General features: G+C 34.5%; 1 protein-coding gene across 2 annotated transcripts; it reads right to left on the reverse strand.

Moving 5' to 3' along the window:
- Nucleotides 1–40,554: 40,554 nt before the first annotated feature.
- Nucleotides 40,555–109,876, reverse strand: LOC124364979 (chitin synthase chs-2). 2 transcript variants are annotated; one of them, XM_046820841.1, is made up of 22 exons: nt 109,764–109,876; nt 69,343–69,587; nt 68,282–68,575; nt 67,243–67,470; nt 66,841–67,040; nt 65,903–66,050; nt 64,241–64,443; nt 63,379–63,567; nt 61,488–61,752; nt 58,338–58,600; nt 57,843–58,053; nt 55,375–55,575; nt 54,918–55,144; nt 54,331–54,498; nt 53,515–53,820; nt 53,093–53,346; nt 52,031–52,206; nt 51,704–51,864; nt 49,260–49,436; nt 47,122–47,289; nt 42,681–42,933; nt 40,555–41,565 (listed from the first exon to the last, which is right to left on the reverse strand). In XM_046820841.1, exons 1-22 carry the CDS (start codon nt 109,862–109,864, stop codon nt 41,273–41,275), a joined length of 4,731 nt encoding a protein of 1,576 aa, XP_046676797.1. In that variant the 5' UTR covers nt 109,865–109,876; the 3' UTR covers nt 40,555–41,272. The 2 variants fall into 2 exon arrangements, with proteins under 2 accessions (XP_046676797.1, XP_046676796.1); XM_046820840.1 differs by lacking the exon at nt 49,260–49,436 and adding an exon at nt 50,643–50,819.
- Between the last annotated feature and the right edge of the window lie 34,303 nt (nt 109,877–144,179).

The raw sequence follows: 144,179 nt of genomic DNA on the forward strand, positions 1-144,179 counted from the left end.
AAGGGAGCAAAAATGTAATACTAATATTGAGTAAAGGTCTATTTCACCTACTGCTCAGTCTGGTTATCCAGGGACCTTTGTTGCCTAAACGTCTCTGACATCGTAACGATTCAAGGAATTCGTTTGAACACCGTTATCGCCGACTTTTTATGAATCTCTTCTAATAGACCTCTTCCAGATTCCAGGAGTCAATTAGAACCGGTGTCAGATTTCAGATGATGCACTAAGTCGAGGCTTCAGTGGAGCTTGACTCAATATATGCAGGTTTAACACTTGAACTGAACTGAAAAACATAGATTTTGAGCTATACTTATACCTATTTGTATTTGACCTACTCAATTACTACCCTCAGACCCCTTGTTCGAAATATTATGTAAACTATGTTTACACGGTGTTCGGAAGTTAACTAAGACACTGCTTGGGATCAAACTTGTATTATGAACCCAGCTTGTATCACTAAATTGTAACCTTTAAAAAATAGTTCTTGGGATGCTAGATTTACAAAACAAGGTGTATATAACGCTACTGTTGTGGTACGCTAAATGTGTGCTGAGCCACTAGAAACAGCTGTGTAGGCAGTGTTTTGGAGCTCCGATCGCGTTAGCCGGGCGAATTATTTACTATTAGTTTCATCAAACAAACCGCGGAGAACTGAGGTCGCTTGTTGAACTCGGGTCAAAGTAACAAAGGCCGGACAAGTGTGAGCCGAATTGAATTGGGCGGTGAGATCAAAGGGAACCGTCGAGAGCTGTCGAGACCTGCAGAAGGTTGTGTAGTCATGAGGACCGGTGTCGTGTTGGAATATAGTTGTTCTATACGTTAAATAGGTTCTATAGCAAGGAGTGGTATCGCAATAATAACTTCAGATCTTCACTGTAGCACAGGAGTACGGTAGCGGCTCTGCAACCGAACACTCACGGGTTCGATTCCTGAGTAGGTCGATAAGTATTTGTAAAGTTTGGATTATTTCCTCTTTAAAACGTCTAATCAAATTAGATACCGTATAGAAATATTAGGTTTAGGTATTTTAATATTCTTATTTTATATATTAATTACTTTATTGCTGTTAGTGTTAAAAGTGTTATTTTATTATGCATAAAGTATTTTAATTATAAGTGACCTAAGTCGATCTGAAAAGCAGTTTGTAACTGAGAATCCACTTGGAAAAGAGAAATTTTTGTTGATTATGCATGGAGCTTCATTTCTATATGAGGAACTCTGAGTTTGACGATGGTTGCATGTCATCCTTGAGATTTGGCTGAGCGTTAGCGAATACTTTTACATCGGTCTTATGAGCAACCTTGGTGGCAACGGGAAAATACCAGAATACATTTATAAATAAACTCGGTATACGCCTAAAATATTTTAACATGAGGCCTAACTATCCCAACACATTCAGCATCATTTTGTAGTGACGTGGTGTGTAGACTTTATAATTCAAACACTGATACCAAACCCAATTTATTGAACAAAAATGTGAATGTACGAGCATGTAGCAAGATATGTCGAGAACCTGTATGTAGACTTTTTTGCATAACACTTTATTTCTACTAGAATGACTTTTGTGTTGCATCATGTTTGTAAAAACTTCTTTTATGTATGATTATATGTCTGTCTATCTGCCCGCACGGATCTTGAGAATGAAATGAACTATATATCTGAAATTGTGTACGCAATCTCTACGAAACCTGTTACGACACTTGGTGTGGCGTACGTTTACCTTGTGACTGGAAAGGTTTAAAAGTTACGTTTGTAGTTGTTACATATAATACGAAGCCAAGGCTTTAAAAACTTTGAAAGTGGTAACTTTTATTCTTTTTTTCCTCGCAGACAGACACTGATATTATTTACGCCTTGCAGTTGGTTTTAAGTGCAAAAATCTTAAAAAATTAAACCTTAAAAACATTATTGTTTTATGTTTTAACCCTTTTATACCATCCCATTTCGATCTCCAACAAAATTACACGGACGACTTTATGAAAAACTAGACTAAATGCTTATAAGATAGGTAGAATAATAAGACGGGATGTTCTGAAATAATAATTACTGGAATGCATACGATATGATTTAAGGTGCTTAACTGGAACAATAAACCAAACTTCTAACATTGTATTAACTTAATATTGGTTTACAGTTTTTTACTATATTTATAAAATACAGTTCTAGAATATTTTCTTGACATATCAGCTTTAAGAATGATCTACTGGGTGTAACTACGGTCAAACATGATTTCATGCTTCATTATATATAAACCAATTAAAATAGTGCCGTTTCCATTAAACCTAGTGCACGCTATGAAATTAATAACAATTTAATTTCAATGTTTTATTTGTCATAAAATGACATTTAGTTTCAAAAAAGCCTTCTCAATTTCCAAAGCGCGCGCTTGATCCAATAAAAGTTTAATACGGAACACCGCAGGGCGCGAGTTTGGAGCCGGTCGTCACAATAACAATGACGCTTCCCCACCTGACTACAATATTTATATTCATTTTATCCTCGAGCCAGGTGACTGATTGTGTTTCTGCCCGGGTTGACCTCAATCCTATAGAGCTTCGTGTTTGTTTCCGTTCTGACAGGTGGTTATTGAAAATCACTCATGAGTGAAAATCGCCGGCCGTTGCTCCCTCCCACATTCAACAGTATCCCAATGCCACAATGCTAGTTAAACATGATTATACTCTGGTAGAACATTTCTGAATTATAAATTACTGTTTGATTATTTCATACAGTTTTTTATTGTATTAGAAATGCATAGTGTCATATATAATATTCCTGTTTAAATTTTACTTTAACACAAAAAATGGTATGACCATAAAAAAAGAATAGCAAACCAGATATCTTGCTTCCATCATACAGTAAAAGTATCACACACGTCATTGGACATTAGCTAACTATGGTGAAATCTTACCAATAAAGCAGTCTCCAGAGTTAGCCAATGACATAAATATTAAGTATTGTAATGAAAATACCATGATATATTAACAGCAAGCTGGTAATTTTCCCTTTGCACAACTTTGATTGTTTTATATACATTTATTAAGTACCTTTTAATTTTGATGTTATTATTTGTTTGAATATTAGGGCTACAGTTTATTTCTAGTGTTAAGTCTTGAAAGAGAAGGAAATTTTTCCAAAAATTCTATTACTTCTAGTATGAAAATACTGGGTAATTTAATGCAAATATCACAGTGTCCCTATTATTAAACGCAATGACGTAGCCAGCGAGGGGGTCAAAGGGGTCCGGACCCCTCCCCCAAATCTTCAATTATTATTTAATTAATTCAGTATTACTGATATTTACTGCTGGAAGATATTCTCAACAAAGAAACGGTCAAGAACTTTTTAAGGAACAAAATGGGGCCTTACTCTCGTTCCACTACGGGAAAATATCAGTTGTCTGACCCCCTCCCCCAATGTTTTCCTGGCTACGTTCTTGATTAAACGTACTTTTACATGATTTTTTTTACTAATGTCAATTCGCTTCTGATATACTATTTCCGTAATAAGCAGATAAATATGACTTTTGATTTAAGATTCCTCCTAATTTTCATATGATATATCATGTGTGGCAACTAATAATTTATGAGCTGAGCATTAGCGAAGCCTATCTGGAAAATGTAATTTTTGTCTGTCTATCTGCCCCCATGATATCTCGAAATGATCTGGCCTTTGGGTTGCCTGACCATTATCACTCGAAGGGCTGGAAAAATGTAATTTATGTTTTGTGTTCTTACAATATCTCGAAAACGAACTAAACTATAGACTTGATATGTTGCGTAAACCTTCATTCCTATATGATTAACTGTAAGGTCGACGATGGTGCATATCAATCCATAGGATTTAGCTGAACGTTAGCGAATATTTTTAAATTGGTCTTATGACTATAGATGATAGCAACGAGAAAATATCAGAATAAATAAATTTGGATGTAAACTCTGTACACTTATGATATTTTAACTTTTGACATATTAACGCATGTAGCCTATTCAAACGTTAATATGAAATCTAACTAGATGAACAAAAATGTGAATGTATTGTGTGGCAAGATATCTCGATAAAGAAATATTTTTCATGAAATTGTATTTCTATATAGGTAACAATTGATTCTGTGTCTGTGCATGTCCAACCAAGGAGATTATGAGCTTTTCACTCAGTAGGCTTATCCAATGTTCCTCTTGTTTGCCGGAAGATGTAACATTTTTCTTTTCGTTGTGATTGTTTTTCGTTTCATCTGTCAATAATGAAATGGGCTATACACTTGAAATTTTGCAATGAACGCAAGTGAAGCCTGATACGCAACACGTGATTTACTTGTCGAGTTTGAAATTTTTATCAGTCTTAAACTTAGTAATATTCAGACCATTAATTTTAATCACTGCACAGCATTACAATCAATTTTAGTGTTTGAATTTTGAATTTCTGAATTTAGAATTTGGGTATACAGAAGCAATAGATTTTATTACCAGTATACTTTAAAATTTAGTTTGCACGGTATTAAAATAAAAATTAAAGTATTGTTTGAAACCTAATATTTTCATTTATTTTGAATATTGTGAAGATTTTGTAATTTTATTTGTATATGTACCAAAAAATAAGAACTATATAATATAAAACAATGCAAACACACTGGCAGATATAATAAACCATCTTGTACAGGATAAATAAAACATCCACTACAAGTATCGGTATTGCAAAATAGTGAGTAATTCAGTTTAAGCTACCGAAGAGAATCTAAAAGTTTCAAGAACACATTAAACACAGCATGAAACTATACTAAGTAATATAAATTTAAGATTGTTATTACAAATAGGCACAGTAGCTTTCTGTATAAGCACATGAATCTCTAGAAGCACCTGATAAGAATGTTTGTGGTCCACTGGAAGTTTTTATAAACTTCAGAACTTCTTCAGGGACGTTATCAAATAAACGAAGAGCCAGCGTTTTGGCGTCCGAAAAGTTAGTAGCCCAAAACACTCTGACCACACGATGAATATTGTCATGAGAATATTCTTACTCACAAACCACCACAGCTCAAATAGTCAGGGTATTGATAAAATACGTTTTTCATGCTAGGAACTACAGACACTGGTTATAAAGGTTACTAGATACTTAGATTACTATATTTATTGCTTACTGGATAGATAATCTGGGTCAACTGAATGATTACTTTTCAAAATCACATATCTGAGCTAAGAAATGGGCAGAGAAGGTAGCTTTAATAAATATTGTGCAGGTTACAAGACGGGTCTTATACCAAATTAAGAAACCGGGGTGGGGAGACAGTGGAGTGAAGAATACTCTAGGAGTAGGATATCCAGAGGTTGGTCATATTCTAATAATAGGAAAGATCGGTATATTAAAATCTGGTGCCTAAACCCAAAACATCAAATTACTTAGATTGTGATGATATGAATGGTTATTACAGAGTCCAAGGAAGACTAAAGGACGGAGGTATCCTATGGCTGGTAACCCATGGCTTATCTATTCATAGACTTTGGAGTAATCAGCACAAAGCCCTAGCTAAGGTCAAGCAAACTCTCAAAGCAGTCAGTTGTCACATCAGTCGCAGCATATATGCGAGGAAACCCAGGTTGAGGAAATCGGGGTGAACACTGAGAATGACGATATTGGGCCCAGGGTTGAGAATACAGGATTCAGAGGATTTGGGGATGTCAGATGCTGAGGAATTCATTGACTGGATGGCTGATAGGAGTAACAACATGCAGGAGAGACTGAGGACCCGGTTCAATTATCTGAAGTTATAAAATACAAAACGTAATTTGAAGTTGGAAAGGTCTCGCTATGAATATCTCAAAGTGTTCTAATTAAGGCGGTATTAGAAAAAGTGTACACCTCAGCGTTGGTACAGTTTTACATTTACTACCCAGCATACCTATCCCACTTCACAAAGTGTACATAGTACATAGACCATCTCAACTATGAAACACCACTGTATTACACAGTTAAACCGAATGTTTGTAAACTATTACGCAATATTTCACGAAAGCGTAAATAGCTCAGAGTGTTGCTTGCGGACAAACATTCTACAACTGTACGATTTATGTGCTCATTGTGGCTGTATGCAAGGCACTTGGATTCCTTTAATACTGTAACTGTTACACACAATGGTCTATGCAATCCAGCAGAGTAATAGATTATTCAGTGTACAGCAACTGTCATAACTGCACTTTGTGGGATGCGGTGTGGTTGACAAGTCATGGGAACATTTCAATGAAAACTAATATACTCCACTTTTTTGAATATTTTAATTCCTCATCCTTTCAGGTATATACTTACATTTTTATCTTTATTGCAATTGTGGTGATTAAATCTTTACACGAACAAAGTAATAATTTTCCAAATTCATTTAACATTTTTCTCTCAAAATATCAACGTATATAGCAGTTACCACTGCTCTGACAGGTGAGTGTTTAATCAATGGCGCCCTCTGGGATTGAAATGTCACATGCATCTGTTCGGGCTCTTTCAACCTTCAACAAATCTGGCTTAGTGCCAAAATTAGTTTTAATTCGCTTCTAAAACATTTACATTTATTTTTAATTTAATTTCCAATTTTGTCCTTTCTGGAGTGTTTTGCCAACATTAAAAAATAAATACTATGTATTCGCTGTCATGTAATTTCCAAGGTAAATATTCAATTGTAATTGTATTGTATTTTGTTTATTTTTCAGTTGCGTGATTACCTTATCCGATTTTAGGATGCGAAGTTTTTTAGAACGTGGATGTCTTATGGTGAAATAGCACTTTTGGTAAACCAAGGTTTACCCATGGTGTTAAAAAAGGACATCCATACACAAATTTTTATTCCAATTCGGTTTTACAATCAGAGTAATCTAAAATAAGTGTTTTATCATTCACTTACAATAGACCACAGCAACATAATATAGATACATGCCCTTTCAATATAAACAATAACAGTTAGATATCTTCATTGATGCTTGTACAGTGTATAAGTTACCAAGAATGTCGAAATCTGCTTGAGATATTCCAAGCATCACAATCTGTTCTAACTTTAGGAACACTATTCTCAGTTCTCTGTTCATGAATCTTTAGGCATTGGGCTCTCCAGTGGCACACTCTAATAAATATATATATATATATATATATATATATATATATATATATATATATATTCTTTATTGTCTTTACAACAATATTGTTGTTAGTAATTTTACAAACACTTGGAACTTTGAATGTTTTATAATAAGTTAATAATATACTATTATAATGTAAAAGTAACAAAATAAAGTTTAGTTTCTTGTACCAATATGGCCTACAGAAGTTTTAATTAATTTTTAATAGATTTGTTGCTTAAACAACAAAATCGATGAGTTAAATAAATTAAAATTCAATTCAATTTCAATTTCAATTATGGTGATAGTCTGTAAAGTAATTCACATCATAAAACACATTACTGGTTAAAAGTTTTTTTATTTTAGATTTAAACAATCGGCAATTTTGTTCATTCTTAATGCAAACATTAAAAATACATCCTCCAGAATAAGAGGGAAGATTTTCATAAAGGTTCGGTCTATGCTGATGTGGCCTAACTTGTCCATTAATTCCAGTATTATATAGTAAATTCACATCTCTGCCTGTTACACTTAGATGAGGTACATTTATAACGAGAAAACAGAATCGTTTTTTAAAATGTACAAAGAAGGCAAAGCGAGAATCCCAAAATTCCAAATCTCTACATGATTCAACATTTTTAAGATTGGATATTGTCCTCAAAGTTTTTTTTTGTAAAACAAACAGTCTTTTTAATTCTCTTGCTGCACATTTACCCCATATCCCTATACCATGTTATAAGTATGGGAAGATCACTCCATAAAACGAGTATGCAGTTGATAAAACTTTTGAAGGACAGATATTTTGTAGATAACAAATATGTTACGAGACAACTTGGGACATAAATGATTAATATGTTCATTCCAGGTTCAGTTCCTTGTCCAGGAATATTCCCAAGAATGTAATAACATAACTTAATTCATAATTCCATCATCTAACATTAATGTTGGTCCTATACCATCGGTAGGATGACAAAAGAAACTAATACAGTTATATTTCTACTAATTTTCATTCAAACCAAAGGGATATTTTTACCAAAATATTTTGTACATAATCATAGAATTCTCTGGAATCTTCGGCAACTCGTTCTAAGCCCATTTGTTCTCTCGGGCCTAATATCGATATCGGGGGGTACATGACAACCCGGCTAATCGATTTCCATAGTTTCATGACTCCTTTTTCAGGGCCTGTGACTTCCGAAAGTTTCAAAGATTCTTTGGCTACATCTAGTAGTAGTCCACCCTCATAAAATTTTATAACTCTAGCTACTCCAATCCGTAAAATGATCCGGCCTGTGGCTTCCTTGGTTTTTGGAATGCCAGTCTCTTCCTTATCAGACCACGTTAGCTTCAAAATACGTAGAGTCCCCCAGATCATTTGTGTTTAACCCAGCTCTGGGCCATTTACCGTACCGTCCAATAACCTTGGTAACACAGTTACTTAGGCACCCAGATGTTGGATTAGTCTGACTATGTAAAACATCTTAAACAAAACAATTTTCTCTAACCGTTAGTTCTTCAACCTTTGATTCTACTATCCTCCTAACCTCATGATTATTCACTTAGCCACGTATCTTCAAAGTTTAAGGAACTTCTTCATGTTCCTGGGTGCCCTGCGGCATTTCTGCCATACGGCTTATTGTTCTATGGATATTTTGGGACATGTTCTAAATTATTATCCCCCTGTGATGGCTTCAATTTTGTCACAGATATTTTTGATTTAACAAAACTGCTGGTAGTCTAAATAGAGCACTTTATAGTACATTCCTTACATAAATCTATTTTTATTTAGGAAATCAATTTATGTATTTCCGTTAAATTTTATTTTTCATAAGATAAGACGAATTTTTTTATTAATATTGTGTTTTATTGCAATTTTTGCCATTAATAAACTTACAAGAAATATTCTATGTATTGAAATAGTTTATGATCTTGGTTTGGTACTATATGATTAAAAATTGTTACGTGCTACGAGAGCTGTATTTTTTATTATTAGACACTAAACCACAATAACCAATAATCACAATAATATATTGATCAGAAGATATGCTCGCCATGTGACACAGCGATATAGGGGGCCTCGAGAACAAATGCGTGTGATAAACTAAAAAGTTGTCATGACGTGGCGATTCCATGATATTGTCAGAGATTGTTTCATTAAAACTTGTTTTTACTGGTTTCAAATAAAAGGCAATTATTTAACAAAGTTTTTCAGAGCTGATGTTTACGTGCTTAATCAGTGTATAGATCACTATACGTTTTAGTTACAATGCAAATCAAAAAATAAAGGCGTTTATTTTTTTATTTTTCATTCGTTGTATTGTTTGTTAAACTGCAACAAATCGATGATATGCCCTTGTGTCCACTATAATTTTTATCACATTTGAAATAGTTTTATTCTATCGATTAAATCTGTACAATTATCAAGCATCAATCTTGCAGTAGTATATGAAGCGAGAAGATGAACTATATCGCCTGTATCTAAGATTAAATCACAATAATTATCATTTAATTATAATAATTTTTATACGAAAGTTTTTAAATAGAAACTTCTATAGTGCTATGTGGGTACTTTTTGCTTGTGGGTGCTTGTGTTTCTAGATATTAGAGGTCGAGTGACATAACGCTAGCAAGGACTGTCTGGCAATATATTGCAGTACGTATAATTAGCTGCTTTCACTTCTATTATGTGGTCCTCTGTACATCATGTTTTTAAATTACGACAAGAATTTACAGCATACAACCTGATAATCAGCATTACTGCGATATAATTACAGTTCTGTGTTTAAAGTTGATCACTGACTGTGTATGACTTGAAAGTATAACAGGATTACAAACGTATTTCATAGTTAAGTGTTACAACAGAAACGTTTCTAAAACTGACATCTGCATCCTTCTTCAGTTGGAAAAGTTTTAAATGTGTGCGTATGTAAATAAGCGAGTGATAAATACACCAGAGTAAATACAATATTTGTAAACAACTGTTGTAAATTAAGGACACAAAAATATATAACTAACAATCAGACGTAAATAGACGTAACACATAGACGTAAACGCAGGAACGAACGATCACGGCAAAGCACGTATTGTTGTTGTTACTCAACAGATTTTTTTTTTTTTTTTTTTTTTTTGAAGCCTCTGTGTTTGCTATCGTCCAATAAAATATATTAAATGTGTTCAATATTATCACAGACAGGTGGAACACAGCTGTATACTTACTGGAACACCGTGTACAACGCCATCCGACGGAAAGTCTACGAACTACCACTGAACGGGTATTGCTCATCACTAGCGAATTCTGTTGACTGCTCTAGTTACTAACGTAAGATTCGCCCACAATCTTATATCTTATATATATATAAATCTTGAGTCACGATGTATGTTGCCAATAAACTCCAAAACGACTGAACCAATTTCAATCAAATTTCACATGTATCCGTAATTTAGTCTAACTTAGAAGATAGGATAGTTATTATCTGAATTATTCGCTTATGTCGTGAATATAAACGAATAAAATGAAGAAAAGTTTTCAAAGCGCCTGCACATTATAACCTGCAATTACGAGATAGATACGTATATTAAACAGTGAAACACTATTTGAAGGCGCTAAGTTATGATGTATAATTGTCTAAACTAAATTTTTGGTTGAACTTAAAGGTTGAGTGGTAGACCACTTTGTAATAAAATACATTATGCATGTACAATACATTTTTGACATATTTTCTTTATCGTGACATCAAGGTAAAATCTACATCGGGGTTGGAAATATAATTTACTTCAACCAGAAATGCTCATACGCGGGCAAAACTTACGAAAAGCGTGCGAAGCCGCGGGAAACAGCTAGTATATATATAAAAATCTTGAGTCACGATGTATGTTGCCAATAAACTCCAAAACGACTGAACCAATTTCAATCAAATTTCACATGTATCCGTAATTTAGTCTAACTTAGAAGATAGGATAGTTATTATCTGAATTATTCGCTTATGTCGTGAATATAAACGAATAAAATGAAGAAAAGTTTTCAAAGCGCCTGCACATTATAACCTGCAATTACGAGATAGATACGTATATTAAACAGTGAAACACTATTTGAAGGCGCTAAGTTATGATGTATAATTGTCTAAACTAAATTTTTGGTTGAATTTAAAGGTTGAGTGGTAGACCACTTTGTAATAAAATACATTATGCATGTACAATACATTTTTGACATATTTTCTTTATCGTGACATCAAGGTAAAATCTACATCGGGGTTGGAAATATAATTTACTTCAACCAGAAATGCTCATACGCGGGCAAAACTTACGAAAAGCGTGCGAAGCCGCGGGAAACAGCTAGTAGTAATATATTTTTCTAGAAACATTGAATCGGATGCAACTCTTTTATTAATTATAATTTATCACCTGTAGCAATATTGTTTTTGAAGGGGGTTATTTCTACGCCAATGGCATTTCTACTGAGAATATAAAATGTTTTTTAAGGGAAAACGACCCAAACCCACTTACAATATTCTTTGACCTCCCGTGTCCTCTCGGATAATATAAAAGTTTTTATATGGAAAGAAGGTGTGTTTTATAAGTTAAAAATTTTGGATCAAGAACGCAAAGAATCTTTTGAAATAATTTACACGCTCATAAGACATTCCATTTTAATGTAACAATCGTTAAAATTATATTGTTATAGGTTGGAGTTAGAGAGGCGCAATCTTATTCCTACGTTACGGTAAATACTGTACTCAGTGCGTTGTTCATAAAAGTTAAAGTAGTTTTAAATGTCTACTCATGTGTAACAATTGACAAATTGAACAGCTATTGAGGTATGAGGAGAATGTATTCCACAGACTATTGATTAATACTTGTATCCCACTTGACATACTCTACATCCAAGTGCCGGAATGTCTGAAGCACATCTCCCGACTAAGCTGGTATGTTAGCTGGAATGTACTTGAAACATTCATCCTTTGTTACCGTATTCAAACCTGTGCAGACTGTTGAAATGGTTCTAGTTTAATCAATAGGTGATGGATTTGACGTCAAGAACATTTGCGGTACTAGTAATCGCTGTAAGTTAGATAGCTTAGACTGCAGAGAGTGTTAAGTTGCAGAAGTACAAAACTTTACTCAACATTGTCTTACAGAATATTTTCAGATATTGTAGCAATGTTAATAAATGAGGAGGCGGCGAACGGAGTGTAACAAAATAATCTGTTTACAATACATTTCGTGAATATTTACATTATGAGAATAATTAGAACAATTATTTATTCCTTCAAATAAATACAAAAAAAAATACAAAATAAAATCTTAGGAATATCTAATCACGTGTCCAGTAGTGTGATTAGGTTTAACAAAATAAAATAAACTTAATACAGTACTTTTTGAGTTCAGTTACATTAGATTACATGCTGGCCACTTTCCGAGGTGCCTGAAACTACAAGAGATAATAAGAATACAAAAAATATTACCAATACAAAGATAATTCTAACTACTTTTTCCATATGATGTTAGGATAGAAGTTATTAATATCCTCCTCCTTATACGATTAGAATTAAAAAACAACAAATAAATTAAAAAACATAGTAAATACAGTACATTAAAAAAACTAATCAACATTATAAACATATAAATAACTTCTGTCATAGAAAGATCAATGCGCTATTTAAGCACATTCGCTATTACACAATGAATGATATTGTCTCATAGACTGCATATCAAGTCTTTGAGACGATATTGCATCTTACGTTATAATTTGTTTCCGCTTGAAACGTTGTGTTTTGCACTATTTAGCAGCAAACGAAACTGCTACTATAAGTATATTACAATAAAGTATAAAGCATGTTACATTGAGTAAAATCTGACAGTAAAAAATGCCTAGCATTTTAAATTTAATTGATCAAAATTAGATCATTACTAGAAGATTTAAATGGGTTACAACTCTAAGCAAAAGCTTTAGTATGGTAGCATTATCGACGGGCACCAAACAAAACTAGCTTTACAGCAAAACCTCTGCACCACAATCCCCACACAACAACAATCCCAACACAGGAGAGTCTATTCTTTTTGGAAGGCGAAGGCAATACTGTAATATTGTGATGTAAGCTACATGTTTTCATTTCCGTTGAAGCTGTATAGTTTATAGTTAAACCTATCTACCTGATATAGCAAATATTATTTGAATAGCTTATAAGATAGACTTGAAGTTGGACAAGACATTTTGCTCGTCTAAATTATATACACACACTTTAATAGGAAGTGGTAATAGTGCAAACTCTCACACCTGCTTATTTCGTGGCTAAACCAGAAGGTGAGATTTACACTATGGAAATTTTCGGTATGTACCATTTTACATTATATATTATTAAATAGCGATGACTGCTATTATACCATCGATGTGGTTAACTCAATCGTATTGTCAATATCGAGTTGATCTCCATTTTACCTTCCGCTTAGAGCAGAGTTTGACATCCGATACTGGTACAGATTGACTCCTGGAACCTGAAGCCCACGTCTGTTTGAAACACCTGATGAGAATACCTCTTCATTTGGACTACACTGGATAACTTCTGAGTAACCAGACTGAGCTCCTTTATAGGAGGTGTCTCTGATCCTTGATTGTGGATCTTTCATCCTCAGACGGATCCATAATCAAGGCTCTTATGTATAAACGATCCAAGGAGTTCGTTTTGAAAAATCTTGGTCGCCGACTTTTTATGGATGTTTGGTCGCTGCACTAGGGAAGGTGAAATGGAGCCTAAGTCAATATTGACATTGAATCAACCCTTCCCATCATAGCTACGTCAATTATATTGACAATCAAGAAAATTCTTATTATATTATTTGTTGGCATCGATTAGGACTTACTGGTTGTGTATGAATATTATAGATTTTTAGACCTATTCGTTATAAGAAAAAGAAATTACAAGAAAAAAAATTGCTTTGTGTTTGTTTTAATAATACATAAACTCGTAATAGTTAGATGATAGATGATTTAACAATTTGTTCATCCTTTGTATTGCCAAAGTAAATATTATGCTTGCTTACATGAATATTTAATATAGCCCCATCTTGATTTTGAAATAACAGAGAGATCTGTAATTTTCCTGTGACATTTTTACCTATACTTTGTGTAGGGATAAAGGTCAAGCTACAGAAAAGCCTATTTTTAACGCCCCTTCACAAGCTTAGAGGAATAGAGATTAAGAACAGTCAACCGATGAACTAAAGGATGAGTAGACGTCGTAAGTGTTATAATACATTGGATTGAGGCCATAATTGCATATTTGATTCGAGAACACTACAGTTTTGTTTACTTTATTTATTGAATCAATATATAGAAAATCAGTGACGTTAAAAAATAATTACTATAAGTATTGGATGTTGAGAACAATATTATCTATTTGTTATTGTTACATTGTTAACAAAAAAATCACATAGTGTTATGAATTGTTGAATACAAAATATGTAGCAAATATCTGAGGATGATTTGTTGGATCTTGATTAATTGATTTTAAAATGTATGTATTCAAATTTGAGTTGAAATAAATTTAACATTGAGTTACATTTAACCTAAATTTACAAAGAACCCTATTCTTAGATAATTGATTTTTATATGTATAGCACTGTAAGTATTGGATTTCAATATATATATATATATATATATATATATATATATATATATATATATATGTATATATAGACTAATAAACCATTTTGTTTACTAAGTTGTTCACTTAGTACGTTGGACAAGCAACTACGAAACCACGTATTACACTTAGATATAACAGGCAATATATCTATTTAAAGCATATTAGTGGTAACTATTTCATATCTACCCACTATCTACTATATATATGGAACTATAAATTATCAGTATTTGTAGTATACTCAGTATAAAACATATGAATGGTACAAACTTTTGCATTATTTAAAAATTCCTTAAAAAAATAATTGGTTAAAAATACTCCGTAGTAACAAAAAGTAGTAACCCTAAAACATCAGAGTGAAATCTTAGTGTTCCAGATCTGGCATAATCTCCTTTAAGAACGAATTCCAGCAACGATTCTCGAAGCTCGCCATTTTCCGGCACAGTGAACAGTATTTAGAGTCAACCAGGGATGAGTTCCCCCTCTCGAGTAATCATCCATCCCTTCTTCTCAAGCCATTGGTGTGAGTCTTGCGTAATTTCCCCGAAATCAAATTAATTTTGATTGTGTTCTTGTTTTATACGTACCTTTATTGTACGTAACATATTTAACTGTTTCTTTCAAAACACTACAGAGAAATATACATTACCGCTTTTCTGTAGATTTCATAGAACCTCCCTATTACATTGACCCTCTTGATTGAATTTCAAAAAGATTTTATTTATTTTAGCCCTTCACGTTTTTCACCCCAGATCACAAAACCACCCTTCCATACGACACGGGTTTGTGAACACATCTCTCAAAATTTCTATTGATTTAAAATAAGCATGATTCGGATGTCGTACTTCCAGCATCAACCGATAAAACGCTTCAAGGTTGCAACCTCTCAAAATCATTCCAATGTATCGTTCTTACATATTATTCGGTATCTCTTTAAAGTTTCAAGATGTCGTTTAGTTGCGAGACGGAATCTCTATTGTTAGATATTCAAACTATTGTTATATATCTCAATTGTTAGGAGGTATGCTACAGCAAGGGATTTAGAATTCTCCTGCTATTTATAAACACTGTTTGTTCTTAAAAGTTTTTTATGGAATAAATTTGGCCACGTTACACTATTTAGAAAACAAAATAAATCAATAATTAATGTATATATTGAGCGAGCGTTCTTCAAAGTAAAAGTCTGATTTGCAAGCAAACTATTGTCATTTAACAATATAACTTACAGGATTGTTCTAAAATAACATTAAGCAAAATACGGTGAACCTGTAATTGTTATTACAGCATTGCTATAATGTTCTGCTTAATTGTAGAGCAGCCGTTGGTCTTAGAAGTAAGAGGCGAGGCACCATCTTTACTATGAAAACCCCCCTTTCCCAACTTCCTTTCGCAAAAAAGGTAAAAATGTCTTATCAAAACAAGTCAAATATAAAACAAAAGGGATCCATAGGACTCCCCCTACTTGGGGTATATATAATGTGGGGGTGTCGGTTTTTTTTTGTGATCTTGGCAAGAGTAAAAAATAGGTCATCCTGTCGAGATTGTACTTGCTCACTGTATGCCTAACATTAACTTTTTTGCTGACACATTCAGGTCTTCTAGATAGGATAAAATGTTGTAATTTTTTTGTTGGTCGTAATTGAAAACGATCCGTAATGACCATTTATCTAGCAATTTCATTTGCCCGTTGATGTGATCAAATCTTCTAAGATTAAACAAAACTCACAGCCTAATACGAAAATTATAATTACAGTGGATTAGACTACAAGCAATTGTTGGGAAATCATAGCAGATGGCACAAAATATTACTGAGTGAACAATATCTAATTTCGCAATGGTGTTCAGTAATGGTAATGGTAATGTTTAATCACAATATATTAAATTATATCGTAGTGGCAACACAAGAGAACACGATAACTGTATTAATTTCGAAGCTAAATTAAACTTGCACTGTAATTAATCAGTACTTGCATCTAATAAACGTACAAATATCAACAACTTGTCAGGCCATTATAAATACAACAAAACAAATACTGGTTAGTTTACTGTATAAATTTTATTTGAAAACGATCTGCCATTTGAATGACAGTTACACGTCAAAAGTAACCTTTCATCCGACTACATTGTCTCTCAAAGCATGATAATTACTATTTATTCTTGTGCGAGTATTTAGTAACTATTAGGCATATTATTACGATTACCACATACATAATTATCTTATACGTTATAACTGGACACACTTTTGGTCTGCTAAGCTGATATCCCGACCCCGTCCTGAAAAGTGTTGGTCGATTATAGCAAATATTTATCCCTGGGCACCCAGACTCACAGCCTGATATAATAAACTCCATTAAAACATATTCTGTGTTGGAATTTATGATCTATTATGATAGTAGATCTTTTGTCGAGGAGGGAATATCCTAAAGCAAGTGTACGGTACTCGTTAAAGTTCGTAAAAATCTCCACTGATCACTATTAAAATAATGTGAATACTTTTGACTTTTGATACCTAATACTTTTTACCTCTCTAATCTTAATACAGTTTTCTTACTCATTTTTATCAGTTTTGCACTAATGTATGTCATTTATTTTACATTCTACTTCAACTGTAGAACGGGAAAATAAAAGGCCATCTCTCCCTAAGAAAAGTTTAAATTCATTTTGGTATATCTTTGTCTAACCACAGATTTTCGATTTTTTACGATAAGATTCCTTGTTTTATTAGCCTTTTTGAGTCATGTAATTTTAATCAGCTGTCTTGTCCCTTTTGTTATTAGCTGAGCGTTAGCGAAGCCTATCACCCGTGTGCTGGTAAACTTTCATTTCTGTCTGTTTGTCCACACGATAGGTCGAACTGATCTATAGACTTCAAATTTTGCATGAAGCTTCATTTATTTATTCACAGCACTGAGTTCCATGATGTAGCTTGTCACTTCATGGGATTTTGCTGATTTAGCTAATATCTTTCTTTACGTTAGTTTTATGGGTAACCATGATGGCAACAAGAAAATGACACAAATAATTAATTTCTAAACAAACTAAGTACGATTATATGATATTTTTACATATGAAACTCTTGTTCATAGAATAGAGAAAAACTTACTGGAGTGGAAATTCAATCTTAAAAGTAGGCGAAAAGATTTTATTTCAACTCTCTGTTGGGTTGAAGTACACTCTTTTTTCACCAAACTTTTTAAAAACTACTTAAAAAAAAAAACTATTTAAACATTTCTATGAAATCTATCAATGAATAAAAGTTTGAAAGTATCATTTGAAAATATATTTTGAGAATGATTTCATAAGTATACAACAAATTGTTCATAAATCCTAATTCAATTCTGTATCTAGATTAACAGAGATTAATTTTTATGATGGTGGAAATGTCCATAGAACATAGATGGACATAGATAGGACATAGGATGTCCATTGGACATAGAAATGTCCAACCATGGAATTTGGCTGAGCGTAATTGAAGCTTACTTAACTGACACATTTTTGTGTGTTAGAGGTATGTAGAATTTCTTTTTGTATGGTCTATGCCTGTATATCTGACCGCAGGATATTTCGGGAAAGAAATAAAAAATTGCATCCGACCTTAGCGAAGCATGTTACGCGACACGTGGTGTAGTGTAATCCCTTGTTAATTACCTTGTTGTTAATTAGCTTAATTGCCTTGCTTTATTCGTAAACTCTATTATTGTAAACAATAATTATGAAATTAATTATCTGAATTAATGCAAATTTTGAACAAAAATGAGTAGTGAGAGAGGTCCATTACTTTGGCGCTGGAGTATGCAATTGGAGAGTGCAAAGTACGGGCTTTGTGAAATCCAATAAAACAGGATTACGTGGCCCAGTAACAGATTTATTGGCGCTCATGGGATTTAATTGAGAGGTCTGGAGAAAAAAACTGTCTCGCAAACTCTAATTTCGTTTGCCGTTTCAAACAATTATCCGAGAGAATAATTTACATACGAGACGAAAGTAAAATAACTTCTCTCCCTCTTTACTTATTTAATATGAAAGTACAGTTTCACAAATTCGAGATCTTCGTTAAAGTAATTAAAATGTTATACTATAGAGTAACTTATATTTAGCTTTTTCCAAAATCATTTTAATATATTTGAAATAAAAATTAACACAAATGTCGTTTACAAAACTATTATATTGTTTTGTCTTGTTTTAGACTATTTGATACAACTTCTGAACTCTTTGTACACAACAACAAAATACTAAGAATTAGTTTATTTCATACTGCACACTACTTTATGTAAGTTGTAAGCCGACCTTCCTTTGCCTTCTTCTATATATTTTAAATATTCCATCCCTTTTTGTGGAAAAAATGGGCTAATAGTCTAGTTTTGAAAATCTTTGCTAAACACATATTACGTACATGAAGTGATAAGAAATCATATCAACAAATGAATTAACGTCATCTAACTCGTCATTTTAAACCTTAAGACAAAAAAATTAATAGTAACTGTGCATGTATTCCTAAAATTGCTTGAACAAGGGTTTACCCTCAGCGTGAACTAAAAAATCATAGTCGTAAAACATAATCCTGGCAAGAGCGGAATATTCTAAAAAGGTTTACAATATTCATGTTACCTTTTCCACCAACTCCACTCTTAACATTGGCGAAAGTGTTTTGGTTGTTATATCTAATAAATCTTAATACAATTTTTCATTAATCCATAGTAAAAAATAATGCTTGTCAATTATTTTAGATTCAACTTAGAAAAATTGTAAACTTTAGTTTTTCTTCTAGAGTTGTAAAATATTTATTTTGTTATTTAAGTATTATTATGTATTTTAAGTAGAAATGTCACGCGAATCTGTAATACTGTAAATTCTCTGTCTTTCTCGATTTCACAAATATCCCAAATTTCAAAACTAGTCTTTAATGCCCTTGCCTTATTTCATCAATATTTGCAACAATCTTGCAAAATTTCAGATGTTTCAAGCAAGAAAACAAGCATCGTTTGGCCAACATTTATCATAACTAAACCTAAAACTTAGTTTGATCAGTAAAGTCATGGAACCGCTTTAATCCAAATATATTTAATGAACATTGAACATTCTTTTTTACACATCTGAAGCCAAATAACTCGTACACTCTTACGGACTGCTTGCGTGTGGAACTGTGGCCCAATTATTCGTGGTTCATTAATCATTGTGGCACGAATTTCACAAGGTACGGCATGTGATAAACTTACTAAATACAGTTTTTTAAGTTCTCAGTTAGAAACAAATACGAGCTTAGTTTACAGTTCCAAGCGTACAGCTGTGACTTCCCTAACTTAAATTGAACTGTCAAACAATTTGTTTTATCTAAGGGATTTATTTTCAAAGTTAGTGTACTTGGTTGGTCTCAAACTCAAACACATTAACTCCAGCACAGCAAGTAAAGAAATTATAATAAAATACAGTACTAAAATATATACATTTTGCAGATTGAAAAAAAAGTTCATTGATAAATGTATACAGCTACACCCATTTCACATTGAATGGCTCTTGACTGTCGCAATATGAAGACATTACAAAAATCAGAGAAATACTCGTAACTAACGAAATGTCTTTAAAAAATATTGTTTACGGAAGACATCTGCATAAAACAATATTTAATTCAATTTTGTATCCTGTTATAAATATATTCGATTATTTTTTTAATCATATTCCCTCCCATCTTACAATGAAATAAAATATAGGGTAGTAATTTTCAACGCATTGCGTTTATTCAAAAGATGTTTATATGGTAACGCCTCCATACTGGTTACTTTGCTATATTTTTCAAAGTCTTAGCAGACAATGTTATAATTAAATTATCACAATTTCTACCTTTTGGTCATCTTGTCAACTCGTACGTCTGAGTTGTAATATTCGCGTGTAGAAACTCTGAAAAACCTTCATATTGAAAACTTAACATTAAGCGTGTTGGCTGACGAGGTCATAAAGACTGTGTTATAAAATAGACACCACACTAAGTTTACTGTCTACTATAGAATTTATCTGATACACCATTATGGTAGGCATTATCTACGCTTGTTGAAACACTAGACTTTACATTGGAAACATCAAATCAAGAGGGTTGGCTTACAAGATCATAAAGATAGTGTAATAGATTAGAGTCTGCACTAAGTTTACTGTCTACGATAGATAGTTATCTGATACACTAGTATGGTAGGCATTATCTACGCTTGTTGAAACACTAGACTTCATATTAGAAACATCAAATCAAGAGGGTTGGCTTACAAGATCATAAAGATAGTGTAATAGATTAGAGTCTGCACTAAGTTTACTGTCTACGATAGATAGTTATCTGATACACTAGTATGGTAGGCATTATCTACGCTTGTTGAAACACTAGACTTCATATTAGAAACATCAAATCAAGAGGGTTGGCTTACAAGATCATAAAGATAGTGTAATAGATTAGACTCTGCACTAAGTTTACTGTCTACTATAGATAGTTATCTGATACACTAGTATGGGTAGGCATTATCTACGCTTGTTGAAACACTAGACTTCATATTGGAAACATCAAATCAAGAGGGTTGGCTTACAAGAACATAAAGATAGTGTAATAGATTAGACTCTGCACTAAGTTTACTGTCAACGCTAGAGAGTTATCTCATACACTAGTATGGCAGGTATTATTTACGCTTGTAAACACACTAAACAGACTTCATATTGGAAAATTTAATCACTTGGGCTGTTTTACGAGGTCATAAAGACAGTCTAAAAGTATAGACACCGTTCTAAGATTACTGTCTATCTAGTTAATTTGTATTAATTGCTCTTACATAACCTACGCCAATAGAATCTAAATCCAGCCTTCATTATAAAATCTTGCATAATGTGAAAAATGTGAAGAAACAACGGATTTTTTAAATAATTAGAGTTATCATTGCACGATGTTTTCTGTGTATAAACACAGAACTAACTAAATATAGTTCAAACTTGTAGAAGATAGAATGTGTTGCAAAATATTCTTTTAAAAGAACAAAACTGCCAGCACGCTACTGCTCACCCAGCCGTCAAATAACTTAATTTGAATTCTCTGATACGATCTTCCTTGTACCTCTAAACTCAATTAGCTAAAACAGGTGGGAAAGTAACCTTCTCGCTCCAACGAAACTTTGCGTCTTTTCATTCCTTACTATATCTTGTTTTATAAAAGTGTAATTCAGTCGATATCTGTCCTTCCGTCAATGTATAGCTCAAATTATTAGGGCCATAATCATCACCAGAGTTAAAATGCATACATGATTCAATTGTTTATCAAATACTCATTTCCATAATTTATTAGTTTAATATTCAGTGCAAAGAGTAAATTCACAGGGAATTTGATTACATTTGAATATGCACATGAATATAATTAACGTACATGGAAATCTGCGTTACAGCTCGTTAGTGTTTGTCATTAACTCTGTTAAAACCTCTCTTTCTTTTTATCACATATTTTTGATTGTGTTACAGTATTTTAATGCATATAATTATACTGTAATTCTCAAAAAAGAAATACAGTACTAAATTAAAACGTCACTTTTCTACTAACTGTCGAAGTAATTACGTTATTAAATCATACAGGGAATGTTTATTTAAATTCCATTGGATTTTTTTATTGAATCATAATATGATCAAATATTATTGCATTGAGGTTTCCTTGGTATAAAAAATATAAATTGATAGCCTTTCTTTAACAGATATTATTGCTAGGATTTTAAATTTGAAAACTGTATTCATCTAGCAAATTTATTCCTTTGTCATAATATATTATACGTTTTTAATATAAAACTAACTTAATGATGATACGTTATCCAGTTTAATGTTTTACAAAAGGCATCAGATTTGGCAAGATTTTACAAACATTGATGGGGAGTTTTCGGAGGCTTTGATGAGAGCAGTTGGAGTTCCCCAAGGTAGACGCTTTTACCCGAAGTTCTTTACAAGCTTCACGGCTTATTTAAGTGACACAATGAAGTTTACTACCATGTATTCTTATGCAGGCGTGTATTCTTATAGGCACATCGGAAGAGGAAGAAACATTCTTAGATATTGTTATGCCAAATTGTATCTACTAAAAATCAAACTCAACCAAAGGTCTTTGGTCTACTACAATTATAAGAAAGTAATCTAACAGTTTTTCTTTACTAATATATGAAATAAGTGTGTTTTATTTAAAAACATTTTAACGTAATGAGACTTAGACCAAACTGCAATAAACAAAATCGGAAAATTTATTAGCGTGACGTTACCGTACATTTGAAAAGAGACGAGAGAGGCAGGACGTTAGTATAATAGTGCATTTACAAATAAACATTTGTGAGTTTCTTATGATTCGCCATGAATTATCTGTTCCTCTATAGTTAAAATATACTATTGTTACATCTTGAAGAACATAAAAAAATCGTTTGACTTTACTACGGATTTTTAAAAATAAAATAATATTAAATAACAATAATAATAATAAATACCTAGACTGACCTAGCCCACATTATTTTCAAGGTATACCGAGTCCTTAAGACTTTCTAGAAAAATAATCTGATATTTAAAATTATTAAAAATATAACAGGCTTTCGGACATTTGCCATCGTTAGCTCTTAAAATCTCAGATTTTAAAGTGTTGGTGTCAGTGGTGTTGTGGGAACTACTGGTTTTATGTGGCTACTCTGGGCCCACGAAAACTTTACCTTTTTTTATCACATTTAAGCCTCAGCGTCAGCTATGCCAGTTTCGAAGTGCACTGGTTTTTTATTATTACATTATTGGACCTCCCCGGGATATGAATCCGTGATCTCTCGGTTAGAGAGCTGAGACTATAACCATTAGTCTACGGAGGAGGACAACTTTACCTTAATTAACAGCTGAACTTGTTTCGGTCGTAGTGGCTCTTCTGAGCTCTATGATAAAGTAAATTATTTATTTAGAGTTATTTTTGAAGCTATTCGTATGGTTTAAAGTAATTATATATTAGGCATTTAGTTACAAAAATAAAACGCTAGGTTCTGAGGGTTGAGACTATCCTCTTCTTTACATGTTTAAAACCAAAAATACGGATAAACATATAAACATATTCCAAACAAATCGTTATGTTGAAATCATTGCATTGTTCAAAATATGTAATATTAAGAATGCCAAATGTTAAAAACATTTTATATTTTCAAATCGTCCGTCAAAAATTAACTATAAAAAGTGTTATTATAACCATACATCCTCCACTCCCATTATTATGAAGCTGAATGGAGGAATATACAATAATTGTACCATATTGCAGGTCCGATTATTCATTTCCAACAAATATTGTTCTTTACTGCTTTTATGAGTTTAAGATTAAACAAAAACATAATGGAAATAGTTAAATTAAAATCATACGCTTTATAATAACACACTCCAACATACGTAAGACTGAGCACGTTCGGGAGAATATCTGCCCCGTCGCCACCCCAGAGGAAGTCGAGTCGATCAAAAAGCAATTCCACAACCCCTAAAATCACTTTCACATATTTCCTGCTCATATAGAAATCCTTTGAGGGTGAGAAGGGAAGGAGCAGCTCTTACAGAACCTCCTATCGACTTCTGAGCGGTATTATTTTTATGAAATAACCGTAATTCAACAGAATCGTATGCTGGGAGCTGAAGCGTGTTCATGTTTGCTCAAACTCAACAAAATTACTTGACCTTGCATTGTTTGCATATTGCAGTGACCTTAAAATAGTATTTTTTCATTATAATACTTTTTCTTTGACAAAGTTTTTTTCATATTGAATGACAAAAACATTGAAAGTAAAAATATTAAAATTCCGTTTCGTTTACCAATGTACAGTTTATAACCAATACTTTTTTCATTCAGATAAAATTATAAAAATTCTTCAGAGAGTAATATGAAGTATAATTCGAATTGATTCAAAAATCACTCTAAATAGATAATTTACTTTAGCATAGTGCTCAGAAGGGTCGCTATGGCTGAAACAAATTTAACTGTTACGGTAACGTTTTCGTGGTCTTATAAAAACCCTTTTAGCCACAGTTATCATATATTTCTTAAATACATGAAATATGATATATTTTGTTATCATTCCAATCAGAACTATTGGCATTTGCAGTAGTATTATAATCAAGCCCAAAAATCGCTTATAATAAGGCTATAAATTTGTTAATAATATACCAGGAAATACGATTGGATGGAATTAAATGTATTATGTAATATTTTATCTAAACTCTGTCTTTTCCTGAAATTATACTTCAAATACACACTGCAGAAAATCATGATTTTATCTTCAGATCCTTTTACTTGGGCCTTGTTACAAAATTACCAAATTACTTATAATAATTCCTCATTTGGTCAAAACTACTATTTTTAAGGTAAATTATCTTATTTATTTTACATATTTAACCTAGGTTTAAATGATATAGAGAGTGAAGACTGCCTTAGCCTAGACTCTAGAGCGTATCGCAAAAGGACAGCCTACCCCGGAAAGAGCCATTTCATGTAACCTATTAATAATAGTTAGAAATAGATTTCTGTACATTAAGTTTACAGTATTTTTATCTAAATTTTATGCATCTTTGAACCGTATCGGAAAATGACATTTTAAAAAGAACTAAATTGTTTCCGTCATTTCATTTCTGTAGTAGACACGCGCACGCACAAGCGTTTAAATTACCTTGCTCTCTTTTATCTTGTTTTTAGTGTTATCTACTTAATTATTCTTCATATTCTCCTAAAAAAGCTCAAAAGTGTTTTTGGCTCCTAAAAGAGGTTAATCTACTCTTATTAGCCCTAAACGTTTGTGGAACTGTCTAGCAGGAGCGGCTGGTGAAAATCTTCATCATTCTATTTTTACAACAGTTTTTTTATTATTATTTCAGTTTATACCAATGCCCTCTAATATCATAGAGTAAACAGAAAATTGTTTTTTCGAATAACACAATCTAATTTTAATTTTTCAAGAATGTTAATCCTAAAAACAATTAAGTTCTTCCTTCCGCTAAGAAGAACTTATTTACTAAATTTCACGTCCAGAGTTATCACTCAGAGGGACAGAAAATTACACGATTTTCCTAGAGATTATTTTACCGGAATCTTATTTGTATAAATTTTTATCGTATATCATACCTCAGATTATTTTATGACATTATGCCTTACTTACAGTCAGAGCTGAAAACCTAAATTCGCTTATACTTCCCATTTATAAGTAAAGAAACCCATTCATTTTCTAGTTAATAACCCTACAATTAGGAAACAAATTTTAGGGAGATAAAACATCTTTACTGATTACTACACAAAAAAGGGGTATGTAAGGTGCTTGTGATGTAAACTTGCTCAGTTATCTGTCACAATGAACACCAAAGAGGCCACTGTCACGAGTCTAACCTTGAAGCTTGAGATCAATTACGAAGTGATGTGTGTGTTCAGTGGCCGGCTCAGCGAGTCAGGATGTACTTATTACTGGCGCAGCACGCAGTATGTAGCCTACTACGCTAACACGTGTGTATCTAGGGTACTTGTGGTTGTAACATTGCTCAGTTGTCTGTCACAATAAGAACCAGACAGACTACTGTCACGAGTCTAACCTTGAAGCTTGAGATCAATCACGAAGTGATGTGTGTGTTCAGTGGCCGGCTCAGCGAGTCAGGATGTACTCATTACTCGCGCAGCACGCAGTATGTAGCCTACTACGCTAACACGTGTGTATCTAGGGTACTTGTGGTTGTAACATTGCTCAGTTGTCTGTCACAATAAGAACCAGACAGACTACTGTCACGAGTCTAACCTTGAAGCTTGAGATCAATCACGAAGTGATGTGTGTGTTCAGTGGCCGGCTCAGCGAGTCAGGATGTACTTATTACTGGCGCAGCACGCAGTATGTAGCCTACTACGCTAACACGTGTGTATCTAGGGTACTTGTGGTTGTAACATTGCTCAGTTGTCTGTCACAATAAGAACCAGACAGACTACTGTCACGAGTCTAACCTTGAAGCTTGAGATCAATCACGAAGTGATGTGTGTGTTCAGTGGCCGGCTCAGCGAGTCAGGATGTACTTATTACTGGCGTAGCACGCAGTATGTAGCCTACTACGCTAACACGTGTGTATCTAGGGTACTTGTGGTTGAAACATTGCTCAGTTGTCTGTCACAATAAGAACCAGACAGACTACTGTCACGAGTCTAACCTTGAAGCTTGAGAATCAGAATCAGAAAATTTATTGTGGTAAACATTTTCACAAATGCGACACAACGTCATGCTTAGGCTTAATGATTATTTGACTAATTACTAAGTCTATCTACCTGACTTATTAAACTAACAAACTCTTCAATATTGTAACAGCAGAAATCCAACAACATTTAATTTTCATTTTAAAAGGTCTTAAGCTAAGTTGTTGGATATGGTTTGGTAACAAATTATACAGTTTTTTGCCTATTTCTAAAAACGTTTGATTTAGTGGAATGATAGTTGTACTGATCTAATCTAAGCATATTACAGTTTCTTGTGAAATAACCATGTACAGAACTATTAGTTGGCACAAAATTTAAATGAGTTTTTACATACAACAAACATTCCAATATAAAAATAGAATAAACAGTTAAAATCTTAAGCTGTTTAAAATATGATTTACAGAGAGTTCTATTCCCCACCTGACATATAACTCTCACAGCCCATTTTTTTAATACAAGTACCCTTTTTACATCAAAAGATGTGATCAATCACGAAGTGATGTGTGTGTTCAGTGGCCGGCTCAGCAAGTCAGGATGTACAGTTGGAGGAATTTAGCTGTGCTCGTAGGGCCCTAATACTACCCTTTCAACAAACAAACGCTATCTGTGTGGCGGGTTGCGTTTAAGTGCCAGCCGCTGAGATGAAGGCGCAACAATCGCTTTAACGACTTTAAACTAACGATTTCTATTTGTAGATTAGTATTAACAAATACGTTATTTTCAAAAACAAGTTAAACAACACTATAACAACGGAAACTCAAGGATAAGTCCTATTATTGCTATTATTTGGTATTATCTTATTATTTAATTCCACCACAATCAGCACTGTCACAAAACAGACTGATTTTAGCGAGTGTGGTGGGTTATTTGGGCCAATACGATTCCTGAAAGAAGGGTTTTATCCATGAGTCACAGGAAATGTTTTCGGGACGCAGCGCATAACGCTACCCCGCAACCCCTCCCGCCTATCACCACACACTCAAGGTCACGCGCGCAGCTAAAGTCCTCGAACTGTACTTACTGACGCAGCACGCAGTGTGTAGCCTACTACGTTAACACGTGTGTATCTAGGGTACATGTGATTTAACATTGCTGAGTTATCTTCCACTATGAGGACTAGACGACCACTGTCACGAGTCTAACCTTGAAGCCTGAGATCAATCACGAAGTGATGTGTGTTTAGTGGCCGGCTCAGCGAGTCAGGATGTACTTATTACTGGCGCAGCACGCAGTATGTGGCCTACTACGCTAACACGAGTGTATTTAGGGTACTTGTGATTAAACATTGCTCAGTTATCTTCCACTATGAGAACTAGACGACCACTGTCACGAGTCTAACCTTGAGGCTTGAGATCAATCACGAAGTGATGTGTGTGTTTAGTGGCCGGCTCAGCGAGTCAGGATGTACTTATTACTGGCGCAGTACGCAGTATGTAGCCTACAACGCTAACACGTGTGTATCTAGGGTACTTGTGGTTGTAACATTGCTCAGTTCTCTGTCACAATAAGAACCAGACAAACTACTGTCACGAGTCTAGCCTTGAGGCTTGAGATCAATCACGAAGTGATGTGTGTGTTCAGTGGCCGACTCAGCAAGTCAGGATGTACTTATTATTGGCGCAGCACGCAGTATGTAGCCTACTACGCTAACAGGTGTGTATCTAGGGTACTTGTGGTTGTAACTTTGCTCAGTTCTCTGTCACAATAAGAACCAGACAGTCTACTGTCACGAGTCTAACCTTGAAGCTTGAGATCAATCACGAAGTGATGTGTGTGTTCAGTGGCCGGCTCAGCGAGTCAGGATGTACTTATTACTGGCGTAGCACGCAATGTGTAGCCTACTATGCTAACACGAGTGTATCTAGGGTACTTGTGATTAAACATTGCTGAGTTATCTTTCTCTATGAAGACTAGGCGACCACTGTCACGAGTCTAACCTTGAAGTTTGAGATCAATCACGAAGTGGTGTGTGTGTTCAGTGGCCGGCTCAGCGAGTCAGGATGTACTTATTACTGGCGTAGCACGCAATGTGTAGCCTACTACGCTAACACGTGTGTATCTAGGTTACTTGTGATTAAACATTGCTGAGTTATCTTCCTCTATGAGGACTAGGCGACCACTGTCACGAGTCTAACCTTGAAGCTTGAGATCAATCACGAAGTGATGTGTGTTTAGTGGCCGGCTCAGCGAGTCAGGATGTCCTCATTACAGACGTAGTACGCAGTGTTTGCTGTCTGGCTCTCAATGACAGCTATCATCCTAACATTTGTTTGAAGGAACTACTTCGCATGTGTGATCGCAGGTGAAATGTTCAAGTGAGCATCTCATTCAAAATCTCATGGCAAGGTGTTGCGTCAGTCCTATTCTTTAGTATACAGTATGGTCTTCAACGTTTGCATCCAGAGGTACTACACATTGAATAAATGTATTCTTCTATTCCATACGCATTTTTTTATATTTAAATAAACAATTATATGCAGTGAAGAATTACGATACATTTGAGTTTGGGGGTTGGGGCAAATATTTATCTATCTAATTTAATTATATGAGGGATTTGTGTATCGCGTATATCGATCTCGTATTTTTAATACTATGTACGAAAGATATAGAAAGTTTGGAAAATATAAACCGCAATCCAAGAGATGATTGCCCAAAAACTGTCCTTAAAAACAGCTATTCTGCCATTTAATTAATCCTCGTCACCAACTTGATAAAGTCCATAAAGCTAATTTATTGCACTTGATATAGTTAACTAATGAACCTTTATCTTATATAAGTACCTATTTTACCTGGGAATACTTTAGATTAACTTATAGATAGAATGGAAATATCTAAATTTGTTTATAAAATATCGAGCGGACAAATAGACGGAAATGAATTTTTTCCAGCCTCTCGAGTGATAGGATTCGCTAAAGCTGAGCCAAAAAGAAACATTGTCGTAACTGGATAGTTAAATTTATCAGTCTAAATTATAACTACCCTGATATAGCTTCCAAGTGTCAGGAATAGACGCGCCAGCCTGCTGTGTCACCCCCGCGGAGCGGCGTCTCCACTTTACCGATCGAAGTTTTGTTCGGTCTTAAAACAGAAGTAACTACGAGCCTACGCACAGGCTTTTCTACCCATGTAGACTCATTACCTAGGCAACTTTAAATTTATGTGTATAATACTTTTATGTAAACATTCAACTAGTATAATACTAATAAGATAATGGAAATTTTATAATAATTAATGTCCAATTGGTTACATAATTTAATCCCATAAAATGTATAATTATTAAATTTATAATTACTTATTTTGGATTGGTTGCTACATTTTATTTAAATGTTTCTCAAGAAGTTTTATTTTTATTTGAAATACTGCACGCATGTAAATGTTTTGGAAACAAACTATGATTCAATTGAATTCGACAACTAAATGGAATTTTTTACTCCTAAATCAATAAGTATGTTGGTACAGTACTCTTAAAACTAAAAATTCCTAAAGTGTACATTTGTACGACGCTTTTAGCAAATTGTATGGACAAATAACACAAAAAATAATAATCTGTAGGGACAATGCCAGTTTTCTTGAGCAGTCACACAGATGTTTACTTAGTTTCATTGTGTTTCTATTGAAAAGACGATTAAAATTGCGTCACAAGATAGGGATTGCAATTTGAAAATTGAAGCTACTCCCCTTTGAAAAGGGGAGGGGTAAAATTCTTTTATCCTCAAAAATATCCAAAAATATATTTTAATAAGGATGGTGAAGATTGTATATCGATATCTCAGTTTGGAATATATATATATTCAGTTAATTATACATCATATCTCATTCCGTTTGGAATATATATATATACCAAACGGTATAGGCGTATCAGGACTTACTTTACACCCTGTCTAACAGTTATTTCTACACATGGCTGTAGGAGGGATATGAACTATACTAACTCATATTGCTGTGTTTTTTCTACAGTGTTTACTTCCATTAAATGTATTTTAAAATTATTTCTTGATAGTCTTAAATAAATGTTGTAGCTAATAAATGTATGTACAAATTTATCACCCTTGATTTCCACCTGTTTCTAAACATTGTTCATCATCATTCTGTTGTACTGATGACAAATATATTGTAAAAATAAAGTCTATTCAAATTTTAAAATATAAAAATTAAAGAATGGGAATTTAATTGGAAGAATTTTGCTAGCTATTGTGAATTAAGTATTTAAAATTAGCAAACCATTAATACTTCTGGCAATTAGAACTCTATATTAATATATGACAATATAACAAGACTGTGTACAACTGTTTTAATTAAATATGAGCAAACATCATTTACATTCTAAATTGATCTATAGATTAGTGATCATAATGTTAGTAGTCAATGTAAAAAGGTCATCATACTGGCTTCGAGATTCAAGAACCTTCTGAGATAAAGTGAAACAATGTATGAAACTATGTGGTATAAAAATTTACATTAAATCTATTTATATGGTTTTATTTCATTAAATTAGAATAGCTACAATTCGTAACTAATAATAAAAAGCTCTAATTAATGTGGTTTATATAATACAGTAGATACTACATATACTTTTAAAGCAACTAAATCTTTACCTTAACGGAGAAAAGTCAAGTCAGGTCACTTTATCAAAATAGGATTCCTTTTTTATTTTCTAGTGAGCTATTTAAGTAAAAAATGTGTAAATTTTATAAGTAAAATAAATTATTTGGTTACTTGGCCAAAAAGTGTGTTACTTTTGGCCAAAATTCTAACAACAAAACAGAAAAGTCAGCATGTGTAAGCTCCGGGAGTCAAACATTTTATACCAATTAAACAAAGAAATCAATTGTGTCAACTAGATATGAACTAAGATTTTAAAAGATTTATCAATGTAATTAGCAACATGATTTAAATTTGGAACGATGATTTGTGGCTTCATATAATTGAATAGAATACGCTCTCACATTGTAAATTAAAATTTGCATACAAGATATTAGTAAATACTACTGAGTGTGTTAATCTAGATTTTTGTACAAAATCTTTATTTTAAATTATTTATACCATTTTAAGTTAGTGCACTAACTAATTCACAAATATGAGCAAAAATAGCAACATCTGTGGAATGCTCACATTTCTCTACATTGGCACTTTTGGTCTCATCACTCATTTTCCCCTGACGTTCAGAGAACTATCATCCAGAAACTAATTTAAACCATAAAAAATGTAGAGAGTGACAACCCATCATGTACTGCTTCAATTGTATAATGTCCAATTTAAATATTTAACTGAGAATAGATGCAATCTAATCAAAGTGAATTATATTTCCACATCCATTTATCAGTGTCAAACTATATAGGGACTGATCCAGCCAGTAATCCGAGCTTGCAAATTGAACCGAGGCTTGCAGCTAAGCCAGGCTGTAAATATTACAAAGTATTGCAAACTGTTGTGCGCAATTAACTGCTTTATCAGCCCTGTTTGTTGTTTTCACATTTATAACGCTTTCATTAGATTAAATTGTATTGCGACAAAATATAAGCTTTATGTATTTTCATGCAAGTTAAAGAGATTTTAAAAATATTTAGAAGAACTGTTAACATCGGTATGTATTTTATCTACATTAATTGATTGTACCTAAGCCTTTATAGAGTATTAATAATTGAAATGCTGATTAATTTACTTATATTAATGTGTCATGACATGTAATCCAAAGTTTCCACATTGGTCATGGAGGATTCATCAGGCATTGTGAACCGGTTACTATAAATATCCAGGACTACTGTACCGCACACATAATCCAAACTTTCCACATTGGTCATGGAGGATTCATCAGGCATTGTGAACCGGTTACCATAAATATCCAGGACTACTGTACACACACATAATCCAAACTTTCCACACCTGGAGGATTCATCAGGCATTGTGAACCGGTTACTATAAATATCCAGGACTACTGTACTGCACACATAATCCAAACTTTCCACAAAGGTCCTGGAGGATTCATCAAGCATTGTGAACCGGTTACCATAAATATCCAGGACTACTGTACCACACACATAATCCAAAGTTTCCACAGAGGTCCTGGAGGATTCATCAAGCATTGTGAACCGGTTACCATAAATATCCAGGACTACTGTGCCGCACACATAATCCAAAGTTTCCATAGAGGTCCTGGAGGATTCATTAAGCATTGTAAACCGGTTACCATAAATATCCAGGACTACTGTACCACACACATAATCCAAAGTTACCACAGAGGTCCTGGAAGGATTCATTAAGCATTGTGAACCGGTTACACATAAATTTCCAGGACTACTGTACCACACACATAATCCAATGTTTCCACAGAGGTCCTGGAGGATTCATCAAGCATTGTGAACCGGTTAACATAAATATCCAGGAAAACTGAACCGCACACGTAATCCAAAGTTGCCACAGAGGTTCTGGAGGATTCATCAAGCATAATGATGCAGTACAACAGTAATAGTTTAACTAAGAGCTTAGCTTTAGGGTAGATGAATCTAATTGAAGACCACACCACACTGGATGCTACGGAATAGATCTAAATTGAAATACATAAATGTTAATTTATAGTAATTTTAAGTAAAACAATTAACACCTGTGTTACAAACCGGTTTGATTGCTGTTATAAGCATATTTTAGGCCTTTTGGGGGTGGGTTCTAACCCTCACTTCCCCATCTTAGTTACGACTCTGCAGTACAGTGACTACGGCTTTATCCAGTGCTGGATGTCTCAAAAACAATGACGCGATTTAGAACACCATAAGCCTGGTATGGTATAGAGAAAACAAAACGTATGATAGTAACACTAAAATGGGAAGTGAAGAACTATTTTCAATTGTTTGAATGCTATGAATGTGGCCTAAGTATAGAGATAACTCTCCTGGAGAACTGTGGTCTCTGAAGGATTATACCCCCTTTACCACTACACACACACACACACACACACACACACACACACACACACACACACACACGCACACACACACACGCACGCACACACACACACACATACACGCACGCACACGCACACACACAGCTGGTAACCATAATCTCTCTTAACTGCTCAATCAACTGGTACCATAGCAAACAATAACTGTCTTTTTATTTTAAATGTATTGGAATAATTTTATAAAATATGTTATCCCTATTAAAACTAAACTAATACAACGTAGTATCAAAGTACCTAATAGAACGTAACGATATGGCAGGTTAAGTTAAAAATGTCCATCTTTAAATGAAACCAACCAATTTAATAATATAAATTTGTCACTTGTTTTGTTAACTTACTGACCAATTTGATATGATTAACTTAACTGTATAATCTATAATCTTTTATTTTATTAATTAGTTTATTCTGTGCTTTTCTCATTATGATAATGATTACCCTTAAGACCAATATAAAAATGCTTAAATCTGAAACTTTGACCCTTTCAAGCCCAAAATTGAGTTCTTCCTTAGTCCACGAGGAACATATGTACCAAGATTTGGGGTTAAAAGGTCAAATAACAGTACGTCCATCTGTGTGTCTCTCTGTATGTGATAACTCTTGGTAGAAAAGTCCTAGAGAATTGAAACTTTGTTGAAACTTTGTAGATAGGTTTCTCTTGGTCCAAAGTAAGACTGTCAAAAGATCAAAGAGCAGTCCGTTCATCTGTGGGTCCATCCTTGATAAAAGCATCAAGGATGAAATGTATTAGTTTTGGAGTCAAAAGTCAAATGGCAGTCCTTGTGTACAGTTACTCTTGATATACAGATCCTACATACTTGAAACTTGGTACATAGTCTTTTCTTTGTCCAAGGAAGAAATTTATTGATTTTGGAATCAGAAGGTAAAAAGCAATCTATCTATCTGTAAAATACTAAATAGAGTAGTTTTATGTATTAAATGATAGTCTTCTAATTCTGATTTATTTAATTTATTTATTTAACCTCATCACTAAATTTTGCCATTTCAAAGAGCCATAGGTTTATGCACAATATTATCAGAACATTATGAAGTGTAATGGGGAGGTAAAATCGTTGCAAGAAATGAATTCACTGTAATTGAAATAGAGATAAATTTTTCCAGCAATCTAGCTAGCTACCAATCTCAGCCATTGGCCTTGCTCACAACTTGATCTTCAAGATCTCCCAACAAATTCAAGAAATTATTAATATTAACAATAAAGAATACAGGATTTTTATTTAGGGGTATCTCAGTATACATCAAATTTTCTAGACCTGTTGTAGGTCTGGAGAGCATGGCAAAGGCAAACCAGGCACTAAACCCCATGTAATCCAGCGATCGCTGCTTTTTGCTCCATCTTTGGCCACCAGTCAAGACAACCATTGATGATCATTGGTCTAGAGATGATTCTGTAACGCCAGACAAGCAATTCCAGCCATTCTTAAGCCGCATATTCCAGGTTCTACAATAGAACCGATTGTTGGTAGTATGGAGAGCGACACTGCACAATGAGTAGCAACTTCAAACATGGGTTGCAGGTCAGCTTTTTATTAATCACCATGTCCAGATATTTAACTTTACTTAAGAGGGCTGTGGTTATACGTAGAATCTCCTAGGGACAGAGGCTAATGATTCCCCTCCCCCTTCCTCTTAAGTTAAGCTTTCTCCCACAGGCTGAAAGGATCCATGGTGCTTTTGGATGAAATAACACTCAGTCCCTCCTCCATACACCATTCCCATATTAAATTCAAGGCTTTCAGGATCTTTGATTCGTACAAACTCATATCTACCCCTTATTATAATTAAAAGGCCATCTGCATAACTCTGTCTTCAAAACCTTCATTGCTGATTCTAGTCAGTAAACAACCAGGCACCACAAAAGAGGCGATAGGACCCCCCCCTTGAGGACAACCTTTAGCTGTGTTCTCATTAACAGACTCTAACACCGAGCCTAGGCATTACTCTATAACATCAATCTGATCCAACGAAGAGTGACGAGATCCATTTAGGGAAATGCTACCCTGATATTGAGCCTGTGGAGGTATTACCAAATGCATAGAGAGCTACTTCTTTGTCCACCAACAATCTCTAAAACCTGAAACCATAAGCTGAAATTTACAGCAGTTCTTCCAGCTTATGGATCGTAGCATTGGGTTTTCAAAAGGAGAAACCATCTCGGTACACACAGAAAGAATCGAAGCCCGGAAAGTCGGTTGCTAAGAGGAGGCTGATAGTGCCTATGTATCCTTCCGTAAAGTAACCATCAGCTTTCCTCAAGACAGCAATAGGATTAGTATTGTCTCTTTTAAGAGCTTTCTGCAGTCTTGAAGTTTCAGGATTCGATTCTATTCTGCTGCAGAAATCTCTCCATATTCTTTGTTTAGACTCGTGGAGTTCTTTATCGTAATCAGTCAGAGCAGCTTTATATTCAGCCCACTGACCTAGCCTCTTGGCTTTGTTAAAGAGCTTTCTGGCTCTTGTTCTCAAAGCCTTCAGCTTACCGTTCCACCCAAGGCACACTTCACTTGGCCATTGATGCTTCAGAAGGTAGCTTATAACAAAGGCTTTGAGGACAGCATGCTGTTTACTCATTATTAAAGGCTCTAATTCCAGATATTCCAATCTTGTCTGTAGTGCTTCACCGTACAGCATTCATTCAGCAAGTTGTGGAACTCTAGTCACTGGAACTGACATGGTCAACTTCCCACAATAATACAGTGTTTTTGACAGTTTTATTCAGAGACATTTAAAAACTCATAAGTACACAATGAACACAAAACATATGGTATTTTGCATAATGTTAATTTTCTATACACCACAGAATATTATAATGTAACAAAAAACATGATCCACATGCCTTCCTGTATATAAAAAGTGTTCTCCCTTAAAGAAAACAACAGTTTTTAATTTTGAAAAACATATTTGTAACATTTTACAGCAAGTGGCTCTAATGCCTTAAGGAAATAAAATGTCAAATACAGATATAATTTTCACTATTCAATTAGAAAAAAATAGTGGAAGTCCATATTTATGGTAAAAGTAAAGAAAACAAAAGTATGCACACAAAACTAAAACCACACACAACCAGTTGTCTGGAATATGTCCCTGATCAGAGTCACTTTAAGATGATCTCATTTTGGATGTGATAATCTATTCACTAGAGGAATGCTAAAATTAGATACAATTAAATCATTATAACAGCAGAAATATAGTGCCATCTCTAATGCTGAGAAGCGATAGCAGCTTAGCAATCCAGCTGGCTAAACGGAGCGGCGAAATACTATGTATTCGATTAATGTAGTCAATATAGAGAATGATTTAAAGAGTCGATTCAGGCATTTTTCATAGAAATACATTGAACAGTTACCGAGTAACACTATCTGAGTCGTAAATTAGTTATCAAATTTTAAAAACAATATATCTTAAAATTAAGGGGCATATGATTTAGGCTGGACTCACGTAGAGGGGACCATCCTTTCGAATGTAAATCACCTCTAATCATGTAAATGAGTCATAATATATACAAATAACTTTAACTTTATATATAGCTTTAACTTCAAAGCTTGCTATCCTCTTACTATTAAAAGATTTTACGTTGATTTTCAAATTCCTTTGAAATATTAATGGATTTTAAAAAAATAGATATGTTTGATCAACAGACAGTCAAGTTTTTACAAATCTTTTTGCAAAAAAAGTTTAAATTCCAAGTCGTTTTTATTATATTCATAATTATATAACAAACAAAAACTTCAATTTCTGCTTTTATTAAAGTTTATGGATACAGACTACTAAATATAAAATTATACGAGGCGTGTTCAAAAAGTCACAGAAATTTTTAAATTTCATGGATTTGGAGAGTCTATTTGTCAAGAATTTGTTTTATTATGTTGCTCCTCCTAAAGTAACAGTATAATCAAATTTCCAGCTGTATTCATTGTTTACTTTTTCAATAGCTACTAAAGTTAGACATATTTTATGAAACTCAGCAACTTTTGTTTGTTATTTGAAATAGAGAATTTGTGTAACAAAATTGTAGGAAATGTAATAAAAGGCCTGTGGTGAGTCTGCTATGAGTAAAAACCAGGGTTTATGAGTAGTATAAATGTTTAAAAGACGGCTGTAAAGATGAGGAACACTCTGACGCCCCAGCACATCAACAGCCGATGAATTGATAACTGTATTAAGATCAAAAAGGGCACTGATGATGTATGCATTTTAGTTGACTCATGCCATGACATTTTTTTCGAATGTTTTGGGTATGAAACGCGTGGCCGTAAAATTTGTTCCAAAAATTGTTTAGTTTTGAATGAAAAAAGCAGAGTAGAAGTTGCTCAGGAGTCACTAAATGAAGTAATACGATGCAGAATTACTGAAACTTATTATAATAGGTATAACAAAAAGATGGGTTTACAAATATAACACTGAAATAAGACTCAATTACTCTAGTGGAGGCATTCTGGGTCCCCCAAGACCAAAAAAATGCTCAACAAGTAGTCGAACGTGAAGATTATGCTCACTGTGTTCTACGATTTATATGGCATAGTGTATCATGAATTCTTTCCACTAGGTTAAATGGACAATAAGGAGTCCTACCTGCAAGTTCAACTTCATTTGTGTAAATCAATCCAAAACAAAAAAAAAATACCAGGATTTGTGGCAAAACAATTCATGGCTCAAACCAACAACACTGTGACAATGCACCTGCTCACACTTTATTGCTTGCTCATGAATTTTTGGCCAAAAATAGTGCTGTAACGTTGCCCCAACCTCCATATTTTCCAGACATGGCTCCTTGTAACTTTTTTTATTTCCATAAATAAAAAGAACTTATACAGCCATCATTTTACAAGACAGATGACATTTAAAATGCATCTCTGAAAGAGCTCAAGAATATTCCAAAAATTGAGTTTGAGAAATGTTTCGAGGATTGGAAGAAGCACAAGCAAAAGTGCATAGTATATCATGGGGACTATTGTAAAGGTGACAACATTAATGCAGACGAATCAATTTTTTAAATAAAAATTCCTATTAATTTAAAAAACCTTGTATACCAACAAAAATAGTTTTTTTTGCATTTTTTACATCCTAATGTCATTGTTTCAAATTAAAACAATATACAACTCTTAATACAATGCCGAAGAATTAATGAAATCCCAGAGTTGGCAATATACAGACATTGGTGAGTCAACAAAACTGCAGACATTACAGTACAGATGTTAGCAATAAAAAATAAAACGCTTAATTCTTTTGACACCGCTCATTGGTACGAACAGACGTGTCAGATATCAGGTGGTGAATCGTACTTATATTTTATTTGCGAAGAGTATCATTTAAAAATGTGGCTATCTATTTCTTATATTGAGGTAAACATTAAAGTAAAGTTAATTTGCTTATAGTGTTAATTTATGTTCATGACATTAATTTACAAAGATACAAACAATATTGTTAAACTTTCATTGACAAAGATCATCTAATACCAAAACTAAAAATCCTAGAATTCGGTATTAATATTATGACAAAATAACCAATGTTTAAACTTACATGAAAGGAACTTACCATATTTGAATAAATATCATATAATCTATTCTGTGGTAGGTAATAGATGTGGATGGATTGATCTAAATGTATCCTTGGCAGAGCTTATTATCAAACCACACCAGCCTTTCCAACAATGAAACTCGACTATTGTTTCTGCAACAATGCATCTGCTCTCCTGCTGTCATTGTTGTCTTATCCATTGTTGATTCAAAACAATGACTTGATGGACTTGTGTACCTGTAATCGTTTGTCACTTGTGCCAGTGCATTTGCGTTGATGTTATGTTACTTTGTACTGTTTAGTGTAATTAGACTTGTAAAATATACATAGGGTATATAACTGTAAATATTTTGGAGATTTTTTTTATCCTATTTTAGGATCCTAAAATTATAATATTTTGAAACTATTCTTGAAATATATTAAACAAAGAACCATTACATAATTTTCAAACATATGATTTTTAAGATTTCTATCATATACTATATAATATGCTGTTAATACAAATTTTAAATTTTAATTAAAATCCATGGTTTACAAGTAAAATACAATTCAAAATATTCATACAATAAAACTTGTAATCTGTTAAATTCATATAATTATTGTATTATTTTCAAGGACAAACATTATAAGTCAAGCCTATCACACAGTATATTATAAAAATATAGCAAATACGCTGAAAAGTCTTTCATAAGGGGATCAATTGATCAATGTCTTCAAGCATACTATTTCCTCATCTAGAGTACAGTTCAAAAAGACATATTTTAAACTAAATAAAATTACATTTAAGAGCTCCATAGAAAGTGTTGGACCTTATATTTCTTAGTTAATAAAAATAAATAGAATTAACTGTGGAAATTACAAATAACAAAAATCTCTGGAAGTTTTTAGGTTGTCGTTTAACATAACTAATTTTATTGTTTTTTTTGCTGCTAAATAGATAATTAACTCTAAGCTTGATTCCCAATTTATTTCACAGATACTTGCCAATATACTGGAATAGCTAAATGAAAAGTGCACATCTTTGACAAACAAAACGGTCAATTCACCAAATTTTGTTACTTGCAGGTTTGTTTAAGACCAGAGATTTGTGGGGAAAATAAAACAGCCTTGACAAATATCACAAGTTTATTAAGTGTACAAATGATTTTATAAAACCATAGCCACTTATAACAAACTACATTATCACCTCTGTCTCTTAGACCTAAGGCAAAACATAGTTTACTTTTAAAGTAGTATATAAAAAATAGTCATGGAAAGCCGGTAAAAAACATTGAGCAAATAAGACAACAAAACTACACATAGAAAATTATACCGCATTTAACGGATAAAGAAGACATGTTGGCTGTGTTCTTAACACAGAAATATTGGATACATATTTTTCTTAAAAATGTACGAAGAAAAGAAAAAAATAATAAATGTTAAGGAATATCAAAAAGGCAGTCTGAGATTTAAAATGAGAGTATTTACCTAACTAACTAATATATGTACACTTCTACTTCCTATTAGGCAGTAATATGTTAAGGCAGTATGTGTGTTGGCAGGTGTTGAGACAGTTATCGTTAAGTTCTAATAGTTAATTCAGTATCCTGTTACTTGATCTATGAACAAAGTTATTTAACATTAGAAGTCAAGATATTTTTTTAGAATGATTTTTAACTCCCAGTCTTAATGATTTAAATTGAAAGTATACTAAAAAGATTAATTTTAACAATGTTTTCGCTAAGAATATAAAAAAGATTACTTTACAGAGATGGTATAAGTGACATATTTCACATTGTACTCTAACTTATCCAGAATAAGACATTATCTACTACCACATCACTGCTCACATATGGCTATTGGCACGCTCGAGCTCCGCCCAGTTGCGTTTGACGTTCTGCATGATCAGAGATCCTGTATCCTCGTCTGGTTCGTACGCTGGGTTAGGATGGCCTTCAAACAGATCCTTGACACTCACGCCTGCGTTGGATATCCGCTGGTTGCGCGCCACTGCATTGTGCGCACCCAGTGTCTGCATCTGCGACTTGCGCCGCTCAGCTTGGAGTGATCGTCTGCGCACTTCCAATGCTTCACGCACCTCTCGCCTCATAGTTAGCTTGCGGCCCAGTATCGGTGTACCTGTTATTAGATACCATGTTAACCCTCTCAAGAGTATAGAAAGACTGCTATAAAATAGTTAGTGTCTTTCAGATTCTCAACAAAAAAAGAAGCAAAATATAATATGGACGTTCAAAAATGTTATTGGTGGTTATTACAATTTCTTTACTGTGTTGATTATGAGCTCAATATGGTAACACTAACAAGAGAAATTACACAAGATGTGGATTTTCTGAACTGTAATGTGTAATGGATAGTTTCTTTCTAGTTCAGAAAGCTTTGATACAAAAATATTTGAGATTATCTGTAAATTGCTCTAAATTTAAATTCAGTACTGTTTGTTTGATTTTAATCTATACACATATTTCTGAAATAGATAAAAAAATATTGATTTTATTCTTGCTCCTGTAAACTATATTTAACTTGAAACTGTTACTTTAGAACATTGTCCAATGAAATTACAAGACAAAATTACGTCTAAAAGGTTAGTATTTTTGAAAACATGAAATTATAAGTTTCAACCATCAAAGTAAAGCTCTGTATACTGATTTGAGGAAAGAGATTTTCTTAGTAGAACTATAATTAAACTTATTTGTAGAAAATAGTTTTATTTATGATTCCACACTTGGTTGTCTACCTGACAAAGATCATCTAATAACAAAACTAAAGATCCTAGTTTTCTGTACTAATATTATTACAAAATAATCAATGATACACTTTCATGAAAGAAATTAACCATAATTGAATAAATGTTATATGATGTGTTCTGTTGTTGTTAATGGTTATTAAAGACATTCACTTGTGTTACAATTATGTATACTTTTATTTAATATACTCTTAAAAGAGTGACAAAATAAATTGGATTGGAATTTTATTTTGCCAGTGTTGTATTATGAATTGTGCAGCTAGTCATGTTATGCAAAATCAACAGTCCATATAAATAATTTATTCAACACATTCCAGGATGAAAAATATATGAACACTAGGTTGCATATTTTTAGGATTTAACCCACAGGAAAACAACAAAGATACGTAGTATCTTCAGTCTCTCAAGTGACAGGCTATTCAATCACTTGATTTGTTGTTCAAAATCATCCAACAACAGAACGAAATATAAAGACAATAATATGACTAACCAGCAGTATCTTCCCCTTCCTCCATCTTCATCTGCAGGAAACGTTTACGGAAGGCCACATCAAGTGTGCCAATTGTCCGAGTCTTCTGCCGTTGCTTCTCGATGTTGTAGATGGTCCGGCGACGGCCCACACGATCAGCACTGGATCCCGAGTCATTGTCATAATCTCCGTTGATCCCTTTGAGACGCTGCAAGTGTCTCACTATGTCCACCGCTTGTTTATCCAGCAGTTTGTCGTTTGACATCTCCTCGACCTGCGGACATTCAGTCGTCAAAGCTTATCAGTGAACAGAAGAGTGATAAAAGATTTCTGAGCGGAGATCGGATAGATAATGACCACAATGAGAAAATAAACATAAACAGACTCTTTTTATGTCCAATAATATTAACCCTTTAACGGCCTCGTTTCTGGATTCCGGACAACACCAGAGTCCTGAGCTTAGTTACATGTATGTACATATGTTATTTAAAATTTAATGAATAGAGTACACAATTAACAATGTTTAAAAACATCTCAAATAAAGTCAATTTGTCAAATCATTACAACATATTACCACTATCTATGAATAAACATTAGAAAACACGTCGTAAAATATCATCGTAACCTTTCCCGAACTCGTGGACGATACAAAGCACATGGTGTCCAAGTAGTTTGAGTAATGTCCACAAGATTGCACCACCAACTGTAGATATTTCTAACCTAATAGAACACTAAGTAAAAGAATATAATAGCTGATACAACAAAAATAAAACAGCTGATAATATGAAAATGAGTATACTCGAGCATGGCTGTTTTTCACAAAACTACAGTTGCACGATATACTATCTTGGGCGTGGCGGTTAAAGGGTTGAAGTATCTCATATCTCATGCAAGAGCAATATTGCAGAACCTTTTTCTAACAGACTTGTTGTGAAACCAGAGTGGTAAAAATATATTTTGTTTATGAGAAGGTTTTGTTAAACAATGAGAACATCAAAAAATGACTCAAACATATTCTTAAAATTCCTCTCATACATACCCATTGAGTCCTAGGTGACAAATTTTTGCATCATATGTCAGCAGAGCATGTCTTGGGTACCATTAGCATCATTTTGTGGGTTCTAGGGGCTTATATGGCTGTGATAAAAATCTCCGACTTTATAGTAGTAAAACTCGTTGAATAGAATTTATTAAACATATAACACTCAAATTTTATAATCATTATAGTATAAACATTGCTTGTTTCCTTAATTAAAAACCACATTTTAAACTAAGATCAACAAGTACAAATTATAGTAAATTCTGTTTTTATAAACCCCCTCCCCTTTCTCCTCCCTCCCCCCCAACAAATCTCAAAAATATTTAATCGAGATGGCAAACAAATTTTGCCTAGATATATATTACAGGAATCTATTATTTTGCATTGTTAAAAACTGTACATGACTGTCATTTAGTTCACTGTTTTCTATTTGGTATATCATCTTCTTACTACCATTACTCTCATTTTATTAATCTTATGAACCAATGTTTTTTGCATGCGAGGTAATTGCTATGACGGGACTTTTTTAACAAAGCTAGTATATAAACAAAGAGATTTAGCCTTAATATCGTTGCTAGTTTGCTCCATAATTTATTCGCTTAAATACTCGTAATGAAACTCACAATACATTTATAATAATATTGTTATTATGTAATTTGTAATTATTGAATTATGTATCTACATATTGTTACTTTTGTATGTTTAAATTTATTTATTACTGTCGGCAACAGAGACACATTATCCATTCAGCGGTCAATTTCGCTATCCAGAGCTGTCATTTTTAAAAGTTACTCTTACTCTTACTCCCAGGGCCATTTATATCGGAGGTGATATTTAGCCGCACCAACAAAGCTCCTCCATCTTGAACAGTCCTCTGCATCTTCCTCTGAAGCGCCCACCTTCTCCATATCAGCCTTCACCTGGTTCCACCATCTCACTTTCGGTCTCCCACGGGGTCGTCTTCCTTCTGGGTTACCGTACATTACCCTCCTCAGTTTGCATTCCTCTTCTCTTCTCAAAACATGGCCTGCCCAACGGAGTCTTCTGCACTTTATTTTTCCTATTACATCCGTACTATTGTAGAGCTCCCTGATTTCTCTATTATGTTTTCTTCTCCATACCCCTTGTTCATATGATGGCCCATAAATTTTACGTAAAATTCTATTCTCGAAAACTAGAAGCTTTTTCTCATCCTTCTTATTTAGCCTCCACGTTTCGGATCCGTACAAAAGCACTGGACATATAATTGTTTTGTTGTTTTGTATATTCTAGTTTTAGTTTTGTGAGAGAGAGAGATTTGGTTGAAAGTATCCTATTGCATGCATATACACATCTATTTGCTGAGTTGATCCTATTTTGTATCTCTGGTTCATCTGTGTTTTTATTTGATATTGTGACCCCAAGGTACTTAAAGTTCTCCACTTGTTCGAAAACATGCCCATCAATTTGTAGGGGTCCTCCTCTTTGATTTTGATTCCTTCTAAAGTGCATATATTTAGTTTTTGCATCATTCGTCTTCAACCCCACTTTCTCTGCCTCACTCATAAATAGTCTAGTTAGTGACCTCAAATCATCTACATTTTCTGTAAATATGACAACATGTAAAAGCTGCAAAAGCTAGGATGTTTAGTTTAGCTCCAACTTCCACCCCTAAATCCCTCTCTGCTACACTCTGAAGTGCTTCTTCTATGGCAATATTAAATAAGTTGGAGAAAGACCATCTCCTTGTCTGACTCCTGAGTTTATCCCAAAAGGTACACAGTCCCGACCATTAATTCTTACTGAGCCTCTTGACTCTGTGACACTCATCTTAACTAAGTTTATTAATTTTCTCGGGATGTCAAATTTATCTAGTTGTGTCCACAACTCCTTTCTGATTATGGTATCGTATGCTTTTTGAAAGTCAATAAATATGGCAAAAAATTCTTTATTATATTCCCAGTATTTAGCTAATATTTCTTTGAAAATGAAAATCTGATTTGTGGTTGATCTGCCCTTTATGAACCCTGCCTGTTCTTCCCTGATTATTTCATTTGTATAATGTTCAAGTCGGTTTAAAACAATTTTGGATAAAACTTTATATGGGATGCTGAGTAGTGAGATGCCTCTGTAGTTACCACACTCTTCTTTTTCACCCTTCTTGTGTATAGGTATTATTATTGCTTCTTGCCATTCAGCTGGCATTTCTTCTTTCTCCCAAATACGAAGTATTAGTTTCCATAGATTTTCCACTGATATGTTATCAGAGCAAAATCAAGATAACATATCAAAACTTATATGAACTATATACACTCATATCAACACTTTTCTAAAGAAAAATCAATTTTTGTAAAATAAATAATGCACAAATATATCCTGATAACAAAGAACCACTGCTTGCTTTGCATACAACCAGGCACGTTCTCAGACCAGAGTTTTTGGGGCAATATTACTGGGACCCGGGAGATCAGAGGGCCCGGGCCTGGCCCTGCCACACGTCTATTTGAAGGGACGTAGCGAGATATGATGGGGCCCGGCCGAATATCTTTGATATATGCCATTGTGCTTTTTATATGCTTTTTATATATTTTATATCCAGGGCCACCAAAGCTGAGTACGGTCCTGCTTACAATACCACCATAACTGCTAACTAAAAAACAGAAGCTTAAATAATTAAATATTAATATTAAATATTGCCAATATTCCGCAAAATAAAACAACTAAGATAAAAACAATCCAATATTGAGTTCTATGTTTCATTTACAATGTTCTATTTTAGTTACTTATTTGGAATAATTCACGATTTTACCGCAAGAACTACTTGGACCTTCTTGTAGGGTGCTGATGTAAAGGAACATTTAAATTGAATGTACTGGGTAAAAAATTATTCCAATTATGTAGAGAGGAAGCGCTGTTAATGTCCTCTTTACATAAAACCTTTCACAAACCAAAATCTTTAGATATTCACTTCTGCTTTCTCTCCAAAGATAACTTTTACATTAATACCTTAGTTAAATTATACTAGATAACTGCCACCAAAACCGCAATTTAACTGCCACCGTGTCTTCGACTAGCAATTTCCCGTACAATTAACATTAGTTCAAAATATGGATAAAAACCAAATTCATCAGTTACTTATGTGAAAAACGCATGTGAAATATTAATACAATGCAACTGAGGGTGCTGATGGCCAAGCAGTCTAGGGAGTTAGATTTTGAGTTTAACTTACAGATAGCTCAGGTTCGAATCCTGTCTGTGACCATTGTGCTTTTTATATTATCAGTACTAATATCCTTGTACTGTACTGACTCTCTCTCTTATTCTGTCTGATAAAATCCTTGCACAGGCCAATGGCAGGATTATTCTGCCATGAGAATGGGCAGAATAAGCCTAAAAAGGGGATCACCTTATTTGAAACAAGAAATAAATCAACAGTAATACTACCTTCTTATTGCAGCACCAGTTGAGCTCGGTGGAGGCCAGAATGTGCGAGATGGTGCCAAACCGATGGAACAACATGGCAGTAAACTGGATCACCAAAATCAGGGCAAAGAAGAACACAAACACCAGACCGATAGGCTCGAGCTGCAGATATTCTTTGGAAATCAGCACCTGCACATCCCCATGTTCAGTTACTATTGTTCTCAAGTTCGGCTGACACGGTAGCAAGTGGTATTATATAGCAACGTTAAATATTTTAAAATGCTGTCTTCGTTATAGTATTTTCAAGAAAGCACTGTAATCTTTTAAAACCTTGTCACTCACTAAAATGAGTTCAACAAATTAATTATAATATAAAATATATATAAAAAAAAACAAATATGTGCTCAGATTTTGTTGACCAATTTAAAACTACTTGACACTTTATTCACAAATATTTGCTTCAAAATAATTTGACATTCAAGTGTCTGTAAATTTATTATGTTATGTTAAAGAAAACGCTTTTGTATAAATCTGGTTGAAATTACTACTATTATTATAACACAATCACTCAAAAACCAGAAAACACCAATATTTCACTGTCAATTCCTTGCAATACATAACAATCACAATATACCATATTTCTCATTCCAAAAAAATTATTAACTGTTACCCACACATGAAACATTAATCACGATTAGGAAAACAATGTAACAAAATGTATCATTATTAAAGCAGAAGACTTAAGTAGCTTCATTATGACAAAGCACATTATTTGTTAAACAGAACACAAAAACGAGTTACAATATATGAAAAGTGCTCAAAGAACCAGATCACGTTTTGGTGCTTCACCATGCGAAGTGGTTAACAATAGAACGACAAAGAGGAACGGCTGGGGAGGAAGTTAGGCTCAGGTTTTCCGCAGTCTGCAGAAAACTAAGATCTGCACGACACACTGAAATTAGGTTCCTGTTAGAGAAATATGAAAGAGAAAATGTGATAATGAAGGAGTGATATGGGAATGAAATGATCGATTGAAATGAACAAAACACTTGTCTTGTCTATTCTATATTTTGAATTATGTTGTAAGAGTAATTTGATAATGTGTGCTCCTTAAAATATTGTACTCGAATATAAATTAAGTTTAAATTAAAACTAAGTGTATAATGTTTAGTGAGTCACCCTTTCATGCGTAACCAGTAGACCCCATACCCAAGTACCTGTGTGTTCAGGTTTAGGAAAGATGCAAGCTTCTGTACAGAGTATGCCAAAATGTAATACGGTAAGGAGGGACTTTACGTGTATTGGGTTTTATCGACTAAAATAATTTAATAAATACAAGCAAATTGAAAATGTATTTATTAATTAACTATCCATTATTGTTAATTGAAAATATATACATCGAGGAACATTTTTTACTTCTACTAAAACCAAAACACTTTCCAATAAAAAGGGAATATAATTAGTATAAATTTACATCAATATTTTTATATTGTATTTTATTTTTAAAATTTATAATAATAATACAAATATTATACTTCAAAAGCTTTTCTAGTGTCTGTTAACATAAACATCAACATTTCAAATGTCAATTGTACAAGGAAGTATTATGGCTGTATTAATTTATGCAACACTGAAATTTAGTAATATTCGCCATTGTTAAACATTTAAACTGGTATGTTTAAAAGCATTAGTTTGTGTAAATGCTTATATTGTAATGCACATTTAAATTTGTATATCCTGCGTGTTGGCAATGTTTCTACAATGTGTCTTCTTCATAAGATGCGATCAACTTTACTTAATTTTCACATTGTAATTCATCTACATAATCTACAAGTTCCAACCAAGTTTACATAGAAAAACATTAAGCTACTTTGTACAAAACATTAACGTTTACTGACAATAACAAAAACTCAAGTACCACAGAAAAATTAGAGGTGGAAAATCAAACAGACTAACTATGGTCTAAGGTATGAAATGTACAGAGGGTAGGGTATGAATGTAATGAAAGAGAAGAGAGAGAGAGAGAGAGAGAGAGAGAGAGAGAGAGAGAGAAAGAGAAAGAGAGTGTTAAGTAGTAGAACATAACACGCAGTAGACCAGAGTTCCATAGAGGTTATGTTACTGCCCCATGCGGAACGAACGTTATCGTGGAGCGATACCTCAGCCGTTTCCTCCACATACGTGATATTCGTCTTGACCCCGAAAGGCCACTCGACGTGGATTTGATCCTTATTGAGTTGCAGCAAAAACACGATAAGCACAAACAAAGCGTTCATCATGAAGAACGCAAACACGGACGTGTTCCGCAGCTCGATCAGATCAGCTGCGATCCGTGCCTGAAAACAGTTCATTGAGGTTAGGTTTAATCTACGGTCGGATGCTCTGCACTTTGCTCTTAGGGAATTGGGACAAAGGGGCGTGGGGTTCTGTCATCTTTAGATTGTACTGAAGAGTTTATCTTTATTTAATAATTTATTAATTAGCTCATTTTAAGTATCACCTAAAGCAAATTTCGCAAATCTAAAAACAATTATTTAAAATCTTCGAACCTGTTGATTTTTTTAATGAGATGAAATTTATTAAATTGTGTAATGTATTTATTTTATTTATATCTAGTTAAATTAACACCATACTTCCAAAGAAACAAAATAATTTAACTATTGTTACCAGTGTAGCATAAATTCTGTTAAACGATTGATTTTCTGATTAAGAATAATAAAATGTTTATACTTTTTAGGTTTAAGTTTCAACAAAATAATGAAATTCAAGAACAATCTAGTTTGAATATCTTGTAATAAAGTAAGATTTTTCACAAAAGTCACCAAAAGTAACAAATGGTTGATTTTAGTCAAACAATGTTCCACATAGACATATTTTAAGGTTTTTAATGAAGCAAATTTTCAGTTACATAAAATAAACTAGAGAAAAGCAGACAGAGTAAAATGCTAACTATTTATTTAGAAGTTTGATTTTTTAGGTTACAAGTAAGAAAGGGCCGTGTGGTCCTAATTTCATCTCTGTACTAATGTACGAGTAAAGAAATTATGAGAGTGATTTATTATGACAGAGCAAAGTGACTACATTTGGGTTTTGACTTTCAAAGAGGGCATTGTATCCATATTAGACATTGTGAGGTAGATATTTTGTTTAGTAATGCATTTCTGTTTGGTGACGTGGAAATAATGATATCATACTAAATTTTTTCTTTACAGTTATATGTTTTAATATTTTAGCAATTAACTCTTTTTTGTGAATTAAACTTAAAATTTTGGGTATTATGTTGGCTAACGCCCTTCATGTGGCAACAGATTTTAGCATTAGATGTAAAAACTTGATATAAGCTGTTTTAGGATAAAAAAAAGATTTAGAATAAATTTAAGTATTAGATTGTTTTCAAGTGATTCATTTTGTATTTTTGAAACTCTAGAGATTACTGAAGTAGAACATCCCCCTATTTTTTGGAATGGGATGGGTACAGGATGGATTACTGGAGCATTACAGTGCAGAGCATCTCATGTCGGCCAGTGTGGCAGGGGTCTTACCTCTTGTGTAGTCTCGTCATAGGTTATATTGGTCTTCACTCCAAACGGCCATTTGAGATGCAGGTTGTCCTTGTTCAGTTGAAGCAAGAAAACGATCATTACAAACAAAGCGTTTATCATGAAGAAGCCGAACACCGAGGAGTTCCGAAGCTCGATGAGATCAGACGCAATGCGAGCCTGGAACCAAGTCGGCGGCCACCGCCGTGTTGTCAACATTTCAATCATTTATTTATTTCGTCGTAGAGTTTGCCTCTGCTTTTTTTCGTATTCGTACACTTACTTATTCTGAATTTAAAAATCATGTCATCGACATTTTAGATTTCTTTCTACGGAATTGGTTCAGTTTTTCATTCACTCAGGTGAATTAGTTTTAATTTTATAGTACTGAATAAATCTAAATAATTTTAATATTATTAAAAAAAATTTATAAAAAGCCAAAATTATTCAAATTTTCTACAAGAATTGAGAGGTACACTCTCTTTGCTATAGTAGAGGTGATAAATTTTTAATGATGTTTTTAAATATTTTTACTTCAAGGAATAAAAAATATATTATTTATAGTATGTTTTCTTTTTAAGATATTATCTATCTACATATAGAATAAAGAAAGGACTAATTTATCAGAGGCAAACCAAATTGATTGATATAATATATTTCAAACCGGAAGATTCTACTAACTATAAGTCTAATTCTATTTCCAATCATAAAACAACCAAGTTTTGTAATTCTCTCACAAAATCTTTAAAATCTTTTGCATTATCAGCAGTGTGTATGATATGGCATGATTAGTCTACAGCCCCTACAGAAACAATATACCTATTTTAGTATTTAATATATTGTTAATTCCTATTTGTTTCATAGCTTATAATTCTTGGATCATATTATGAAATATTATGTTTATATTGGAATTGTGAAAATTTTATTAAGAATTCGGATTAAGCTTATTTTATCCTATGATCTTTAGCAATATTATGTGAAATATTTATTACTGTAGTATAAAACTGTTTAGACATAATTAATTTTATTTGACTCATTAAAAAAATAAATATCACCGAACATACCTTTTCAGCCTTGTCTTCATCAATGGGGTACAAGTATTTTTCAAGTAGATCCTTCCAGAACTGATTTTCTCCAGCAGAGAGGAAAGCGACAGGGCCTTTCTTAAGCTCTTTATCTTCGATCCAGTATGGGTTTATTTCATCATTTCGTTCAATTTTCGGCTCTACAATATTAAAATTGATATTAATCACTAAGATACTTATTTAAACTGGAGGATTCATAGCAAGACAGAAAAAGAGAGAGACTCAGAGAGAGAGAGAGAGAGAGAGAGAGAGAGAGAGAGAGAGAGAGAGAGAGAGAGAGAGAGAGAGAGAGAGAGATCTACTGACCTCCAGCAGTGCCGGTGGATGCAGTATCTGTATCGTCGTCGTGTAATTGGTCCTCCTCAGCAGGATCCTCTGCCAATGCGCCCATGTGTCCGCCATGATGGTTGTGGTGGTCTCGGCTAGAGGTAGAAGTTGTCCTGCGCCTGCCCACCACTACATGACCATGAGGATCCACCACTCTAAAACACACAAGTCGGTAGGTTTGTTAGAGCTTCTTTAAAAAATTACCACTATTAGAAAAAGGAGTTGGCAAGAAGAGAACTATTAGAACTTCAATTTCTCCATTGGAATCATCAACCCTTCATTTACATTAGAAATTGGAAAGATGAATTGTTGAAATGCAGATAAAAGTTAGATATTCATATTCAATTGAAAATTCTCTCCAGTTTAAAACTACCGTACCTTATGAATAGAAACCTATCTCAAGTCCATACACCTTTCACAACAGAAACTTAGAAATTACCTGTAATGCATAAATGCTAATGAATTGATATAAATACAATTATCTTTAATAATAATCATTTATAAATTCTATTCAGATAGACATTTTCCATTACTGGAAATTCTATATTGGGTGGGAAAATGCTGAAATTTTGTTTATTTAACTTTATTAGACCATTAAAAAAAGCATTTTAATACATTGAAAATATTTCAGAATTGTTTTTTTAAGAAATTAATTTATGTGCCTTAAAAAGAAATAAAAAAATATGCAAAATAGAAAATAAAATAAAAAGTATTCAAAATCAAAACTATTTAAAAACATCTTTAACTATATTAATTATGACTGGATCAAAATCTTAAGTAGTTCAGCAGCTAAATAAAACCATTTTGAACACCTCACTGTACTCTGCACACAACTGAAGTTGCAAAATATGAATTCTCTTATGGTATATTATAAACATGCCTACAACGTCTTTAAAATTGCTTATCACACGCTTTTAGTTTTGAGCTGACTTATATAAAACTAAACTTTATGTACAAAATCAAAATTCTTTTTTTAATCCTTTTCCATAGAACCTCCCTAGCCAATATTGATGGACGTTCATGCTACTTTTCACTTATTACCTCTCAATGCTTTCCAGACGCTTTCCTAGACCCTCCAAAGATTCTGCAATCCGCAGCAGCTGTTGTTTCTCGTCAATGGGTTTAGGGTATGTGCAGAACATGCACTTGAACAATCCCGCGAAAGAAAGTTCGAAAGAGCCCTCATCGTTGTCATTGTCTGAGGGGTTACTGTTGTCTTGCAAGAAACCCAGAAGTGTCTTCTTCTTAGCACGTCGCTTGGCCTCCTCCGCCTCCTTTTTCTCTTGTTCCATTTCCTGAAATGATACACAGATCATCTCAGTTTGTATCTTCCAATTATTTGTGCAAATTTATGAACATCACAGTGAATGACTTTTCTAACTAACCCGTCCTTCCACCTTGAAGCATTACCTCCACCAACGAAGCACTGCCTTCTCTACAACTTGCACTGTGGTCTACCATACCTTCTTGGTTTTCTTGACTTGCACCTCACGTGTTCCCCAGGAGACAACGTTAAGGTTGATAATTGAATAGAGGATAAGCAAGAGGTACATGGCCGGGATAGACAAAAAGTAGATAAGGATGGGCAGGATACACTTGAACTCCTGGGGATGTAGAATGGCCGCTATCAAGAACGACCCCATCATACAAGACAAGAAGATGGCTGAAGGTGAACCGGCACCGTCCTCTCCCAGCTGGAGTGCTGTACCCACAAACACTGCCATCATTATAAGTGCGTAAGACGTGGACAGCATCTGTGCCACTAGGAGCTGGAACACAAAATACTGCATGAATGCCAGTTCTTTTTATTTTTGAAACAAAATATTTTGCATAACAAAATAGCATATGTAGACTTTAAAGTTCAGTATTACATTTTAGACTTGTAGAAATCTTCAAATATAAATTATGGATTTGTAATAATATTTGAGGCCTTCTTTGATAATTTCAAAATCATCCTCTTTTTTTCCTACTTTGAAATCAAAACAAAATAAATTAAAGTTTTAATTTCATTTCTTATTTGGGGATGGAGGGTATAAATTACAAACGTTATGTAGGTGAATTCATTGGGTAATATTTAAAATTAAAATTATGGAATAAAAATATTACAAATAAATAATTGATAATGTACTCATAGATATTAAACTCTATTGTAACACTTACCATAGAATACAGAAACTCTGGTAACAATTATAACTCCTCCTTCAATTATTTTAGCCTACTTCATGAATTTTGACATTCAAAATTAAATGACTGGTCAACGTGATACTCGAGACTCTTACCTGAATGCTGGCTTTGCAGGTGAAGCAGACTAACATGAAGAACAAAATGGGGATGATGTTGTAGTAGAAACTGGTCCAGTTGTCAATGCGGAATGCTGCTACAAAAGCTCCAACCAACATAAGGAATATCGTACCAGGGCCCAGAATTGTTCCTCCCATCAACATCACCTGTCACATGATGCAAAAATTGTATAGTATTGTTATAAATCATAATTAAGTATACATTTTTATTCAACCTTCATTCTGCATGCATCCTAATAAGAAGTTATTTATTGTTTTCTTTATCTCAGTATAATGACCACAATCTGAGAAAGCAGTGTCACAACACCAAACATTTTAAAATTACTTTTATACTAATTAAATTAGTCTGCAAACGATATATACCTCACTCAAAATATCTTAAGAGCATATAACTTAGATATACTTCAGAATATTTCACTTCTCTATAGCATAATATGATATCATTAAATCATCATTTACATTTCTGCAAATAGAGAAACTCCCAATGGTATGTACATAATTAAAAAGATTTTAAAAAGTCTTGTTATAATCCAAGGTCGTGTTATCATAATCCACACAGTACCTACCTGGTAAGCAATGTAAGGCATGGAGATGTTATCATTAATCTTAATCGTCTTCTTAGAGTCCATTAGCAGGTCCATGATGTTAGCCATGGTGGAAGGTACCCAACGTCGTCTCTGGTTGAAGAACTCATTGAACCCTTCAGGGCAGTGAGTGTATGCATCACTGGCAGCTGAGTACTCCACCCTGTAACCTCTTTGCAGCAAGAGGGTGCACAGCCATCGGTCCTCTCCTGTACAATGAATAACAATTACCTTGCTGATTAGACTTCAACACATATTAATATACCTACCAGTGCTCAGTTTTATTTCAAAGATCAATGTGACACACTGTTCTTTACTCTACATTCACCAAATTACATCTCACCTTGATCGTATTGCACATAATACCTAGCCTGGTTGTATTTGTAAGATTAATCTGACACACTGTTCTTTGCTCTAAATTCACCAAATTACATCTCACCTTGATCGTATTGCACGTAATGCCTGGCCTGGTTGGACTGGGTCGTGTATCTCCTCATAACATTATCATCCATCAGAGCCTTGCCTCGAAACAGAGAGAAGCAGCCAGGACTACAGAGCACACAGCCGATCATGTGTTCAGTTGCTTTCTGCAGCCAATGGCCAATAGCGTATTCGAACATCTGGTACCACACCATCAGACCTGCACATTGCACAATAGGACATTGTATTAATATTGTGAGTTCTTACTGGGAACCTGAGAGAAAAGGGAAAAAGAATTGAGAATCTTATTGGTTGTTATAAAATGTTACCAGAACTCTTGAGTTTAATGTCCAACAAAGATTTTTCTAAAACATAAAAATTTAGGATTGGTTATCAAATAAACCAGAATTAAATAATATTTTAAAACCCATATTTAAGAATCTTGATTGCATAGAGGGTATTTCATAGCCCACACTCCATAATCAGGAAATTATAATGTTAACACTTCTTTAGTGTACAGATAATTTAAATCTAATAAGTGACCCTATGGAGGAAAAGTGATAACTAATGACGCTTTAATTCTATAAGTCAATTTACTATTAACCTGACACCTGTTTATATTATATTATACAGGGGGTTGCAAAAGTAGGTATACAGTAATTAAATATGTTAAAGAATAAGTAGGTTTATTTCTACAAAAACTAAACTTTTACAATCTATTTTAAGAGCGTTAAGAAACAGAAATTAACTCTTAAAAGTGTTGTACTTCACCAATACAATGTACTTCCTTTTGTGTTCAAATTCACACTGCTGTAACCTTGAAGTTACGCTTAAACACACTTTTCGGCAAAGTTCTTTATTTTCATCTATGTCTTGGCAAGCTTGGCGAATGAATTCAACCATCTGATTAAGATCACGAGGTTTTTTCGAAAAAACCTTGTCTTTGACAACTCCCCAAAAGAAAAATCCATCGGTGTCAGATCGGGAGATCTTGCTGGCCATTCAACCGATCCTCTTCGACCGATCCACGAGTTAGGAAACTCCCGATTTAGTAGGTCACGCACGATTGTCGCATAGTGGGCAGGAGCTCCATCTTGTTGGAAGTAGAATTCCTCATTACCCTGCTGGATTTTGATTTGTGGTATAACGTCAGTCAGCATGTCCCTGTATGCATGTTGGTCTACAGTGTTATGAAAAATGACAGGTCCAATGACACCTTTACATGAAATGCTAGCCCAAACTGTTACTCCAGGTTGATTCAGCTGTTCTTCGAATGTCAAGTGTGGATTATCAAAACAGTAATAGACACAGTTGTGTCTATTGACTGCACCTGAAAGCTTAAAATTAGCCTCATCGCTCCAAACAATTTTTTGAATAATTCCCGCACCTTGAAGTTCCTCGTTTAACATTATCTCGCAAAACTGCAGTCGACGATCAGGGTCGTCCTCTATTAGCCCATGAATAAGTCTTGGAATGTACATTTTCAAACCTAACCGTTTCATTAGGCGTCCTAAAGATCTGCGTTCAATGCCCAGTTCAATTGATGCCCTTTTTCTTGACTTTTTTGGGCTTTGAACATAGGTCTGTGCGAGAATCATTTCGTTTTCAGGAGTAGTGACAGTGATTGGTCGTCCAGCCTTTGGACCATTGCAGATAGATCCTGTAAGGTTAAACTTATCTCTTAGTCTATAAATACTTAATCTGGTTGGTGGTGGTGTATCAAACTCTTCTCTCCATCTCTCTCGAACTCTTTCACAGTTTTCTGTCTTCCAATATTCTTTCAAAACCCACTTTCATTGATCGTTGGTCATGTAACCAGCCATGATGACAGAAGTGTAATAATAACAACACTAACAATGAGAAAACATTGCCAGCTGTTAGTAGCAAACGTATTATACAGCTGATCAGGTGGCTAACTTGGGTATTACCAACCAACTAAAACTGTATACCTACTTTTGCACCCCTCTGTATATATGTATATATATATATATATATATATATATATATATATATATATATATATATTAAACTGTATAAATGGCAATAGCCTTATTTAATTTCAATAAACATTGAATCACAAAAAGTACTTGCTCCGCCGGGACAATAAGTCACAATAAGTCCCGGCGGAGCAAGTACTTTTTGTGATTCAATGTTTATTGAAATTATATATATTATATTATTCTGCTGCTGTTATTTATTCTTTTAGATATTTTATACATTTTTACAAATTAATTACTGTAGTAAATTGTTGATACTAGATTTTTCAAATCTCTTATCTTAATCTTAAATTGTAACTTTTTCTGTTTAATTCCAAAAACTCACAGTCTTTGGTGGTTAGTGAAAATTGTTTTCTTTATTTCTCATAGAAGAATTTACAGAATTTGAATACTTGATTGGGACAAAGCGAAAAAATTGAGGTTGGCTACAATGACAGGAATTAAGTTTTCAGTTATAAATGTTTCACATTAAACGTAAGTATGAACCTACCAGAGCCGACAGGATGGATACGACCGCAGGCAGCACCCAGGTTCCTGTTCTTTTTCATCAAGTCAATGAGCAAACGGACGGCATGAGGCTGGAAATCGATGTCTCCATCCAGCGTGAGCAGGTAGGTGTTTTCTGCTATTACTTCCTTGCGCTCCACAGAGATGGGCAACTCCATGAGCCTGTGTCCCAGCAGATAGTACATGTACATGACCTGAAGAGCAGACAGTGGTGTGAATATCACTCCAGTTAAAATTATAAATGGGCTCTGAGAAGAACATTAACTTCCCAGTAAGGAAAAGAAATAAACTTGTATTCACTAGCTATATGAGGTCAAGACATTCAAAGTTATTAACTAGAAAAACATTTTTTGCTATGTCACACTGTCAATAATCGGCCAGGTTCTAGTCTAACTGCCACAACATTTCATAACTAAGATACAAACTTTGAAATTTTACTGCAACCAAAAAATGTAACAATCAATTTTCAACAACCCACCTGGCTCCACCGTTTTCTGTGCCTGATTTTGCCCTTGTCCTTCAGATGACAGATCATCTTGGTCTTGCCAGGCAGGGTCCACACTAGTCGTCCTCCGTACGGAGTCGGATATTTGGTAGGTGGTCTAATGCGGATATTGGTCTCGTGGACGTGTGATGCCGCGTCGTCAATAGTCGACACCAGGAGCTTCACGAACCTGTTCACTTGCGACCAGTCATCATTCACATCGCTGATCTCAAATGCGTCATCAAAGTAGAGGTGGGCTGCAAGATTTGGAGGTGATGAAAAGTTGTTACACAAATGGGATTGAATATAGATTTAAAAAAGAATGTCTGTTGTTACTTTTACTACTGTTAATCATTAAATGAAAACAACAAAAACATGCATTACACTAACATACAGTAAACAGCATTTAAAAACAATTATATAGATAAAGTCTTTAATTGAGTAACAACCCACTTGAATTGATTATAATGTTATTAAGCTGCAACCAATTTGTTTGCACTGTTTAATAATTAAAACAAATAAATCATAGATCTCTAAATTAGTTTGTGGAATTGTTTGTTAAATTTGTATATCTATAACCAGAATGTAAACTAAAATTGGAATGCCACTTTACATAATTTAAATTAATAATATCATATACCTAATATCCAGATGTAATTATAGCACAACTTGAACAGTACTATTTTCAGTCTTGTTATACTAGAATAGAAACAGTCAATTGACATAAGCTTTAAAAATTGTAAAAAGCAGTGTGAGCAGTAAAAAGACTACTGTGGATAAAAGATAGCTAATAATAATAAATACAACAGTGGGATTGTGGTTGAAAAGGATTTCTATTCATCTTCTATGGCACAAGAAATAGGCAAGCTTCAAACACTTAACCTTAAAGGGTTAAATTCATGCACTGGGATGATAGAATATGAGGAAATTTGGACTGTCTCTTGCAGAGAGTCCATGGTACATAAATTTACTTTAGCTATGACTACTTTAGAAGAGGAAAAGGCTAGCATTGTCCTAGGCTATACCAGTTGAAGTCTGCCGACAGAGCATCATTCCCCCAGGCTTAGCAGCCTTTGACACTCGATGATCAGTGTCCACTTGAAACACCATCCTCCTCAGTAAAATAGACCAATTGAACATGTCATATCTCCCAATCCATGCTGGGATATTTACCTTCAGTGACATGCCACTCCTGGATATGCATTACACAATGCAGATGTAAAAGACATTGATTGACTTCTGCTGTATTCAGGGAAGGTACTACTACATAGGTATAAGCTAGCAAGGAATAAATCCTTCTGGTGGATTTTTCATGTAAGTGATTGCACTTGAAGTTTACAGTTCTGTGATTTAAGTGATATGCCACTGAAATTTTTGAATAAATTTACTGACTTTAGACGTGTAGCAGATTAGATATTAGATATTTTTGTGTAAACAATTTCAAGATCGGAAAAAAACTGTAAAAACATTATTTTTATTTATTATAATTTGCTATGCTTCATAGTATAAATCTAAAAATTTGTTTAAAACATTCTAAGAATAAATAACATAATAAAAATTAATATAGCTGATACAATTATACTAAAATCGTTTATGTAAGAAATGCTAAAAAAGGTATGCTTACTGTAGCCAGTGTTTAGTGGTTCCTTCCTATTCATGAAGTTAATCATTGTACATAACAACTAATGACAAATACTTTCCATCAACTATAGGAATACAGTATTTTTAACGAAGAGCAATTTTGATAGACATCACAAACTTTAATATCTTTTGTATTTGTAAGGATATCAATACAGTATGAATTGTTATTCTTTAAATCTAATTGTAACACAGAAGGTAAGTACAACAGGTGGTATAGACATATAGTTATTTCTTGATTTTACAGTTCATCCTCTAATTTGTATTTTCAACCAAACTATAATGTAAATTATGGTTATGTATATTAATGTGAGCAATGATAGACTGAGTGTTTTTACTCCACAAAAAAAAGATATAACAATATAAAATATAACATTTTTCAAAATTTTGTGCAACTTACAAGTACGAGGGGTATTAGAAAAATAAGGTTCCTTATGCCGCCGAGACAGAATGCGATATGTTGGGAGAAATCTGGTAACACTGTCTTACTCACCAGCTGTCCCTCTCTCTATATCCATACCACTCGCGCCTCGCTACGTCCAACAGTGCCGGCCTAGCTGCCTTCGAAGATGGAGGTCCCTATCATTGTTGCCACCAGATGCGAAATTCGTGCTGTGATACGTTTTTTTAATGCAAAACAGATTTCACCTATTGAAATTCATCGTTAGTTAATCGAAGTTATGGGGGAAACTGCATATCTGTTCAACACGTTCGGAAACGGTGTAGAGAATTCAGTGAAGGCTACATTGAATTCATCAAGATTAAATCTGAAGTGGACGGCCTTCAGTTTCAGATGGAGTTGTTGAAAAAGTTGAGACAATATTGGTTGAAGATCGGCCATCCCCCCTACAGCCCAGACCTAGCCCCAAGTGATCACTTCCCATTCCCAAAATTAAAGGAACACTTGGGTGGCCAACGCTTCAGTACCGATGATGAAGTCAAGAAAGAGGTTACTCGATTCCTCAAAGGATTGGTGGCAGAATTCTACAACAATATGGGGATAGAAAAGTTGGAGGCATCGTCTACAAAAGTTTTTTGGACAGAAACGGACATTATGTGGAAAAATAGCTTAACTTTTAAGTTTTAAATTGATGTATAACACTAGGTAGAAATATAGAGCTTTCTATTTTTAAAAAATCATGGGAACCTAATTTTTCTAATACCCCTCGTATTCAGCTGTTAAAAAGTTCACACTGATGCTTTTATCATTTTAAAACTTCAGACTTTTGCTAACCATTCATAAAAACTAACCAACGTGGTCTATGCTATAAGCTTCTCGATTTGTTGCTTGTTTATACCCAGATTTGTGACTATACTCTTCTAAATGTATGAGTTTGTACTCTAACATACTACACTATTAACTCCAAACAAATTACATTGTTGTGAAATAATTATATCGTTGTTCCCTACCTAGATTTAAGTGCTAACACAGACCAACTGCTTATAGTTTTATAATACTGTATTGTATATCTAATCTCAATGCAATGCACCATGACTACGCCTTACTTTCAAACTCGTAATAGTCAGGATCCACAACTCGGAGGTACTTCTGAGCCACTCTCCTGGCGCACTGGTCCTCATCCAATCTCAGGATGCTCTTCAACATCTCCATCATCTCCTCGCGTGTCTCGTGCCACATGGTTGCGCACGCGTAGATCCGTGTGATGCTGTCTGACTTCTTGACAGTGCGTGGTGTAGTGCTGCTGTTGTCTGTATGGACTGAGATTGTCTCGTAGTACTCGTCAGGATCCTTCTCACGATCCGCCAGTTCCTAAGATGACAAAATTCTTTAGAAACTACAGCAGATATAATGATTTAATTTAGTACAACGCCATCAAGAATTTCATTCTTCACTTAAAGTAAATCAATTTTATTATTCTCAGGAATATTATTAGTGGGATAATTATAATTATAATAAGATTCCTAAGAAAAATATATATGATGTTAACTGGAGATATGTTAATAGAATACATAATATGAAGGTTCCACAAAATCCCTAGATCATCATAGTTCTAGATAAATTGTTATAGTCTTGGAACCAAGAGCCTATTTGCACTGCATATGCATACAATCTGGCTTTCCTTGAAATTAATAGAGGACTTTTTCCTAAGAACGAAATCGATCATCAGCCGTGCTAATTTTGGTGGAGGTCGAAATGGGAAGGTATTAAAAGGTTAAAAATATGAAAAGATAATTTCTCAGATTATATCTTTTCTACCATGATTGACTTCAAACTGATCATCAGTCACATAAATTATAGTTATATCATCATCAAGCAACTAGATGTAGACTGATGGTCTGTATATGGTTAGCTGATGCTGATTTAACATTTATCTATGTGTCTGACGGCTGGTTTTAAGTGTGTCGAGCTAAAAAAATAAGATTTGAGAATAAAATAATCATTTCATATTTTAACCCTTGTGATACACCTCCCTTCCCTCTCCCACATTTCGACCCCCACCAAAACTAGCATGGATGAGATCTAGAAGAGTGGGTGGAGCACGAACAATGGGAGGTGAACTGTTATCTGCACATAACAGTCCCTCATTGGTCATAAGAATATCCAAATTTACTTATTCAAGATACACAAGTCCAGAAACTCAGAGTGCCCCTAATTTCACTTACTTCTCCTAAAAAAAATGGGAAATGGAAATAAAAGAGCTTGATAGTACAGTCATTGGCCACGGCCCGACTCTACTCTCTGGAAAATGATCTCTGATCAGCAGGCTTGAACTAATATCTCTGCGTCTAAAGATAGCTAAAAATCAAGGGAGCATTGAACAGCAGAAGAAATGTAATGCAGAATTAATATGGGGAGTGCCGATGGCCGAGCGGTCTAAGTCGTTGGACTTTGGGTCTGAGTTAGAGATAGCGCAGATTCGAATCCTGTCTGTGACCATTGCAGTTTTTATCAGTACCATCGATCTTGTACTGTATCGACACTCTCCCTTATTCTGTTTTATAAGATCCTCACACAGGCCAGTGGCCCATGAGAGCGGACAGAATAAGGCTTAAAAGGGGATCAGCCTCTCCTTTTATTAAAAAAAAATATTTCCAAGCCAGATGGAACAAATCACAGGAGTACTCTGAGAAGTTTATAGGCACCTTCTTCACGTATTGTGGGAAATGGTTCCAAGAGAAATTATTTCTGAGCTGAAATGTTTTTAATAAAGGAAAGCCATGTTTTTAGCGTTTTACTAATGAAACGCATGTTTTACTAGCTTCTACTGTAAATGTTTACGATTAAATCTTTTTAACAGTATGACCCAAAATTTAATATCAACACAAATTGTCTTTGTTTAGACTTAAGACGGACTTTTAGTCCGTTTGATTCTTTCTCCTTAATCTCATTCATAATTTACTACCAATTTCTCAGAAACTCTCATGCCAAATTTACCTCAGTCTTGACATCATTGCCGTCGTCTTTCCTGCGGTTGAGACCTAGTGACTGGTCTATCAGCAAGGTGTTGTACATAGGCAACACGAACAGCTTCTCTGTGGTAGCCAACCTCTCAATCTTTGGTGTCCAGATGTGCAGAGTGATCCAAGTCTGGGATAGCAGCCATAGTAGCCACACCCAGGCGTGCTATAACAGGTGATTCATGACTCAATAAACTTTAATTCAAATGAATATACAATAATTACATATATTAGAATAAATATATATATATACAGTTAAATTTTAAAAAAAAATAACAACTGGGTTAAATTTATTTGTTACCTATTATATAGTGATCAAAGAATTTATTAAAGTCTAGTTTATAAGTTTAAAATATGCATATAAATACTTACATTTACAAATCATACTCAATTAAAAGCACACACATGAAAACACAAAAACAAAAATCACTAAATATGATTATAGTTTTGTTTCAAATTTACTCAAAACCCCTTGAAATAATGAGGTTTAAGTTGGAGCAGGCATCCTTTGACTTCCTTTAAAACATAATTATATCTCTTTCTATAAGATATATTGGGATAAGAACTATTTTGAGAGATACTATAAACAATTTTTTTTTTTTTAATTAAGTTTTCTTTTTGTTAAATTCCAGATTGTGGCAATGTACATTTTTGTAATAGTGAGTTTCATATGTACTATTATATATTTACTATTCATCTATGTACTAATGCTTCCTTTTTTCTGATTTTGGATTTTAAAAACTGGTTAACAATTAGATTTTATTAATTTTGTAGGATATTTATTATTTATTAATAATAAATATAAAAGTTTTGACTAACTAATATGTGAGTTCACATACCTGTTTTGAGATAAAGTCATTGAGGAAGTACACTGGAGGAGACTCGAAGAACAGGTAGTCAGGTATGGTGTTGTGAAAGAAGCAAGGATCATCATGTCGGAGTCCACACATAGCAATCAGCAGAGAGAGGGTTACTGGGATTGTCAGGTTCACAGGGAACGCATAGCTGAATCCTTGGATTACGATCTTACATGCAAACTTGCCTGCAAGCATCAGTCAACATTAAAAAAAGTAAGGATTGTCATATTAGAGTCCACACATAGCAGTCAGCAGAGAGAGGGTCACTGGGATTGTCAGGTTCACAGGGAACACATAACTGAATCCTTGGATTACGATCTTACATGCAAACTTGCCTGCAAGCATCAGTCAACGTTAAAAAAAGTAAGGATTGTCATATTAGAGTCCACACATAGCAATCAGCAGAGAGAGGGTTACTGGGATTGTCAGGTTCACAGGGAACGCATAGCTGAATCCTTGGATTACGATCTTACATGCAAACTTGCCTGCAAGCATCAGTCAACATTAAAAATAGTAGGGAGCAAGGATTGTCATATTAGAGTCCACACATAGCAGTCAGCAGAGAGAGGGTCACTGGGATTGTCAGGTTCACAGGGAACGCATAGCTGAATCCTTGGATTACGATCTTACATGCAAACTTGCCTGCAAGCATCAGTCAACATTAAAAATAGTAGGGAGCAAGGATTATCATATTAGAGTCCACACATAGAAATCAGCAGAGAGAGGGTCACTAGGATTGTCAGGTTCACAGGGAACGCATAGCTGAATCCTTGGATTACGATCTTACATGCAAACTTGCCTGCAAGCAACAGTCAACATTACAAAAAGCAAGGATTGTCATATTAGAGTCCACATATAGCAGTCAGCAGAGAGAGGGTCACTGGGATTGTCAGGTTCACAGGAAACGCATAGCTGAATCCTTGGATTACGATCTTACATGCAAACTTGCCTGCAAGCAACAGTCAACATTACAAAAAGCAAGGATTGTCATATTAGAGTCCACACATAGCAGTCAGCAGAGAGAGGGTCACTGGGATTGTCAGGTTCACAGGAAACGCATAGCTGAATCCTTGGATTACGATCTTACATGCAAACTTGCCTGCAAGCAACAGTCAACATTACAAAAAGCAAGGATTGTCATATTAGAGTCCACACATAGCAGTCAGCAGAGAGAGGGTCACTGGGATTGTCAGGTTCACAGGGAACACATAACTGAATCCTTGGATTATGATCTTACATGCAAACATGCCTGCAAGAATCAGTCAACGTTACAAAAAGTATGGATTGTTATATTAGAGTCCACACATAGCAGTCAGCAGAGAGAAGGGTCACTGGGCATTGTCAGGTTCACAGGGAACACATAACTGAATCCTTGGATTATGATCTTACATGCAAACTTGCCTGCAAGAATCAGTCAACGTTACAAGAAGCAAGGATTGTCGTATTAGAGTCCACACATAGCAGTCAGTAGAGAGAGGGTCACTGGGATTGTCAGATTCATAGGCAACGCATAGCTGAATCCTTGGATTACATTCTTACACGCAAACTTGTCTGCACGCAACATTCAACATTACAAGAGGAAATGAGACACTTTTTATTAACTTAACAATCACATGAATCTGTATAAAAACAAAATAGACTCACCAAAAATGTAGCAGAGATAAGCAGAAATAATATGCATAAGGAGCACATAGACAGCAGTGTTGTATTGAGCTTCTATATCTATTACTTCTCCTGTGGGTACGACATCAGCAAGATCTGGCAGACTGGTACCACTGAACATTGGCTTTATCTGTAAACAAATCATCAGGTAAATTGTGGTTTACTATATCCAGGGGTATCATATTAACCAAAATTTTTTAAAGAAGTACATTTTGCATATATATACTTTAATAGGCCTATACACATTGTTCAAACCAATCACTAAACTCTAAAATACTTGAAATTCAACTGCTGGAAACTGGTGAAACATCGTTTACACTTTTGTCAGAAAACACAATGAAAAAATAAATTGTTCAATATCTTATTTTTGCTATGAATGGATTTAAAACTTTATCATTATATTCTTACAGTTCGAAATTGTTATTTCTAACAATAAAATAAAACATTACTTTTAGAAAAAAGTATTATGTCTATAAATAAATACCTGATCCTCTTAGAATTTTTTATTAATGATCTTATGTAATATATCTGATTCCATTGTGGAAAGTTGGATTGTATATTTAACTGTTGACAATATTGCCCATTTATTCTATCTGCACTAGGGTTTAAAAATTATTTGTGACAACAAAGGAATCAGTCAGTTCCTGTCAGCTCCTAACATATGCTAAATACTGCCAGGTACTTATTTTCATTCTAACTGAACTATTATTTTCATTCTAAATAAAAATTAAGTTTCCTCTTTTTGCAGGTATTTCTTTGATTTAATCTACAGATTGAAAGTAATTATCACACTCATCTATAAGTTTGAAACTTGATATTGCTAAATTCCACTCCAAGCAGAGACTACCAATTCCTGCTGTTCTTCGTTGAGAACATACAGATATGGTAAAAAATACAGGCTAACTTAATAGTGATCTTACCTCAGTGATCCTGATTTTATGAGCAGAGAATCCAGAGCTGAAGGAAGAAAAGAACTTGGAGATGCTTTCTCCTCTGTATGCAACAGCCATCAAGGTGACGACAAAGAAACATAGGATTTTCCAAATAGAGATGAAGATGTAAGTGAAGTAGCGAGTGCGCTTCAGTCTGTCCTTTATCCTCCACAACGGTTTAGTCAGGACTGTAAGAATAAATAAATTATAACTAATTTACCCACTTATACTAGGGTGCTTCATTTAATCCTTTCACATGTTTGAATGGTTTGCAAGTCAAAAATTTAATCAAGCAAAACAGGATGGCCAAGTCCTTACATTGTTAGGCCTTCTTGAACAAAACTAATAATTGTTGATATTAATCATCAGTAAAATCACTCCTATACTAACCTACAACAGAGTTCTTGGCAACGTAGTTCTCCCACCAGCCACAGGAGATGCAGACAAGGCTGACAGGAATCAGCCACAGGTTAGGCTGTTCACCACCCTCCAGAAGTGGCCACACTACGAGGCCTGTGGCCTGAGCGGCTATAGCCATTATGTCCACCAGCGCCTTCATGTACACCTCAGTCTTCTCTGAGCGTGTTGTACAACCCTTAGTGTTGCGAGACACCAGACCTACACAAATTCATGATAACAATTACATAATTGACCAGAATATTTGTGCAGTCAGTTCATGTGATGTGGACAAAATGTGAACTTTGTGACCTTGCTCTACACTGATATAGACCTAAGCAAAATTTAGTGATGTATTGTGCAAAGCTTTTTAACTTAATGAAAACAAGATTTTAATTTTCTTAATACATTACAATCTGTACAAATCACAAATTGTGCCAACAAAATAAGTTCAAATGTGCTCTTACACTTACAGTTTTGTTTGATGTTTTTATGTTTGAGGTTAAGTATATATTAACAATTGTTGAGTAAAAAATTCTCATTTGTGTTATATGTAATGTAGAGTTATATTTAACTTTTGGTGCTAACTTAATTCCTAAGTAAGATTCATCATTCAAAATAAACTGAAAACAATTAATTATTAGTTTTATGGCACATTAAACTTCCCGCCACTGACGTTCTGAAGTCTACTGGATTGTCCAGCTGGGATGTATCTGTAAATTCTGATTGGCTGATGGGTCTTATTAAGTTTATCGCATCTAAACAAAGAGTATGAAAATAAAGAGTAACATTGCCTAAAAATAGTATAATAAAACAAATATGTAATTTTGCATGCAAGTATAAAACTTTGTGTTTCATTTCCCAATAACAGGACTAAATTCTGGATAGTTCTCATTAAATAAATTTCTAAACACAAGTTTGAATTCATTGTATTGATATTTTACTGTGCCTATATGTTTTACTAAAATGTAAGAATTAAATCTCTTTGCACATACGTACAACAAATAAATTAGCATTTATATCTTGGACTCACTTAAAACAGCAGGTACTATGCAGACGCAGTTGGTAAGCATGGCGCCCTTGATGGCGTCGAGCTCGGGCAAAATGACGAGGACTAGCATGCCCAGACCAACTGTATGCAGGGTTTCCATTATGAAGACGAAAAGAAAGTCGCCGAATGGTGGCCTCTTCCAGGATTTGAAAAAGCATATCCTGAGGGACCGCAGGAGAGTTCCAAGCTCCGGCACTGTGAAAGCAATCAGGAGACACCAAGTCCAAGCTACACGCTCCTCTGGCGGTAGGTTGACCACGAACTGCTTGTCCCTTCCTAACATTTGAGCAACAATTTTAGTCAAACATAAAATAACCTTGAAAAAAATAATCTACAATTCCGGATTTCAAAATTCATTTGCCAACATTATATATTCTTAATAACTACATTAAGAGGCAATATATCTCATTAAAGCCCTTTATTATGTAATTATTTTATTTGTGTTATGTCTAAATAACGTACAGTAAATTCTTCCTAGTAATAAGGTTTTAAGATTGCGTTCAATATTAAAATTACAGAATCGTATTTGTCAGTTGACTAATATTCTTTGATGCAAATCTTTCAAAGTGCATATTTACCCTACTATAAAAACTACTTTGCTAATTTACTTATTACCTCCTTTACAAATCCTGACAGAAATGTATTATAGATAGATAGCCTATACCAACAGAAGTTGTGTAAACAAACCACACTATTCCAGTATAGTATATGATAACTTTTTATAAATCAGTACCGATTCAATCCATTAAAAGTAATTTATTAAAAAATATATCGCAACATTCTTTGCTAGGCCTATTTGACTTAACTATAAAGTTGAGTAATATATATTTCCCGATTAAAATAATCGTTACTATTCTAAGTTATAGCTCCAAATGTAGTGAAAATTTTGTCTTTTAGCAGACAATCAACAAGTACTTATATTACATATATGTGCTTTTGGATTCTTGTTATATGCCAAACTAATGTCCAAATAGGTTAATCTCAACCCTTTTTATTTAACCACTTATGGGTGGCTTTATTTAGATTTAGGCTAATCAGCTTACCGAGATCTTTGTTGCAATATGGAACGACTCTGTCGGGTCGTAATTGTGACGTCATGAAGAATACGGATCCCTTGGCGATAACACCACACACAAGGACGATGATAAAGGTGACCAAGTAGGCGACCACCTTGAGGATCTTGACTGTGAACTCCAGGCAGACCTGGGACTCCATGGAGCCGCTGTCCGACTTGGGTGGAAGGTCTCGGAACACGTCCCATCCCTTGGTTTCTTGGACTGTCCTCGTGCTAGAACGAGATATAGGTGTAAATAACTTCATCAGGCGTAGAATCACTGGGTTTGTTTTATGGATAATATTGACTTTTAAAGAGCAATGCCAATGAGAGACAGAGAAGGAGTTGGAAATTCCATTACTTTTTAGTATGATTTACCATTTGCTAAGATAGTTTTTTAGTTCGCCTTATCTAATATTTAAACGATGTACAAAAAGATATTTTTTTCTTTATAACCAATAACAGTATATATAAAAAACTAAAAAAAGCATTTGATTTCATATTAATATAATTATATCTTTAAAATGAGACATCTTCTATACTTCCACGGCTAAAAATAAGGACGCGAAGTTATTTCATGTATAAATTTGTTTTAATTACCACTTATGTTATATAATTGGTATCCCTAACAAAGATATAAACACCTGTACAGTGTATCTGTTGTAGATTAAAAAGTCTTAATGGCCGTTCTCTGGTATTTCACAATAACAATTATTTAGTTATAGTTTAGCTACCAACCAAATGTTTAAATAAGTCTTAGTTGTTTTATTGAAATTTTGACCTTGAATATCTAAGAAAGTAACAAAAATAAAGACTTATAGTTGTGCTAAAACCTTTGCTTTTCAGTACTTTTACAGTGTGAACCACAAAGAGGAGAATGCTTTTGAGTTAAGATCCTAGGGGGATTTGGCATTTCTTCATAGCTTTGAATCCTCCAATAAGTCAGCCCCTTTTGACTTTGACAGCTTTCAAGAATACTTTTTCATCTAAAATTGACCAAAATTTAGAAGATTGCAAACTTTATGATGGTCTTGTATAAAAAGATTTATATCTAAACACCCAGCAACAAATCCAGAAACGAGGTAAAATAAGGATAGGGTGAGTGCTGGTACTACCATATTGACCCAATAATATACCCACATGTGGGAGAGGTAGACGGAAGACCTGATACCACGTAGCTTCTGCAGTTCTGGCGTTAGTTTTATTACACACTCAAAAGTTCATGGGGATGCTTTGGAGAATTATTTATTTATTTATTTTTGACTTATAAATAGCTTCAAGGGTCTTCCAGTTACCTAAAATTAGCTATATTAAATAAAAAATAAAAATTAAAACAAAAAATTATACTATCCTCTAACTAAGGGCCAAGTGCAAGATTACAAATAAATTATAATTTTACTAGCTCAAAAAAAAAACTAAATGAATATGTCTATTCTTAACAATAGAGGGAAAAAAAACACTTTTCACACTTGAAATAAATACTGCACCAACACCTTAAAATTATATTAGAATTAATATTGAAAGAGCAAAATGAAAACAATTCTAAACAAAATAATAATCTAGATTGGTTACCATTAATAACATACAAAAATATCCAACCTATAAATAATCCAAAAACTTAACTTATTGGTAATAATACTAAGAAATAAACAGGTTTATTACAAGTATTTCGAGTAAACGTCTCAAACTAAAGGTTTTAATATTCCATAAAAAATCTTTTGCATTCCTAAATGATAAATCAATATATGGAATTGTTATTATTATATAAATCTAAAAATCTTAACAAAGAAAAATATAATGGCTGATTGTGTTTACATCTAGGAATAAAAAACAATATTTTGGACCATTGAATGAAAATTAGGGACATAAAAAGTTTATATTTTTTAAGTAAATGTGACACTATCAATCAGGTTATTAGTAATTTATTTAAACAAAAAAGATTAGATTTAAAAAAATTAGTCTTTTCTTGCTTGAATGTTTTTGAAAGTTAAATTCATTTTCTTAAAGAATCAATGGGGGTAATTTACTGTCACAATATGTGTTGTGTTTTTTAGTTACAAAATATCTTATAAAAATTTATTTGAATAATTTTCAAACGGACCCTGAATTATTTGTTATTGTATAGGGTCCCAAATAATGAACAGGATTCTTATCCACTTCTAACAAAAAGATAAAATATTAGGATTTTTGATTGCATCAATGGATGAAAAATATTTTGCATTCCTCATAACAAAACCTAGCTTTTTGTAAGCCTTACTGTTGGTAACGTTTCCTAATTGTGTATCGAACTTAAAGAAGAATCAACATAAACTCCTAGATCTTTTAATTTCTTTCAGATTTTACTGTTTATTCCCATTATAAAATAATTTAAAATATCTACCTTTTTTGGATCTGGATTAAGTCTTGCAGAAAACATTTTTTTAAATTTAAATGTATACCTTTTACCACCATTCAATAAGGGCTATCCAGAGATTCTTTGTAAGAGTTATAATCATCTTATTGTAAATTGGTATGTTATAGTTTTTGATCTTCATACATATATAGAAGCGGTTTGAATTCATTGTAACTTTGCTGGAAGGTCATGATAAAATACTATGATATAAAAGCGTCCCAGGTTAGGACCCTTGAGGCACTCCTGAAGCACTTAAAATACTGTTTTGTATTTTAAAATTTGATATTGATACAGTTTGTATCTTCATTGTAGGTTAGGATCAATAAAAAGTACAAAAAATTGTTAAATTTCGAACTTTAACTAGCTTCCAGTAAAAGAAGAATGTGGATTGACACTTATCTATTAGCATTTGGCATTGTCCAGTTTTATATTACATCGACCCTCTCCGACCTTGTCTATTCAGCTGATTTTTCCGCCTTGGTTCTAACTCATTATATTTGATTCATACGAGCGACGTGGGTGGAGATATAAACTTGATGATGTGCGGGTTATAGGGACGGGCAAGTCGGGGGGGGGGAGGGGCGGCATCAATTAATTAAGATCGGGGGGAAGGGAGTGGCGGGATGAACAAGTGGGGAAGTGGCAAGGGAGTAAAGGCGAGGGGGGGGGGGGTGGAGAGTAGGGGGAAGAGGGAGGGAGGGGCGAGGGGAGGGGAGGGCTAACACATTTTAGAAATCAGGATGGGGGAGGGGCGTAGTGAGGGCGAAGGAGAGGTGAGTAGGGGGGGGGGGGGGAGGGGTTTGGTGGGGGGTGGTGGGGTGAAGGGGAGTGGTGGAGGGGAGGGGCAGATGCGGCACCGTATGGGGGGGGAGAGGGTGTGGGGGAGGGGAATGGAAAGGTAGAGGAGGGAGGTGGTGGATGGGGGGGGGGGCGAGGGGGTGGCGGGGGTGTGGGGGGGTGGCAGGGAGAGGGGGTTGGGAAGAGGAGGTGGAGGGGGTGGGTGCGAAGAGGGAGGTGGGGTGGCGAGGGAGGCTGGGGGGAAGAGTAAGGGAGTTGGCAGGGAGGGAGGTAGGGGGGGGGCGCGGGACGGAGAGGGGACGTGGTAAGAGTGGTGGCAGGAGAGGAGGAAGAAGGCGGCGAGGAGGAGGGCATAGTGCGGGAATTGAATGGAAGGGCAAGGGGGGGGAAAAGGAAGGTGTGGGGCAGGTGCGGGCGGGGGGGAAGGAGGGGAGGGGGGTGGGGGGGGGGGGGGGCTGGGGGGCTCATAGCAGAGAGGGGGTGTTAAGGGGTAAGGGGGGGAGGGAGGGAGGTTGAGGCGGGGGTGGGGGGACGGTAGCGGGGGGTGGGAGTCGAGCTCGCGCAGGGGTAGCTGAAGAGGGGGCTGGATAGGAGGGGGGGGGCTCGGGGCAGGGGTGGGGGGCGGCGGGAGGGAGAGTGGAAGGGGATTGCTGGGAGGAGGTTAGTGTTGAGGAATGGCAGGCGGAGGGGGGAAGAGGATGGAGGCGTGTGGGGGGGGTGGGGGTAGGGGAGCGAGTACCAGGTAGGGGGGGAGGGGGTGACGGGGGGGGGGGAGTGAGGGCAGGGGGGGGGCTGGCGAGAAAAGAGGGGGGGGGGGGGGGTCGGGGGCGAGGGTTGGGGGTCAAGGGGTAGGGGGGGGTGGTGAGAGGGGGGAGGTGGGGAGGGGGGGGGGGGGGTGGGGCGGAAGGATGGGGGGGGGTGGGGAGGGGGGTGTGGGTGGCTGTCGGGTTAGGTGAGACTGTAGCGGAGTGATGGGGTGTGAGGAAGGGACAGTGGGGGGGGGGGATGATGAGGGGGGGAGCAGGGGGGGAGGGAGGGGGGGAGGTGTGGTTGGTTGGGGCGAGGGAGGGGGAATGTGGGAGGGGGGTCGGTAAATGGCGAGAGAAAGAGGGGGAGGGGGAGGGGGGGGGGGGGGGGGGGGGAGAAGGGGGGGGTGGGTTGGGAGGTAGAGTGGCGGAGGGGGGGTGTGGGTGGAGCTGGGGTGTGAAGAGTGAGTGGGATTAGTGAGGGGGCAAAGGAAATGCTTGAGGACGCCGAAAGGGGGGGGAGTGGCATGGTCTGGGGTGGTGGGGAGGGGTTGGCGGGGGGGAGGTAGTGGGGGGATTGTTGAGAGGGGGGAGGGTTGGTGGGTTTTATTTCTGCTTTTTTGGTTGTTTTTCTTTGTTTTGTTTTCAGTTTTTATTTTTCTTCCCCTTGGTGTGTTTGCTCTGTTTTTTTCTTGTTCGTAGTTTCCTTCTGTACCACTTTTCATTTTATATTTGTTTTAATAAGTTTGTAAATTAACAGCTCAAAAACCTTGGCAAAGGAATTTAATAAAGATATTGACGATAATTTCTAAGTTTTCAGCTTGGCCTGACTTAAACAAGACAGGAACAACTTTTGCTTCTTTCCACGGTTGGGCGAAATTTAAACTTGACAAGGACAAATTAAAGAGATTGCACAGTCGGTTCATGCTAAAAAACTTCTCCACAACCTTCTACTAATATGAAGAATATTGCAAGGAATATTATTTGACGATGTCATTCGGTCCACACTTGCCAAGAACTTCACGAAGTAAGTTTGTATTTTCTACGGTATTGCTGGCTGCCAATGTTTGTTCTTCAAATGCCAAATGCCAATAGATCAGCTCCCCTGTTCGACGCCATAAGTTGGAAATGCTCTTCCCCACAGCCGTTTATTACCAAGTTAGCCGCGGCAATTACGGTCCCAGATTTGTTCAACTTTCCCCTCCTCGAGCCACAGCATCGCAGGTGTGTAGTAATTGCTGCCATCTTCTTTCGTACGTGTAGTCTGAATATAGATTGTGTGGCCTTTCAGAATATGGGTAATCCAATAAAGAAAGCTACTCTTAAAAACAAAACTACTTCTCTTAACAGTCTTTGTTGCGCAAATTTGTAGTACAAAGTTTACAAGTAACGTATCAGTGTAGAAAATGACATAACTCTAATTTTCCATTCATCTATACATTTATCTATACAGGCAGTATAGCCTTATTTCAATATTCTGACCTATTTAACGCCTTTCGTACAAACCTTTTTAACGCATTTTGAGGTCAAAACATCTCCATAGACATATTGACCAAAGGAATTTAATTTCAAAATTATTCTGGCAATTCTAATTAAGACCTTAATATATTACATTACAATTAATATTTCCCTTTGGCCAAAATTTAATAAGTTCCTTTCTATGCTTTTCTATACAATACACGAACTTGTTTGTGAACAAAGGTATGTCCTAGCTAAACCAGTAATTAACGCATTAAAATACAAGTGTACACAAAGAAACCCACACATTACTGACAACCATAAAATGTAAAATTTCTAAACTGTCTCATGCACCGTGAAATACACAGTCAGTTGATTTAAAGAACTTTGCAATAAAATATTTAAAATCTATAAATATTCTAAAGTTCATTCCTGTCTCTTTTAATACAGCCACGCTAATAAATTAGGTAAGTTTGTTTCCCCCGTGTCACATACATCGCACTGGACTTGTTTCCAACGACCCTAGTGAGTCGCTGTAGGATATGGTCCGAACTCGACGATGATGAGTCCAGTTGCTCAACCATCTCGCCCCGCTCACGCGTTGGCCAAGCCGCTGGAATGCCTCCTTTCCTCAATGACACCCGCGCCATCCTCTTGGATTCTTACCTAATGTTACTCACTATACAGTGAAGGAATCTGACCCGTTCGACATTTATCATCAATGCCTTTTACTCACAGCACGCTGTGCAACCTTTGCCAAGAACTTCAGTGATTAACCGTGGGAAGTTTGTGATGCAATACTAAACACATCAAAGTTTCAAGTTTTATATATATATATATATATATATATATATATATATATATATATATATATCACTTTTTTCTGGATAATCAGTAAAAGTATAGAAAAAGCAAAAAAAGAGTTTGGTTGTGTTCTAATTAGGCCAATTTCTTTAAACCCAGAAATTCCTACAATACTACGACTAAAATTAAGGTCTTAAAATTCATGAAGTTTAACATTGTTATTAAGGGGCTAAAACCAAAATGGCACCAATAAAATCGGTTCTTAAGCTACGAGTTCATATGTTGCAATGTGACATGTTCAAATGTCTTATTTACACATGATTGTAGTCAGTTTGTTCTAAAATTTTATCGCTGCCATGATGGTTACTCATAACATCGATGTAAAACTGTTTGCTAGCGCTCAGCCAAATCTCACGGAGTGACATCGAACTGAATGCGGATATAGAAAAAGAATTATGTAAAAATTTCAAGGTCATGTCATTCTCGAGATATCTTGTGGCATACAGAAAAACAGACATAATATACATTTCATCGGTTCGCTAACGCTCAGCCAATACTTTTCAACTCTTAAAGCTTAAGTTTTTAATTTGGTCATCAAATTGATGAAGTGTCTAAAACTTTTTCATTTTTTCTTAAAACATCCTAGATGTTTAGTAAAATGTGTTAACGTTATATGCCAACGAGTAAGCATTATCACGAATAAGATAATAGAGTACTATAACAAAATATATTTTTATTCAGGCAATTAAAATGTAAAATTGGGATTCCGTTTTTACCCAGTGTGACAGTAGCTTTCATTTTGGGGCATGTTAAAACATGAAATTTTTTAATCAACATTTTAGTTTTTTGTATTAAAATTATATGCCAACAAGTAGGCAATATAACGATTAAGATAATAGAATAATATAACAAAATATATTATTATTCAGGCAAATTTACATCTAAAATTGGGATTCCGTTTTTACCGAAGGTGAAAGTAGCTTTCATTTTGGGACGTCGTAAAAGATGAAATTTTTTAATCAACATTTAGTTTTGTTATTTTCTCTAATCCTTCTAATTATGTTGCTATTTTTATTTTATTTGTATTTCTGTTCAATCGTACTAATAAATATATATATAATATTTATTACCACTCCAATACAAGTGAAAAGTTTTTAAGATTTAGTTTGGAATTTTGCATATACAAAATTAGTTACCTCAGTAGCTAAACAAATTTACGTGTTACAGCGATGTCCAAATCATCGACCATACTACTCTTGATCAAAATCAAATCTAATTCAATTACAATTGCCTATAATTACATTTTCACACGCTACCAAATAATCGTCTAATCCAAGTCTTAAGTTAGTAAGAACGGTTCTTGGTTAGTACTTTAAACCATTCAAAACAGTTTTCGAAGTTGTCAATATTTGAAACGCTTAACGCTTGAGTGAATTTATTCTTGAGTGTTTGTGCGGGGAAACACTTACTGGAGGGCATTTCTATAAACAGCGACTTGAAGAATTACAAAACCTCTTTGTCTTACTCGGAATCTGTATTAATGGTAATAAACTCTTCACGTTCAGAAAGGGGAAGGCTTGTGCACATTTTTATGAAAATGTAATCTTAAATATACACATCATATTTTGTGTTTTGATCAAGGACATAAAATAAACAATTGTTGACATTCAAAACGTGGTAATTATATACTGGTATAACTTTTACTCTACCAGGTATGTGTAAACAATACTGGAAAACATAACGTAGCTATTGTTGGAAGGGTTGATTTAATGGGATTGTTGAGTTTAGCTCCAGTTTACCTCCCTTTTAGTTCAGCGCTGCCGAATCTGACGCTGTCACAGACTGAGTGGAACTCAACGTTCACATGGAACCAACCCTTCCCACTATAGCTGCGTTATTTGTAGAAAACTCGGTTGCTTCTCCGTAATTAGAGATCGTCTCAGAAACATTGTAGTGCACTAGAGATAAACTCAACATTCACATGGAACCAACCCTTCCCACTATAGCTGCGTTATTTGTAATCGTCTATGTAGCACTAGAGTCGGAACCAACCCTTCCCACTATAGCTGCGTTATTTGTAGAAAACTCGGTTGCTTCTCCGTAATTAGAGATCGTCTCAGAAACATTGTAGTGCACTAGAGATAAACTCAACATTCAACATACTTAAATAGTTGAGGTTAATTGACAATTAGTTCTAGAGATCTATATTATCTCATGATGGGTATAATTACTATAAGAACTCAACTAATTGAGTTCTCCAGTTTATTGCAGATCCTCTGATCTGTGAAACTTAATTCTCCAAGAGGAATCTGTCAGATTGGTTTAGTAACAGTCGAAACAACTGAACGATAAATTAGCGTGCTCTACTTGACGATGGGTTACGTATAATGTTAAACGGCTAGTTTATATAAGAGCACCTTGTAAAATGGGTGAAAGTGGATATAGACCGTGGTCCAAGAAGAGGGTAATATTTGCAGACAGGTCGCTCTTATTGTGCTGTCACTTTTCTTACTTTCCGGGAGTTGATGTTTCGTCATGTCAAGATACGCTTCCTCAATGCTTTGACTCGTTTCCGGAACGCTTACGAGTCGTTTGTCTTTTAAAGATAAGTTATAAATGGGGAAAAACAAAAGTGTGCCATGATATACATTTAATCCCGGAGTAATTTTGTTGTTACATCCAACTGATTTACGCAAATAAGTGCCAATTTAAAAGAATTCTATACACAAGCAATCCGAATTGTATAGGGATAAACATTTATTGGATTAAAACGAAACCGATTTTCCCGACTCACATAAGATTAGTTTAAAAGTATAATATTTGCTCGAATTTTAGACCCCAAAATGGTTTGAAGGGTTCACTAGGCTTCACTTAAATAATGGACAGTTTATTTTCTTTCAGTTTCCTAAAGAATTTACGAAGTTAAAATAATATGAGATATATCTGAAAATTCTTGGACATATTTTATCCAAAGAAATAACGTGGACAATAATACCATAACGTATGTTTGAAATCTTGAGAAAGGATGTGATATACCTTTAAACAGTGTATCCACGTCGTATAATGAATTACTATTTCTTGCCTGTAATTCTGTACGAAAAAGAGTTTCAATAGTGCTTGTATTTTCCACCTCCAAAAAAAATGTAAACTTTTGTTGTCAAGAAGACGAAGGAGTTTTCAAACTTTCTGAAGACAACCTTGTTTGTGATGGGTTGGTCTCTCTAATCACGTGTAAGTACCTCACATAGAGATTCTCAATATGACCACACAAATATAATAATCCTAAAATTTTATTCCTCTTTGGAGGGTTTTATGTTACCGTGTGCATAGTTAAAAATACCTTGATATCGACTAATTGGTTAAATATTATCGTCCTGTACTTTCAAGAAAGGACAAGTCTTTTACTAGTTTCAAATACACGTTCAACGTGAAAGATGAATATAAAGTAGTTTCTAAGGGTTCAGTACTGTACAGACTCAGTCCCCAGAAGGCAGGGCAGTTCTGCACCGGCGGCGTCCTTGGGGAACTCAGGAGTCGGGTGTCAAGAGCTCGCCAGATCGATTCCTCCGTGACAACTTCCGCCATTTTGTGCCCAAGGCGTATATATCTCTATTAAAAAACACTTTCATGTTGTGAAATTTCATCAATCAATAATTCTGTTTCAGTGTACCGCCTGTTGTATCTTTATATATTATGAAATTAAACTAGGTTTCCAACTAGGTTAGTGGATTGTAGTTCATAGACCAACAATGGTTTTTGTATTTTAGTTTGTCATAATCAGTAGTTAGGTCGTGGGATTGCCATAAAACCAGAGGAGTTGAGAAAACTTAAATTCCTCTCAAAGGTAATGGTTCCATGAAACAAACTGTGATTATGTTTAGAAGCTTTGCAATTTAATTCTAGATGAAGTGTAATTTGAGGAGACTTTAGCAAATATGGTAAATAAAACATTCCTATGATATACTATAACAGAAATTTGTAGATCATAAAATCATTACAGACGAGCTTATCCTCTAAATATTTTCTTATAATTACATTATTATACGCGCAATCCGATAAGGAAAATGATGTTTTGTGCTGTCGTCACCAACATCTAACCCCGAGAAGATGAGCGGTGGGCCGCGCGCGCGCGTTCACGAGCGTGCGTGCGTGCACGAGCGTGCGTCTCAGACCTCAAATTTAGTAAAGTTGGTTTTCAGAATTAGTCCAAACTTTACTTTCTCAATTATCTTGGATAAGTTTGTTGACTAACAAAATCTTGTTATGGAAAAGATATTTGAGGATTTGTAGTTTAAAAAATTCAATTTTTGGATTTGATTTTGTTCAGACGATTTTTTTCAAGTTTCTATTAAAGAGTAAGACATCTGAGAGTCTTTTTAGTAGTTCTCAAGTAACATTAAATTGAATTGCAATCTTGTATAAACTATACGTGTTAGCAATTTTAATTAAACATAAATGCATAACATAATGCAAAAATTCTTACACATTTAAAGATTTTAAAGCATCAACACTATTTCAGTCTACTAATTTCATAATTTTTATACTCAGATAAAAAAGTACAACTGTGTGGTTTTGATAAACTATTGAATTTTAGTATTATATTTTAATATAACTAGTACTTAGGAATAGGAAAGGATTCATTACACTATATCGAGATTTGCTGTAAACAAGTATTTGCTTATTGTCTCTTCAGTTTGTGTGAGTAATACGAAGTCATAAAACTGAATATTTAGTATATTATTGCATACACTCTCATGTTATTTCATACATTGTAGCTAAAAACATTTTCCGTGTCTGACTTCACATCTCTGTCCCACTGGTCTTAAAGGATTCAGAGGAGATTAATGAAATAGAAACTAAAAATCGTTAATCAAGACAGTTTCAAACCACTCTTTATAGTGATCACGTAAAAAAGGTTGTTCTCAAATTTCAAGATACCGTCCCATCGTGTTTGAAGTTTAAATATACTGACATTTCATCACCTCAAATATAGAAATTCACAAAACATTCACCTAAGAAACGTCTAAAAATTTTGCCCAGAAATTATAAGCTCGTTCAAACTAGATGCTTACAAGATGTGAACACCAAGAAGCTATTAAACCAATTCCTTGGAATGCAAAATAAAACACGTTCATGTTACTTATTGATATCCTTAAAAAACTACTTTGCCTTTCTACTTCAAGGCTTCACCTCAATGGTCTGGGACTCAACGATTTGATCTGGTTTGGAAGATGGGTATACCATCCAGAATTTATAAGGGATTGTCTTTGATGCTTTTGGTATATTTTAATAAATGTGTACCTTTCGAGTACCTACGAGCCGGTAACCAATAAGGCATGCTTAGAAATTCACTGCAGTCATGTTACGGTTTTTGATCTAGTAGACTAATTTATGTACTGATCAACATGGACTTGCAAGATAATTGGACGAACTAGCAGTAAGCAAAGTAGTCTAAATTGTCTTTACTCCTGAATTTCATTATAATGAAACACTTGAATTCCTTCCATTGTTCCTTTTGGTATTAAACTGTTTCACCGAGGAGAAAATTCGAAGGGATCGTTATCCATTAAAGGTGAGTTTAAAGAATTCACTAGAGTTGTTGCAATCAGTATGTTGCTTTAATTTGATGGAGTTCTGCGACAACAACTCAACACAGTTCGTACTAAAGGTTTATGAAGAATATCTACACCTTCCATAGCAACAAAGCACTCGCTAGTACCCGAATGTATAATGTAGACATTCACTGACAGTGTTGTAGTGGGTGTCTGATGACGCAAGGGGGCGTGGCCTCCCCCTGCTGCCGCTGACGGCTACCCGTCCATTATCCAACAGTACTCTAATTGTAAGCACAAGCACTCTCCGTGTCTGTCTAACCCTAACTAGGACATGTTACTCAATTCCCTACACCTCACTTGCAAGTATCCTCTGTGTCTGTCGGAGTAATAGCCCTCACTGATAGTAATCTCCACGGGGAAATGTCACCAGTTTTACTACAGCTTCTAAAACGTTGAAATTTCTTGTACATCCGTCACAACTGTGAATATTATGGTATATCAAAGAATTCTTGCATCCCTTAAAGAGTTAATATATTAGAGATTCCCAGATATATAACCAATTCGGTATCAATTAGTAGAGTAATTATTGTATAACCCAAATGTTAGGGTGTAAGTACCGCATGTAAGTAGAAAACAAATACTTTTATTCTGCTCCATGCATATAAATACGTTTGACAGTTAAACTTGTATTGTCACGTTTTATGAGGTATTTCACTTCAAATTCTATACTTTATTACAGACTAATACCACAGACAATGGATACGTTTCTATATAGAAACGTATCCATTGTCTGTGCTAATACGTAAGCATATGGTGAATCACTATGGTAATAGTTTTTCAGTAAACTATAACATCAAGATGTGAGATATATGTACCAAAATATATCATACAGATATTTTGTGGTTTCAGTTGGTTTACTAAAATACTGTACATTTTTATTGTAACTTGAAGTATCAACTTCCCATACAGGAAACAACCAAAGCATGGCTTGCTTGATCGCGAGGTACTCTACTCGTATATATTTTGCTTTAACGTTTGGAACGAATTTTGGGCCTCCAAATTGAAATGGTATAGTTCTTTGCCCCAAAAACTATTTGGAAAAATCTTATCAGAGAAATAAATTTTCGTAATGACTTACTACAGGAAAACGTTTCTTTTCAAAAGTCATAGGTTAAACAACGAAGTACCTTATACTTTGATAGGAATTAATTATTAAAAAGATCTCTAAATTGTGTGAAAGAATTTTGCCTCAATCCTGAGGGTAAGAGTTTTACCGATGATAGTTGCAACGTAAGTTTAAGGTAAGAAATAAAGTGATGAGATGACACCAAAGCATCATAATCTAAGGTTATTTGTTTTAAAATCGCAGTAATCGGATAAAACATAATGTTTTCATTGGCGTCATAAACCTAGAGAAATGTTATTTTAGAAAGTAGGCCTACGTTATTGTTTATACTTGATTAACATTTCAGCCACGTTGTTAAGTCACTTGAGACCACTTGAGAACACAAAACAATAATTCTTCAAACGTCCTCAACAGACGTTTAAAGAGCTCGTGGAGTGAATGGCCTCTTGAAAGTCGTTCCGGATGTGGCGTTTCGAAGCAAAATTTAATCATGGTCGTTATGCTGTTTATAAGTTACACAATAATTTTTAATAATTAATAATTAATTTTAATCTTTAATTAATTTATTTTTTTGTAGTACATAGTAAATTTCTTGTTGCAGTTCATGTACCAGACAATCTGAGATTTTATTGCCGGAGTTTTTCTTACGTTGTAAGAAGTTTGTACATGTATTTATTTGTTTCCTAACATATATTACTTTCACGAATTATAAGTATGGAATCGACACATATTATTTATTACGACTATTGTCTAACTGTTATTTTCTTGATTCCCTTACTGTTTCTTTTCAGCGATGTGGTATTATTTATATCGGTTTATCTTATTTTGATCAATTACAAACTGCTATTAATATAAATTATATAAATTGTATTCAGTAGTTTACTTGTATATGAGAGGAATAAATATTATCAGACAATTCTGGAATTAATTGAGATAAAAGTATTTTTAAATTCAGTTCGGGTATAAGTAATAATAAAACATACATGGGAAGAATTAGGCTGGGCCTATATGAACTTTACTGGTGGAATTAAATTACCCCTGTGCCTAGAATGGTTGTTGCAATTAATATAACCCACCAATCTCCCACATGTGAAGGATTGGTAAATGAAAATTTATTCAGTATTAATGGTATCAATTCCCAAATTTCTCAACTTTAATATACCTTGCTGGGCATATAAAGCAATGTAATAAAAGATGAAATTGTTTTAACGTACCCTATGAAGCCACGAGGCTCGGCAATTTCTTTAAACATTGTCCTATAAAACAGTTTTTGATTCTTAAGGAAATTCAACTGATGTTACAGTTTATACAAAATATAGGAATTCAAACCCAACTATGTGGTCTTCGAGGTACACAAACAGTTGCTTCCTACATTCACTTCTAAAGGTACTTGAATGAATGCCATAATCTACTGCTGACAATAGCTCCTTTGGTAAACAACCAATCACGATGGACGGATCTTTAAGGTGATCATTCATTGTTGTTGTCTAACACGGAGTATGTTATGAGTTACGCGGGCGCGGTGAAAGGACAGCGTATTCTGGGCCGCAGGATCTAGAGCAGGCGAGAAAGCGTGCAGTGAGCACGGCCGAGCTGTAGCAGAGACCGGTGCACGCCTCACGAGCTCAGCGAGCGCTGTGTAACCACGGTTATGCAACTAGCATCTGATCTATCGATAGTGGGGCAGGGACAGTAGCTGGGTTGTGTAACACCACTGCACTATATGGGAATTGTACTCAGCAGTTGATGCTTCCTGAGTACGAGTATATCGAGAACATATCAGAAAGGTAGTCTTAATCTAAATCAACGAATTAGCAACATAAATCAATATCAAACTTTTAGGCGCTGCAAAGCAATTTCCGCCCTTTCATTGGAACAGGAGAGCATAGACCGGTGTCCAAAGCCAGATTAAAATTTTATTTTAACTATATTCATTTTATGATATAATAATCTCACTGACTTTCAATAACAATATATTTTTTAACTCGATAAATGTAAATAATATTGATTGTAAATAACTCCTTGTTGATTATAGTGCTTTAGTTTCATTCACCTACTAAGTTAGCTGTGTACGCAGTAGGGATCACTTCTGGCTGGTTTATACCTACCAGTTGAATCCACTACTAGCCACAGCAAAAACTGATGTGTCACTTAAATCTGGGCAACCTTATGAATGTCCGAGAGCGGCACATCACTAACCGCAAATGTCGAGATTCTGGGGTTCATGGGCAATTCGATAGGTCTAGTCTACTGGGAGATGACTGTTGGAGTTGGTGGAGTTTGTTCCCTAACCTCAGAGGTTCTTGTTAGCCTCAACAAGGGTGTGCCAACCCCTGCCTACTTTGACTGGAGAGGCTGGTTCAGAGCTGGCCTCCCTTTTCTCCGGGGAGACATGACTTTGAGATTTAGTGCCCTAATACTTCCTCATGGATTTCGATAGGAGGCGGCCCCTACTCCCTAACCTTACCCATCCTGAATATCCTGTCACTCCGGAAGCAGCGCAAAGGTTCTTATAGGACTAAGTGTAATTTATAAGCTTCTTGTTGTAAGAGAACAAAAAAACAAGTTGGCTGTGTGATTATTAAGAATGGACGCCCAGTTAAAACATAAGATACTTTTACATTAAGTATCTTAAATGAACAACATAAGCTACATCAAAAGCTAATGTTTGACGCATATTTTGGAGTATCTGAAGCACAGGAATGTGTAATTTCTAGAAGCATAAAGAAAAGCACACAAAGAAATGATGTATACTTGTATTTGACAGAGCATTAATCAGACTTCGATGATACAATACAGATGACAAATTTATGAATCAGTCCTTCAGATAACTCGCAATCCCGATGACTAGGCACACTGACCAACTGAGCCGCCATAAATCTTCCAATACGTAGAACTCGCACACTCGCTGTAGAGGCGAGCGACGGCCTGCCCAGGTGAAAGCCACCGGTTTAAATAGCGCCCGCGTGCTGAACGAACGTGCCCAGCGTACAAGAAATAACAGCTCGATCTTGCGGAACCGCTTCCTCAGGCGTGCTACACACCGTTGACTTTTGCATCAGAAAAACAAGAGTAAGGCTGATCACTTCCGCTTTCATTTTTGGTAGTGGATTTATAGTAGGCTTTGACATGTAGCCTAATGCGGTCAAGCGTTCTCTAAGTCCTCTGCTGCCAGTTTCCATCCATACGACGTTCTTTGCTTGGGCTCTTCGTCTCCACCAGTCTTTACCACAGGATGGCCAGTTAGTAGTAGTAATTTCACTCTTCAAGGGTTGTCTACCTGAGGCCCAACACGTATTAAAAAGACACAAAATACGCTTTAGTAATTAAAAACAATCATTTAGGCTGATGGATGCTGAAAGTTTTAAATATTTATTTTCATACTCTTGGTTAGGAGCAGATTTTTTTCCAGATTGTGAACTCTTGATTCCTAATATGGCAATAAGCGTTATACAGGAAGAACTATGGTACATCAAACTGTTTACCTAACAGCTTTATCAAAATCTAAGGATTCCAAATTAACTTAGGCCACTCACATGGGAGTTTTACCACTACTCGTAAATTTTGAAATTGCATTCCTAAAAACAATAACTAAGTACCTTCGTCAAACTGTAGTCTTAAACTACTATAGTTTCGACTTTTAATAACTCTTTTGGACTCCAGATGTATATTCCTCGCTTTTAATATTTATTGACACCGACAACAGAAGTTGACTTCAAACTGACTAAAAGTAAAAAACTAGAGTAGTGTATGACTACAGTTTGGACTGGTTGACGAAGGTACGTAGTTATTGTTATTAGTAAATCCGCAGCTTAGGACTATATCATATGGAAATATTAATTACGTTCCTATTATAATATTTAAAGTCATATTTATTACGTATATTTATTAGAGTGAATATAGCACATAAGCTAGTAGACCTAATTGGGATGTGTATAAGCGGTCTAAAGGACAACCGACAATTACGTTAGCAAGGAAAAAGACGAAAATGAGCTGAAGATTAGGGACGAGCCAGGAGGTCATATAATGACGTCATCAGATGATGATCTCACATTCAGACCGGGACAGATATATTTGCGGGATCCGTTGAGCCTTGGACCGCTAGCCCGGCCCCGGGCAAGGCCGCCAAGCTGTGGTTAGTAACACCTCCTGACTAACCGCGCGTTCATGTCTCCCAAATAACTGCAGTCGGATGCCGCCTAACTTTGACATAGAGCAATATTGTTTTTTACTGTAGATACTCCATACATATGTGTATATGTATATATATACACGTTGTATCTGTTTGACTATTATCAATTTTAAGTTATTAGTAATTACTTAAATGAAGATTTAGTATCTATAACATTCATAGGTTAATTTAAGAGGTTTCTTTAAAATATTTATACTATTAATCACCCGAATTATTTGTGAAATTGCTGCAATGCAAAAGCAATTCTGGGACTATCTACATAGTAAAATCACCCATTTCATGACGGGTTCTTTCGAATTTATAAACTATAATTTGTCATCAGTTTGGAACAATATTAGATTGGACGTGAATTACAAAATACTGAAAATAATGTAAATGGATCGTCAAATAAAATGGAAATTAACTATCCATTCAGAAATCAATTTTAAAACATTTTCTTGAGCATACATTTTAATTCTGAATGACATTAATTTTAATTGTACGGGACATGAACTTCCCTATAAAAAGTATCTGAATACAGCTTTTTAATATTTGATCTGAATATTTAATTTCTAGTTACTGAATAATATGCTATATAGTGTACGGCGAGTCAAATCCCCTAAACGACTATATACCCTTACCACTATATATGCACTACTGACCGTTACAACTCTTACTGTCTGTCTGATATAAATAATCAGTATAAAATCTTTTTTTCAATGATTGAAATATTTTATAAAATTTGATAAAAAACAAATGAAATTAATCTACTACTCGCATAATAGGATATGTTATAGTAGTTTATTTCATATAGTAAAATATTTTATAGTAGTTTAATTACTATTTTAATTTAACCCTATACATTTAAATATTACTCTTACCGTATCATAAGTATTCAGATTCGTTTTCTAATGATGATTATACATTAAGGTAAGTTTGTTTAATTAAGATTCATTAGGATTACTTTCGAAGTTACAGGGAAGAGAGGGCTACAACAGCCCTAAACGCATCGAAATAAAGACACTTTTCATTTCTTGTGTGTAATAAAAATAAATTATTTAAATAATACTCTTAAAAAATTGGTCAATGCATTGGGACACAGTCGGCGATTGATATATCAGTCCCACTACTAGGGCTGTGAGTAGCCCACGAGCACTTGGACGGCGAGAAACCAAAATCATTCGGTGTCCACTGCCCTCTTAACAGAATGTAACTGAACAGAAAATTCCAATCCTCAGACTGAATATTAACAAATTTAATTAAATATTAAACATTAACATTTCAAGCAATTAGGCCAACCAACTTATAAAATTCAATTTGAAAGTGGATTTCAAAACTTTTGTTGAATAGACCACTAAACATAGTATACTGTTTGATGTTATTGTTATGGAGAGGTCGTTCGTTCAACAAGGTTGAGAGCAAGGAACATAACCTTTTCAAATAAACATAGTAATTCTAACTGAACACCGAGTTAGAATTATCATTAGTTACACAGCACTATTAGACTACGTACTATCCAAATATTAAATCCCAGCGTGTAAACCGGCTACCGAATTTGACACATAGTCAATACTAAACTATAATTTTGAATTTAACATACTGACTGAATACAGGAGTTTTGACTCGAGCTTTTCGGAATGCTTACTGGATCAAACACTCTAGCAGACTAGTGATTACTATTATATTATGAATACTCAATTTTTTTACTCTCACTGAATATTGAATTCTTAAGATTATAATGTCTTTCGGTTACACAGCATCCAAACATTTTTTACACAGTTAAATTGTTGAAATATTTCAGCACCATAGTGGAGAGCTAAATTAACTGAAACTGCTAATAATACGTATCCGTCTGTACAGGCGTGTGTGAAAGAGGCGGGAACTGAAGCTATGACACCGGCCGCGTATGGATACAAACAAAACGATAACGCTGTTGAGGTCTGAGAAGTATTCTTACTGTTCTAGAACGTAAAATTGGTTTCACATGCTACCTAGCGTTTTCTAGTTGAATTAATTTAGTTGAATATGTCAATTATTTATTGGTTGTTTCATCATTGGTGATACTAAATGAGAATTGTTTAACCCATTGGAAGCAAAATTTGAAAAATTACAGTACTTTTGCAAAACAGTAGTTTGTAATGTGTTTTTATTTGTTATTTGTCAATACGGATGCCAGGGTATTTTCATATCATTATCGGAAATAACACACTAGTCAGCTGGAAATCGTTCAATTCAGTTCAATCCACATTATAAGTTTCACAACCTGTAAACTGTACACTAAACTCATATTATAGGTTAGGCTAGATGATATCATTACCTTACCTTTAGAGATAATGATAGAATAGTGAACGTAGTCGTATTACAACTTGTAATCCACGTTCATCCCAAATAATGGAAATCTTATTCATCACTATATTTCGAGAAAACCGCGCGAACCTTATAGCAAGTCGTCAGAAGCTGAGCACAGCCATTGGTATTTGAATTTACAAATAATCACAATTGGCACAACTCTGCTACAAACGAGACGTAATGCCTGTCTCTCTAACGTTCAGCACTTCTTTCTCTTCTAATCCCTTTGCTCAAATCTTTGAATTAAAGCAGTTCAAGTCATTACTGGCGTGATTTGATTATGATCTCTTAAGCTACCAATACGTATGGATGTTTTAAATATCGTATTTCATATTTTCTATTCCGAGCTAAGTAATCTTGTATGATATCTTCCTAACCTCAACTTCATATTTTATAGAAGTCTTAGGAATTTGTTACCCTTTTACTTTGTAAATCGTCCGTTTGGGTGTCATCCTATCACTTACACCTTGCCTTTATTAGTACTTGACATTAATTACTTTGCTTCTCTCCTCTACTTCTCCAGCCCACCATAGTTCCGGTTGTCATCTGATCCAACCCTTCTCCTTGACCTTTCCCGTGTTGCCAACACCGCTCCAGACCCGGGTTAGGTCGGGCGTGGTCACTGGTCGCTCTGTTGGCCCAAGGACGCCCGGTGGTCGCTCGCTTCGCTCTGTCCTCACTTCTGCCTACCTCGCAAAACACCAAGTCTAAGATTGGCACACTATATTTTATATAAGCTGGAGCCTATTTTAGTTCTTTTAGCCTGAAAAATCGGTCTAAAGTAAACGTACATTTAGGTAGGTAAATTTCTTTAAAATGTTGTGACACCGTCCTAAAGTAAAATTCTATTAACTATTAACCGATTGATATAATAAATTAGAATAATTGAGTAAAACGTTATATCGATTCGCAACTTTAGCAGAAAATCGAAAAACCATTTTAATAATTATCTTTCTTTGAGTGCATATGATCATAGGGAGAATGAACATTCCCTTAGTATATTTATGGAAATGGGAGCAGAATTATATTCTCTTTTATACGTTTAGAATCTAATACATTTAGCCTATGCTTATGTTTGAGCTTTCCATACGTATCCAACAGCATGCACAATTTTTCTTAGCTCCTATTTGTGTTTATAACGTCCAAATTCTACTATTTGTTTCCTTCTTCCACTCATTAAAATCTGTACAGTGACTTCAAATTCTGCGCTTATATTTTAGTGAAGTCGCTTTATGCTTCTCCCCTCAGGAGTGAAAGTCTTGAAAATATATACGAGATTTTAGTCGTATTAGTCCTAACTCTATAACAACGAGTTAAGGCTGATCCCAAGCTTTCTTAAAAATATGATGATGCTTTCATATGTGTCTTTATGTGATACTGGGCAAAACAACATACAGAGACATTTTGTTATCACCTAAGTTCATAATATTAGCATAATATACTAATGCTCAATCAATAATCATTGTTGGATAAATTGTTCTAGAATCTAAAGCATTCTAATAGACTTGAATCAATTATTTATTAATTCAAACTAAACTCACTTAACTTAATCTAATTGAAATACGAATATCTCTACAGACTTTTATAACATCATTTTGTTAACTTAGCTACATTAAGCTTAAGGCTTGTTTATATAAAAATGCATTAAAACTTAAGTTCGATCGTAATTTGCAATACGCTTAATCTTTAGCTATGGATTTATAAGAAAACTAGCTAAAATATATACGTAACAATGATTATTAGCGTACATTAATGGCGCTTATTACGTTGTATACCATTAAGCAAATGCTACTTTTCAAATTAATGCATTTTAATTAAAGCTCTGCTTAAGCATTTTCTTTTAATAGATTAAAAACAATCATGCAACAAAGAGTACTTAGAAGACATAATATTAAAAAAAAAAAAAAAAAAACGAATTATAATATGACGCATTTCAGTGGTCTCATGGACTCAAAACCTTAATGTCTTCTTTTAAGCGTGACTCCAAAATCTAGTTAATCTTTTATGTATTTTTGTACAGGAAAGAAAAACATGGAATTGTTTTGTTTAACTACTAGTAATTGAATATTTTTAACGCATTAAAGCTGTTTCTTTTTAAGTATGTTGTTTTGCATGACTGTTGTACGTAACTGCATAGCTATAACCCATTAATTCTTATGTACCCGTAGATTCATAAATAATTATTTTGTTATTTTTTAAATGTAGCTAGAAGGCGAGCCCGGAACAATGATTTCCGTCTTTAACAAGAGAAAGTGGGATTTTAGTCATCCCAGCAACTTGTAAACAAGCTAACGACGCGGTATTCCCAGTAAAAATACCGAAAATTAATTGAAAACAACAACCAGTCATAAGTTTATAAATATATATGTATATATATCGATTTGCTGGTTAGAAGTATTAAAGTGATTGGATGCGAATTTCTAAACATCAAGGTTGCTAGCTGTTACTCTCTATCTGTGTTCAAAATCTTTTTAAGATGAAATCTATCATGGTCAACAGAAGATATTTCTATTTATATCTGGTATGCACCTATTTTCATACCATGAAGTGTCTGAAGTTATACGCCGATGGATGATGACCCTAAAGTTAAAGAGCGACTTTAGTTTCAAAAAGCTTGCTGTAACATTTCGTGGCTTAATCTTTTTTTCAATTTTTAATTTACCGCCAACATAACAATATATTGTAACAGTTATAACTATAATTATCCTGTGAAATTAATTTGTATATAATTAATATCATGAATATTTTCAGTATAATACATTGCAACCTAAATCATTAAAGTTATAGCGCATCATCCTTTATTTAGAGTTTACAATTCTTAGCATGACTTTTGTAGGAATAAAACTGTTTTATTTCTTCAGTACTTTTACGCAATTACGAGAATTTTATTACATCTTGACATTTTTAACCATACCGTTCGCAACACTCAAAATCTAGCATTGTAAAAAAATCTTCACTTTTCAAATTTACTGTCTTAAATGGTATAAAATATAAAGTTTTTATTTTCTAAAGAAAATAATTAACCATGTTTAAATTATTTAACAAAAGGACTCTTGAAAAAGAAGACAGTTCAAAATATATAAAAACTCTCTCCTATTTATTGAATACCACCAATTAACGAATAAAGGTTTATATCTAATTTTAAAATAATCTATTTTTAAAAGTCATTTATTGTTCGGTCCACTAGTCTTGGTTGTTATTACGAAGGCTATTGCGATAGGTTATTTTCATTTTACAAATTCACTACCAAATCTAGATGTACAGAAAAGCATGTAGTTGCTTCGGGGTCCGATCAAAATTATGTGTCAAAGACAAACAAAACCCGGATGTAACTATAGTTGGAGTTGGCAAACGGTAAGAGTGTGATTCATCAACAAAGGTCTTTCCCAGTGGAATATAGCAGTCCGCTTCTCCTTTAGTACTGTAGTGTGGCGTCATGGTTGGTTCTGTTGAGAAAGTCATTCATAGTGAATGTCAGTGACGTAGCCAAGTAGTAGGGTTAAGAGGGTTAACCCCCTTAATTTATCGTTCCGATGCCTTAAAATATAATGGAAGTGAAACATATAATGGGAAAATTAAGTCCCGTTATGACAGAAATAGCTGTAAACCAGCAATAGCACAATAATAGGAATTTGCTGTGGCTGTCTACATCGACAAACTCCCCATTAAATACTCCCCGTTTTATCCACTAATGAAAATCCTAGTTACGCCACTGGTGGAAGACTAATGACCTAACTCAATTCCTTTGCAAAAATTACAGCTGAAAATGGTAAAACCAGAGGAAATTTAAAACTACTTTTCACTTAGCTCACCAAAACCTTCGCACTTTCAACACAACGCAGGCATAACTTGTCATTTCTCGCCAAATTATCCACGTATTTTCACTTAAAACAATATTGCCTGCCATTCACTAAAACTTTGAGCAGGTCTGTATTCCTTCTCTCCTGCAGGACCATTTACCTGATAGATCTTATTGGATATCCATCCTTATACTTATCACATTTTCCAAAGGAAACTTCCACTACTCTCTACCAAACGTGTTTCTTTGATATAATGCGGTTGGTCTGATCTACTACGTATTAAAGAAGCCTTTCGTTCATGCTTTTATCCTCTATGGGGCCATCATTGACCACGCATGATATTTTCATTACATTATCTATCAATCCCTACTTCAATATCTATTTCCACGTTAAATCTATTTCCATAGTTCTTATTTTAATACATACATAAATATAAATTACTTATCTTTCCCTTTTACAGTAAATAAATTATTTTCTAATACAGATAATTTCTATTCACAGTTACAACGCGTACTCTGACAACCTGTACTTCTGTGTAAATTTCTCTAAATGATCTTTCTCATAACCACATTGTTATCTCAACGTCTTCTCGAAGTGGAATAAAAAACTTTGTGAGAACCCAGTTTTCTTTAAAACGTTGAATACCTGTGAATTTGGACTTCTCAATTTACAGGCTGTTTTGAAGAATGACGATTAGGCTTATTGTAAACAGTTATCTGAGAAAACTTTGGTTCTGTAGGCAAAAAAATGCAATGAAATTTAAAGAACTAATGTAAAGAACTGCAGAACCCCATCTTTCTCTCCTGTACTTCCCATTCCTTCCAAATGATGTAACACAGGACATAATTAAATGTATACTTTTCATTTACTTTTGTAGTATTAAAAAAAACTTTAATTATGAGAATTTTACCAAAACATATCAGACTCTTATTCTTACATCTCAATAAATATACTAAACACAAAACCTAAACTTAAAACAAAAATAACTACTTTAACTGTATACTTATATTCAGTATAAGAGGTATATACATAAAGAACCCCTACGTTTTGTCTACAGGTTCAGTAACTACAACAGGGCAGGTATTCAATTTGATTTGATCCAATAATGGATTATTCAAGTTCAAAAAGTAAGGAAAATTATAATATCTAAACTGTCAGCTTCAAAGAGTGAAAAGTGGACTATGTTGTACTTTGTCAAGTATCGCTGATTCGCTTGTGTTCGGCCTTGATAAAAGAGGCAAGAATGTGTTATCCAGACGGTGGATGTCCTCGACCTTTCATCCTACACCCACCGCTAGTCTGCAAGAATAAGCTAGTCTTGTATTGGGCAACGGATCTGATCCTATGACCACGACACTCCGGGGGCGCGGAAGTCACGCTCTTGAGCTAGGAAGGGCCGACACGACGCAACATGGGTGACGAAAGCCATACGTCATCTCTGCTGGAGTTATTATAGCTGACATGGTGTTCTTATACCGTCTTAATGAAAGGCAAGAACGACCGGTGAAAGGTGCACAGCGATGACAAATCACCAGTCAGACAGAATCAACAAACTGTTGTTCTTGCACAAATGTCGAAACCAATGGCCTTACATATGAACGCTTGCAAACAGCCTGCTTACTCAATGATACCGATTCATTAGCTAGTCATAACTTTATTTGATTAATTGAGAATTCTTTATTAGAATATAGTACACAATTGCGTCTCTCTTGAATGGATTCTTTAAGGAAAAATGTCAAATGTAGAAAAAGAGGAGAGGATAAGCCCAAACCTTGCGGTATACCAAATTAGATCAAGTAATTGAGTTAGTCACCATGTTAACCTGGTGACTTCGTTAATCACTTAATCAAGACAAAGGATCCTGTGAGACAAACAAGGGGAGAGGGAAGCAGGAGTGGGAGTCAGCCAGACAAGGCCGACACGGCGACCTTGCTCCGCTCCCGTTAGTCAGGACTTGAGCTGCTCCGCGTTACGTGTGAATGTTGATACCTGTACTTTCTCAGTCTCACTCCCAGAGAAATGATTTCGTATACACCTCACCGTTCTGGTCTTGGCTCGTGGGATTCCTTTTAAAAAGTAAATCAACTTTTCAGAGTGTACTGCTTTTAAGAATAGAACAAGTGTTTAACCATTTCTACTTCGAAAAGGGGTATTTGAAACCGTTCATGAAGCTGAGTTCCACAACTCTCATTTATTCTCTTGCATCATACTCATGCTCTAAAGAGCAAACGGTTGTAAACATCCATCACCCTAAAAGTAAAAACCCTTCCACCCATCCACCACTTTTGCACTGTTTCGTAAGAGAAAGCATATTCAATATTTGTGGATGGAGGAGAGAGAGAAAAGAAGTCCTACTCCGTTAAAACAGAAATTTTTTGGAAGGTCGTTCAGTAATCTGGTTTCAACTGGTTTCAACCATTTTCACCCCGGAAAAGAGCTGCTGACACTGTACGATGAGGTCATGTCTGTCTGATTTCGAGTTGGAAGCAATCTTGTTGCACGGTGTTAATAAGTTCTGATAGAAATTACTATGGTCGCAAATACGATTTGTCTCTTCTATGTCTAATTACACATCCAAAATCCGAGTATACCATAGAACCTTGCGGACAAAATAGCTCCTAAATATGCCTTTAATGTCTTACTGAGCAATTTTAATACACCAAAGTAAGGTTTTCTAGAGAATTTATGTTTTATTTAAACTGTTCCTTTTTCATTTTATTTTTCTGAGTCCTAATTTCAATGTAAATTTATAAAAGAGAATGCCGTTTATTAAAAAACAATATTCTATACTGAATAAGTATATTGAAAAACGATGTATCTGGTTTGCAGGATTCTCGATTAAACACTCTTGCAAATCTCATCAATCCTTCAAATTTAAGGTATTTTTTACTTCCGTGAACTGTATTCAAGTGAAGTAGTTTCCACCAAACGTTACATCTATAGGTCATTGTAGTGATGGTTTATTTTCAAGATTACTGTAATTCTTTAAATATTTCCTTCAACAAATCCTTCTCACCAACTGCAAACTAAGTGCTAAACCAGTGATTGGGGCTGTCCTTTCTATATTGTTTGGTTTGTACGTTACTTTAGGTTTTAAGTCACATTTTTCAACGTCTTACACTTTTAAAACTAAATATTCAAGCAAACAGAAAAAGATCGAACTAAATTTCCTTCTCCGATGGTAAGGGTATGCCTATCCTCCCACGCTTTACGTTCACTGTAACTTAATAATATGGGCTCTCTGCAACAAAGCAATACTGAACTACAGTACATAAATCATTCGCTCTTTATTAAATTTACAATCGTGGGCGTATCCCTTAGGTGAAGGAGCAAAGGTCGAGAACATTCTTGGGTGGTTGTCGAGAAACTGAGCATGAGAATCTCCACATAAAAGTATCATAAAAATACAGTTAATGTGCTATTAAACGCAAGAGTTTGTTGCAACGTCGAGAGATTATTATACTTATTTTATCGTAATGAAAAGAATTGCGAAATTTACTACATTTTATGGTCCGTAATCAGTTACACAACACCATTCAACTTTATTGTATTGCAGGAGAACTGTTATTAAGCACATCCTCTTAAAGGAGTGTGCCTATTTTTGGTTGGGTGGTTTTTTTAACTTAAGGTAACGGTTAGATAAGTTAAAGGTTTTGTAACTTCACATCACTTTATGATAACTTTCCACACACAAAAACGGTTTGGTCATTTAATAAGGAATTACAAAAGTAATGTTTCGTAATTTTCTAATCAGGCCAAAGAAAAAAATGGCGGACGATAAAGACTTATGCAACACAAGTTATAATATTTGACAATGACAGTTGACATGAAATATTAAACAACGAAATTACATTTTCAACGTAACAAGCATGTAATTCTCTTCAGTTGTATATTCATATTGTATAAGATCAAACTCTTAGCATCAGAGGTTGAGTTCGAGCTGTCCTAATGTCCACAATTACTTGGAGAATGATCAGACAATTTTTATATTTTTCCTGTCTTCAATGATTTATCTAAGTAGATTGAGATTATGCGATTTAAATAAATACCCCAATCTTAAACCAACTGCAGAAACCCATAACTCAATGCAAACAAATAAACTAACAAGTCCATCAAACCTTCCGATTTCAAACTCAGTAGTCGATAAATCTGCCTAAAATATATGCAATGAGAAAAGTCGTTATACCCAACTTTCTCCTCAAGAGAGAGATTATTTCCTGCTGGGACAAAAGAAGAAATGCTCAGGCTATTCTTCTTTGTATTCAGATGCAGAGCGAAGAAGTTCCACAGGCCGGAAGTGTCCGCCATTGTTGAAGCCGTGCTCCAGTTCCTGTTTCCTGCGTCCTTGTGTAATTATTCGAAATGTGTTAAGGTGCGAGGCCTTCATTCCCATCGCGATAGCCTTGCAAGGATCCTTTCCCTAGATAATCGCCGAGCGCCATTAGTACAAGCTGTCTTCATTACTTCTCTTATTGCAGTAATCATCGCGTACGTCATGGCGTATCATCACACATTTGTTACGAAAAATTACAAATCAGTACAAATATTGGTGTTAACCTGATTTAACTTATTCATTACATTTCAATAACTATCGTTCTATTGTAACGATTCAACTCATATTTATAAATTTCAATTTATTCGTGACAACTTACAATTTTACTACCACTCCAATATCAGGCTATTATTTTACATCTATTCAGTGTTAATTGTAACAACATTATTCACTTGCCTACTATTGTTGTAGTTAACTCACGAGTCAAGGTTTACATTCTTCGTTACCTACTGTAGAATACTTTCCTTTAGTTTTACAGTGGTTCACAGAGTTGTCAGCTGTAGTTGACCGTGGTTAAACGATATCATTGACAGTTTTGAAACCGTCTAAGGGTTCATAAAACAAACGAGGAGGTGATACAAAGAGTTTAAAAACACAACATAATAATTAACATTTTTTTATTCCATTTTAGGCAATTTTAGTGGTTATAAGTACTTTATGCTTTTTATTAAAAAATAAAGTAATTAAATCTTAGAACTGTATTTTTATATAGTTATGTTAGTGATTCATAATGAAATTAATTGTATACCTATGTTGTATACCCTTTTAGCCGGGAAATTTTACATTAAGCCATACTAAACTCAATTAAAATGCATTAAAATTAAATTAATGCATCAAAGTACTTAAAATAGTGTATTTATATAAACGCTCGACCTGGCTCGTATACATTACGGATACCTCATCACAGGCTGCAGTATTCGATGAATATTTTATGAGATAATTGTTTATTATGAAATCTCTCTATACGTTCGGGTTTCATTAGAAGCTGTCCCAAAATCGAGGCAAAGACATACAATTATTGTAAACTGTGGAAGGTAGGATTTCATTGAGTTGCATATGAATTGATAGGCATAAAGTTGATATAATAAATAACATGGTGGAATCTCTTAAGTAAATATTAGTATATTTGTCTAGTATAGTATTCTTTTCAGTTATGTTAATTTTATACAAGCGTATGGTGTTTTTATTACTTTGTTTGTTTCATTTCGTATCTACGTTAAAATACAGCCTCTGATATCTACTGAGCGGAAACTTGGAGTAATACTAAAAATTTATTCGAAATTTTGATACTTCGAACTTTTTCTGATCTCTTGTCTTTCCTACACAATAATACGAAGCCTGCACAAATAAAAAAAAACTGGATATTTAGGATGTTTCATTGACTTTATGAAATAATCACAGCATAACGCATTCATAGATTATTTTGATAACTATAACATCACATATTCGAAGAGTAAGGTATATCAGTTAAGCTTGTGAAAATTATGGTTTAATTTTGAGATACACAAATTACTGTCCAATTTTGCTAAAACTAAGGCTCGCAGTAGGCCTACCTGCCGCCATATAGATGTCGTGGGTGAGCGGTGAGCACTCGTCGTCGGAGAAGTTGTCAACGCTGCCCTGTTGCGTTGAGAAGGTGCGCCGTAGACCCGTCATCGCCGTGCCTGCAACAGAAGGGATAGTGAAAATGATGATAATATACGGATATTGATGAAGGTTCCCAATCATCATCAGGACCACCCACTGGCATGATTGAATGTTTCTCCCTGAACTTAATTGAGTATTGAATTCATTTCTGCGACAGTTCTCTGCGTAAATACTTAAACAAAATTTCGAGCTTGACTAAGTTGTAACACGTTTGAGTGCGTAGAGAGATATTCCATCCATGACAGTTCCATAAGTGACGGCATGGGGTGATTCCTTCCATTGCCTCCTTTGTTATTATTGTTAGTCTCATGAGCCTCTACACTCTTGATATAACTATAGGAAAGTTTGGTCAATTGCACGAGAAGTATTGTCACATTGTGGCAGTGGTCGCTTGTGTTTTACAGTTTTATTTGTGTGTGTGTATGTATTCGAGTAACCAGTGTATAATAATGAATACCTTCGAACACCTCACTTAGTGGAACTATACATTTTCATTAGCAACCGAATCATTTCCATATCCACATTTTTCTGCTACAAATTATAAGCTTAATAACTGTAATTAACTTCTAAGCAAGCCGGATTGAAATATAAAGAATAAGGAAGTTCTGAAACTAGCAGAAAAGCGGAAAAATAAACGAACTTGTTATAAAAACATCTTTTACTGCTAAATAAAATTCCACTCCCATTTTACTGATAATCATTCCAACTTTGTTGTGGTTATTTATGATTTAGTAGAATACCATCGCTTTCAATACCCCTGCCCAAGAAGGGAATATGATAGAAACTCCTATAACACAAAGCCTTTGCAACTTGAACTATTCGTACATTATAGAAAAAGGATCTTGTCCCAGTGTGAATAATCTAGTATATACTGTTGTCTTGCTGCAGAAAAAGGCTCTCTTAATTCAGATAAAAAAATCTCTCAGTCCTTTTGATCCTTTCACTGAAACCCCTTTACAAAAAAAGATTAGATTAAACTTGACAGAAACTGATAAATACTGATAACTAACAAAAACGCTATAAACATATAATTGCTAAAGTTTAAATTTTACTTTAACGTAACAAAACTTTAAAATTAGTAAACTATTTGAAACTACACTGTGCTGATAAAATGACAAATCCCAATTTTTAAGATGACAATAAACTGAGTAATAAGACTGTAAACCTGAGACGAACAAAATGCAATACAGCAGCGCAATATTATACAGAAGAAGACTTGAAAGAACAGAAAACTGGAATGTTTAAAGAATTTTCAAACATTGTTTCACTGGACCATAAAACATACAAAAAGTGACAAATTAATTACATAAGTAATATTTTATGGTATTTAAAAGTCGTAAGATATGATATATTCATTTAATGACACCCTTATTTACTTATTGACCTAGAAATCCTTTAACTAATTAAAAACTCCAATTCTTGTAGTTATGTAAGTAGAATCTTATAACTTCTTGAAGTCTGTGCCACCTATTTTGAAGAATGTACTGACAGAAAGCTACATATTGATAAATATTTACTTCATATTAGTATAATAATACACGACTAGTAATTTTATTTTGAGTGAGTCTAGCTCGAAATAACGGTATATAAACCTGTAATATATAAATGGACCAAAATAGTTAATTAATAGGATTCAAATTCCTGATATTTTGATAATTCATTAAAGGACAGTTTAAAAACTTATTTTTAACTAGATGTAAACTGTTTTTAATACTTAAGTCTAACCGAAGAAACACAGCAATACAAAAGATGGGTTTAGTAAGCATTTAAATTCGTTTATATTTAATTACAAGTAGAGTAATATCGATTTAAGACATATATTAAGGTTTTTCCTGCGTGACAAATAAATATCGTTTTATCCAAATTATAAAACATAACTTTATGGGGAAAAAAACATTCCCTTAACACAAATAAGCAAAATAATATCTCTCCTTTTTTGGAATTCTTTCCATTACCGTTAGAAATGGAAAGTGGAGAATTTTCTCTGTAATCAAGAACCCCTAACGAGCCTTTGGGACTCTTTCTACTCTGCTGAATTGTTCAGCGTTCGTGGGCAGATTATGGTGCATCAAATATTTCAGTACTTTTCTCAATTCACGTGATAAGGATTCACTAGAATAGTGATGAAGGAATTTCACCGCTTATAAAACTTAACAGGTGTTAAAAACAGCAATGTTAAAATGTTTACTATATTACAGTTAAAATTCGGTTACTTAGCAAAACTCATTTAAAATGGTGAACGCTAAAAAGGGTTTAATTTCATCAAGTGATGTGTTCTTACAATATAACCGGTTTTTACCGGTCCCCTCAGGCACTTCTTACCTATTAATTTCTTTGTATTTAGGCGCTTCAAAGAGAAAGTGATCCAGATTTCCGCATATTCCAACTTCCTAGTTGGCACGGTTCCTTCATCGTCAGGACCAAGAACCCCGAGGGCAGGCGTGGTGAAGACCGATGCCAAGGTCCTACATAGTCGACCTCTCTGTACACTATAATATGCACATAACCTTAATTCTTTGCCACGCTTTCGCACTCTTTCCTTCCTGCTCAGCACAATATTGAAGACCTTATACTTTAAATGTAGGCGAAACGCAAGTTGATTTCACTTTAAACTATTCGCTTGGAAAGACATAGTTAGCATCGGTTTCTCACTGTGCTGCTACAGAAGAGGCCTTGCACCCACCTAAATCACAGTTCGGCCCAGTTCTTTTCTCTACGGTTAGTGTTCGTCCGAGCTCCGCCTCCACACTGATTAGTGGCAGAAGTCCTAGGGACACCCTCAACTTTATCGAAGTTCCTCGTTTTTGTATCAGGCACGAATCAGTGGGAAAAGGAACTAAGTTTCCTAGATAGATAACTAGCCATTGTAGGAGACAACTAAATAGAAGTGTGGAAACAATTTTAATGGGGCAATCATACTGCAAATAAAAGTATTATTTTTCCTAAAATACGTGGCGAGGCCCGTGAGGGACTTTCGTACCCATCACTTATTAAAGACCCCGACATGAACCTTATAAATATGTCGTTTGCCTTCTCGTCCGTACAATAACTCTTAACGAATCCCTAAGATTTAAAAACTTCATACATAGGTATTCCCCTTGCTCAAGGAAGAACTACTGATTTGCATCAAAAGGTGAAAAAATAAGGTAATCGGTAAAAATAACATTTTTTACGATACTAAGCCATATTAGCTGTTTCCTATCCGTGTATACTACTAAATACATTTAGAGTGTATTTCCACACTCTTTTGGGATATGATAATCTCACTAGTGCAGCAGTGGTCAGAAACCCACAGATCAGGCCAAAATATTATTTTATTAAAGCTATTTGCTGAATATAGGCATATAATAAAATTATGTATAAACAAGCCTTAAAACAATAATTTTGACATAATATGTTTTCAAAATATGTATTGTATACATGTATATTTCCAAAATGACGTACTTGTAACCACCTCAATCTCAGAACTCAGATGGCTCGTCTCTTCAGAGACTCCTTCATCTCCTTATTCTGTCATCAGTTGACTCGAGAATTAAAAAAGTATGAAATCTCTCCTAATTGAAGTAATGGACCTATTAAAAAAACCTGATGTATCAAAGTAGTGGGCTATTCAAATTTTAGACACACACATTGTAAGGTAAAGTGAGTTACTTTGTTGGATATTGTTTACTGTAGGCCTACCTTAATTTACGTTGCGTTGGAATCTTCGAGACTCCGTTGTATTTGTTTCTTACAAGAGATTTTTATAACAGACAATAATCTAGACGTTTAAAGGAAACCTGGATCACAAAATAAAGTAGATGTAATAATACTCTCCATTTTTATGTATTATTTCTAAAACATGTCTCCTCATTTTCCGGATTATCAAGTTTCACTACAGCTACACAGTCACAAAAATACAGTTTTTGTTCAAAATATTGTATATTTTACAGAATTAAAAAAGAAAAGATTGATCTGAGAAGGACCATAGGAATAGTAATAAAAAAATTTTAAATATATATATTTAAATAACAAATTTTAAATAATATATAACAAGCTAACGGATACAATTTTATTTAATGCAAATATTAATACTGTTTTCAAAACAAAAATTTTTCTACACATCGTATGATATTTACTATTACATTTATTTATGTGAAGATAAGATCACGATATATGGTGATACTGCAACGATATACGTAAATATTAAGACATGCGTACTTATTTTGGTCTATTTTTCAATAGGTGCTTATTGCCTCCTATAATTTGTCCAAGATAGAAAACATAAGTCTACTTCATATGTTTTGCTGGAACATGCAGAACAAAGAGCTCTTGTAGCAGAAGACCGCTAAGCGGAAGCAGCAAGAGACACGCGTCAGTAACTTAACATACTCCACTTATCAGCAGCAACTTACTTAGCATAGGTACTCACTTAGCAGTACAGAAGTTAACTTGCCTCACCTGTGTAAGGGTAAGTAGATAATAATCTATGGTAACGTGTCTACAACCTCGAGTTATTAATAGCGGAACACCCGCGAGTGACTCTTAACATTTATACTTGTAGTTCCATCTCACGAATAAATGCAACAAGGATTTAGGGGGAAGGCAAAGAAAGTTCATTTGTTCCGCCCGGAATGTGTTATATTAAAAAAGCCTTAATTTACAATTAACCGTTAGTAATTTCCTCAATCGATCAGCCGTGAGTTTTCATTTATGGATATTAAATCATTAAAATCCAGTATTAAGAAATCCACACACCCCACCCTTTTAAAAAAAATTTTAAAAAAAAAAACAGGCTATTGCGATAGGTTATTTTCATTTTACAAATTCACTACCAAATCTAGATGTACAGAAAAGCATGTAGTTGCTTCGGGGTCCGATCAAAATTATGTGTCAAAGACAAACAAAACCCGGATGTAACTATAGTTGGAGTTGGCAAACGGTAAGAGTGTGATTCATCAACAAAGGTCTTCCCAGTGGAATATAGCAGTCCGCTTCTCCTTTAGTACTGTAGTGTGGCGTCATGGTTGGTTCTGTTGAGAAAGTCATTCATAGTGAATGTCAGTGACGTAGCCAAGTAGTAGGGTTAAGAGGGTTACCCCCCTTAATTTATCGTTCCGATGCCTTAAAATATAATGGAAGTGAAACATATAATGGGAAAATTAGTCCCGTTATGACAGAAATCACAATAGTAGGAATTTGCTGTGGCTGACAAACTCCCCATTAAATACTCCCCGTTTTATCCACTAATGAAAATCCTAGTTACGCCACTGGTGGAAGACTAATGACCTAACTCAATTCCTTTGCAAAAATTACAGCTGAAAATGGTAAAACCAGAGGAAATTTAAAACTACTTTTCACTTAGCTCACCAAAACCTTCGCACTTTCAACACAACGCAGGCATAACTTGTCATTTCTCGCCGAATTATCCACGTATTTTCACTTAAAACAATATTGCCTGCCATTCACTAAAACTTTGAGCAGGTCTGTATTCCTTCTCTCCTGCAGGACCATTTACCTGATAGATCTTATTGGATATCTATCCTTATACTTATCAAATTTTCCAAATGTAAGTTGAAACTTCCACTACTCTCTACCAAACGTGTTTCTTTGATATAATGCGGTTGGTCTGATCTACTACGTATTAAAGAAGCCTTTCGTTCATGCTTTTATCCTCTATGGGGCCATCATTGACCACGCATGATATTTTCATTACATTATCTATCAATCCCTACTTCAATATCTATTTCCACGTTAAATGCATAGTTCTTATTTTAATACATACATAAATATAAATTACTTATCTTTCCTTTTACAGTAAATAAATTATTTTCTAATACAGATAATTTCTATTCACAGTTACAACGCGTACTCTGACAACCTGTACTTCTGTGTAAATTTCTCTAAATGATCTTTCTCATAACCACATTGTTCTCAACGTCTTCTCGAAGTGGAATAAAACTTTGTGAGAACCTAGTTTTCTTTAAAACGTTGAATACCTGTGAATTTGGACCTCAATTTACAGGCTGTTTTGAAGAATGACGATTAGGCTTATTGTAAACAGTTATCTGAGAAAATTTTGGTTCTGTAGGCAAAAAAATGCAATGAAATTTAAAGAACTAATGTAAGAACTGCAGAACCCCATCTTTCTCTCCTGTACTTCCCATTCCTTCCAAATGATGTAACACAGGACATAATTAAATGTATACTTTTCATTTACTTTTGTAGTATTAAAAAAACTTTAATTATGAGAATTTTACCAAAACATATCAGACTCTTATTCTTACATCTCAATAAATATACTAAACACAAAACCTAAACTTAAAACAAAAATAACTACTTTAACTGTATACTTATATTCAGTATAAGAGGTATATACATAAAGAACCCCTACGTTTTGTCTACAGGTTCAGTAACTACAACAGGGCAGGTATTCAATTTGATTTGATCCAATAATGGATTATTCAAGTTCAAAAAGTAAGGAAAATTATAATATCTAAACTGTCAGCTTCAAAGAGTGAAAAGTGGACTGTGTTGTACTTTGTCAAGTATCGCTGATTCGCTTGTGTTCGGCCTTGATAAAAGAGGCAAGAATGTGTTATCCAGACGGTGGATGTCCTCGACCTTTCATCCTACACCCACCGCTAGTCTGCAAGAATAAGCTAGTCTTGTATTGGGCAACGGATCTGATCCTATGACCACGACACTCCGGGGGCGCGGAAGTCACGCTCTTGAGCTAGGAAGGGCCGACACGACGCAACATGGGTGACGAAAGCCATACGTCATCTCTGCTGGAGTTATTATAGCTGACATGGTGTTCTTATACCGTCTTAATGAAAGGCAAGAACGACCGGTGAAAGGTGCACAGCGATGACAAATCACCAGTCAGACAGAATCAACAAACTGTTGTTCTTGCACAAATGTCGAAACCAATGGCCTTACATATGAACGCTTGCAAACAGCCTGCTTACTCAATGATACCGATTCATTAGCTAGTCATAACTTTATTTGATTAATTGAGAATTCTTTATTAGAATATAGTACACAATTGCGTCTCTCTTGAATGGATTCTTTAAGGAAAAATGTCAAATGTAGAAAAAAGAGAGAGGATAAGCCCAAACCTTGCGGTATACCAAATTAGATCAAGTAATTGAGTTAGTCACCATGTTAACCTGGTGACTTCGTTAATCACTTAATCAAGACAAAGGATCCTGTGAGACAAACAAGGGGAGAGGGAAGCAGGAGTGGGAGTCAGCCAGACAAGGCCGACACGGCGACCTTGCTCCGCTCCCGTTAGTCAGGACTGCTCCGCGTTACGTGTGAATGTTGATACCTGCACTTTCTCAGTCTCACTCCCAGAGAAATGATTTCGTATACACCTCACCGTTCTGGTCTTGGCTCGTGGGATTCCTTTTAAAAATTATATCAACTTTTCAGAGTGTACTGCTTTTTAGAATAGAACAAGTGTTTAACCATTTCTACTTCGAAAAGGGGTATTTGAAACCGTTCATGAAGCTGAGTTCCACAACTCTCATTTATTCTCTTGCATCATACTCATGCTCTAAAAAGCAAACGGTTGTAAACATCCATCACCCTAAAAGTAAAAACCCTTCCACCCATCCACCACTTTTGCACTGTTTCGTAAGAGAAAGCATATTCAATATTTGTGGATGGAGGAGAGGGAGAAAAGAAGTCCTACTCCGTTAAAACAGAAATTTTTGGAAGGTCGTTCAGTAATCTGGTTTCAACCATTTTCACCCCGGAAAAGAGCTGCTGACACTGTACGATGAGGTCATGTCTGTCTGATTTCGAGTTGGAAACAATCTTGTTGCACAATGTTAATAAGTTCTGATAGAAATTACTATGGTCGCAAATACGATTTGTCTCTTTACTATGTCTAATTCACATCCAAAATCAGAGTATACCATAGACCTTGTGACAAAATAGCTCCTAAATATGCCTTTAATGTCTTACTGAGCAATTTTAATACACCAAAGTAAGGTTTTCTAGAGAATTTATGTTTTATTTAAACTGTTCCTTTTTCATTTTATTTTGCAGAGTCCTAATTTCAATGTAAATTTATAAAAGAGAATGCCGTTTATTAAAAAACAATATTCTATACTGAATAAGTATATTGAAAAACGATGTATCTGGTTTGCAGGATTCTCGATTAAACACTCTTGCAAATCTCATCAATCCTTCAAATTTAAGGTATTTTTTACTTTCGTGAACTGTATTCAAGTAAAGTAGTATCCACAAACGTCACGCGTATAGGTCATTGTAGGGTTGGTTTATTTTCAAGATTACTGTAATTCTTTAAATATTTCCTTCAACAACACCTTCTCACCTACTGCAAATTAAGTGATAAACCAGTGATTGGGGCTGTCCTTTCTATATTGTTTGGTTTGTACGTTACTTTAGGTTTTAAGTCACATTTTTCAACGTCTTACACTTTTAAAACTAAATATACAAGCAAACAGAAAAAGATCGAACTAAATTTCCTTCTCCAATGAAATATGGATAATGGGCATGCCATCACCCAGGTAAATCCTGGATCCACTGGTCTATCCTTCCATGCTTTACGTTCACTGTAACTTAATAATATGGGCTCTGCAACAAAGCAAATACTGAACTACAGTACATAAATCATTCGCTCTTTGTTAAATTTACAATCGTGGGCGTATCCCTTAGGTGAAGGAGCAAAGGTCGAGAACATTCTTGGGTGGTTGTCGAGAAACTGAGCATGAGAATCTCCACATAAAAGTATCATAAAATACAGTTAATGTGCTATTAAACGCAAGAGTTTGTTGCAACGTCGAGAGATTATTATACTTATTTTATCGTAATGAAAAGAATTGCGAAATTTACTACATTTTATGGTCCGTAATCAGTTACACAACACCATTCAACTTTATTGTATTGCAGGAGAACTGTTATTAAGCACATCCTCTTAAAGGAGTGTGCCTATTTTTGGTTGGGTGGTTTTTTAACTTAAGGTAACGGTTAGATAAGTTAAAGGTTTTGTAACTTCACATCACTTTATGATAACTTTCCACACACAAAAACGGTTTGGTCATTTAATAAGGAATTACAAAAGTAATGTTTCGTAATTTTCTAATCAGGCCAAAGAAAAAAATGGCGGACGATAAAGACTTATGCAACACAAGTTATAATATTTGACAATGACAGTTGACATGAAATATTAAACAACGAAATTACATTTTCAACGTAACAAGCATGTAATTCTCTTCAGTTGTATATTCATATTGTATAAGATCAAACTCTTAGCATCAGAGGTTGAGTTCGAGCTGTCCTAATGTCCACAATTACTTGGAGAATGATCAGACAATTTTTATATTTTTCCTGTCTTCAATGATTTATCTAAGTAGATTGAGATTATGCTATTTAAATAAATACCCCAATCTTAAACCAACTGCAGAACCCATAACTCAATGCAAACAAATAAACTAACAAGTCCATCAAACCTTCCGATTTCAAACTCAGTAGTCGATAAATCTGCCTAAAATATATGCAATGAGAAAAGTCGTTATACCCAACTTTCTCCTCAAGAGAGATTATTTCCTGCTGGGACAAAAGAAGAAATGCTCAGGCTATTCTTCTTTGTATTCAGATGCAGAGCGAAGAAGTTCCACAGGCCGGAAGTGTCCGCCATTGTTGAAGCCGTGCTCCAGTTCCTGTTTCCTGCGTCCTTGTGTAATTATTCGAAATGTGTTAAGGTGCGAGGCCTTCATTCCCATCGCGATAGCCTTGCAAGGATCCTTTCCCTAGATAATCGCCGAGTGCCATTAGTACAAGCTGTCTTCATTACTTCTCTTATTGCAGTAATCATCGCGTACGTCATGGCGTATCATCACACATTTGTTACGAACAATTACAAATCCATACAAATATTGATGTTTACCTGATTGAATTTATTCATTACATTTCAATAACTATCGTTCTATTGTAACGATTCAACTCATATTTATAAATTTCAATTTATTCGTGAGAACTTACAATTTTACTACCACTCCAATATCAGGCTATTATTTTACATCTATTCAGTGTTAATTGTAACAACATTATTCACTTGCCTACTATTGTTGTAGTTAACTCATGAGTCAAGGTTTACATTCTTCGTTACCTACTGTAGAATACTTTCCTTTAGTTTTACAGTGGTTCACAGAGTTGTCAGCTGTAGTTGACCGTGGTTAAACGATATCATTGACAGTTTTGAAACCGTCTAAGGGTTCATAAAACAAACGAGGAGGTGATACAAAGAGTTTAAAAACACAACATAATAATTAATTTTTTTATTCCATTTTAGGCAATTTTAGTGGTTATAAGTACTTTATGCTTTTTATTAAAAAATAAAGTAATTAAATCTTAGAACTGTATTTTTATATAGTTATGTTAGTGATTCATAATGAAATTAATTGTATACCTATGTTGTATACCCTTTTAGCCGGGAAATTTTACATTAAGCCATACTAAACTCAATTAAAATGCATTAAAATTAAATTAATGCATCAAAGTACTTAAAATAGTGTATTTATATAAACGCTCGACCTGGCTCGTATACATTACGGATACCTCATCACAGGCTGCAGTATTCGATGAATATTTTATGAGATAATTGTTTATTATGAAATTCTCTATACGTTCGGTTTCATTAGAAGCTGTCCCAAATTCGAGGCAATGACATACAATTATTGTAAGCTGTGGAAGGTAGGTTTCATTTGAGTGCTATGATTTGGATATGGCATAAAGGTGAGTGAATAAATAACATGGTGGAATCTCTTAATGTAAATTTTAGTAGTATTTGTCTAGTATAGTTTTCTTTTTATAGTTATGTTAATTTTATACAAGCGTATGGTGTTATTTCTTTGTTTGTTTCATTTCGTATCTACGTTAAAATACAGCCTCTGATTTATTATCTGAGCGGAAACTTGGATAATTCTAAAAGTTTTAATTCAAAATTTTGGATACTTCGGAACTTTTTCTTGATCTCTTGTCTTTCCTATACAATAATAAGAAGCCTGCACAAATAAAAAAAACTGGGATAATTTGATGTTTTCATTGACTTTATGAATTATCACAGCATACGCATCTAGATTATTTTGAATAACAATAACAGCACATATTCGAAGAGTAAGTATATCAGGTTAAGCTTGTGAAAATTATTGGTTTAATTTTGAGATAACAAATTACTGTCCATTTTTGCCTAAAACTAAGGCTCGCAGTAGGCCTACCTGCCGCCATAGATGTCGTGGGTGAGCGGTGAGCTCTCGTCGTCGGAGAAGTTGTCATCGCTGCCCTGTTCGTTGAGAAGGTGCGGCCGTAGACCCGTCATCGCCGTGCCTGCAACAGAAGGGAGAGTGAATGATGATAATATACGGATATTGATGAAGGTTCCCAATCATCATCAGGACCACCACTGCAAGATTGAATGTTTCTCCTGAACTTAATTGAGTGATTTGAATTCAGTTCTGCGACAGTTCTCTGCGTAAATACTTAAAAATTTAGAGCTTGACTAAGTTTTAACACGTTGAGTGCGTATAGGAGATATTCCATCCATGGCTGTGTCATCAGTGACGCATGGGGGTGATTCCTTCCATTCCACCTTTGTTATTTTGTTAGCTCAGTGTGCCTCTAGCACTCTTGTTTACTATATGGAATTTTTGTCAATCCTCGGGATGTATTGTCACATTGTGGCAGTGTTCGCTTGTGTTTACAGTTATTTGTGTGTGTATGTATTCGAGTAACAGTGTATAATAATGAATACCTTCGAACACCTCACTTAGTGAACTATACATGTTTATTAGCACCGTATCATTTCCATATCCACATTTTTCTGCTACAAATTATAAGCTTAAAAACTGTAATTAACTTCTAAGCAAAGCCGGATTGAAATATAAAAGGATAAGGAAGGTTCTGATACTAGCAGAAAAGCTGAATAATATACGAACTTGTTATAAAACATTTTTACTGGCTAAATAAAATTCCAATCTCTTTTACTAGAAACATTCAACATGTGTGTTATTTATGTTTAGTAGAATACCATCCTTTCAATACACACTGCCCAAGAAGGGAATATTTATGATAGATACTCCTATATCACAAAGCATTGCAACTTGAACTATTCGTACATTATAGAAAAAGGAGTATGTCCCAGTGTGAATATCTAGGTATATACTGTTGTCTTGCTGCAGAAAAGGCGTCTCTTAAATTCAAGATAAAAAAATCTCAGTCTTTATGTCTTTCACTGAAACCCCTTTACAAAAAAAGATTAGATTAAACGTTGACAGAAGACTGATAAATTACTGAGAACTAACAAAATCGCTATTACACATATAATTGCTAAAAGTTAATTTACTTTAACTGTATAAACTTTAAAATTAGTAAACTATTGAACTACACTTGCTGATAAAATGACAAATCAAATTTTTAAGATGACAATAAACTGTAATACTGTAAACTGTGACGAACAAAATGCAATACAGCAGCCAATATTAAACAGAGAGACTTTGAAAGACAGAAAACTGGAAATGTTTAAAGAATTTTCAAACATTGTGTCACTGGACCATAAAACATACAAAAAAGTGACAAATTAATTACATAAGTACCTGTATTTTATGGTATTTAAATTCGTAAGATATGATATATTCATTTAATGACACCCTTATTTACTTAATTGACTATAAATCCTTTAACTATTAAAAACTCAATTCTTGTAGTTATATAAGAGAATCTTATAACTTCTTGAAGTCTGTGCACCCTATTTGAAGAATGTACTGACAGAAAGCTACATATTGATAAATTTTACTTCATTAGTATAATATACACGACTAGTAATTTATCTAGCTGAAATAACTGTATATAAACCTGTATATATAAATGGACCAAAATAGTTATTAATAGGAGTCAAATTCCTGATATTTTAATAATTCATTAAAGGACAGTTTACTTAAAAAGCTTATTTTTTAACTAGATGTAAAAGCTTTTTTCTTTTATATTGTGTTCTAATATGACTATATCTAATTCTCCGAAATCATAAAATTGTTGCCAATTAGCCATTTTTTTCGGAAAACGACTTCGTTTCATTCGTCTATGCTAAATTGTTCCCAGATTAACCTCAGATATATACAAAATTAAGAATGGATTTTATTACATTCCTGCTAATAAACAAAATTACGGAGTATCGAAGGACCCTTATAAACGTATACATACACACACTGTGTGTGTGTGTGTGTGTGTGTGTGTGTGTGTGTGTGTGTGTGTGTGTGTGTGTGTGTGTGTGTGTGTGTGTGTGTGTGTGTGTGTGTGTGTGTGTGTGTGAGTGTGTGTGTGTGTGTGTGTGTGTGTGTGTGTGTGTGTGTGTTTACAAATGAGTTATCGCACATCGGTATAAACAGAAGGACGGGCGGGTTACCAATTGACATTTTGAACCCAAATCAAATAAGGTTCTTCCTTGGATTAAGAAGAATGCATATACAAAGTTTCAAGTTTGTAATAACTTTCTGCCAAAAGTTATGGTATATACGGACAGACGGGCAGTAAAGCGGTCCTTTACCGTTTGACCCCGAAATCAACAGTGATCCTCTTTGTATGAATAAAAACCTATGGACCGAGTTTAAGTCTCTAGGACATTTTATCAAGGTTTATCACACTGACGGACTGACAACGACATGATTTCAAGAAGTTGCTGTCGGTTCCTTAATAATACAAGCTCTTTTGTATTTTAAAAATATACAGGTTTTACATCAACTTTTAATTGATAGCATATTTATCTACGCAGAAAACATCAGAAAATTTCGTAATGAAGATATAATTTATCGAGTTTGTATATTATCCAATCAGTTTATAAAAATCTAAAGTTTTCTGAAACTACTGTAAAGTACGTTACACGTTATGTTTAAACCGTAACAATTATTCATGTCATTAACTAATTTGTCAGTACTGTTTTAATAGCAAGTCTACCAATAAACACAGCTATATAAAAAGGGCTAGTTAGTGTCTGATTCAGTTATATTTTCTTACAAGTAATTAATATCGATTTAGACTTTTTGAAGTGTTCTGCGTCGCAATAAAAAACGTTTTAGTCACAAAATACGAATTAACTTTGAAAAAATAACACTCTCTGAACGCAGATAATGCTAAAAAATCTCTATTTTTCGGACTTGTTCCGTTAAGGAAGTCAGTCAGAAATAGAAAGTGGAGACTTTTCTCTATAATCAAGACTCTTACTGGCCTTTGGGACATCTTTCTACTCTTGCTAGAGTCTTTCAGCGTATGGGACCGGTGCAGTAAATATTTCAGTATTTTTCAATTCGAGTTACTTTAACAATTAAATTAAAATGGTGAGCGCTAATAAAACGAATTCATAAGTAAAGTGTCCTTAACATATAAACCGGTTTTAACCGTCCCCAGACAGTTCTTATTTCAATTAATCCTTGTTTTAGGGCGCTTCAAAGAGAAAGTGATCCAGATTTCCGCATATTCAACTTCCTAGTTGGCACGGTTCCTTCAGCGTCAGGACAAGACCCCGAGGGCAGGGCGTGGTTAAGACCGAGGCCAAGGTCCTCCATAGGTCGACCTCTCTGTACCTATAATAATGCACATAACATTAATTTTTTGCCGCTTTCGCACTGTTTCCTTCCTGCTCAGCACAATTTTGAAGACCTTACTTTAAATGTAGGCGAAACGCAAGTGTTTTCACTTTTAAACTATTCGCTTGGAAAGACATTGTAGCATCGGTTCTCACTGTGCTGCTACAGAAGAGCCTTGTTCCCACCTAAATCACAGGTCGGCCCAGTTCTCACGGTTTTGTCGTCGAGCTCCGCCTCCTCACTGAATGAGTGGCAGAAGTCTAGGGACACCCGCAACTTTATCGTAGTTCCTCGTTTTTGTTCAGGAACGAATAGTGGAAAAGGAACAAGTTCCTAGATAGATAACTATCATTGTAGGAAACATCTAATAGAAGTGTGAAACAAGTTTAATGGGGGCAATCATAGCTGCAAATAAAAGTATTATTTTTCTAAAATATCGTGGCGAGGCCCGTGAGGGACTTTCTACCCATCACTTATTAAAGACCCCGACATGACCTTATTAATTATGTCGTTGCCTTCTCGTCCGTACAATAACTCTAGAGAATCCCTAGAGATTTAAAACTTCATACATAGGTTCCCCTTGCTCAAAGGAAGAACTACTGATTTGCATCAAAAGGTGAAAAATAAAGGTAACGGTAAAAATACATTTTTTACGATACTAGCCAGATATTAGCTGTTTTCCTATCGTGTATACTACTAAATACATTTAGTGATTTCCACACTATTTGGGAATATGATATTCTCACTAGTGCACAGTGGGTCAGAAACCCTTCAGATCAGGCCAAAATTATTATTTATTAAAGCTATTTGCTGAATATAGGCATATAATAAAATTATGTATATAACAAGCCTTAAAACAATAATTTGACATAATATGTTCAAAATATGTATTGTATACATGTATATTTCCAAAATGACGTATTTGTAACCACTCAATCTCAGACTCAGATGGCTCGTCTCTTCAGAGACTTCCTTCATCTCCTTTTTCTGTCATCAGTTGACTTAGAATTAAAAAAAGTATGAAATCTCTCCTAATTGAAGTAATGGACCTATTAAAAGAACCGGAGGTATCAGAAGTAGTGGGCTATTCAAATTTAGACACACACATTTGTAAGTAAAGTGAGTATAAACATTTTATTCTTTGGCGAAGTTACTTTGTTGGACATTATGTAGGTACCTTAATTTACGTTGTGTTGGGATCTTCGAGACTCCGTTGTATTTGTTTCTTACAGAGAGATTTTTATAACAGACAATAATCTAGACGTTTTAAGGAAACTGGATCACAGAAATAAAGTTGATGTATAATACTTCCATTTTTTATGTTTTATTTCTAAAACATGTCTCCTCATTTTCCAGATTATCAAATTTTCACTACAGCTACACAGTCACAAAAATTCAGTTTTTGTTCAAAATTTTGTATATTTACAGAATTAAAAAACAAAAAGATTGATCTGAGAAGCACTAGGAATAGTAATCAAAAAATTTTAAATATATATATTAAATAAAAATTTAAATATATATAACAAGCTAACGGTTACAATGATTTAATGCAAATATTAATACTGTTTTCAAAACTAAATTTTACACATCGTATGAAATTTACTTTTACATATTATTTATGTGAAGATAAGATCACGAAAAATGGTGATACTGCAACGATATACGTAATATAAGACATGCGTACTTATTTTGGTCTATTTTTCAATAGGTGCTTATTGCCTCCTACAATTTGTCCAATATAGAAAACATAAGTCTACTTCATATGTTTTGCTGGACATGCAGAACAAAGAGCTCTTTGTAGCAGCAGACCGCTAAGCGGAAGCAGCAAGAGACACGCGTCAGTACTTAACATACTCCACTTATCAGAGCACTTACTTAGCATAGGTACTCACTTAGCAGTACTTATCAGTACAGAAGTTAACTTGCCTCACATGTGTAAGGTAAGTAGATAATAATTATGGTGGTGTGTCAACAATCTCGTGCTTATTAATAGCGGGAACACCCGTGAATGACGCTAACATTTTACTTGTAGTTCCATCTCACGAATAAATGCAACAAGGATTTAGGAGGCAAGAAAAGTTCATTTGTTCCGCCCGGAAGTGTTATATTAAAAAACGCCTTAATTACAATTAACCGTTAGTAATTCCTCAATTCGATCAGCCGTGAGTTTAAATTTTATGGATATTATATCAGTGAAATCCAGTATTATCTAATACAAATCCGAACTCTTTTTAACATTATAAAAATTTATATTTGTAATGTTGAATGAAAAAAACAACAACAAAAAAAGCTGTGTGTATGGAAAGCTGTGTGAAATTTTATTAGGTAGATATTTGAACCCACATTAAAAGCGCTAGATTAAAATTAACGGTAATTTATAAGTAAGGACTATATAATTCATTTTGGCATTTATTTGCAATTAATACTTTAAGTGCTACGGCCCAAAAAGACATTTTTTTAACATGAAAACATGTGCCAACACATTAATTTGTCAATTATAGTCGACTTCCTTCATGAGTTTTGTTTGATGGAATAGTCAAACGTTCAGTTTCCAGATCCTAAAGATTTAATACAGTTCCACGAACTTTTAGAGAATCGGCATGTTTCTTAATACAATTGAATTAAATTATTATTTTAAATCATAAAACATTCTATGCGTTGAGAAATTAAATATCGTGTTTACCAGAACTTACAATAAGACAATAAAAAAGTCTTTGAATAATCAACGTGCTTTTATTCTGAGGACATGATTTTACACATGAACTCGTAAATAACTATTAATGTATTTTTAATATGATCCTAGTACTCAAAGTGCATATGAGCAAATATGAACTATTTGTTTAAATGTGTAACAAAAAAAGCAATAGTTGTACCTACATTATTTCCATATCACCTTGGAATGGGTTATTTATATCAATTCAATCCAATTAACCATTAATATATTCAATGTATACCATAGTTATATTCAATCTTAACCTTGCCTTTATATGCATATTATTATTCAATTATATTCTGTATTGCCAAATTACGTGCAGTTGGCTACTACTGATAGATGCAAAGGAGTTAAACATTTTAATATTGTCAACGATACTACCCTTAGTTTAGAAATTTAATGTTATGTTTAATTAATTTTTTAGTTAATATTTTAATTTTTCAATATTGTAAATGATTGTTTAATTATGCGGTGTAGATACTAGGACACCATCTACGTTGCCTATATTTTTTAACACCAAACATTTAGAGATGTTTGATATTTAAATGCCAGGTAGGTGATGTGACAGCTCATAATGCAAAGTAATAAATCTAAGTGAAAATTAAATAATAAAATTGAGTTTATTCTTTACATTTTAGTGAGTATATTGAGTCTTAAAATTATACATAGAATCAGTATGGTGGTTTCAATAACTTTAGTTCGATAAGTACATTAAATTGTTTTTCTTAGTTACACAAAATTGAAATGAAAATACAAAATAGCATTTATAATTCGTATACCTTATAATCTAAAAAAGTTTTAATTAAGGTTTCAAGCTGCATAATATTTATAATTCTTAAATGGATCATTGTTGGTTATCTTCAAAGATTACTTATAATATCAACCAATTCAATAACTGTCCACAATTTAGTACGTTAGACAATCTGTTACAAAGTTCAAAACTTTACAAGACGAGAGACGCACTCCTTCTACCGTATCAACTAGGACGTTTGGGCGCCATCTCCCTTATATAGCTTGTTAATTATTATTCATTGAAAAACGTGAAACATGCCTTAGAGAAAGCGTATAGAAATAATTACTTCCGTGCAGGTTTATTTATTATGTCTCATTATTAATTTCAATTCACTGGATAGAATATGTATTTCAGACGCTACACTGCACTTCCTTTACGAGATGTTTTGATAATACCCTTACGCGTTAATTAGTTTAATTTAATTAATTGCAGTGAATGTAAGGGTGTGAAAGGGTGAATGATAAATGTCCACATTTTGGTAAAAATATCGTAGAATTTTCATTTATAATATATTATTTTAAAATTTGAGTATTCATTAAAGAGGTGAATATCCTAAAGACCATTAAACTTGCATAACATTGTCATAACTGATACGTTTTATTTACAGTATATACAACAAATTTTTCTGATTAAGTAATTGAACTATCCAAGACAATTAACCATTACCTGTATAGAAGAGCAGTCGGTATAGAACAGACTGCGACTCTGTAATCTAAAAGTCATGGGTTCGATTCCCGAAGTCAATAACATCTGCAAATATGTTTAGACCGTTTTTTCCTCCAAGACGTTTAATTTTACGAATAAAGATGCTGTTGGTCTAGAACTCCTTCCAAAACCTTTTACTCTTGGTGATTTCAGTATGTCTGACATTCATATTAAACTTTAGTAATATCCATATTGAAAATTGGATTGTCAAAATTTATTTTTATGATCTATCAATTTAATACTTAGTTTAGTCTTGATTATAACAATAAACCAATACTTCCAACCGGTTATAACACATCTTCCGTTAACACAAACCTCTTCCTCTTTCAATCCATTCCCATAATCTCAATTCCAATCCATGATCTAGAAGCCTTCGACCTCGAAGTCTCGAGACTATAGCCTGGTTCGCACAAGAACAGAAGTAAACCTACTATCAACAGCCTGCGATAATTCGAGTTATGTAACCGGTAAAAACAATCCAGCGTGTCGAACTGGTTCCAATACGGTTTGGTTGGCTCAGCCAGGCCTTCCTGTGCGCGCCGGCTGCGCCGCCATGTGAAAGTGACAGTGGTGTGACCACGTTGCCCAACTGCTGCTGGTTCAGAACCCACCTGCTTGTCATGCAAATCAGCTCCAACCAGTCTTGTGTTTGAGATAAAGACTGCTTTTCGTTGAGAGTAAAAGTGAAACACAAGTTATTAATAGGGTTGACGTTAGCCTGGGTGGCAGTTATGAAAGGTTGGTTCTTAGAGCAAATAAGCAAGTTGAATTTATAGAACAACCAATAAATCAAGGTATGTTCAACTAAATAATATCAAGTAGGAAGGAGTGCACCATTTCGTTTGTTGCGTAAAGGGCTTCGCAGAAGTTCATGCAAACCGTCAAGTACGAGTATATAGCTCATTTCGTCCTAGGATATCCTACGGATAGACCGGATAGACAGTCAGTCCATCGTTGGGGTCACAAATCTCTTTCCTGGTATATATAACTGAAAAGGTAGTACATTTTGGGATTATCGGTCATGTATGCATTTTCACTTGGCTAATATTGAAGTACTGTATTATAATTAGTTTATTATAAATAGAAGCTGAAAATCTTTAATGAAAGATTCTATGTAATGACACTTAAAGGTCCTAAGAGGAATTTTGCGCTTCCTTCCGGAGCGACAGGATATTCAGGATGCGTAAGGTTGGGGGTAGAGCCGTTTCTTGTCACGATACTATGTATTAGGAGGAATAGTGGGCTATATTTCAATCATGTGAATTTGGAAGAAGGGAAAGCCATCCTCTCCAATCAAAGTTGCAGAACATTTTACAGTATGTGTGTTGGATACGAATGCTCAAATCGTTTTTAACACGTGCTTTATCTCTGTGGCATAGAGTCTGTAGGCCTACTTGTCAAAATCCTAGATAAAATGTGGTTGTAGAACGAACCTTCGCAATTTTGCTTTTAGTAGCAATTTTATAGCATATTTTCTAGGTGTGATCTTCACCTATATTGCATTTTCTTTAGTATGAAAAATTGTGTTGATTACAGAAAAAGCATTCAAAATGTATTGAACTACCCATCAAGTTTACGGTTACAGTAGCTGGTTGTGTCTTGAATTTAATGAGATTCAAACTACTCTCTATAAATCATTAACATAGCATTTCAAAATTTGCACCTAAAGAAGCGATAACGAGAAGAAGGATGGGACAAAATAGGTGAAAAAAACCAGAGACAGGATATGTGGAAATGATTCTGGTATCCTATCTAAGGAATAAATTTTCGGGAAATACCTCAAATTTCGATTAAAATACTTGGAATGGAAGAAAAAACCCGTCCAATCTCTTCAGATTTGGTCAATTTAGACTGATAGTGTCTATCTTACCTCCGAAATTTTCACGCATTCTTTAAGATCGTTTTCGGTGTATCTGCAGTAACAAACAACCAAAGTATGTTAATTGGCTGAGCTTTAGCAAAGCCTGCCATACAGGAGAATGAAAAGACCTATAGACTTCAAATTTTGTACGAAGCCTCATCTCTATGTAGAAAACATCTTGCTCTATCTTGGCCTACAATGCCTAACTGCCTGAAAGATAGTTAAGTAAGCAGAGATTTTTTCCAGATTGTTGAACTCAAGATGATTCGTTTGTGGTCGTCTACTAATTTGTCGATTTCATTCAACTGTCCATTAGTTGTGTTGCAAAGACACATTCTCTATTTAACTTTTACTCTATATGAAGAGGTCATGAAACAATTTCAGTAGGATAAACATCGTATAGTTCTTGTGATTACGATAATGGTAAGCGAAAATACTACAGAAACCGCCCAGTTGCCGAAATACTGCTGTTGATATTTGGTTTCTCATAATGTACTACATTGAACTGCCCGTTGCAGATTTTTAAGTAGGTATTACAAACTAGTTCTTAATGCTTTTTCTTTTCTTATAATAGTTAAGAAAAATATATTTATATAGTCTCAAATTAAGTTCTACAGCCTTAAATTTTAGTATTATATAAAACTCAAAATTAAATTTATTTTGTTACTATAGATACTTTTAATAAACCATTTTTTGGTTTTTTTAAGAACTACAAGGCTAAAACTGCAACTCATATGCTTAATAGTGAAGTGTAAACTCGTAAGCCTACATCTCTACAAATTAGTCTCTTCAACAATGCAAACCAGTTTTGAAGTTTCCGGACCAGTTGGTTGAAGAGAAAGTGACAAATTGTTGGGCTGTATAAACTTGTTCTAACCTCACCTGACCAATGTAAACAAGGAACCCCAGATGGATCTTCAAACATCCATAAAACTCAATGTAATATCTCTTCAGGAAAGCTCTATTTGATCAATTTATTGAAGATGGATCTTCAAAACATCCATAAAAATCCATATGATATCTCTTCAGGAAAGCTCTATTTGATCAATTTATTGAAGATGGATCTTCAAACATCCATAAAAATCCATATGATATCTCTTCAGGAAAGCTCTATTTGATCAATTATTTATGTCATTGATGAATCAATTTATGGCGTTGATTTATGTCATTTGATCTTTTATGTCATTTGAATGAAAGAATTTAGCTTGACGTATGAAAATGTTAAATTTTAAATATAGAATACTTAGTGTGCGATAAATTTAAATAGGTTTCTGAGAATTCCAATCTTAACATTTCTAGTAACCAAAGAAACTCACCAGAACGAAGCCTATCAAAATACTCTATCCTGGAGCCCAGAAGCCATTTGAAAGACATTTTAGATAATTATCACAATCTTCTTTATAAATGAATTCACAAGGTCCAACACTTTACTATTCTAAATCACATCACGAGTATTCCACACTGTACTCTACTGTCCATACTGCACACACCGTCGCACCCAACTCCGAAATGCGGCTTCTTCACCCATCGTATGCTCTCCTTAGCCACATCTCCAACAGCCGTATCGAGTACCCTAGTTAATTACCAAACTGTGCCTTCGTGAAAACAAACTCCTAACGGCACGCAACCATCAGCAATAGCGAGGAATTTACTTCTCGTTTCCTCTGTAGCAATTGCTATCGTAATTCACGATTGAGCAATTGGGGATAAATTGGCATCCTTTGTGTCAGCCTATTGCGTGGATAGGATTTGATCTACATTCCTTTATAATGTTTGTCTTTGTTGTGAAAACAAGGTACTTAATCATAATTATTCCGTACATAATTCGCTTCTTCGTCAAAAATTTAAATTTCCTCCTAAAGGGTTTTCAAACATCCAACGGAAATACTGGATTCCTCTCTTCTGGTTGAGAACAATCCCTACATTCTTTCCTTCTTAGTAATATCCCTCTATCATCATTAACGTTCCGTCATCTGTGAAGTCTAGAAAAATAATAGAAAATCCCAAAATCTTTTCATCGAGGTTGGTTCTAGTTCTTTAGAACCAGCTGTAAAGATTAGACGGATCTAAACTCCACACGCAAGATGGTCGAACGCCCAGACCTTGAGTAGACAATGGACAATGCCCGCAGTCACCGCATCGCTCATAGATAAGCTTTTGTTTTACCTCAGTCTCTGTTGATTGTAAGATTCTATCTCGAACATGTGAGAGTTTTTTAGCCATCCACTATTTCACTGTGTAAAAAGGAATAAATAAGTGATTCTTGAACGTTCAAAGACTATGAATATGTTAATTTTTTTAATTCAATTCTTTGCTCTGACGTAAATTGTCAACGTAAATTCTAAAAATGGAAGAGTTAAAAATGTATAAATGCATACAATACTACGAAAGGTGTGTTTGAACAACGTCGACGGACATCTTTAAAGACGTCACTGAGTGCCAAAAACTTCACCAATTGAAAACGTGAATGGTGGCATACAATCATTTGTTTTTGAGCAGAACATTCATCTGAATTCTTGCCTCAAACGAATCATCAAAATACAAAACAAATCCAGAAAATTTGTTATGAAAACGTTCAAATTGACACGTTTCTTCTAACTTATAAATAAAAATCATGAACCACGTGGATCATAAGATAAATTGACAAACTAAATCTCTAGATATGTTAAAACCAAGTTGATTTAAGCCCTTCTAGCATCTAAAGTTAGATAAGAGGATCTAATCGACTCCTTTACTTGATCTGCGAAGTGTTCTATGCCACCATATCTCCTGTAAGAACTTCGAAAATAGCCGTTCTCTGCCGTCATGAATAAGGTTTCGGTTTTGTAAAAGCGATCTTCCAAAGTTGTGAGTTGTTAAATATGTGAAACTGTTAAATTAACAATTTTCGTATCAGAGAATATAATTTTATATTTGAAATGCCCTTCTCTGTTGGTATGAGTCATGTTTGGTTTAGAAGAAATCAGGGCTGACAAGAATGTTTCAATAGGAAATGCATGAGTCTCGAGGTTGGTGACCCACGCCCCTGCACGCCGCACGCACCCACGTACGCCTGTCATAATGATAAGTCTCTGGTCGGGGTCTCCGCCATTTTAATGTCTTCTGCAGTCCAAGACATTGTCCTTACAAACGTATACCGCCTTCAGATGTGATAAGAATCTAAAACATCATAACGTTTCGTAGTCGCGGTGAGTAATATTAACTACTGTACTGCTTTTAAACTGTTGTAATAGTTGCTTAAATGTGCATTAGACGTTTGAATTCTCTTTACTTGTGTAAAAATTAGTATTTGTTATAAACTTCACATGTCGTGGTATTAGTAATTGTTAAGAAAGTAGAAGTTATAAAAGTAGAACGTAACACAACGTTTCGAGGATTGGAATCTATCCTCTTCGTCAGGTGGGGGAGATATTAACGACGGCAAATGTCCGAAATCCTATTATTCTCTCAAACCTTTTATCGTCAATAACAAACTTCAAAGAAAGCAAGTATAACTACACCACACCATGTGTCGCACAACAGGCTTCGCTAAGGTTCATTGCACAATTTCAGCTATATAGCCCATTTCATTATTGCAAGATAGAACGGCAGACAACTATACGGCAAAGAAATATTACATCCCCGGCAAACAAAGGAGAAATTTTGTCATCCTAATGAGTGATCGACTTCAGCGATTCTCAACCAAATTGCATGGTTAGACTCATTCTGCCATCTCAGAACTTATTCTTGTCTATGTAGAAAAGAATTTTCATGCAAAATCGTCAATTCAAACAGATGAAACATTTCTCAAGATATCTTGCCACTTTTACATTAACATTTTTATTCATGAAATTGCGTTTCATATCAGTGTTTAAATAATAAAACCCTATACAAAAAGTCACCATAAAATGATATTGAATGTGTTGGTATAGTGGGGTTGTATGTGTTAATATGTCACATACTAAAGTATATACTATTATACAGGGTGTTCAGTAAAAGTGTTCCCAATATGTTGGGATTTTGTTCTACACATACAAATGAGCAAACATTTTTAAACAGACGCCATTCTGAGACGGATAAAAGAATTTTGTTAATATTTTAATTTCAAAAAGGTCTACAAAAATTAATTACATATACTAAGTTTCATAACTTTATCTTAACTGATTCAAAAGATACAATTTATTTTTATAAAAAAAACACATACATACAGATAGACGGCAAACTAAAGGTTTTAGGACATATGTTCATTTGAATTTTTTTTGCTCATTTTATGTGTAGAACAAAATCCCAAGGTATCGGAACACCTTTAGTGAACACCCTGTATAGAAATCTAATAGTGTCTCTTAAATTATTCAATCACGCAAGAACTACTGGAACTACTCTATGAAATTTTACATGACATTCTTAGGGTTTCTGGTTAACATAAAACTAAACAACTATAGTCAATTAAATATGCTTTAGTCAAAGATTAAGCCCGAACCGTAAGTAAAACTAGAAACACTAAAATTACTAAGTTTACTACTTTTACTCCTGTTTCCTCGTGTAAAGTGAAGGCTGAGAATGTCGGAATGGCCAGTTCTGGAGGTGGAAGTTAGTCACTCATTCTACGCCTTTCGACATATTCAGATTGCCCGGCAATCACTCCAATTTCAGCAATCCGGGCTACTTTCACCCTTGGGCTGCGTGTCGCTGTCACGTCACTGTCACTGCCGCCATCGTGACTTTCACCACCCGCCCTAGCCCACTTTAAATGGTACATTTCTATTCCTTTTGAATACTTAATTTGTCTAAAGCGAGCACTACATACATTTCAGTTGCCAAGTGTTCCACAAAAATGCCTTTCTCCAAAAACAAGATTTGAAACAAACAATTTGACTATTTTAGTTGAGAAGCTGAGATTAAACATTAGTCCCTTTTGTAGAGAACCGTGGACTTGAAGGGTTATGTACTTATCGAATCCCGCACATTCACGTGTCTAATAGTCGCGCTGTGTTCAATCAATCATTGAATATGTACCGATGTGTGTTAACCACGTTTTTTTATTATCTATATATATAAAAATGAATGTTTGTATGTTTGTCCTTTATGGAATCGTGAACTATTGGACCGATCATGATGAAAATTTGTACGTATATGTATTTTTCCACGGAGAAGGTTTATAAGCTATGCCCATCCCTTTCCCGATTCAGGATTCCGCCCCACTGGTTACAGAAATACCCATAAGAAATGCATTGCAGCAAACATATGTTAACGTCTTTTCAAATTTTTAATCAGCTGTTCTTTGTAAACATATATTACACTTATAGTTTTAAAGCATAGAGTAAGCTTAAGAGAAACGACAAATTTTGTTTAAACTGTTTTTGCAATCACTGTTAAACATAGACTTTACTATCCAGATAATACAATTCAAATTTGACGTAAAAATTCACCTTTAACTGCAATATTTATTTAATATAAACCATGCTCATGCTTGATCAGAAGAGTAATGCAGATATCATAATTACTATCTTACGTTGGCTACAAATATAAAGAATGTTATAAAATCAACCTTAGTTGTTTTTTTTGACAGAAGTATGGTTCTCAAAACTCCGTGTGTACATATTCTCTCGATCGAGACAACAAAGCAAGCTCAATCGTGGCATCGGAGATATAACTAATTTAATCTAAAATTTATTATAGTAAAAAAAAAATTTACTAAGTAATATAAGGACTTCGGTTCTTAAGATTTGCTTGCGAAGCCGTGGGTAACAGCTAGATAGAGGCAGGAATATGGTACATACCTTCATAATACGCCCAAGAGGCTCACGATGGAACGACTATCAATTATCTCAGCAATGTTTAGAATGTGATAGAAAAAGAATAAGTGAATATAGTGTACTGTTTTCAACGGGAAATTGCGTGCGAAGCCGCGGGCAACTTTTGCAAAAAATTATTGAAATGCGCAGCAAAGCGCGCCGGGCCCGCTAGTTCTTCTAATAAAATTTGTTTTACATGTAAATCTTCATGTTCAAATAATAAAAGGCGAGATACTATTTATTAGTATTTATGAAATAGGAAAGCTAAATAGTATATAGGGGTGTATTAAATTCATTATTCCACTACTTTAACATATCACTAGACTTATATTATGGTACACCGGTTATTGACTTCGTTGTTTTATTTTTTTTATTAGCGATAAAATATTTTATAAAATTATTTAAATATGCAAAATAATTAAAAGTAGTTTATTTATTTTCTATTAATTAATGATTTTTTATTTTATAATTTTTATATAATATAATATTATACTATAATAATAATATATAATATTTATTTTATACATTATTATTATTATTTTATTTTTATACACGAAGCCTTTCGACATCAAAGATGCCATCGTCATCAAATAATAGAAAATAGTGTATTCCAATAAGAAGAGCTCCTCCTTCAATGAATAGTATATATATATATGTTAGTGTTTGGTACTAGTTGATAAGCCACAGCAGGCAGATAGGTTACAGCTATCAGCTGAGCAAGTGTGTCTGTAGATGTAATAGTCTGTTAGCCGAGAACTAATAATGTGCATTTTATAGGCACAAAACCTGGTTTTCGTGAAGTATAGTTTATTTCTCAGAGGGAAATAGATCGTGCTACGTTAGTTTTGGTAGATATTAAGAGAGGAGATTCTCAAGAAGATTAAAAATATGTAATGCCAGAGTATATCTTTCCTAGTCACTTAAAATCGGCCTTCAGACAAACTAGATGAAGAGCCCAAAAATCGCTACTTTTAGGGCCTGTATATGGTCATCTGACGCTTATTCACGTGTTTGATAGCTAGTTTAGGAGTGTAAAGTCAAAAACAATTGATCTGAGAAAAACTTATAATTTCTTAATTTTAACCCTTTTGATACCGTCTCATCTCGACCTCCATCAAAACTACGGCGACTGGCGTTAGATTTCTTTTTTAGAGGAAATGAACCTATTGCTGACTCGTAAACTATAATCCTTCTGGGACCAAAACGTTCGCCGCACATTATGGATCATATCGAAACCTCGATTCTTCCAATCCACTGCAAAGATCCCCAAAATGACCTTAGCAGTAGCACCTTAGCCATCATTGAAAACATTATCCCGTTTGGTGATTGAGACCTTCAGTAGAGTGACACAATTGTTGTAAATGTCAAGATTGCTACTCACTACTTACTAACCGCACACTTTAGACTCTGCCATTGATGGATAGGGGCCATTACGAGAACGCCCTTAGCTGTGACGACTCCAGTAGGCTCAATGTCGTTGGAACTCAACGATGTCTATGAAAAACTCGTTTAGATAACTTTGTGGAATGTGTTTTTAAACAAGTTAAGTAAACGATGGTTTAATTTTAGTGCAGGATTTTTCAACTGCATTAGTATCTATAATTATGTGTGCATTAATAAATGAAAACTTAATGTCAAATGTACTAAATTTGGGATTATTTAGTTTATGTCTTCTTGCAAATAACCTAAGAATAGAACAAAACTCAACCTCTGTGGCAATAATGTAAAAACTTAGTTCTTCCGGCTCAGTCTTCTTATGGGATTTACGTGTAATAAATATCTGGAAAACCGTTCGGCTACAGAAACATTGTTTATTAGAAAGATTTAAAGAAATGTCATTAGCATTCCAGAGTCATGTTTATTTTTTTCTCTCTGTCCTTAAGTAACTAAATTGTGAATTTATTAAACATTTAACGGCCGTCATATTGAAATACAATGCATACCGGTCTGGCCCATTAAGTTTTATATTTTATATCAAATTTCAAAATGTTTGCGCCTTTTTGGCACTTATCTTTTCCACAAACCATGTGGTATGTATACACTTTGGGAATGCTGTAGTTTTCGGCTGTGGGGTCATTTTCGGTGAAAAAATGTTTACATTTACTACAACGAGGACAATTAATTGAAAAGGTTGATTTCGTATACACAGTCTACATAAAAAACCAAAGTTTAAAAAATGCTCAAAGTACAATGATCGACAGTCAAGCTCTGAAGAATATTTCATTAATGCGCAAGTGGCATTTAATATATTTATCCAATGTATTTTTTCCATTATTTCGGACATAACAATATTGTTTTTCAACTTAAGCAGTGCATCAGTTGTCTACAGTTAGAACTCTTTGTGAAGGCTTCCTTGGTGAAACATTTTCCTTGCTATTTGGATGATGATTTCGTAGTCCTTATTTGTCATCAATATACCAAAAATAGTATTTCTCTTTACTCTAATCAGCCTGTGACGATAAATACGATTACCTCATAATTCTAAATGATTAATTCGCAGGAAACTCTTCCGACTCCTCCATCCGCATTGTCGGCTCTGGTACAATAAGAAGGTGACGGAAGCCACGAACGCTCCAGACAAAAACAAGTTAATTACTTGTAGTTTCCGGGTTAGGGAAAGTTGAGGGTTTCCCTGTACCACGATTACGGTGTTTTCTTACTGTTTTAGAAATAAATTATTGTGCTCCATTCCTATTATGTAATCTATTTATATACAAAAACAGTATCTTTGCATGAAATTTTATGGCGGGAAGCTAGTGAGCTGCATCTAAGGCTCCTCTTTTAAACGAGGGGTTAAATTTTAATTCAGTGTTATAAATAAAAACACTCTCAAAATTCATAAATTCTTCACCTTTAGGAACTTACATTTTTCCTCTCGATGTTAACGATTATCTGAATAATAATTATTTAAAATTGATATTCGATATAGATATACTGAACTATACACAAGGAACTATATACTGAATATACACTATAAACAATTAGTATTAATTGATACTAATATTTTAAATGATTCATTAGTATTGATACACTAGTATAAACAATTAGTATTAATATTTATACTAATATTTTAAATGATTCGTTAGTATTGATACTCCAGATTTCGAAATGAATTTGAGATGAGTCCGTAACTCACTAGCAGGTCCTCTTAAACAATTAGGCTTAGAACCATAAAAACGTTACGGTCCTTTGTTAAAGACAAGTTGGACAATGGATTAATATATAAATATTTATTACAACCTTTATTGTATTATTTCAATTGCGCTAGGGTGTAAACCATAAGATTTGTCTTTTGATATTTATACTGGTACATGCGGAAGAGCACTCCTTTTCTACTAATTTTCTTCGTAATTTTGTCTACTACAGCATTTTAGTTATTGATGAATTCCATGATTACTAGAAATTTGCCTTAATACCTTATAATGGTGATAGGGATTTTAATGGCCTTGCTTGTCAAATTTACTTTTTCCCGAGATTTTAAGTATATTTTCAGGTAAGTTAAAATCGGTTTTCAATTATTTAAGTGAAATTTTCTGGAACATACTATGCATAGTTGAAAGGTATTTTTACGATTTAGTAACTTTCAAGAGGATTCTTCTTCGTGTTCAAACGTGTTTAACGATCAAAATATGTTTTTTGAGGCGGTGCCCTCATAAAGACCAGTCTATCTCTATTCCTCATTCATGAACAATTATTTATATAATAAGTTTTTAATTATTGAAAATTATGGTCTATTGTTGGTTTGTATACTTTTCATCTCGTCTTGTCTACACATCATTTTGATCATATAAAATATCTACGCAATAATAGAACAAATGGAATGTTCCTTTTATAAATAAAATCAATCAGTTTGGATCTTTTTTACTTTTTAAATTTGCTTGAAAATCAATAGGAATCAATCAAGAATAAAGTAAAATGAATATAGAGAAGAAGACAAATACTGTGAAAACGTGAACAGGACCTCTGACATAGTGACTATTTGAAAGTGAATGTCAGCCTCTAGGACATGATTCGGTGGTTGAAAGTAGACGTCCTTCATCTGCATTCCTGTTCGTGCAGGTACTGTGATACTCTGGTACACCGGTGAAACCGTTGGCCAGCGACAGAAAACTGAGAGTTACAAGTTAGCTTCCAAACCGAAATTTAACAATCAAATTAGTCGAAGTTTTTAATTATCTAACAAAATTAGAAATAGTGTTTTAAACTAAGGTCTGCAGCTCTTGATTGATTACTATACACACATAGATGGCGTAATTGTTAGGAATTATTTATTGTATCTAAATTATATCAATAAATTTTTTGTGAGTGTATTTTTTGTAGAATGCTGTAAAATATATTTAATTCGTTTTCCTTTACTTTTATGTGCTGTGTTTATATCACAAACTGTATTAATCACACTATTAATTTTATGTAGAGATGAAAGGCAAAAAATAAAGAATATATGTTGTAAAAATATTGCACATTATAAAAACATTTACAAACTGCCAATAAAAGGTTGTCAGTAAATGTAGTTAAAAACATTAGGAAGATATTTTTATTTTTTATTCATAGTTCTTGAGATAACTTACTTGACGATAAAAAAAACGAAATTTTTTTATAAACAACATGTCATATCCTTTAGTAACCTTTCATGAACAAACTGTAAAACTTCATGCCCTTTCCCTTATCCATCTTCTTTGGGCTTGTTATGGATAATTTTTTAATTATGATTCAAAACCCAGAAAAACGCCTCACTTCTTCTTTTGCATTACTTGTAGATTGATACGATTTTTCTTATTTTTTTGTCTTCATAAACTGTACTATCTTACAGTGCCGTGATCAGATTTTCGTTTTAAAATATTGAAAATAGATTATTTCAACCGAAAACCGATTTCGCTACCTTTGTAGTTGATTTGTTACCGTCTTCGGTTTTTCGCCCCACGAACCAGAGTTCGAATGTTTTAAACAGATCTACGCTAATCCTTACAGTTCGAAGCGCATGACATTTTACACACACACACACACACACACACACACACACACACACACACACACACACACACACACACACACACACACACACACACACACACACACACACACACACACACACACACACACAAACGTACATTTTATATATACATTCAAACTTCGTCGTATAAAGACGATAGGTTTGCCCAATACAGTTGATATGTTCTTTAAATTTAAATAATCTTCTAAGCCTATCATGGAGCGCCGTGATGAATATCCACACAAAAAATTGGATTCTAAAAAATGTTTATGTATCATGGTTGATTGTAATTGTGTAGTTTGAAGGTTTACCTTAAATATCCTCATTCATACTCTCATAAAGTACTTTCTTCGTACAGTGTATACTTTCTCTTCATTAGACCAAAAGCGAGGAGCCCTGGATGTCTGATCCCTGTCGGTGATTGTAATTAGGCCCTCTGTGTGAGTGCCGCACTATAGCGGCGATGTTTTGGGCGGATATGGAACCGTAATGGCGGTCATTACAAGGAAAGCTGGCCATTACTGTGAAATAAGGTGACGAGCTGAGTAATGTACATAAAGAAGCGCTCTTGTCGACAAAAATATTTAATGAGTTAAAAATACTCGAGCTGATTGAATTTAACCTAAATTAATTGACTATGATTTAAAGACATATTCACATTTCGTCTTGATTCTAGTTTAACCGAATTTGATGACACTGTAATAATTCGGCTAAATAATCATTCGGATGGTATGGAATATTAAAAATCGTTCTTTTATTTGTAAACAAAATTGTAATCACAAAATTTTTCTGAAGAGAGGGAAATAGAAAAAAACTGTATGATTACACAAGTAGAGGTAGACATTTGGGGCGAAATTTGGTGTCTTATAATCACCCCTCAAACACGGTTGACTGTAAGGAGGATATGAATGTTTTACAATATGAACATTGCAAATGACTTGAGGGAATAATATGATTTTATTTATGAAACAAATTAATTTTCCTTTAAAACCAATGTTATTCAAAAACGTAATTTCCTTCAATTATGTTTATTAAAAATTATAATTTCCTTGAGTTTAAATCATTCAAAACTATTACACTCTTGACACTATATCTCATGTACATATTATAAAAATTCACGTTTGTATTTGGATCTGGTTACAAAATTGCCTAAATTTCCTACTTTCATCGTGGAGTACCAAAACCCTAAACAAATAGTTTTGCCTTCAGGGAAGTATCTTAAAGGGTATGGCCTTAAAATATACTAGTTGATCCTAACCAAAAATTTATTCCACCAGCTTTAAGCATGGAGTGCGAATGCAGATCCATGATGCTACAATATTTTTAATGATATTTATAAATACTGTACATTCGTTTTTGTTTAGTGCTGCATTTTATACTTCGGTCGCTATTTGTAAGTGAAAAAATATTCCTTATAATTTATTCGGTTAATCCAAAATTCGGTTTATCGTGTTTCGGTTAATCGAGGCTCAAGTGTATTTAACTTAGCCATAATTAGGGTCATTCTGGCTTATCTGTTTATGTTCTCTTCCACATCATTGATGTCACTGATGAGTTTTAAACGTTTAAAATCTCCTATATCGTCCACTGTCTTTTCCTTTTCCTTTTTTTCAACTTCGTACTATTTTGAAATGGATGATGCAATTATTATGAAGAAAGCACAATTTTTTATCCTAAAGCAGTAAGTTATCAAGACTGATCCGAAGACTCGGAGTATGTCAAGGAGTACAAGGACGTTGGCCGCGAGAGAAAGCAGGATGATGCCTTGGTCACCACTACATTAGTAGGAGCAGATAGCATCTAAGGTAGCAGACAGAACAACTACTTAGTTAGGTACAGGTTCTGAACCAGACAACGACGGTGTTAGATACTGAAGGCCTATTACCCGTACAATAAAATTAATGGTAATTACTCAACTGGTTTTTAAGGTGTGACCATCGGTTTTTCCTTAGGCATTTTTTTTATTTTACAGCCCAAATCTTTAATACACCTTCCACAAACACACAAAATAGTAAAAAGTACCATTTTCACAAGGAAATGTAGCCTTTATAGTCGTACTTTTGACCATCTTGAAATCAAGCTCACGGAAAACTTTTGAAGCGAAGAATTTGAATTTTATATAGAAGGTATATAAAATACTCCTCAAAAAGCGATGTTTGATATGTATGAAATATTATTTTCCATAAGTAGCAATTCTATGAGATCATGTAATCCCCTTTATTAATTTAATAATTTTCCAGTTACAAGTAAATAAGTATAGGATTAAGTAAGTTTCAACGCAGTAATGAGCAATAAAACCTTGACGATAGTCAAGCACAGGCCGTAGTTTTAATATTTTTAATACCAGCAAACTTTGTTATTTATCATAGTGGTCAAATAACAGATGCTTTTTTTATACATAATGTGGTTCATAGTGATGATTACTTTTCGTGTCTTCTTTATAACAGAGATATGAAAATCAGCTGGCACACTAAATTGTATCAGTGATATAACCTCAATAATTCGTGTTATTGCTTTTTTGTTCTCTTTTAAGCCTCAGCTTCAGTTATGCTTCGATGTACACCTGGTTTATTTTCAAAGTACAGACGCGCTGTTTCGTGTCTGTACATGATTAGCGCCACCTCCCCGGGATTCAACCCGTGATCGTCTCAGTTGGAGTTCCGAGACTATAACCATTAGTCTATGGAGGAGGACTGTGTTATTGCTTTCTGTAGAATTAAATAAAAAACAGCTGTGGTATTTATATAATACAATTAAATAAAAAACGTCTAAGTTTTAGTTTTGTTTCCAGTATGATAACTGTAGTTCACGCGGCGCATAACGTGTCTTTAATGGAACGTTGATCGTATTTCGAGCCCACTGATTCACCTCGTTTCGTTAAACCACGATTTGCTCTTAGTACCGAAAACTACTATTTAAATTATCTGCAATAATATACCCTACAAATTGTTTGTGGTCTGTTTTATGCTCATGTTATTGCATACCAACTGTTTTTAAAAACGTAAATCTTTATAAAGATGGAAATTTCAGCAGCGCCAGTAATCTACCGTATACAAAGATTTAAACAACCTCCATCATATATAAAATTGACATCACTCTGTTAATATTATATTTTATAATCAATTTATTTAGATTCCTAAATCAGCAAAAGCAGAAGGTATTATCATATTAAACGTTAATTTTAACAGTTTTCACACACTCATTCAAGGTTTACGTAATTAAATTAACGATAACTAGTTTTTTGTTTAAATCGTTTAACACGCCTCTCCACATGGAGCATACCTAAAATGGCATTGCAAATATTAAAATTGATTATAGAAATGATGGTAGAAAATATGATTTCAATGCCAAGAGTCAGGACATTTATTAATTGTCATGCGCCTGAAATTAACAGCTCTGCAGTTTTGTACATCGACTGGCAGATAATTGCAACCAATCTCCATGCACGATAAATTCACCTGCTAGGTTCAAAGGCAAAAATCTGCGGCCAGGCAGTGTTCTGTGACGACGAACGCTTGAAACCCGACACATCTGATCAGTAAATGTCAGACTTTCTCTACTTGTAATGTATATTCATGAAGCTATATGACATAAACCAATACCCTCCAAGCCTAAAATTTGATTGCGAAACGCCACTATACTGAGGTGTGATTTTTTAAGGAATGCGTGAATGGCTAATGGATGTCAATAGATTGGAGCTGAATTTCTAAATCGCAGTTTTTGTTGGTTCAGGAAGTTCTTAATACCACCCCCCCCCCCCCCCACCCCCCCCCCCCCCCACCCCCCCCCCCCCCCACCCCCCCCCCCCCCCACCCCCCCCCCCCCCCACCCCCCCCCCCCCCCACAGCTATTCGCTTCTTCTTTCACACCCCTTCAAATCATAAATCGTGCTATTCTAGTTCATCAAGAACGTTTTCCTTTTGCCAGTAAGAGAAATGTTGAAATTGTTTTATTATGAGTGAAAATTTTCTACCCTCAATGTTAATTGTCAATGGCTTAAAACATTTTGAACCACCAGAAAGGATTTTTTACAGTCAAAATATAATATTTGAAAATTAAACCCAGAAAAAGATTTACCAAAATGTTTCTGTGATCTAAAATTATTGTGTGTAAGATCAAAAAATTAGGCTGCCTCTTAAAATAATAAATTTCTACAGTAAATAATAAAATAAAAATAAAAAGGATTCATTTTACTTTCAAAGCAGTTATGCAGTGTGTTTAGCAAACTGTTTCGGTACAGAAAAAGAGCATAACCGATTTCTCCTACAACCTTCGGCGCTTTGTTGGTGGAAATTGACAGAAAATTAATCCTTTGTTGATGACTATAATGATATCCAGGCTTATTATAAATAATTATAATGACATAAAGAAACAGATGTTGCCAGGTTATTATACTATTATTAGTCGATTTAAATAGGAATTTCAACGATTTGGAAAATTATATTTCATACGATACAGAGACAGAACTACGAGCCATTGCAATTTTGTGTTTCGTTCGACTTAGGGTTTAGATTATATTATTAGTGGTGTGCACATCCCGGCCGAAGCCGGAGATTCCAGACTTCTAACATCTGATCCTGCAAGAAAAACGAACAAAAGAAGACGAAAAGAAAAAAACTAATTTCTCCCAACTTCTCGACGGGGTTTCAAATAGGTACAAGCTGCGGTTCCCCTCAATTGGCATTGGGAGTGATACCCACAGTAGATATTTGGCCGGACTAGTGCAGCAGTTGGCGGTGTCTGCAGACCTGAAGTTGGCTTGATGGTTGTTAGTGTAGATGGCCTCCCATCCCCTAGCGGCTGCTCGATCATTATAGCCGGGACCAATGACGTGGCGAACGGTAAACAACGAAAACATATCTCGGCACCTTGAACATCTGATCACAGATCGACTTATAACGTTCGGAGTCAACTTAGCTACACCCTCGTACGGCTATGATCTGTCTGCTTGTCATCCCGGAGACCTACAAAATTTGTTCGCCAGTTATATGGAAAAGGTATGTGTGAGACATCGTGGCGTTCGGCTGCTGGATTTAAACAAAACCCATTGGCGCTTCTTCATGCACCACGGGATGAATCAATGACTGCGGGGCAAGCGAGAGTTGGCTGTACTGGTATTTGAGTGTTTCCAAAAAGTGTAAGGAGATGCCATCAATAGTCTTCCTTTACGTTTGCCTGATGCGATAGACCACTCCTCCCCAGTACTTTCCGGGTGCCTTCTAGTGATGATTCAACGACACTGCGGACTGAAACCTTTGCTCACATTGTGAAGTAGTGAATTACAAGGTTAAAGAATATGGTGAATACGGCGATATCTATAGTTGAGTGAGGGCAGGGCTTCCGTGGGGGTAACAGGGGCCACGATTATGACGATTAGTGACTCTACCAACCCTACAGGAATCTCAAATCTCTGTCCAACAATGCTCTTCAAATTGTTTAGGGAACCCACTCATAGCAACACTAATTTGCTACATAGTGGCATAAACTGGCTCTTAATTAAAATGAAAAAAATCCAATTAAAATTAAAAAAAAAAAAAACACTCTTAAGAATCACATGTCATTTGTACAACAAAATGCTCAAATGGCTATAATAATAGGGGATGAACTCTCCGTCATGTGCGAGGAATTTTCCACCCCGACGTACTAGTTGTAATCAAAAACGATTTAAACAACAGTAATATTAGACATTTCAAAATTCAAAATTACGATTGGCGAAAGTTTTCTACCGGACCTCTGCCAGAGGTGGAGGAGAAACAACCAATTTTTTCATTTTGAATTTATATGGGTAAACACTCACACAAACAATGCTTCAACGCAAGTCTCCAAATGAGGAGAAATTCCGGTTCTCCCCGGAATTAAAAAATTGACTGATAATTACAAAAAGGTCGAAACATTTCATAGTTATGGGGGATTTTACTATTGACGTCTTATATGTTAATATCCCTATGACAAAGCGATACGCTGACTTGTTGCGATCGTTTGGTCTTTGCTGGTCAGTTGACACACCAACGCGAGTAACGGCACTTCAGCGACAGTAATTGGTATCATCGTTACAAATCTGACTGACATTCAAGTTTCCGTTATCAACACAGCGATCTCAGACCATTATAGCCAACGGGTCGTCGTCAATAGTTCTCAAATCAAAATGAGATCAAATCAAAGCCAAAGCAAATAAAAACCATGCAACGAGACCCTCGAAAATCGCACTTGTTAACACTTTGCTTTCAAAATAGAGTTGAAAGTTTCTAAATTTTATGGACTCGATTGAATTACAGTTCAGAAATCCTTAAAAATATCTCAATTTCTATTTTAACGAGAGCTGTTCTTGAATTAGAATACAACAAAAGGCCAAACTATATAAGTTCTAATGGATTCTTGGTTTTGAAAGAAAAATTAATATTTCTCTCCTAAGCATATGAATAAGCACTCAGCAGATGAGGAATTCAAATCCATTTAGCAAAATTATAGACGAATTTATAGAAAGGTGATCAGAGCTGCAAAAGCTTATGATGTCACCAAAACATTGCTCACGTGAAAAAAACGTATTAAAACAGTGTAGGCATGTGTTATATCATTAACAGTATAAAATTATTAAATGAAAAAACTGTGTTGTGTCCTCCCCCCCCCTCACAACATACCCCCTCTAGTCACTACCTGTATCTAACTTGTCGCTCATCTCTCATCTAACGTTGTGAAGACCTGGCTGTTGCCTTTTAAGGGCTCAGTAGAATAGAGGTTACACAATATTGTACGGTTTTGTAATAAAACTTGTAATAAAACTGTGTTTCATTATGCATAATTTTATTACAAAATATTCTGTTTTGTGTACATAATGTTGTATGTAGAAATATCGAAACATTTTACATTTTTCTAGAATGGCTATTCTTAAAAACTCCATCAGAATAATTGTAAAACTGCAACTTTAAAGAGTCGTGCAGACCAGAATTATACATCTGAAACTATTGACATTACCCAACCTTTATATTTTGGAGACGTCTCTTTCTTTCAAGACAATTATTGTTGTCCTATAAGAGGTAGCGGCATACACATTGCCGCTATAGTTATAGTTTTATAACTCTAGAAACAGAGAGAGACAGAGAGCGGTAGCTTATGACGTTTGTCTTCTCAAGCAGTAGGCCTAATTAAATTTGTTAACCAACAGCCCAATTTAATGAAGTGTGCTGCGATGCCCAAGGCATTTAAAAATCGTCTAAAACCGTGTTGATTTCATAAGCATTCTACAGTATAGTCGAGTTTATGACTCACGTTTGGGAACCACTTGATTGGCTGACTCACTTTGGGGCAAGAGTGGGGAAAAGTTTAAAATGAATGAGAATTTGGGTGAATGTGAAAAATTGTGTGTATAAATGAAATTCAAAATGTCGTTAACTTTGATAATTGCAATAAAATGTCAGTGTTTATACACAATAAAACATATTATTATTATTATTAGTGGAATAATCTCATTAGGTTAAAAAAGGTGAAGTTATTTTTAAGAATTCTCCTGTTACAGGATGTAGGTTATAAATTCAATTATGAAATAATAACTTGCTGTAACAAATAATAACAAACTTGCATAGCAATAACAGAATAAATTGAGTGAGTGCGATGGACGGTCGTTAATGTGTTGGATCGTTAATTAGTCGAAACTATCACATACTAAGCAGGTGGTTACAGGTATTAAATTACTTTGTTTACATGTTTTGTGACAACGATAAAAACTCACTATTACTATTAAACTCATGTTTCTAATTCCTAATATTCACCGCTAAAACCTTCCATAAAAAGAAGAATTCATCGGATGTTACTAGGGTGTTAAAATGTTGGTAAGTGCTCATTAATTAGGCCTACAGTAATCCTATTTTCAAAATCCAGTTTTGTATGCTTCGTTATTATGATAGACAATATTTTAATCCATATGCACCCAAAATCTAAAAGACTTTACAAGACGGTGATAACCTTCTAGAGCTTATAGAGTTCCCCGCTGCCAAAATATTGAAAGTGTGTACACATCTGAGATACGTTCATGGACCGAGATAAGAGACACTGAGATAAGTGCTTTAATCCTGGACAGATTAATTTTAGTAGAAGATATACTATCTTTCCTTAAACATCTTAATTACTGCCGGTTCACACTATCACATAATATATATTCTTATCATTGCTGTAAGTCTTAGAAAGAAACCAGGAACACATCACCGTGAAGGCTGAAAACCGTCAATCAGCTAGCTGTCTTTGACATTTCAGCGTAACGTCTTGTAATTTGGAGCCGAATTGGGATAAATCGAGCGATAAGAGCAACGCAGAGGTTCAGGGTTTGGTTACGTCACGGAGAGAAACGAAAGCTGCTGAGCAGAGTGAGAGAGATAGAGAAAGTGACGTCACTTGGTATCTACCAATCAGATCCTTTCTTTATTCCCCGCGGATCAAAGTCCTGCGGAGAAGGTCAGTCGCTCGCGACCCGCGCTCCTGTGAAGATTGTAATTCATCGCCACATAACTTTGAGGTTATGTTTTTGTGAGTGAAGTGCCAGTATGTCCAGAAAAACAAGTGGATATTGTTCCCGTAAACATCTGTAACAGGTATAACGACAGTATTAAAATAATGTTACAATAGTTATGTTAAGCTGAATCGTTACATCTAGTAAGAATGATAAGAAACGGCCAATTTAATAATGCGATTGAGTATAGAGTCAAGGTATCAATCCGAGACTATATTAAAACAAGAAATGCATGTAATTTACTATGCTTTTTGAAACTGGTGGAGATAACAAAATCGTTATAAGGTTCTTTTTTACCAGTGTATTCAAATCTGCGCCATTTTCTTATTAAGTTATGTTAGTTGACACACATTTAGTGTTTTAAAATTAATATATTGAATTGCTAGCGTAAAGATAATTTATTGTAATTTACAGCAATTTCACATTACATTCTAAATGAAGAATCTGTAAAACCATGTACCTGAACAAAAATATCAGTCATAAATTTATATACTAACATTATATATATATAAAATAAAAAATCAAATAAAAACGTCACTTTAAAAATTAGTTTAAAGAGAACCAAATCTTTGTTTACAAAACACATACAGGCTTCAATAAGATTAACCAAGCTTAAGTTGGGCAACCGAGTTAAAAGTCGATATATGCATGCGCTGGCTAGTGTCTAGGGATGTCTTGTAGCTAAAGGGAGAAGTTTTTAATTTGAGAAAGTTTAGGGAGGAAATGTAAGTACTACGTCAATTATTTAATTTTCTACAAAAATTCACAATAATATACTAAAGTTTCGGCCGAAACCATGTAAGTACTACTAATACTGCATGTAAAGGTTGGTTGTGTTACATTTAATATTGAAAGCGAGTGTCCTAAAACGGAATTGGTGTGGGAAATACACAATTAGAGTAAATGGTTTACTTTAAACATAGTTAAGTTACCTCGTTTGGCTAAAACATTTCTAAAATGACAATAATACAAATTTGTAATAGTGGTTGCGTGAAAATCTTGAGTTTGAATTAACTTAAAAGAGTAAAAATCAAACAAGTTGGTTTTCAGTTGCACAATTTAGTTCTATGATCCTTGAAGATATATCTTAATTAATTTTGGATTTCTAAAATGGGCATATGTAAGTAATTATTACAAACTTTAAGTATTTACAAGACTATAGTAAGTATTTAACCCCTTTTGTTAAAATGGTTAACAGAACAAATACAGGCTTGAATTAAGTTGCATCCTGTATGTAGAATATTTATATCCTCGAGTTTAATATTTAATGCATAAACGTGAAAAAATTGAGCTTCTACTAGAGCACAATTTTTGTTTATAAAACCTTCTTTATTCACAGAATTTTGTATTAGGATAGGAAATGTAACACTTCAGTAACTATCCTCAAATATCTCCAAATCCAGCGTCTATTCTATCTGGATAGGATATTAAAAATATTTTACTATTTAGAGAATATAAATATAAAATGCAGCTTAAAACAAGGTTTTTTACCCCGCAATGTTAGACTAATTGTTAAGCGATAAAATGTAATGTGGATTTTTAGGAATTTTATGCAAATCAGATAAATGAAAAATATGTAGTACTTTTACAATGGTCTGTTAATTTAAAATAAAATTAGTCTCTTCATATATATTTCGTGGTTTACTTATCTGTAGCTATAGTCAACAAAATTTCAATTCACAATAGTAAACAGCCATTGTAGACAAACCCTTTGAAGCCTGTGGTTTTGCTGCCAGGAGATCTTATGAAAGCAAGATTAACGGACGCCTCTTGTGCTAGTTCTTTCAGCGTTGCCCGGGGTACACGTGTAGCCCTGTATTCTTTACAGACGCGAAACAGCCCTACACCCCAACACAACACTCGGGCAACACTCAACAGAATAGGGACAAACAGCGGCAGGTGTTTCAGTTCACATTTTAGGCGAGGAAAATATCCTACATTGTGACTGCAACGCTGAAAGACAAACGCCTGGCGAAGGAAAGCCCGATCATTTCCTACAGTGGCAACTCATCTGAATTCTTGTTATTATGAACATAACATCTTGTTATTATGAATATTCATTCAAAATAGAACACAATAAGAAGAGAAAGCAAATAATATCACTGATGAAACACTGCTTCATAGAGACTTCAACGCGTGGTGTTACAGAAGCTAAATGTAGAATAAGAAATACTGGAAAAGTTCATTTTTCACTAATAGTAGTAATGTTATTATTCTCATTTAAATAAAATTAATTTATGTATGGAATATTATTGGTAGAGTAACATATTCTTTTAGAAAGTCAAATTAGGCTTATTAATATGGAACATTAACATTACAAAAGTAATTAAAATGCACTGGAAAGCACCCAAGAGTTCACATTTTTAAAAGAATTAATCTAACCACATTTTAACTCATTAACTGTACTTAATCATGTAAAGGCTACGTACATAGGGTACTGTTCAAAAATGCATTTTAAAGCAATAAAAACATTTTTAAGATTAGACGGTTTGTTTCAAATGTAAATCTGGTTACATAAACACATTATGCCTTGTTTTCTTCATGATGTTAGAAACATGTTTATTACTGTAGAATTTAATCTGAATAGTCTAATCTAGCGCTAAGGTTACATAAGATGGTTAAGAAACTGAAATAATCCTTGTGGTAATTCCAATTATTGTTTCCTCAAATCGTCGTGGTTTCTGGTTCCTTATGGGCTATAACTGCTATTATATCAGATTGCTTCTGGATTGTTTCTACTTGGGTTTCAAATTACTCAAATCGCTTTAGACAAATAACAGTTATCTATAAGACAGGTTCTATTCACTTACTTAAGAGTTTATCATTACAAGTTTTCAACTTCACATGATACAACAATAATCAGCTGCATTTTAATCACGGTTAACTTTATAAATCGCAATGTGAAGTTAAACATTGATTTACTTTTGTTTAATTCATACATTTTGTTGGTAGTATTTAAAAAGAGGTAATTTCTTAGGAAATTTCGTATCCAATACTAATAATACCTACCAACAAGGGTGTAGATGTATAAGCGCAGCAGATCAGTTTAATATACATAATATTAATGGATCTCGCGGCTGGAAGCGATTCTACAACATATTTATGCAGAGATAAACTTCGGTAACTATGGAAGTACTTAGTAACTATTTAAGATTATGAACTTTTAACATTAAGAACCGTTAATATTTTTAAGTATCGAGAGTAATTGTCGAGACACATAAACCTCTTCCCAAGTAGCATTGCTTAACTTTCACACTGTAATGACTGACAATAAAAACTGCCTTCTCATATTAAAATACTTTATTCCTTGCAGTAGTTACAACAAATGTGTACTTATAATTAGACTTACATATGCTACCTAAAGGCATATATATATCACTCAGTCCTTTTTAGGAAATTTGTGTAGCAAATAGGTTTTTTAGTCAGATGAGTAATAAAATTGTTAAAAATTATAATCCTAAAAGAATTGTGTCCATAAATAAAAGAAATAATAATCGATTAAGTAGCACTAATATGATGGTTAGATATTTCCTATTAATTTTGGCACCATACTTAACAGTCATTAGAATCATACAACAGAAACTAAATAATAGAATCAGGTTCTTAGTAAGAAATGAGAATTGTAAAAAAGATGCATATTTCTGCATATAAAAACAATAACAATACGTTGTGTATAGTATATGTAGTAGAAAACGCAAGAAATTCTCAACAAGGATGCTCTGATACGTTTCTTTTAAAGTACATTCTTGAAGCTATGAGGATTTATTGTAAACGATTTTTTTTTATAGAAAAAGAGTATGTCAAGGATCTTGAGGCAATTAAAGATCACATCCTTCCCAGAACAAGAACCTTTTACGCGCCTTGACTCAGGATCTTCGATCCCAACAGGAGACAGGACACAATGACTAATTCGAAGACGAGAAGTTCCCGCTACTCAACTCCAGGATCGGAGCACTCCGATCGCCACGTCAGCCAGAAACGGCACGCCAAGGCCAGACATTCTATTGACCTTCGCCGCCGAAGAGTGTGGCAACTGGCAAGACACGGGAGTGGGCGAGGGCGAAGGCTTGCTCAACTCGGGCGGGGCATTGTTACAGTTACAGTCGGGAACTGGCGTGCTGTTGCAACCGCCATCAGGAGCTCATGAGTCAAATGTCAACAATGGACCTTGCTACAAAGGGACGAGGAACAGTCTTGTGGCTTTCTCCATTTGTCTTTCTGTGTTGATGGATAAATGGACATTGAAATGTCACTTGTGTCCAAATAGTCTACCAATAGTTTGAAAAAAAAAGATTTTATGGGCTTATTTTTATTATTTTGTTGTTATTTGCAAGGAGGTCAGGTAATTCATCTAGTATTCAGTTACGAAGGATCTATAATAACCATATTCCTCGGTTGTAAAAATGAAACAGGTCTAACTCTAAATTATTTAAATATATTTATTTTTATAAATGCGTTTAGATTGTAACCATACTAATACAACCAAGGTATCAAAAAAATTTCGTATTATAAATTCCAACATTTATGAACTCACACAATACTTCTGCTACTGCATTAAAAATAAAACTAAGGCCTTGAAGTTCTTCCAAAAGGCACGAATGAGTGGAATTTGTTGTACACAAATTAATCTATTATTGCATCAAGGTTTTTATCCCCAACTGATCCATCAAGTACCACAGATCCAAGCAGGTTCCATCCGAAGATGACTTTGCAGGCGACTTCCTCATGGTGCGGCTGGGCCGCCCAGTGTCACCGACAAAGAACCAATCTCGACTCTGGACTGGTTCTAATTTGCCCCCCGCGGCTCGGTCACTCATTGTCCAGACATTAATTATCCCTGAATGCTACCATGGCCACCAAAACAGAAGAGGTTTTCCAAAGTCACTGTCATCGCCGTTCCATCACCGCACAGCTTGAATTTTGTCACGTCCTCTTTGAAAACTGAATTAAAATGCCAAACATTGCTTATATACAGGGTGTCCAGCAACCATTCGAACAAACTTTGCCACATTGTTCAGCAGGCCAAAACTAACAAATAATGCAATATAACAGGTGCCCTATTTCACTTCGTTTAGCGTCTGTCTGTCTGTATGTGTTTTTTGGGGAAAAAATTACTACTCAAAAACCACTTAAGATACAGAATTCAAACTTAACAGTTATGTTAACCTAGTGTTGGTCCTTTTCAGTGAAAAAAATAAAACAAATATCTCATTGCATTTCAAAACAGGTTTAAATCCATAAAGAACCTTAAAAGGTTTATTCGTAAAAATCCACTACATTGTTGTATGTACTTGCAATGCATGGATTTAACCTGTTTTTTTACGTTTGGTGCTGTAACTCAGTTATTTGTTATTCAATCTTTTTGAAACAAAAATTGTTGAATTGGTAATAAAATATGCTAAAAAAGTTATCCTGGTGAATTTGTTGTCAAAGTAGCCGTTTCAAAGCTAATACAATTTGAAAATTTTGAACGGCCGCCATTTTGAAATACAATGAGATATTTGTTTTATTTTTTTCACTGAAAAGGACCAACACTAGGTTAACATAACTGTTAAGTTTGAATTCTGTATCTTAAGTGGTTTTTGAGTAGTAATTTTTTCCCCAAAAACACATACAGACAGACAGACGCTAAACGAAGTGAAATAGGGCACCTGTTATATTGCATTATTTGTTAGTTTTGGCCTGCTGAACAATGTGGCAAAGTTTGTTCGAATGGTTGCTGG

The sequence above is a fragment of the Homalodisca vitripennis genome, chromosome 6 (assembly GCF_021130785.1).
Source record: "Homalodisca vitripennis isolate AUS2020 chromosome 6, UT_GWSS_2.1, whole genome shotgun sequence".
Taxonomy (NCBI): Eukaryota; Metazoa; Arthropoda; class Insecta; order Hemiptera; family Cicadellidae; genus Homalodisca; species Homalodisca vitripennis.

What these genes read in the sequence shown, in the direction of transcription:
- LOC124364979 (XM_046820841.1), bottom strand. Translation starts at nt 109,864, where the DNA reads ATGACGGGTCTACGGCCGCACCTTCTCAACGAACAGGGCAGCGATGAC. An exon ending in ATAAAATCAGGATCACTGAG is followed by an intron (nt 66,051 to 66,840) that starts GTAAGATCACTA and finishes ATTTGTTTACAG; the next exon opens with ATAAAGCCAATGTTCAGTGG. An exon ending in ATGACTTTATCTCAAAACAG is followed by an intron (nt 63,568 to 64,240) that starts GTATGTGAACTC and finishes CACCTGTTATAG; the next exon opens with CACGCCTGGGTGTGGCTACT.